Source organism: Sabethes cyaneus, chromosome 3 (assembly GCF_943734655.1).
Source record: "Sabethes cyaneus chromosome 3, idSabCyanKW18_F2, whole genome shotgun sequence".
In the NCBI taxonomy this organism is placed as follows: Eukaryota; Metazoa; Arthropoda; class Insecta; order Diptera; family Culicidae; genus Sabethes; species Sabethes cyaneus.
The window spans coordinates 49837267-49981445 of NC_071355.1; the positions used below are offsets into that span (position 1 = coordinate 49837267).

General features: G+C 39.9%; 1 protein-coding gene across 2 annotated transcripts; it reads right to left on the reverse strand.

Annotated features, from left to right (window-relative positions):
* Window positions 1-632: 632 nt before the first annotated feature.
* LOC128742471 (uncharacterized) lies at window positions 633-74658 on the reverse strand. 2 transcript variants are annotated; one of them, XM_053838841.1, is made up of 3 exons: window positions 74452-74658; window positions 43264-43776; window positions 633-2869 (listed from the first exon to the last, which is right to left on the reverse strand). In XM_053838841.1, the coding sequence occupies exons 2-3, from the start codon at window positions 43529-43531 to the stop codon at window positions 1428-1430; spliced, it is 1710 nt and encodes a 569-aa protein (XP_053694816.1). In that variant the 5' UTR covers window positions 43532-43776; window positions 74452-74658; the 3' UTR covers window positions 633-1427. The 2 variants fall into 2 exon arrangements, with proteins under 2 accessions (XP_053694816.1, XP_053694817.1); XM_053838842.1 differs by lacking the exon at window positions 74452-74658 and adding an exon at window positions 44418-44479.
* Window positions 74659-144179: the final 69521 nt, after the last annotated feature.

Consider the following 144179-nt stretch of genomic DNA (forward strand, 5'->3'; position numbering starts at 1 on the left):
TTGGAACTCTTTTATTGCAAGTTTGGAAAAATGTACGCCAAAGACGTGATTACAGGTTTGCTGCTCGTCCAGAAGACGCCGAAGGGGATTACCAAGGTGGTAAGACTACAGTTTATCGCATAAAAAGTCTCTACAGGATGATTCTAAGTAGCGGAAGCCGGAAACGTACGCCAAACGTGATCAAATTGGTACATTCCATTAGAAAACGTGTCAAGGAAGCTAACATTTCTGAAAAACCCCTGCGAAGAGTCACCAAAGAAGGCTTGCCCGTATCTTTCAAAGCAAGAGTGAAACACCACTTGATTACGGGGCGGCTAAAGGAACTACGAGTGACTCGTTCGATCAGATTGCTTTCCTTGTTGTGGAAGGAAAAAATGATAATCTCATTGCCCGCCGAAAATCATTTCAGCAACGATGCTGTGTCCAACAGTTGGTTTGAAAATAGCGCCTGTTTGTATTAATGCAAGTGTTAAAATCAATAACGAAGTGCACATCGGTATTTTGAAGGACCAAGGTGCTTCCCTGGCTAAAGACCAACTTCTCTGAGGAGCAATACGTTGTTCTCAACAGGAACGGGCACGTCAAAACAAACCCACCGATGGCTTGGTTCATGACGTTTTGAAAGGGTCACAATCGACCATCGCCTACTGCTGGAGCCATCTATTGATAAACAGTGGGAACTTAGTGGTACACCTAATAATCTTAAAACCGATGTAGGAGTTACTGATAGTGGAGCCTGACAGTCGGCACTTGTATAACCACCTTTTCAAACGTTAACAGAATCCTTAGGAGGACTTTTCTAGCAGTAATAGCAGTGAATACAACGAAAGGCACGCCGGCTAATCATAGTAATTAAACGTTTCTCTCTCTATAAAAACAAAACGTTTCCGCTGTTTTTTATCCTATTAGTAGCAGTAATGTAGTGATGAACCATAGTTATTAGGAAATTCGTATTCAGTAATAGTTTTATAGTAATAGTTTAGAAATCACACAGCTTCCTGTTTCTATTCCTCTTGCGACAAGACAAAAAACATTGATTTTCAATCGATTCCTGCTAAACCTCTATTAAATTACTTTGACTTTCTAAGTAGTAATTTGATTGCAGTAATTAGTAAAAATAATCATGATCATGATCAGTGGAAACAGTTTCTCTAACACGTCGCGTTTCACTTTTCACATTTTTCGGATCGATCGTTCATTTATTCGGATTAAGCCGATATTTGGACAGCCGATGGTCACTTTCATCGACGCAGATCACAGCACTGTCGCTCCTGAACGACGCCCGAGCCCGAGGAAGCAGCAGCGGCAGCAGAAGAGCGACCGGGAGCGGACCTACCGCCGTCGGAGGAACCCTGTCGCTGCTGGTCAACCGAATAAATGAACAAACGTAACTAGAGATTAAACATATGCCGAAGCTTCTGCAACAATCACCGCTTGTAGAGGGAATCTTTCCCACGGCCCAGACCACCGGAGGCTGCCGACGGTCGGAAGAAACCCAGCAGATCCAGCGTGCGACGGGTGCGCTGTATCAGTTCGTCCTTGTATTTCCATATCGTGGTGTCGCGCACTTGGTTCTCCTTGAACTCTTCGCAGCTCTTTTTCAGCGTTCGAACACAGTCGGCCCGGTAGTGCTGCAGTTGTGCATCGTCCGTGCTGACCGGATAGGAATGGCAGGCACCACCCAGACAGGCAATCGGAAAATGATTGTGCAGTGTTAGGACCCGTTCCGGGTTGTGGAAACATTTCACGTACTGGTTGGGTTTCGTGTAGTTCTTGGCACGTTGGACGTGCTGCAGCATGTGCATGTAACGGGGCGTATCCTTGATCCAATCGTGATCGTGCTGATCCTGATCGAAAAAGTACACATTCCTCACGTTGTAGCTCGGATAGGTGTCATTTTTCAGTTTCATACCCTTCTCAACGACCCGTTCCATCAGATCGTGCCACGTTCTGTCTTCCGGCAGCTTCGGCATTATAACCTCGTCAATATCCAGCAGAGCAATGAACTCGTACTTATACATATTCTTGTACAAACAATCATTGTACGGAATCAACTCATTCTGTCGCTTGTGGGTCGTTTTCTTCGATAAAAATAGATGCTGGAAGCCCGGAACATTCGGTTGCCCTCCGGGCAACGTCAGCGGAGTCACATGGACCCGATCCTGCTCCTCATAGTATCGCAGCACCTTCGAGATGTTAGGATGCACCTGCAGTTCGTAGAAGAATATTTTATCCGCTCCCAGAATGCCCAGCAGCTCAATCCACTCAACCAACCGGACGGACAAATCATCATACAGAAAATCCAATCCTTTAACGCAAACGGCAAACCCTTTCTTCTTATCGTCCAGCGGCCGATTGTACAAAACCCGCAGGTTGTTCGTTGCCGTATCGCACTGCTTTTCGACGAGTGAAACCGATGCCGGCACCAACCCCCGGAAGGGTTTCGGAATCTGACACGCAATCAGGTATGGCTGGTAGATTCCCTGCTTGTAGTTGCCCCACTTGTTGAACCAGATGTACTTGTATTCGAAGGTTTTCACGATGAACGGTTCCTTCTGGCCGTCGAACCACAGCTGACAGAACGTCTTCACCTTCGGCTCGATCCGATCGATCATGCCGAGGATCCGCACGGCCGGACCGATGCGGGACCGCTTTCGGATGTCGTAGTACGCACCGAACAGCTGAAAGGTACCGTTCGAGCTGCGCAACGTTTGCCAGTAGATGTTGTTGAACTCCAGCTCGAAGATCGACGGATACTTGGCACAGGTTGCCTTCTTCTGGACGGCATTTTTGTGTTTGCTCCAGTAGGCGATCGGTAGCGATGGGATGCGGGACTCCACGTCTCGGACCAGCTGTTCGTCGTCGATGACTGTGTGTGAGAGAGAGAAAAGCAGAAAAAAGTGACAGTTAGTAAAATCACCGGTAGTCGAGTTGTGTTTTGAAGTGGCTTTCGCTCTTCAAGAGGTTTTCAAGTGGTGAAGTGGTTTCCGTTGTTGGCATAATTGAGTTTGTATAATTAAATCGCTGCACTAATTGCTATGCCAATATTGTGCTATTAGTTGCGTGTTTAATAAGCGAATCAACCTCTGAAAAGTGAAGACAGGATAATAAATCAAATCTCTTTATAAATTGTGCATCATAGAAATCGCCAGTCTTCACTTTAATTAGCAAAGATCAAACCTTAACCGACAATGAATCATGATGCTTTCGATTTCTACGAAGAACTGCCCGGAAGATGTTTGTTATCTCGAACGCTCTTGTTTGCTTGGACAGAAGCGAACACAAATCGGGTAAACTTACTCCCACCTTCCAAGGCCTTCCACAGTCTTCCTACGAGCACTCCCCTTAGGACATGCACGTAGGTTCACAATAAGGGCGGTTCGCATGTAAATTCATCGACTTTCGTTCGGGCAAGGTTGAAGCTAAACATTCACGAAGAAGGTAGCTGGTTTGCAGATCAAAGAGCATCCTTTGTCGGCAGGGAGTTATTCGATGATGGAGGTAAGTGCATCTTCTATGCTCTCATACTGAATTGAATTTGAATAAATGAGCAATAACCTACTGGCTAGAAAGGTAGGACTATTCACACTACTGACTGCTGGAGCACTACTGACTGGAGTGGCTCTGCTCATTCGTTCATTGCCTCAATCTTAATGGATTGGAAAATTAAGCAAATGGTAGGTCAGTGCCGATTTCCTGTTTGAACATGGTAAACCATTGATTATGATGCTATGAACTGGTGCTGGTGGGTGAGTTGGACTAAGTTTTGCATGAATCCTACATTTCGCCAGCGGGCAACAAAGTGAAGAGATACGGAAAACGCGATAAACGATAATCAAGAGTGTGGTTTCTTTTCTTTGGGTTTCTTTTTTCCCATCAATAGAAGTATGTGTTGCAGATATCCCGTCCCGACCCGACCGACTGCTTGCTTGGTGTGCTTGGTGTGTTGGAGTAATTCGGCGAATCAACTCTAACGAGATGAATGACCACATTACCGGTTGCGTTGTTGTGGCGATCGAAGTCTTCCTGCCGGGCGAGGTTCAGTTCAGAGTGATAGATATCCGTGTGGTGATTGATTTGGGCAATATAAACATCTCCGGTAAATGATAGCGGATATCGTGATAAATAAATTATTGATTGTACTGACCATTTATTTCAATTGTGTAATTTTACTCGACTGAAATTTATTTAATGCAACTTAATTTGTGTTTTTGGAGGGGGCTACAACTGGTGAGCTTAACAATATATCACAAAGTTGTCCTATTTAATGTTAATTGTTCATAGTAGTGTACCCTTTTGAATATTTTATATAGACAGAACTAGTTTCAACAAATGAAATATAATTTACATACAACAGTACAAACAGAAATGTATTATCTTCAAGAGAATTTAAAAATTGTTTACCGTTAAGTTAGGTCATCGAACCATTTGTAGTATACACTCATGTACTTTTTTTACACGGTTTGTTTCTTCGATTAGTAAGAACAGGGAAACTTAGAGACCATTCATTTATTTCTCAATACATTTGGGAAAGGCCCGACATTCGTCACGTAGTTTGTAAATGGACCCTCAGTTGTACTGTTCTTGAGTAATCGAAAAAAACAAACCGTATAAAAAAGACTTGAGTGTAGTCCATAGTTTTCAGTATAGTATAGTATATATAGGGCAGTCAATAGGCCTCACCGTGAGATGAAACCCAAATCTAGGTGAACAAAAATCATTACGCTAAAACCGTTAGTCCTAGTATCATAATATCTTCGGAGAAAATTTGTTAGTTCAACTTTCGCATTTTTTGATGTATAAGGTATTAGGGTGGACATAATAATAAGCGAGTGCAAAACATAAACTTTTTTATGGCTTAAGCTAGCTGAATAAAATGTTCAGTAAAGTTAAAGAATATTAAATTTTGAATTACTTTGCTAAATAAATGAAAGTCCTATCTCTTACGGTTGATAGGATGGAGTAATTCAAATTTTTTTGGACAGGGTGGACCTAAACAATCCGTTTTTTCTTAATATCTCCTTTCGTGTTTATTTCTCATAAATTTTGCCTTCTAAGCACTTTCACATCCAATCAAAACGCACATTTTGTTTAAAGGAATCAATTCGCTATCTCCTTCGGTTCTGGTGCTATAGGCCTTTTTTTATGTTACTTGATGAACACCTTCTTTTTATTATTTATATTTTTATTATTTTTATTAATAGGAAAAGGAAAACCCCTGGGAATGAAGCAATAGCCTCTTTTCCCACAGGCACAAAACCTTTCCATCATTTCAACACAATTACAATAAAGTGCCCTTCCAGTGAGCTTAATGCTCTTTTAAGGAAGGGCAAGAGCTATTACAATATATTATTTCAAATAATGATTGATCAAATTACGTATCACAGACGGAGACCGACATCCCAGGGTCGGATGGCTTTTTGACGAAGGAGAATCACCGGTGATACGAATGTAGGTTGATGAGCTCGACGTAGTACTGGAAGATGAAAAATTTCAAGGAGGGAAAGATCTTGAAATCACGTATACTTGCCTAAAAATGTAGGCTGAGGGACCCCTGTTTCAACCCCGACCTCAGCAGGCTTGTTATTTCCTCACTCATTGTGCAAAAAGTGCAACTTTTTTTGTTCAACACTATGAGCGGAACTGCTTTGAGAAATGAGAAATAAATCCATGAGAAACAGACTAAACATAATGAGAAAAAATCAGAGAGGTTGTGTACAAGACACGACCGCATATATAGGTGACGCAGGACTACGTAAGTGTCTTTGTAGTGATAGTAGCATGTATTCATGCCTGTAATCATTCGATTCTTCAAGTATACATGCTATATGCAACATATATACATGCTACATGCGTTGTATGTAACGTTTATCAAAGTGGTAACATTGCATACCTTCAATTCTCAAAAGATTGTGAATTTGAAAACAATTTAACAAAATCAAGAACACAAACTATTACTTTCCTGCTACCTTACTGAAATTAAAGATTGTTTTTATTATCCATGGTTTCCCACGTTGAAAGGATTTTACCAATTCAATCCTATTTTATCAACAGCACATCTTTTCACTACACTTCTAATGAAACGGCAAGCATGCGTATTCATACAGAGTCATATTATAACCGAACACTACAGCTGTAGCACATTTTTCCAACACAGATATCAAATTCGCCGAGGTTTAATCGTCTCACAGTAAAGAATTTGCGATCTGTTAGGACAACGAACTTGTTTCATTTTTTCTGGCACACTTCCCTAACATAGACATCAAATTGGACTAGGTTTTATCGCGTTCGTAAGAAATCTGTTGGCTCGAGGGGGCTTTGTCACTCTCTCTGGCGTACTTCCCAAGCAAGGACATCAAAATGGTCTAGGTCCAGAAAAACGTCTTAATGCGCTCTTTAAATGAGCAACTTTCGGTTTTGCTCTCGGTCCTCTCGGTAGCTACAGCAGTAAACGTGAAAACAAAACAACCGGTGCGCGTACAGCAACTATAGACTCAGAGGCGTCAAGACAATCAAAAGTCGTTAAATTTTGAATCTTAGTAGAGAATTACCTTTGTTTATAATGGGACTTTCCTGTTGGTGCGCGTCAAGAAGCAAATGCGTGGGAATTCCAATGTTGTCATATGTAATAACATTTTTCGCACTGTTGTCGTTGTGACATGCCTAACCATATGATGCAGTTGCGTTCACGGGCAGCCAAAATATACTAAATGTAAGAATCATGATGCAACTGCATTAATGGATTAATATTTTTCTGATGGCAATGACCGCTACTGACAATCGTCGTTTTTTCTCAACGCACTACCCATGTTAAAACTACCCGTAGTTGTCATACGTCAGCGCATCGCATCAACGTATTCAAAGTGTATTAACATTCTCCTCAATGAGTAGCACAGTGTGCGGTTGCTCATACAACTGCGTTCAGCAAGAAAGAGAAAAGTTAAAATGAAACGGAGCAGAATAAATCGTGTTGAAGACTGAGCACAGTTTGAATTTTTCTCTTCTCTTTTTTTCTTCTGAGGAGGAACCGTCCCTGACGGTCAGAGTGAACAGGGGCTCTCATAGTGCCTCGTTGCGTGCGTCCCGGTCGAACTCCCACAGCAATCCGTTGGAACTGGGTTGGTAGATTCAGAGCCATTCTCCAGAGATTCATCGCTGTTTTGATCGCTATTTATAGTATGTAGCAACGTAAATTTTTCCGCAAGTGAGCTTTAACATCTCTTTTGAATTTCCATTGAATTCGTTCATTTTTTATTGAGACAGGCAACGTATTGTATCGCGAAATTGCGAAGTAAGAAAAGGGCTTTTTCATCAGCTCCGTGTTTGGCCTTCTGAGGATTAGATTAGCTCGACCTCTTGTACCGTAACTGTGACTTGAGATATCGATCCGCATGTTGTGGTACGTATTTGTATTGTACAACATACTATGTATTTGTACTACGCATTGTAACTCCCGTAACGCTGATACCGGCAGTACAGATTCTTCAGATTCGCTTTATAAGTGGCTTGTCGGCTATAAACGAGTTTTTTGGTATATAGCTTTTAAACAACGGTTTTGTAGACGTTGAAGCGACATCATCTGTGATTTGCTTGCAGCTCCCCATATTGAAATAAGGTACTGCAGCTCGGACTAAACGAATGCATGGTACAGTGTTAGTAACTGTCCACGTGGACGGAATTTGGATGTTTTCCACAAAAAAACACATACTGAACTTAGACTAGACGACACTGCTTCAATGTGATGCTTCCATTTCAACGAAGAGTCAAATATAAGCTCAATGTACTTAAATTTTTTTTACTGGAGAACTTCGGTACTGTTTACCATTAGATTGAGGCTAGCACCAGACGTAGATCGCGATGATCGGAACATCATAAGTCTTTTTTGTGAAGGTTGAGAGAGAGAGAGGAGGTTTTCAGTGAAGTATTGTTGTAGCCATGTCTTCCAATATGTCATATCTCATATCTTCCAACATTTGACCTTTTATTTCCTGAGCGTTAGAACCAGGATACGAAACAGAAGTATCGTCAGCTAACAAGGGTGGTTTCCCGTGTAGATTGAGGTTTGCAATATCGTTTATGTAGACTAGGAATAACAGTGGGCCTAGATTGCTTCCTTGCGGTACACCGACTGCCAAATTGCAGAGACTACTTTTTATTCCGTTGTTCTCGACATATTGAGTTCGGCCACGGAGGTAACTTTCTAAAAGCTGATTGGCGACACCTCGGATTCCACAACAGTCGAGCTTACGAAGCAGAATTTGCTTCCCAACATCAACAGCTTTGGTGATGTCGTCAACAAGCTCACAGGCAGCAGCTAACGTACTCGAGCCAGTGCGAAAGCCATACTGGTAGTTGTATAGTATGCTGTTTTGTTGTAGAAAATCCACAATCATTTTTGCCAACAGTGGTTCCAAGATCTTGTTTATGGCAGATAAGACAGATATTGGCCGGTAGTTGCTTACATCAGTTGAACACGTCCTTCAATAAAAGTGAGAAAAAAACGTGATGTGCTTTAAGGAAGGAGGCTGGTATGCCATCCGGTCCACAGCTTGTTGATCCATCGAGGCTGTTAATCCTAACGATGAGTTCTTGCTCTGTAGCTGGAGTCAGGAATATCGAGTTGTTTTGGCGGCTCAGGGTGCGGAAACGGTTGACATCACGATTGCTTTGTAATAATGATGCAAGCTGTGGTCCTATGGTGCCAAAGACGTTGTTGAACGTATTAGCTATCTCAGGTCTATCGGATGTAATTTGACCATTTACTTCTAGCTTGATGGGCTTAGCAGCCGTATTTTTTCGACCCTTCAGCTCATTTAAATTCTTCCACATATTCTTTTGATCTTCTGCTCGAAAAAGCCTACTGTAATAATCCTTTTTTGAACGATTCTTTTCCACTTGAACTTTTTTAGATATAAGATCGAGTAGGTCCTTCAGGTGAATATCTGCAGGTCGTCTCTTATGCCGTGCAAATACGTTCTCTTTGATATGCTTGAGCTTCCAAAACTTATTCCTAACAAAATATGCATTTTTCAAATGCCAATAACGTAAACACTGCTCAAAAGCAGCAAATCAAATTTTGTATAGATATTTAGTAATATATTGGCAACCGAAATTGATTGAGATCGCATCGGTCCAGGTCGGCCCTTTTTTGCTTTTATTCAGCTAACTTAAGCCATAAAAAAGTTTATGTTTTGAACTCGCTTGCTATGATGGCCACCCTAATGTCATATACATAAAAAAATGCGGCAGTTGAAATAACAAATTTTCTCCGAAGATACTATATACCTAAGACCAATGTTTTTAGCGTAATGTCGTTTGTTCACCTACACTCAAAATATTCTGCACATAACTAATGGTAAATTTCCATATGAAATTCTAGATGATTATCATGTGCCGCATATAAACACAATCCGCCTAGAAATACACATAGAAATTATACGGATATGAATAGCATGTGCAATTATACACATAAAAAATATGCGCATATGAATAGTATGTGCAAAAGTTTCGCGTACCCATAAATTATAACTGTGCGGCATATAAAGTTCATTGACTTGGCACATTGCAAAAATCTATGTGTGGGACACATAGAAACTATACGAAAAGTTTTCTCAGTGTAGATTTGGGTTTCATCGCACGGTGGGCCGTATGAATAAAAGAATTAGAGCAAACTCGCCCGTAAGATTTACACAGGAAAAGCAAAGCAAACTGTTTTATTCATACGGCCTAATGTCTCCTAAAATCTTGCTAGCCAGCAACATCGTTCGAGATTTGCACGTCACCTCTCAAGAGTATCCAAATTAAGCAAGCGATTAAGTGATTTAGTCGACGGGTAGGTTTTTGGGATCATGCTCTGGAAGACCGCGCAAAGATTTTATATCGATTTATTATCGTAAGATTTTATTCTATACTGCTTCGATTCTTGCGATCCAAAGATGTCCCGCTATATTGTAGCTAAAAGTGATGATATATTTTTACGAGGGAAAGAGAGAGTGGATCACTTCGAAATACTGACGGTAAGCATGTTATTCGAACACCAATCTTCAAATTTGTCTGCTTGGTGGTCGGTGTCCGTTCTAATTACCTTTAGTAATTGACAAACATACGATACGAACATACAAATTCGTATAGCTGCATGCAGCTGGTCGCACTTAATCGGATTTTATCGTATTGAAATACCTCTATAAGTGTATTGCTCAAAATTATTCCTCAGTGCGTATATCGCCTCTAAAATGGTACGGATAAGCAGCTTTTGCGCGTCGAATACGATTTTGTTGAATACATATCAGTGCGTAACTCTTATTTGCAATCTAATTTTATACATATGAAAATGCTGACTGAGGTACTTTATCCAGCTTTAGAGTTTGGGCATTCTGTACGAGATTGCAGACCACTTTTAATCCATATGTTAACACGCTTCGTCAGGGACGTGCAACAGTGCGTATCGAAGGGGCCATTGCTGATGTAGAGCATAGTGCCGAGGAAGAACCAATGAGCTCACATTCAGCATTCGGTCAGATCGTAACAGTTAACAGGGTCACCATCGTTTTCGTACCACAATTGAACGTCCTTAATGTGGAGGAACTGTTGTTTCAACAAGACGGCGCAACATGCCATGCCGCGCAATCCCCAATAGATATATTGAAAGAAATAGCGGGATCGGGGAACGAAAAATTTTGCTTAATAGATTCGTAAATTAGCTTCCAAGTTCAAGCTGCATAACGTGAATGAATATTAGATTTCCCGGTTGGGCTTACTCCTTCTTCCAGCTATGTCCTGCACCACTATCTTGTTAGAAAATAAAACTCTTCAGGAACTAAATCATCTACCTTTGGAAACAAATCAACATAGATTATTGCACGGAAATCCAACCTACAGACTGTGTTTTGGCTTCTTAAGTATTTTACAAATAAAGTGTTGTTCGATGATTTTTAATAAATCTTAATCGCAAACAAACAAAAGTTATGTAATTTGAAAATTTTAAAATCCTGCAAGCTCAAAGAAAGTTTTGTAGCCAACCACAAGAGACAACATTCCGATTTGCATTTAAAATTTAATAAACATTTTTAAACCTTTTCATAGAATATTCCTTAACAGATAAATATGACTCAACTTCATTTGTCAGTATGTAAATATTTTCCGCTTTTTGTCGGAAAAACCCAGCTGCTATTGGCAGTCACGAAAGATCCCTCGATAGAATCGTTAACAATTTCATTCTTCCGTTCCAAACTGAATGGTGATGTTGTTTTGCAAACCAAAACCGATAATAAGACACCCAATCTGTTGCCCAGTGCGGCGGCGAACTTCCTCGAACCAATTCGACCGAAACTGTTTCACCTTCCATATCTAACGGGTCCCATTCTGTCTCCGTCTCCCTTTTTCGGCTCACCCATGGGATCTCGTACGAAACCGGACAGCAGATGACGACTGTACTGTTTACTATGCAAACAGGCGTCACACCAAGATATCACAAACAACCAACAACCAACGACGATTGCTGGTCAATATTGAATCTTCAGCCCTACTTCACGCATTAGTGGAGTCGTCGAGGAGAATTTTGATGCAAATTGACACAATTTGGAGCACCGAATTAAATTAAATAGTCAATTTACACGTTTCTTGCTTTTGAAAAAAAAAACAAGTTGGCTTAAGGTCTTTATTTGTATTCCGAAGCAAACACTAATCGAACAAAAAGTTTCTGGCAATTTACGTGGCCTTTCCTATACGATCCCAGTATGACTTCTTCCAGAGGAAAAAACCCCGACAGAATGACAATTTTGCGCAAGTAACCTAATGGCAACGTCCATGATCTCATGGGCAGACGTCGTCGACGGTTAGTTTAATTGAATGACCATTGATGTGACGGAAGTGTTCAATCTTTCCATCAAATTTCGGCCATGCGTGCATGACTTTCGCAACTCACGGAGAACTAGGGTGATAATCTAGGCCACGGTTGAATCAGTGTGTACACACAGCTGCCTTGGTTCCCAGTTGGATTGGCGTGCCTTCGGATAAAAGATGATAATGAACAAAACGGTTGATTGGAAATTTCACGCACAACAAAGGTCGATTAAAGAAAATGCTATTATAGTAGGTATGTAGAAACAATCGTGGGAAGACACGAAGAGCTATTTTTTAGTTAGAAATTTAGCACATACGTGATGTATTTAACATCCGACGAAAAAACAACAGCGAACTCGTAAATTTGGAAAAAAAGAGTAAATGTGTCACGATGATGGTGATGAATTCATTAATAGGTAAGGTGTGTTCTATTCACTGCAAAAAAGAGCTGAATATTTAACATGTCCATAAGAGAATTTCTGCCAGAGTGCTCTGTCAAGCAAGGTTCGGGAAAAAGAAATTAAAATACATAAAATGTAAAAAAAATAAAAGTAAGAAAGTCTATATATTACTTTAGAAATAAATTTTCGAATTACATTGATTGTATGTAATATATAAAATTACATCTTTATCACTATAATGGACTGAACTATAAGATGGATAAAGTGATGCTTCTTTGTGATCTCGATCTGGTCACACCAGCAGAGAAGCTTGCATGAAATCCATCACATCACATTCTTCATTGACAATCTGATAAGGCAACACTGAAAGGCACCTTTCTACTCGGCTTGATTCGATTACTGGAAAGCCATTCTGCAAGGAAACAATACAGGCTAACCCCATTGCAAACCCCATCATCTCGGCCCCGGTTGTTGTAGGTACCTACCTCAAACGAACTTTGCTCAAACAAAACGAACGGAGAACAACATAAAAAACACAATCCATCCGCCCATCCAAAGGTTATTTACTTTTGCCTTCTGCCAGTTCTTTCGTCCTTCCAAGTAGGCAATCTATTTTATTTTGCAGCCAACCAGCGCAGCAGACAGCAGTACGAGTTCACCGATCCGGACACAACAGGCGAACAACATGGCAGTGAAGTGAATGAAGCCGTTTGCAGACCGGACCACGGACCTCGGATCCGTTGTCTTTTCGGGATGGACTTTTAGTGGCCATTTCCAGTCAAGAACCGAACACTTCTGACACGACCTCAAGTTGATTCCGCGCATCCATCGTTGAGTGCCATTATCTTTCCTTGAGGTTTTATACATTTTTTTTGCTCTGCTAGGTACACTGGGGAGGGCGGATCATCATGAGGGGAATGGGGAAAAGTTTTATCATTACCATCGAATGAAGGCCGTCATTATGTTTCGGTTTTTTTCTGTAAGATCACCATAAACTGAGCCATTGTACACTATGCTACTGCCACTTAGTTGATTGTTTGTTTGATTTAACAATCGTGTTTTTGTAATAATAAAAAATCTCTCACAATGACAAAGGAAACTACAGCAATTTTATTTTTGTAAGTACTATATCAATGCTGGGCGTACAGCCAATTATTGTTTAATGCGAGTAGTGAAATGTTAAAAAAACAGTTTAAAGTTCAGGAGCAAGGCTTATGTTAACAGACTACAGTTGCATACCCGACACTTCAAAATGTTCCAGTAAAGCATGCTGGTTTCAAAAAAAGATTTAGTAAATTTCTGTATTATTTTCCCTTTTATGTGTCTAAAGTCGTGTATCTTTTTCAGACACTGATATCCCTATGTTACTGCACAGGGTTTGTTTGTATCATAAATTTTAAGTTTGTTCTCGTTTCGAGCCAACACCACGGAAGAAACGTTCTCATTGCACCACGGAAGAAACGTTGTAGAAAATTACCCATTGGGTATTTTCTTTTGTAGTTTTGGGTAAAAGTAGTTTAGAGTGTATTATTTAAACTGTATTTTTATCACTGCCTGTTTTTCGAAAATTGGAAACAAATGGCGTCACCTCAAAAGGAACGTCGCGAATTGATTTTGCGCAAGCACCTGGAAAATCCACTACTATCTTATCGGAACATCGGAAAACAACTTGGAATCGTGCACTCAAATGTGGGTCGTGTGGTTAAACGTTACTACGAAACTCTGAGCATCGAACGGAAGGAGAAATGCGGTCAGAATTGCTGTTCTATTAGTGATCAGGATCAAAAGCGCGTCGTGAAAGCGTTTAAGCGGAATCCCAATGCTTCGGTCTGGGATGTGGCCAAAAAGTTGAATCTGTCCAATTCTTTCGTTCAGAGAGCCTTGAGGAACGGGAGGGACTGCATAGGTATAAAATGCAGAAGGCTCCAAATGACGAACGTTATGAACGGCAAAATACGGTGGGAAAGTCACGGGCCCGGAAGCTCTACACCCAGATGCTGACGAAGCTTCATTGTCTCAGCATGGATGATGAGACTTACGTTAAGGCGAACTTCCAGCAGGGCTACTGTTCTACACCGTCCAGCACAAGTTTGATGTTCCGGAGGAAATAAGGAAGCAGAAACTTTCAAAGTTTGCCAAGAAATACATGATTTGGCAAGCGATTTGCTCATGTGCCCAACGGAATGCGCCGTTCGTGATTACCGGGACAGTAAACGGGCAGATCTACCTCAAGGAGTGTCTACAGAAGCGTCTACTTCCTCTGTTGAAGCAACACGATGGCCAAGCATTTGGAAGGAAGAGAAAGTACGCTCGCAAAAGCTCTACACTGGGTTATTTCGAGGATTTGGGAGGAGGAAAAGCTACCGGTCCCATCTACAAAAAGGGTGATCGACTAGACTGCTGTAACTATCGCGGTATTACGCTGGTAAACGCCGCATACAAGGTACTCTCCCAGATCCTGTTACGCCGGTTGTCACCGATAGCACAAGGTTTCGTAGGGAATTATCAGGCGGGTTTCATGGGGGCTCGCGCAACTACGGACCAAATTTTTACTATCTGACAGATCTTGCAGAAATGCCAGGAGTACAACGTGCCCACGCATCACATATTTATTGATTTCAAAGCAGCATACGATACAGTCGATCGAGACAAGCTATGGCAGATAATGCACGAACACGGTTTTCCGGACAAACTGACGCGACTAATCAAAGCTACATTGGATCGAGTGATGTGTTTTGTACGCATCTCTGGGACACTCTCGAGTCCCTTCGAGACGTGGCGAGGATTGAGACAAGGTGACGGTTTATCCCGCATGCTGGTCAACATCGCTCTTGAGGGGTTGATCCGACAAGCTGGCATCGAAACGAGAGGCACGATTTTTACTAAGGGTAGCCAACTTCTAGGCTTTGCAGATGACTTCGATATCATAGTCAGGAACTTTGCGCCGGCGGAGGCAATCTACACCAGAATGAAAGCAAAGTCTAGGAATTGGGCTAAAAATAAATGCGTCGAAGACCAAATACATGAAAGGAAGACGCTCAAAGGAAACAAACGCGCGTCTCCCACGGGCAGTAACCGTTGACGGCGACGAACTAGTGGTAGCGGTAGAGGAATTCGTGTATTTGGGAGCGCTGGTGACCGCGGACAACAACACTAGTAAGGAGATCTAGCGGCGCATCCAAGCGGGTAATCGGGCCTACTTTGCCCTTCGTAAAACGCTACGATCAGGAAGCATACACCGCCGCACGAAGCTATCAATGTATAAAACCCTTATTAGACCGGTAGTTCTTTATGGATTTGAAACCGTGACGCTGCTCACGGAGGACATACGCGCCCTTGCCGTGTTCGAGCGGAAGGTGCTGCGAACGATATTTGGAGGAGTACAAATTGAAAGCGGAGAGTGGCGGAGGCGTATGAATTACGAGCTACAGGCACTGCTTGGGGAGATTCCCATCGTACATCTAGCGAAAGTTAGCAGGCTACGGTGGGCCGGACACGACGTAAGAATACCGGACGACAGTGCGACGAAAATAGTCCTCTTCAACAACCCCGCCGGCACCAGGAACAGGGGGGCCCAACGTGCACGATGACTCGACCAGGTCGAAAGCGATTTGCGACTTCTGAGACGACAAGGAAATTGGCGACGAGTGGCCCAAGACCGAGTTGAATGGAGACGAGTGTTTGAAACAGCACGAGCCGCCCCGGCTCCATGCCGAAGAAGAAGAGGAAGAAGAAGAAGAAGAAGAAGAATGTACAGGAGGAGTGGATGGAAGATGTGGTTTGTCCCATCTACAAAAAATGCGAATGGCTAGATTGCTGTAATTACCATGGCATTATACTGGTCCATGTCGTCTACACTACAAGGTGCTTTCCCAGATTCTGTTACGTCGTCTATCCCCAATAGCAAGAGAATTCGTAGGGCAGCATCCGGCAGACTTTATGGCGACCCGTGCTACTACGGATCAAATTTTTACTCTCCAACAAATCCTTCAGAAATGTCGCCCTGCTAGTGCAGTTGTTGTAAAGCAGTTGTGGCAACTGATTCAGAACCAATTTCAGTCGTAAATAAGTTTTTTCAACTAAAAGTGCCAAAAGTTTGCTGCTTGGGCGAGACTACAACGTGCCCACGCACAATATTTTCGTGAATTTCGTGAAGTTGAACGCGAACAGCTATGGCAGATAATGCACGAGTACGGGTTTCCGGACAAACTGACGCGGCTGATCTAAGCTACTCTCGAGTGAGTGATGTGTTACTTGCGCGTCTCAGGGACACTCTGAAGTTGCATAGAGGGTTGCGGCAAGGGGATGGACTGTCCAGTATGTTATTCACTATCACTATTGAAGATCCGGAGAGCGGCCATCGAATCTAGAGGAACGATCTTCAGCAAGAGTAGCCAACTCCTAGCCTTCGCAGACTACTTCGACATCATTACTGGAAACCTTGGGATGGCGGAGGCAATCTACGTCAGACTAAAACCGGAGGCTAGGAGGATAGGGCTACAAATCTTTGCGTCTAAAACCAAATTTATGGTAGGAAGAGGCTCCAGAGAAAGCAACGTTTGCCTCCCATGAACAGTGACTATTGACGGCGATGAACTGGAAGTTGATGAATTTGTATATTTAGGATCTCTGGTCACCGCCGAGAATAATACGAGTAAAGAGATTCAAGCAAGATGCTTCGATCTAGGAGCATACGCCGCCGCACAAAGCTGACCCTAAGCAGACCGGTAGTCCTCTACGGATTTGAGACAGTAGTTTTGCTTACGGAAGACAGACATGCACTTGTCGTATTTGAACGAAAGGTGTTGCGGACTATTGTTGGCGGAGTACAAACGGAAAGCGGAGAGTGGTGGAGGCGTTTGAATCACGAACTACAGGAACTGCTTGGAGAGATTCCCATCGTACACCTGGCGAAAGTTGGGAGACTACGGTGGGCCGGCCATGTCGCAAGGATGCCGGACAACTGTGCAGTGAAATCTGTTTTCTTCAACAACCCCTTCGGCACCAGGAATAGAGGGGCCCAGCGTGCTAGATGGCTCTGAATAGTTACTTCCAGACCGGAGTGCTGGTCTACGAGACGGCCAGAGATTGGTGGAAATTATGGCAGGCGTTTCTTTAGACCAATGAAGTTTAAAGAGAAGAAGACATTTGATGGTATTAGTAGCGAAAATTCAGTTCTGGACATCAAACTACGACCCACACCATGATGAAATTTCTTCATTGCACTAACACCATTTTATTAACATCGCCACACCTGTATATAGCACATTCCCAGCTAGCACTAAATCGTACATCAATAACCGAAAATTATCGTAAATAACTCTTAACAGATTCGGAATCGTAACTAAAGCTCAATAAAATTCGCTCAAGTTGATTTTCAGTCGTATATAATGATAATAGCTGATATACATACGATATTCAGCACAGAAGCGTATAGCAGTACGGAGCGAGTCGGACTTAATCGGATATTGTCGTATATAATTACTTATATCGATGAAATGCGTATGTTTATTCCTCATCACGTATATCGCCTCCAAAATACCACGGATATGCCAATTTTGTGCATCAAATACGATTTATTAGCATGTATATATGTACGTAATGCTGATTTTTAACTTTTATATACATATAAAAATGCTAGCTGGGTTGCCCCAAGCCTCCAGCCTTGGTCCAACGCTCTGATGATGGGGCTATGACGCATTGAACATATGGTTCATACGGAACTTTCTTGAAAACGCCACTGAAACTGTCCGTAACTTTTCGCGAAACTATTATGTTATTCGAATGTATTATAAGTCTTTAATACGTAATATTTCACTAGGGCGGTTCAATTATTTTGCACTAAGGTGGTGCAAATAACAATGAAAAGTCATAGCATATAGAGGTGTGCGCCGGTCAGATTATCGGCGGCGGCGGCGCAGGAATCATTTTTATTCGGCGGCGGCGGCGTCGCCGGCGTGACGCCGTTCGCTACTATCGGCGGCAGCGGCGGCGGCGTGCGAGTATTTTACACCGTTAAATTACCGCATTTCGTATAAGTTTAAGCAAAATCTTTTTAAAATCGAATTAAAGTTGACAAGTAAAACAAATCTTAATAATGCTTATTTTGTGAACGACCCTTAAATCTTTAAATAATTTGTTATTTGTGTGTTTGCGAATACGCGATATGGTAGACACTAGTATGTAAAAGTACAGAACAGAAGTGGAAATCCGAACGATTCGGCGATCAAAACTGGTAACAGTTTTTTTTTGTTGTTATTTTTCTTTGGGAAGGTTTTGTCATAGAAGCGAATAACAGCAATATAAGCAGAACGCTCGCTGCCAATCGCATAGCAGCTTTCACATGCATTCGTATGCGTTCGTGTGTTTTCGTGGAAAAAAAACTGACTCGCTACCCCAGGTTCGCTAGTATCTGTAGAAAGTAGCATGTACGTGTTTGGATTTCTACTTCCACTTCTGTTCTGTGGTAAAAGGCAGGGAAGATTGGGATACGCACCCCATCTTTCGATTTTATGCCGTACATATGAGCTTCCGACTGCTACAGATCGAATTTAAATTTCAGTTTTCTGCCAATGTGTTTTTTAAATTAAGGGATATTACATGCATTGCGTATAATAGACGGCGCCTAAAACTAGGCGGGTGAAATCGGCAATGTTGCAAATCGAGCAAGAAGTAAAGTAAGCCCATGCGAGTGAGTATAAGCAGCATCCAGCGCTTACGCAACTGACGCAAGCGTACGATAAGCAACCACCGATGCTGTGTGCATACTTCCTGCTACCTACTTACTAGCGAGCGCACAGCCTCGAAATGTCTTTTCTGCATAGCCCGCTCACAAACCCAACAACTTGTGAGAAGCCAACAGCCCGTGTGGGCTAGCGGCATACTAGGATATATGGATACTTATTTTCAGTGTTGGGCACCGCTAATTCGCTAACCGACCAATCGAGAAACGCTAGTTATACTTTATAATTTATACTCAGACTAGCCAAATTGTTGCTGGTCCATAATACCAAATGAAGTGCTGCTGTTTATTTTAAAATTAATAAACTGTAAAGCATTTTATTTATTATATCCCGTATTTTGCACCTTACTGGACACCGTAGTCTAAAAGTGCGACTGGCACAAAAAGTGCGACAATGCGAATGCTGTGAGTAAGAAAGAGAAAGACTGACAATTGCAATGTTGCTGTTTTGTTTTGTCATATACATTGGCATTGGAGAAAATAATCTGGATTAATCCATTGATTAATGACTGTTAGTTTGCAGTTTGCGATTAGTGATTAGCGAAATTTCCACAATTATCGAGCAAATTGTATCGGTTAGAGAATTAGCGAATTAGCGGTGCCCAACACTGATTATTTTGCATTTTTTTCTTTTTTGTTCACCTTACGTCCTCACTTACACACGCGGATAAGACTGCGAGTCCTCAGCTGCTTGGATTGCAATGACGAGCGAGAAAAATACACACTCGCAAAAACTTGTCGCAGTGCCTGAAAAAATAAGAGCGAGAGTCCGTAGGAGATACTCATGCCGGCGTGTTCGTTAGAACTAAAACGCGCTTGTGAGAAAATTAGACCACACGAGTGCGGTCTTGCAACACTGGAAATCAGTATGGGGGTAAGACCGGCACCTAATTTTGGTACCAGTCAGTTTACAACCGCGAAATGAAAAGCAATACCAGCTCTCACCATTCCGCTCTTTCTCCTCACTCTAAAAATTTCATTACTTTCTTCTTCCGTCCCTTCGTCAATTGTAAAAGAATTACAGTTTCAAAAAATATTCTTTTTCCTTTTTCTCAAGCTGTGATTAGTTTACAAAGCTCAAAAGTTATAAAAGTCTTTGCCAAGCTTCTACTAATAAAACCAAAAAAAAAAAAAATTTTTCAATACGGTGTGTAGTTTCTGAGAGAAAGGTACATAAAGCTTGAAAATCGTGTTTTTATAGGAGCGGCGTTTTATTCCAGCGAGGTTGTTCCACGCCGCAGTGGAATGCTTATGTGTTCGATCGTTTTTCAGTCACTTCCCGTGGTCGGATCATTACAAAATTAGTATCAAAATAAACAAAAAAGACTGCAGAATTAAAATCTGAAAAAAAAATTTGACTTTTTCAAAAATTTTGGTCGCTTATATCTTCTTAAAAATAAATGAGCACCGGGAAGCAAGACAGAAGTTTGACAGAAAACGCCATGCTAAAGTTCGTTTACGTTAGGTTTTTCGATTCGCACTCAGTTGGACGCATGGTAGCAGTTTAATTGAATCTAAATTAAAGGTACATTATAAGAATGAATTCACAAAACGGGTTCACTATGTGCTGTCAACATGTTGACCCGCATTTTTGTCAATGTTGGACTATATCGTCGGCGTGGGTAAATGGCTTCGGCGGCGTGGGAAAAAGGACCTAGGCCGGTTCTAAATCATCGGCGGCGGCGGCGCGGCGCGGCGGCGCACACCTCTAATAGCATACTGCTTATAAAGTGTGTCCCATATCAAATTGCACCTCGGAAGAAACGCTGTAGAAAACTACCCATTGGGTATTTTCTCTTGAAAATTTGAGTAGAAGTAGTTTAGAGTGTATTGTTTACACTGTATTTTTGTCGCGGTCAGTTTTTCGAAAATTGGAATTTTCCAATTTATTTTGCGCAAACGCCTGGGGACTCTTTCATCATGGATGATGAGACTTACGTCAAGGCGGACTGGCGGCAGCTTCCGGAGTTATTGTACTTCACCGCCTAGCACAAGTTTGATATTCCGGAGAATGAAGAATGCAGAAAGTTTCAAAATTTTCCAAGAAATACATGATTTGGCAAGCGATTTGCTCATGTGGCAAACGGAGTGCTCCGTTCGTGACTACCGGGACTGCAAACGGACAGATCTACCTCAAGGAGTGTCTACCTACAGAAGCGTCTGCTTCCTCTGTCGAAGCAACACGAGGGCCCTACGATCGAATGGCCGGATCACGCTTCGTACCACTATTCAAAGGATGTACTGGAGTGGTACGAAGCCAACGGGGTTACTTTCGTACCCAAGGACATGAACCCCCCCACCCAATGCACCGGAACTAAGGCCCATCGAAAAATCTGGGCTATTATGAAGCAGGCACTACGAAAGCATCCTAAGGATGTCAAATCTGCGAAAGACATGAAGAAAAAGTGGGTTTCCGTACAGACAGCAGTGTACAGCTGCAGTCAGATGTTGTACAAAACATTTTGAATGGAGTTAACCCTCTAACGGATAAGACCGTCTGTAGACGGCCTTCGCTTTTGGAGCTACCGAACCACGTACGAAATGTGTCTTGAATTGACAATATGAAAAATATGTTCGGCACAGATTTCCTGCCATTCTTATATTAATTCACAACATTCTGATTCAAAAGTTCAAAAGTTATCATCTTTCAAAAACAAGAATTCCGAAAAAAAATTGTGGTGCGAATATTCCCTTTATTACTTTTGAAGAAAAAGGACATTTAGAACAAAATGTTCGACCTCAGATTTTTTCTATGAGTAATTTATATGCTTTTTTGCAATTTTGTGATATATTTGAGCTGAAAAAATATTTGGGTAGAGCGTTGGGTATGAAAAACAAAAAAGGGAAATTGGACTATTTCATACCTGGCGGTCGTCCAGATAAATATTTTTCCATGAAAATCAACACTTCTTTACACAGCTTCTTTTGAGTGTACTTTCATGATAAAGTAGTCATTTACTTGATCGCATCGTTTTTACGATGTTACGATGGCTAAGCGGAAGGTGCGAATATACGGTTATGGTATTGAAGTTGAATGAAATAAATAAACCAAAAGCTTACTAATGGTTTATATTTTATTGTCTGAAAGTTTGAAAAGGATCAGTCAATTAGGTAATTTTCAACAGCGTTTCATCGCTGGTGCAATTTGATGTGGGACACCCTTTATTTTATTTCAAGCTGACTGTGTCACGTCAGGTATTGCGGTTGGTTGAATATTTAACATGAATATAGGAATTACAGTTTTCGTTGTTACAGCAATCGTAGCGCATATAATTCTTATATTATACAGAAACAAAATTTAGGTTGTTGTTTCATCTTTTTTTTTCTAATCAAGTAAAACATTTGGCACGTCACGTGACTAGAGTTGTTCATGCGAAAACTACAATCAACTTTATCCCCGTTCGTTCTAATCGGTTACCCATTTATCGCTACTTCAGCATGTTTATAGCACTCATTCTCGCAAATTGTGCTCTGCTCCTTGCAGGAGCGGTTTTATTATTTTCAATTTACTGTTGCACTTCCCGCAATCGTTGGTTGACCATTTTTACGAGTCGCCTATCCACACCGTCTTCTCTGGAAGCTGGAAGCTGCACAATGATTTTTATGCCGAGAGGAGTTGATTGTGGACAGCCGGGCGGGAAAACCCGACCCGGTCGACCGCGATGAAGCAGGATCCAAAAAAAAACAAAAAAAAACTTTTCAACGTTGATCCTTTTTCTTCGTTCGCTCTTCATCTTCCGGACGCCCGAGATAACAACAGAAACATTTTCCCAACTTGCACTCTTGACAGCTTGGCACCAGCATCAGCTAAGCCGGTTTTAGCCCAGGCCACGGCTGGCTGACAGAATCGAATGCAGCAGCATAATAAAAAATGGGAATGAAATAAAATTGAATCACAAACAACAACTGAACGCGGCTTTTCGAAATTGAATCCCATTGTGTGCACCGTGAGCCACACCGACCAGGGTGACCAGGGAGGTGGCAGTGGTGATGGTACCAGCAATCGGAACAGAAGGACTTTGCTCACAGGAGACCGATTGTTTATGAGCGTGATCTTCTCGGAATTATTAGATTTAGCTCTGCGGCTGACGATGCAGTGGCAGCAGCAGCAACAACAGCTTGTTTCACGACGATGACACCGCAGTGGCAAGGAAAGCTCATGCTTGGCTTAAGCGCTGTTGATACAAACTCGTTGTATCGCTCTCCGTTGTGTCTGACGAAGTCGATTTTCTGTTCAATTTGCGTTGGAAGTATTTTTATTTGTTCATGGATTGCGGTACTTTTCGCGTGCAAATCACCCCGTAGTTGTCGCAATAACCAGGATGATTTACGTGCGCCCTGGCTTCTGGTTTTGAACTGTTGCTAGGTGTGAACACCCAAATGTGACTGCATAAGTAATCCATCAAACTAAAATTTCACAAAATGAATGACATTAGCATAAACAATTGTCAATGCGAAAGGTCAGTTGGTCATCGCGCTGACCATTCGTCACTTTACGGCACAGTTTTCGGTAAGATTTTTCCGCCAATCACCGATAAATGTCAACCAACGTTTATTATATCGTATCAGATAGGTACTTCCTTCGGAGGACAAATGCCTACAGCGGAATGCAAATTTACCGGCATTACGCTACCCTATCGTTTGCTACCAAGGTAGGAACGATTTGCAGATCACGCGGATGCCCCCGCCTCGCTCGGTTGAATATTTCGCATTCTCAGCCGCGGTCGGGTGTGTAATAAAAAGCAAAACTTACAAATCCATTAAAACTGTGCACCATCTGCATGACAATGACGAGGAGTACGCGAGGGCCGAGGGCTTCGCAGCCGGTTGCACCCAGCAATGATTTGATTGTTGCCGTCGTCCCCGTCAGGGTTGCCACGCAGACGGAATATTCAAACCCCGAAAAATTTGGAAAAATTTGAAGTGTCACTTGAAAATTTTAGGCGTCTTTTTGACACTTGAGTTTTTGACGACTTCAACCCTGAATTGGTGTTATCTTTTGTCGCCTTCAACTGTCTGTCGTTCTCATCATGATATCGTAGCAGCCGTCGTTGTCATCGATGCCCCGGACAGTGTGGCTGGAAAAGGGACGACACCGGATGCAACTGAAATGGAAACATTCCGATCGGCTGGCGTATATTTTCAATAGTTTTGTTTTACATTGCGCCCCGTTGCTGCTGTAGGATGGTGTTTTGTGTTTGTGAAAGGAAATAAAAATGGAAATTGCTGTGCTCGAGGAATATTATCATGAACATCCTCAAACGCTAACTCATGAATCATATCATCGTAGGGAATTACTCCTTTCGTTGCCAATACCGGATTTTCGTCCATATTTTTTCATCAATCCTCTAAATAAACCGTTATTGAACCACCGGCTAGTCAGTGATTGAGCTGTCGCAGAGGTTTTCGTATCACAGTTTTCAATTAAAAAATTTAATGAACTCTCGGGCCCTAAATGGGGATATTCAACTGATTCGTATAATAGGAATTCTTTCGAATTTACATGAAAAAGATTCACTAATTGTTGGTATGTAACTCTTTTCATGTTGCAGACCCTACTTTGCTGGGAAAATTGCAAACCCTTTACCGATAATGCACCCATAAGTTTTAGCTTTCAATGTGAGTGAAACTAGCGGTGATGAACAAGTCGTTTAAATGAAGGTGCATAGCGTCTGAAGAATAAAAAGGTTTTCTTTCAGTCGTTTGCGATGTAAAACATATTCAGCGATTATTTGAATTGCCACGGTACACACTTCATTCGTGAAACAGAATTGAATCCTTCGTTCGCTACATCGTTCCTGAATGCATAATGTGATGAGTGAATACGATCAATTGAAATACTTAAATAAAAAAGTTTTAACTACTTTTTACCCTTTGTTCATCATGGTAGAAATGGTGAAATCTATTATGTATTTTCAACCGACCATTATGAGCATTACCTTCGTTGCAACACTCAGAAAGTGTCTCACTCCGCGTGCTTCCTAACTATGTACGTACTTGTGTTGGTTTGACATTCGACGGGCAATTTATGGCTTTATCCTTATTTGTATATTTATTTGTACATCAACAGGCCTTGTGGCCCAAATGATAATTTAACCTAAAAACTACGCGCTATTGATTAAAAACCATTTTTAGCACGTTACGGCTGACGTCAAATTCGAAGCTGGAGTAAAAACGGTTAAAGTGGCGTAGGAGACCGGTAATCGTGCTGAAGCTGCTGTAGTTAGTCCGTCGATTCGGCACGTGCAGAAAGTGGCTATTGCGCAACGTACGACTCCGGACGTGAATATCAAGGTGTTCCAATATATACGGGCAATCCACTCGTGAGGTCAATAAATCGGAGACAATTGTTGCTCTATTTACATCGCGACGAACATGAAGGGGGTCTAGGTCGATGAGCCTACAGCGTTGTTCGTAGCTTGGCAGCTGGAAAGGGTTATTCCACGGAAGTCTCCGAAGAGCAAAACGAATAAATCTTCGCTGCACTGACTCGATTCGGCTCCATTTTGATAGTATGGACTCCAAACTGGAGCACAGTATTCAAGTTTGGATCGGACTAATGCACAATAAAGAGCTTTCAAGCAGTAATATCGTTGAAGTTCTTGCCGATGTGCATAATGAAGCCAAGGTTCCTGCAGGCTTTGTCCACGATGAACGCGATGTGCTGTTTGAATGTAAGTTTAGAGTCGAGCAGTATCTCCAGATCCTTGACGCAGTTTTCGCGACTTAATGGCGTATTTGACAGCTTGTAGTCAAAAGCGAACGGGCTCCGCTTTCTGGAAAATGTGATGACTTCACACTTATTGGGGTTAAGCAGCATGCGGTTGTCCACATACCATTTGGCAAAGGTCGATAGTTCCTCCTGAAGGACAGCGGCGTTGGATAAATTTTCGACTTTTGAGTATAACTTGAGGTCATCAGTCAAACAAGAGCCGCGGACCTTTAAGCAGGTAGTTGACGTCATTGAAGTAGATAAGGAATATCAAAGGACCAAGGTGGCTGCCTTGTGGTATTCCAGAATGAGCAGTGAACGATCCAGAGAGGTTTCAAAAGGTCGCATAATCAACCCTAAAGCCCGATTTGTTCCACAATTTTAATTGTTGCTCTCCCTATTTCACCCCATCACTTCTCTAGTGGGGTCCTGCAACTACTAGTTACCTAGTCTGCCTTGAGAAACGACTGGTCGTGGGTTCGATCAATGACTTTAGCATGTTTTTTTTCAGGCCTCTCAACATCATTCCGTCCCACTGAATTCTGCATTTACCAACAATTTCTTCACCCCTTGCCAGGGCACTTGCGGTCCAATAGCGGTACTGGTTCGAGGTGCAAATGAAACCACTTGTTAAAGTCTATTTTGATTAAAGCACTTGTTAAAGGGCAAATTATAACCTGAGAGAGAGAGAGAGAAGCCAGCTCAGTGAGATTGATTACTTTAATTTTCTTCTTCTTCTTCTTATTTTTGATGCAGAAAATTCAAATAGTACCATTTAAATCAAGTCAGCATGCTCGGGTTTGTGAGGGGTTTGAAATTTCATCGCAAATCAAGCTAGCCCACTCCGCAGTGACAGTTCTTATCTGGTGCTCGCCTGACAGTTCGGTGCACAAAAGCAATCCTAGCTGGCTCCTCTATCTCAGATTATAACTAGTCTCCGCCCACGTAGTAATTCTAGCCGCTTGGTTTTATTTAAATTTTATAATGGTGTTATTGTGGTATTACCTTTATAAAGTTCAAATAATTGTGGTACTTGGCTCTGGTGTTATTATGGTATTATCACAGACAAACAGACATAACACTCGTTTTCCATTCTACGTACCTATTAAATCGTCATTTCAAATTTGGGCTTAGTTGGGAATGTCTCCGTTTTGGTCAAAGTGGCGCTTTTTGACGAAAGAAAGGGAATTCCCCATAAAAATACTTGCTACTTCGAGGGATACTCCTGTTGTTATTTGATATTTGGGAATTTCGATCATAGATGGTGCTAGTGTTCAGGCTAAACGTGAGGTACGATAATTTTTGTAGATTTTTCATCTAAGAGTTATGTCTGTTTGTCTGTGGTATTATGCAATACCAAGATCCAAGATGATATGAGTCAAAAAATACTTGTAGCTAGCTATAAAACCACAATAAAACAGCAAATGAAGCAACTTTATTGTGGTTGCTTATATGGAAAATTTCGAGAAAAACTAACTCGAGATAAATTTTTTTCTAAATTGCTGAAAAATTGGCTTACAGTTTTATAAAACAAGTTTTGTTCTACTACGCTTGGTTCAAGATTTAAATCTTAAGGGGGTGGGTGCAAAATAAATGACATTTTTTAGCAAGCAAAATATAATTAAACATTTTAAGCATCTTTGCTCAAAGCTTAATCATGAAAACCAAATTTATTCTTGCTTTTCCTATACACGTTACTATTTTTTATGCAAAAAACCTACCAAAAAAGAGACACAATCGAAAGAAATTATTGTTTGCCGGTTGTCGGAAATTACATTGCTTGAACTTCTCTTTCGTGCTAGAAGCGTTTTACGAGTTCTATTTTTACTCAAATCCAACAAATTTTTTTTAGAATTTAGAATTTCGTTTAGAATTTTTCCGGAAAATAGAAGGTATCGAATTTTTCAAATAGTGATTTTTGTTCCTAACATTAACATAAAAATAACACAAAAATGACACCGTAATATGCCACAAAAATGACAGGAATTTCATACAAAGAAGATGTAAAGATGTGAAAAATAGTAAACCAAAATGGTGGACAAAATAGCACAAAACGATACAAAAACATATTGCTAGAATGGGCCAAAAATAATTATACAAGTGATTCGACAAAAAATAGAATTAGACTAATCTCATGTTTTTAGTCTTGACCTTGGAATGCGGTCATACATATATATTAATATTTGTTGAAACGGTGGTTCTGCAATTCATGAACCACCGTTTAAAAAATGTTAAAAAATAGAAATAAAATGAAGATGGTATGCAGTGATACAAAAATAGATATTAAAATGCTACATAGTAAAGCAAGAACAGGCTTCATTTTGCTCATCTTTAGCATACAGAGACAGAGCAATCTGCTTTTCACAATGACCAGGAGCGTTCGTTCTGTCTCCACTTATAACCACTCATCTTGCGCGTAGGGAGCACATCTATCAAGCAGAGCTAATCTTTTTTTCGCACACTGGAAACAAAATATTATTTGCTTCATATCCCCAAGAGAATATGGGACAGGCAATTATATGGACTGAAACGATTTGTTCCATGACCTTGAGAGCAACAGACATTCGGTAGTGCTCCGGAAGAAAAAGAAATTGACGTTCACTCGGGAGTAGAGCAAGGCAGCAAGTAGAGCAGTAAACACCGAGAATTGAGAAAATGTTCAAAGCACGACAAAAGCCTGAGCAAGAATGGCATTCAAATGGTAAAAATATACAAACAAAAATTATACAAAAATGAATCATGAACTACACAAAAATATTATAAACACAAACAAATATTAAATACACGAAAATGATACAAAAACATACAAAAATGACGCTAAAAGATATTTGGAAAACGACACGAAGTATAATACAAAATTAAATAAACAAAAAAGATATAAAAATAACAAAACAATTGTACAAAATGAAGCAAATCTATCTACAAAAACACGAGTTTGGTCTACAAAAACTATACCTAAAAAAATGAATTTCTGTCTGTCTCTCTGTATGTACCTTATAGACTCGGAAACTACTGAACCGATTGGCGTGAAAATGTGTATGTTGGGGTTTTTCGGGCCGAGAAAGGTTCTTATGATGGTTAGAGACCCTTCCCCCTTCGAAGAGGGGGGGCTCCTTAAACACAAATTTCCTCATAATTCGAACACTAAACAAGCAAATGGAACCATATTTGGTATGTCGAAATTTTGCAAGGCAGATATTTTTCTCTATGGTGGTTTGAGAACCCTCCCTCCTCTAAAACAGCTAAACAAATTTCCTCATAACTCGAGAATTAATCAAGCAAATGGAACGAAATTTGGTTTGTGAGAGATTTTGGAGAAAGAAATTTTTTCTATAGTGAATTGAGATGATACAATGATATTATAAAAACTGCACGAAAAAATTACACAAATCATAGAAATAATATGAAATAAGGCCACTGCAAATCAATTTCAAAATTTTTGTCACCCCCCGCTTGGAAATTGGATTGAAAAATCAGGGGGCAAAAAAATAATTTGTAAGATATGGGTTAAATTTTTTTTATAAAATCAATTGTCTGTGGGCTCTACAGCTTGAAAAACTTGAAAAATGAGTGTACGAGTTGAGTTAACGCTTCTGTCACGAAATAGAAATGGAAGTTCAGACAGTGGAATTTTCGAAACTCGGCCAAAAAAAATTTCTTTCGTTTTTGTCTTTTTGTTCGTAGATTTTTGCATGAAAAATAACAATGTATTTATTAAAAGCAAGAATAGATTTGGTTTTCACGTTTAAACTTTAAATATAAATACCTAAAATCCATATTTTTTTGGCTTGATTAAAAAATGCAAATATTGATCTTCTAAAAGATTGACGGCGAAGTTCCATTAATGTTAAAATATTCAACCAACTCCATGAGCTGACGTGACACCAGAAGCAGTCAGTTTTAACAGTTCGTTTTTTATGTTCATTTATGACGCTACCCATGGGAAACCTCCCAGCACAGCACCTACCTACTGTTGTAGGCATAGAGCATCGACCGGAAAGAACTAATGAGTGAGACGAACGATGTTTTTAATATTTTTCCACCGCACCATGACAACTGGAATGGTTGGTTGGGAAATTTGTTCTTAGGTAGGAGCGGAACAGACTTAAGAGCAATGCACCACTAGAGCACTAGAACTGCGGACGGAACTAAGCGAGTTCAAGCCAAAAGTTTGAAGTTGAAGATCAGTTTGAAAAATTAAATTGCAACGCGTATAAATGGGAAAATGAATATAACAACCCGAGTCATGGTTGCCGCTGAGATTAAGCTTTTGTTACTAATCTGTTTTTGCTGTTAGTTCCTGTTTCTATGGCAGCATTCCCGGCCACTGAGGTTCAGTTGGGATGGTAGGGAATGATGCAGCAAAAAATGAACGTGAAACTGTGCTTTAGAAAATTAGGTTATTTGGCTGTACGACAAGTTTATAGAGCAGAAAGAAATTTTTATTTGACGTTCAAATCTGCGATAATTTAAATTTATGTATTTAACTGTTTTAATAAGAAATTATTTGAGAAATTTCTGCCGGTAGCAGAAAATGACCTGGCTTTCGCCAGGTGCAGAGAAATTACAGGCAGTAGGTCAATAATTGGCTGCAATTACACTGACTGCAATATTGTGCCTCCCACGTCTCTTCAAATAAGTTTCGATTTCACCTATAAATGACAGCAAATCACCGCACTTTCCACACACTCAGCTAGTTAAGTGCTGCAAATTACTTCGACACTTTCTGCAATCGCCATTCAAAGCCAAAAATTACAGCTTCCATCCTATATCCGCGGCTAATCTCGTCTCGGTTGTGGATGGAGTGTGCCGCTGCTGCTACTGGCCACTGCCTAGGTCACCGCGAATCAAACCGCACTTCGCAGGACGGACAAACCGGTGCAATGATGATTGCCTGGCCGCCGCCGAGGGGTGCCACTCTCGGCCGGAATGCAGTATCGGTTTACAGTTATCTGGTCCATATATCTAGTGCTGCGTGAAAATGTTTTCTTACTATTGACTTTCCACCCGTCCGTCCGACCTGCTTGTCTCCCCTGCCCGTACGTCTGGCCATGGTCTGTTAGGCGTGCGATAGCACACACATAGGCACACGATTATTTTTTGATGAGATCTGGACAGGCCATAAACCGCCGAAAGAGAGCCTACGGGTTGTAGGTATCGGTCGTCGGTGCGGTGCGATGGTGTCGAGACGGCGACGCAACGGTGGTAATGGCGACGGCCGCCGGACCAAACAAATAAATCATTTATAGACAGACTGAGCTTGAGAGTGCAGGCAGTGGTGCGAGGTGCCAATGGCGTTTGCTGCCAGTCTGCCTGCATGGCAGAGTGGGGAAGAAAGACGAAAGTATAGTAATTATAAAAGCTTTCGGTCGAAGAAAGGTGAACCGATCGAGACCGTAGAAAGGTTCAGAAAATAATGCCTGTTCGGTTATGGATGTTATCTAAGGAAAAAGAGTATTTATTATTGTTGGTGCTCAATTTTTTACATCTTAGCACATTGTGAACCAGGTGAATTATGTTGCCGAGGAATTCGCAATTTTCGTACCATTAAAATTTCGTTTTGTTGGTAAAACGAAAAAAGAACTGTAAGGCTATTATGATCAAAATGCATGACAGAAGTGTCTTCTTTCTATATTTTATAGTTTGTTGAATGCAAATGTGAACTAGCTGAAAGGTTTAATAATCTAAGTGACAATACTGTATATGTAATGAACCATCAAGACATTCTGATGCGCCCTTATCAACGGCCAAGCTAGACAGGGTAGAGTGAAATGGAATCAGTTTTGTTTCCGGTGAAAGGAGATTATAAAACACTTCTGGATATGGATACTGAAGTTCAAAAAGATGTTGAAGAAATAGTCGTGAAAGTCAGTTACCGGCAGTTTCACTTCAAAATGGTTTGGTAATAAGCCGTATGGTAAATTTTGGAAAAAAAAATTAATAAAGAAACCATAGGTAAACATAAAACATTTGGAAAACAATAGCGCAACTTGGCAAAAATGTTGCGTTTCTTAAATCAGTGTTCTTTCCAAGTTTGTTATTTTTTAAAGTTATACAATCATACACGATTCGTGCAGCCCCCTGTATCCAGTACTTCACTACACTTATGGATAGGTTCAGGTGGCCTAGGCGGGGGCCAGATTGGCCAACCGCACGCGCGCTACGGCACTGTTAAATTGTTATATATAATAAAATATATTGTAATTGTAACATATAATAAAAATATCGTTAATAAATAGTGCAAACAAAAATGGTCGAGGGTCACTTCCCTGAGGAACGTCGGAAACATTCGTAAACACTTCACAACCAGAAACTCCAATCTTAGCTCAAAATGACCGGTTGCGGGAATGCCAACAACCAATGGAAAGAAGAAAAGGTTTAGGGAAACAACTGCCGCTAGGGAGAACTTGGCTAGGGAGAATCTCGACGAGCAATGAACCAACTGAGGAGTAAAAAGCGCCAGAAAGAGGACAGAGATATTGAAGAATTAGAACAACATTTTCGAGCTATTAACACGCGCAGGTCTTACGAGAAGGTGAACCAATCAGGTAATGACTACACACCGAAATCTGACAAGTACAGGGATGAAGCAAGGAAGCACCTGATTTCCAAGAACTCAAACGACAGATTGGGTTGCAGAAGTCCAACAATGCTGCCGGTAAGACTGCCTACCAGCTTATAAACTTGACCGAGAAAGGTTGGCATCTGCTCTACAGTAGGTTATTTAGATGAGGAGAAACTACTAGAGGAATGGATGCACGGAGTTGTTTGTCCCATCTACAAAAAGGGTGACCGGCACGACTGCTGCAACTATCGCAGCAAAAAGCTCGTAAACGCCGCCTATAATGTACTCTTCCAGATTCTCTTACATCGGTTATCACCGATAGCACAAGGTTTCGTAGAAAATTATCAGGCGGCTTCATGGGAGCACGCGCCTCTATGGACCAAATTTTCACCATCCGACAGATTTTACAGAAATGGTGGAAGTACAATGTACCCACGCATCACACCTTTATTGATTTCAAAGCAGCATATGAAACAGTCAATTGAGATCAGCTATGGCAAATAATGCACGAACACGGTTGACCGGAAAAACTGACGCGATTGTTCAGATCTACATTGGACCGAGTGATGTGTTTCGTACGCATCTTGGGACACTCTCGAGTTCCTTCGATACGTGACGAGGATTGAGACAAGGTGGTCGTTTATCCTGCATGCTACTTAGCATCTCTCTTGAGGGGGTTAAGTTTCGCAGATGACTTTGATATCATGGCATGGAACTTTGCGACGACGGAGGCAAACTACGCCAAACTGAAAACGTAGTCTAGATGGATTGGGCTCATAATGAAGACATGAGAGGTAGAGGCTCAAAGGATCTCCTAGATCCTAGTTTCGTGTTTCGGCCGAATATGGATTCGGCATTTCATGATACGCCCAATTGCATTTGGTCGGTCTTCTGTGTTATTTGACCATTCGGTAGCAACTCGGAAAGTCTAAGGACTACGGATGTGATTTTTTTGATGGTGAGGGGTTGCCTCCGCAGAGGAAAGTATCTTCGACAACAACCCTCGGGACCTGCACGCGTCTATCCTGAATGGTCTATGAAAAGTCATAAAACGTTTTTCACGGAGTTACACAAACGATCTATGCCAAATATTTTTCTGCCAAATTGTCCCTTATGTTTATGCCGATATTTTTTTATGGCAAACCTCAGTAAGGCTCTCTCGAGGGTAGCGAAGTACTGGATGCAGCAAATTGTATCAATCATGGATGACAGTCCTAAAATATATTAAACTCGAAGGAACACTGATTTAAGCAACGAGGGGGCGCGAAACCACAGTTTTTACCAGGTTTTGGATCCGATTCTATACCCGGTTCCAGAGCGTCGTAGCGAGACATTGTGGCGGCCTAAGGGAAGATCTAGTCAAAATCTGTTCCAAAATCTAAAACAAAATTCGATCAAAAATGTGACCCAAGTAACAATTTCAATTTTAAGGTGCACTTGAAGAGGTTTCCAGCATTTGCTACTTAAAACCGATCTCAAAACTTATAATTCTACAAAACTGCGATAAAACATCCATAAAACCCTTATAAGGCGAGGGAGGCCCACACTAAAGAAGGTTCTCAAGAAAATTTCCAAAGATCCTTTTAAAACTTGTAATTCTTATCGATATCTATTTATAATGACTTCCAAGAGTCGCTTGAAACAAAAAGAAAACCGCCTCAAGTGTTGATGATTTTATGGTTGCCCCTTCAAAGAACACTTGCAAGACATCATACACTTTTCACAGCCTTAAATGTTTTAAATTGACCAAGAGCTATAACAGTCCCATGGCGAAAAACAGCAAGCGCAGAAAATGGCGATTGAAGTTTTTCGTCAGTTTTACTTAATTTCGCTCCCGCAGGTTATTTGCAAGCGAACCTTTACTATAAATTTGTTAAAATGAACAGGTCCAAATGTTTTAAACAAAAATTAGTTACAGATTATCAATTATCATCAGTTTATCTCAACAAAATAGCAGTGGGACTGACATGCGAATAATTTTCGATTGAATCAGGAAAATCTTCGCATAACCCTCACACTGTCGATAATGTATGGTATGATTTTCGAGATTTAATTGCTACTTTTAAAGATTATTAATTAATTAAGATTAAAAGATAGTTACGTCCAACTCAACTCCCCTCTACCCCCACCCCCTCAGTTCACATGATACCATATTCCAAGTAATCGGGGTGATAAGGGCAATGTTGGCCGCCTAAGCAAAACGCGTTACCAAATTATAATAACCGCCATAAACTTACGATTTGATATGCCTTCAATGAATTAACAATGCATAGAATATTGATTGACTATGAATAGCTATCATTTAAATGTTTAAAAAATGATTCTTTTGGCTATGATCAATATGCTCGATTAATCAAAATTGAGTCAAAGAGATCGGACCATCCCTGTGTATGTTCATATGGTTCATATGTCAATATTTGGGTTGACCTGTAGTAATTAGTTCCAAATATTAAGAAACTGGTGATAATTTTCACTAAAAATGTAGTAAAATAACTGAAACGAATTAAATATGAAATGCGAAAAGTAAGGGTTGTAAAAACTGTTGTCTCTCTTAAAAATTACTTTTTTAGCAAATGACAATAGTATATCTAGAAACAATAAGGTCAGATGATAGAATATAATGCATTTACGAGCAATTATTTCAATTTAATAAGGGGCAGAAATGGATGTGACTGCTATGCGAATATTTTTGAAATGGGACAACACAAGTGGGTTTTGTTTTTCTATTCTTCGCGAACAAAGCCAACTATTTTATAGGGGTATTAGGGGCATAATGAGCATCCTAACTTGTTGGCTGATTTAAGCACCCAAAATAACTGAATTTTTAAAGTGTCGCCATTGCAAAACATACATTCACTATCGATAATCAAAGGCATACTGTTAACAAATTGAAAAATGATTGACATGATGACGAAAATTGTAATTTAAATTCATGCTTCAAAAACTAAAAATCGGTCAGTGTGTGGGGCATAATGAGCACCCTTATAAACACATGCTTGAAGGGTGTATATAAGTACAACAACCACACACACATACACACACACACTCACCACCATGAATATATACATACATACACACATACATACACATATACACATACACATACACATACACACCCATACATACACAAATATAAAACGTGTAAAAACATCGAAAAAACTATTGACCGCAAGCCGCTTAAAGCCAATTGTGCCGCGGAGGTTGCCTCTGGAGCACACAAGGAATGTTTCGGATGACGCTTAAGCTAGCTGTGTTTTAGTGTTGAAGACATATGCTTTTCCGTTTCCCTCTACCAGGTAGTATACGAGGGTTCTGATTTCATGGGTAGTAATACCGTAGCATCGAAATATACAAAATATGGACCACCAGCTCTTGTTCTGCAGCGGGAACGAAAACAGTTTTGGGAATCAATTTGGGCAAAAACCACCTCATGCCCAGAAATTGCCCTTTCGTATGGCCCCACAAACCGAGCTAACGTCTGTCGCAGAATGCCGTGTTACTGGGCGACGGGTTTTGTGGATATTCCGTCTCGCCTTATTGTGGTCAATGCCGCTTGCAAGGCCTTTTTTGACCAATTATGTCTTCCAAATTCCCTTGGCATATTCATACCGTCACTGTAAACAAGCATTGATGCGATAAACAAAGAAACTGACACGTTAGTTAATGCGACGTAGTGCTCGTTTCACCCCAGCTAAGGGTGCCCATTTCGCCCCAAGTCAAGTAGTTAAAGTAAAAATGGGTTTTTACACTAATTATAGTATAAAATCAAAACTTCAATGAAGGTGAAATTTGAGATACAATGTATACATCATGTTGCAGTGTGCACTTGATAGATTAAAATATTTAAATGATCGTAAAAGCTTATTTGGTAATGCACCAAAATTATAATTTTTCCAGCGTCTGAGAACCTAGTTAAGTTTTTTAATATAACTCCGTGTTTTAAAAGTATAGATCACTCATTTTTTGATAAATTGATACTGTAGTACCTACAGCAGTGTTTCGCATGCCACATGATGTTACAAAATGCGTACTTTCGTAGAAAAGAGGGGTGCCCATTTCGCCCCGTGTGCTCATTATGCCCCTAATCCCCCTAAGTTTTTCTTAAACTACAGACAAAATAAAACTAATATTCGTAATAAACTCAAAATCACCAAAAATCGCCATGGGACTGTTATGCGAAGAGGGGCAGTATAAGCATTCACAGATATTGCTATTTCGAAATGGGTATAAATGAAAATTGAAAATAAAAATGGTGATAAAAGCAGCTGCTTTGTTGCTCATAAATGAGAAATTTTTCATGCCACGCTCGGTTTGTCGATGTTTTGTGACATGAAAGTTAGAAAATTTTAACGCGCCAGTTATTTTTGCTAGATTATTGAAAAATTAAATTAATAAAAAAAATTAATGATTTCATGAAAAAGTTGATAGCTACCAAATTTTTAACTAATTGTGGCAAAAAGGCTTTTATATGTCTAAACATTTATTTAAAAAGATAAGATCACCAATGGTATTGCATAATACAATATTTATAAGCGCCCATATGCAATTGCCTACAATTTCAAAAGTAATCAAAATAGCTCTGTTCGCCATTTTTTTCAAAGGTTTTATCCAAATCAACCCGAAAGCGCTCATTAGACTAACATTTCTTGCACAAGACAAAGAAAATTTTTCCAAGAGCGCGATAAGTTCATCAATACTTATTGTATTCTTGAAGAAGACACGTTGCGCTTGAATAAGAATTGTTTGAATTTCTTGAGGGCACCAAGTTTTTGCAAGATAACCATTCTAGTATAAACAAAAAAAAACATCAACGAAGTATCGACGTAACGTGTTATTTGTGCTGTTTGGACTGCACGTCAGTTCCAAGCGTTTAATTTACAATCGGTACAACTGTTTTTAAAAATTATGCTTCAACTTCTTCAGTGCCTTCAAACATTTTCCATACAAAGACATCTGACTTATGAACTCTATATTTAGTTTAAAAAATACGAAAAGCTCTAGAGGAAACCCGCGCCGCCTCTGGCAAATGCATCATTACCTGCACTGTCCTTCCCCAGTTCAGTTAGTCCCGAAATCTTTATTGTTTTGTGACTTCGCTATTTGTTCATATGAAAGAGTTTTCAAAATATTACACAGATTTTCGCTGAATTTTCGTTTAAAAGATCTGTATTTTTCAATTTTCTCCGGTTCAGACGACCATTTTGACAGATTAGTTGTGTACGTTAGAATGTTCTTATTCAAGCGTATCCAGCTTTTTACGAGCCATAATGGCGGACGTGTTCGTAATATTTGAACAGCATTTTTGACATTTCCCCAATACATCGCACGTTTTCTTTCCGTACATTCCTTTAGTTTTACGGTGAACGCGCGGAAAGAAAACGTGCGATGTATTAGGAAAATGTCAAAAATGCTATTAAAATATTACGAACACGTCCGCCATTATGGCTCGTAAAAAGCTGGATAATTTCTCTTTCAAGAATATACGATTTTAAGAGAGTTTTATGGCAGTATTGTTAAGATAAACGAATCTTGCAGAACAATGTCATAAGTTTTTGTCAAAACTATTGTTAAGTTTGTAACAAGTATGCAGATTGAGCTTAGATAAATAATAAATAATTCGAAACGAGGATCGGTTCATTAATGAAACCGAATGAACCTCCCTAATGTTAGTGGAAGCAGATTTAAGTATGATGGTTTGAGTCTTGGCTATCGTTAAAATTGAGCACGCAAGTTTGCCAGCGATATTTAAATAATAAACAAAATTTAGAGTATTTATTTTTTAAACCTTATAGTAACTTAATTCTATAATTTTTATCCTATCCAGTAGTTAAATTTTGAATAGGCTAGGTTACGTAATAAGGTAAATTTAATTGAAAATACTGACATTCAACCTTCGTCAAATTTAAAGGGGAAACAGTTGCATCGGGGAAGCCGAATTACTATTTACCATATATATAATTACATCCGTACTCTCACAAGAGTTCGAGATCGATCAGAGTTTCACTTTCGTTTGCGGAACGGTCGGGGATAGAACGCGTGTCTTCGAATAGAATAGAACGCGTGTCTTCGAAAAAGAAGTAGTGTCTTCGAATAACCTCTTTTTGGTAGGAAACGTGGTGTTAGAAATGATTAAGAGTGCTAATAGTATATTTTCTCATTTTTAGCCTTAGCTAATAGTTAATTGCTTCGATAGCATAGTGATACAAAGTTCTATCGAGTGATACTCAAATAAAATTGAAGGTAGGAATTAGCCATTATTCTTTCGGATAAATTAATTAAGAAATTCCGTTGAACGCAGACGCCTGTTCAACAGGCGGTAGGTTCCGGACTGTAGTCCCTTCGTTGTTGAGCTACTATGGAACCAAGGAATTCGACCGTGAACAAAACGGACGGGAGTTAAACCGAACGTCCGACCGGCATTCGGCGCAGCCGCAGTGCCACGTAGCGTCCGTCAACACACGCTACGCTTCCAGAGAATCGACCGACCTTCGGATTCGACTGCATTGGGTATTTCGCATCGATCTACCCCTGGGCGGCCCAAACCGCTAGTGATTCGCTAAACGCAGGCACTAACATCGCATGATCGCACCCAGCTAGTTCATCGGAACCGCTCCCAGCATAAACTGCCAGCCTCCGGGTAAACCCTGCGCGCAGGTATGTGTGATTTGTGATATGGCCATACACAATTAGATATAAGAATAAACCAAATGAACCACGAATGAGTAAAACGAAATTGCCACCCCATGCTAGGTGAGCAGCATAAAGAACCGTTAGAGTAACGAGTGAATAGGAGAGTTTAGGGTCCCACCAACCATGTAAATTGTGGCTGAATATAAATGATTTCCCTGAATTAGTGCTTTTATATTTTCTAACACCGTAGCCTCTGTTCGCGACTCGTGGTAGCTTTTCCTTTCGGTCCACCTAATGTTCCAGTACGGAAGGAGAAACTCTGGTTTAGTTTTCATTATGCGGGCGAGTTTGTGATGATCTATTGCAACTATTTTGCTAAAGTAATTTGGAGACGATTGAAGTGTTGGTTTTAGATGTGTCGCGGTGTTATCTTCGCCTAGCCTGCTCAATGTTTACCTGACTGTCGGAATAAAAATCATAGCTGGGCAACTCGACATGACCGGTGGTCTCTTCCTTTCAGGAGAGTGGCGCATAAGCCACCGAGTTAACAAAACCCGATTGGTCAGGCAAACTAGCGGCTACAAGTTTTAACGAGCGTCGTTTTTAAGCAAAAATGAAGTATCCTTTAGAACCCCTTATAATGTGAATTACACTTATTGATAATTTAGTTTTATGGGTGATTCTTCAAGTCTCCTTCAGTCATACTTCAGAAATGTTAATCCAATAAGATAAAATTCACTTGAGGAAAAACATTATAAAACCTAACAGACTTTGAAATGCTCTGATAAAACTACTATAAGAAATGAATAAGACCAATTTGCTATTAGATTGTTACTTGGGGATGCACGTTATAGTCCAGGTTCAGATTCTGATTCTAAATCTGATCCAAAATCCGGTTACTGGTTTAAAAGCTAATCAAAAATGTGGTTTGTAGCCTGGTCCAAAATTTGAAGCAAAATCTGGCCTAAAATCTAATTAAAAATATACTCCAGAATCTGGTCCTGGCCAAAACTCTAGTCTCGGTCCAGTTTGTGGTTCAACATCTGGTTCCACATCTGATCCAAAATCTAATAAAAAATGTGTGGTTCAAAATATTACCCTAAACCTGGTAAAAATTTGAAAAAAATGTGGTCTAAAATCTGACCCAGAGTCTGATGGAGGTTCAACATCTGGTCCAGGTCCAGAATCTAGTCTTGAAATTGGCCAAAATCGAATTTAAAATGTAGTTTTACGTGGTCCAGAATCTAGTTACAAAATCTCTTCCAGAATTTGTTACACAATCTGGAATAAAATGTGTGGTTTATATTCCGATCCAGCTCCAGAATCTGGACCCAAATTTGATGCAAATTCTGATCCAAGATCTAATAAAAATGTGGTTCAGAATCGGGGCAAGATCCGCTATCTGGTCTAGGTCTAGAAACTGGTCTAAAATTTGATCCTAAATGAGGTCCAAAATGTAACCAAAAATGTTTGTCCAAATCTGACAAAAATATGGTCCAAATCTGATCTAGAATCTGATACAGCTCTAAGATCTTGTTCAGGTCCAGAATTTGATCCAAAATGTGACCAAAAATGTGGTCAAAATCTGATCCAAATTTGATGAAAATGTGGTTCAAAATTTAGTCCACAGTCTGATGCAGGTCCAAAATGTAGTCCAGACCAGATCTATAATCTGAGACTAAATTCTAATCCAAAGTCTGATTCAAAACATAGTCGACAAATTGATCAAAAATGTGGTTCAAAATTCGGTCTAGAAGCTAATCCAAATCTATTCTAAAATCTCAAACAAAGGTTGATAAAAAATGCATTTCGCAATCTATTCCAGGTCCGGAATTTGGTTCAAAATCTAATCCAAAATTTGGTTGGTGATTTAAAAACTGGTTTAAAATCTGTGACCCGACATCTTCTTCAGCTTCAAAATCTGGCCCAAAATCTGATCAAAAATGTGGTCCAAAATCTGGTCCGGAAACTAGTTAAAATCTGTTCCATTATTTGGAACAAAATCTGATAAAAATGTGGTCTCGAATTTAGTGCAGGATCAGTCTGGTTGGTGGTTTAAAATCTTATCGAAAGGAACAGGGATTTAACACACGTGGAAATGCTAAATCGGGTCTTCGCCAAGGGTGTCACAATGTCACGTTACGGCTCTGTTCGTGAATCAGTTGACTTTCGAGAGGAGCTGTGCATTAGTTACTCCAGGCGCGGTATCGGTATCGTACAAAAAGGTTGCCATGCGAATTTTTGACATTATTAAGTGCGAAAGAGTCAGGCCGAGTTCGTTAGGTTTAGTTAGGTTTAGCGTTACACATGAACTGTATAGATCCGTTGAGCACTCCATACGACTCTTCTAAGGAACATTCAGTGATTGTAGTTGGTTGATTCCACCATGTATCTTACTCTCATGATAGCCTAAATTCCTCCAACATTTTCGCATTCATGACAACTGAGCCGGATGCCGACCCGGCCAGAAGTAGGACGGGCGGGGCTAGAGATCCGATGCCTCGCAGTACTCGCATAGCTGCTTGACGGCTGTACCAAAGGGAATGAATGCTGTCAGCTTTCCGGACTCTTCGAAAACTCCAACTTGTGTACTTTCTTCAGAGGACTCTGCAGAAGTTTTTCCGGACAATTGGCAGAAGTACGAACAATTGGCGAAGCTTCTTCATAACTTTTTGAACGGATGTCGCTCGAAGCAGTTGTCCTTTTAGGAATTGTAGTAGTCGTACAAGGTTTTCGATATCTGAATACAGTTGGATTTCGAATTTGGCAACAAATGCGTGTCGCCTATGTTGCCAAAATCGAAACCGTGCCAAAATCGAGACCCTTTTTTGACATGAAAAAATTGAACGTAAATGCGTCAAAAATTGAGTAAATATTGTTAATCAACGATTGCAATAATTTTATGCTTGAAAAGTCCGCCAAGAGCTATCCGTCAGGTGCAAGTAAGTTTTTGGCGACTTGCGGTAAGCCGTAGTCCTACGGCAATAATAATATTACTGTTCGAAACCGCAAATTTTTTTTTCATGAACACACTGAGGGCATCATTTTTGCGTCATATAAAGTATGTATGCGGAAACTGACTGGTATTTAAGCATATTTTTGTAAGGGAAATATTATGTGTTGCCAAAAACGGATACTTTTGTTGCCAAAATCGAACCATGCCAAAATCGAACCATGCCAAAATCGAACCATGCCAAATTCGAAATCCTACTGTACCAACAACCAGAACTGTGTCGTACATCGAAGAAGAACTGGCATACAGGTCTGCCACTAACATTGGAATCGTTAAGTTGTGAGATAATGTAATAATTATCCTATCACAGACTAACACATATACATATTGCTGCAGCTTCGTTCCATCATCAACAGAAACGATCATTTCAAATTTCCGCTGCAGCCGAGACCACAGAACAAAAGTGAATGTTCGAACAACGTGACGATCAAAATTGGTAATCTGTTGCAGTTTTGTCTTTCTTATGAAAGGATTTTCCATAGAAAGGAGTAACAACAACATGGATAGATCGCTCACTCCCTTTCGGTTTATAAATTCTAGCGCAAATTGAAATTACAATTCTGAAATACAACTCTGGCTTTTGAACATAGATTATATCTTACAATTAACAAATGGATTGCAATTGATTCAACCTAGTTATCATGCCTTTATGACTCATACACTAAGATGAAACGAAACCATTCTAACGCACAGCTTCCCTACCGATACGGTTGGCTGTACCGCTTTCGAGCATGGGTAAAAGCACACGCAAATAAAGGGGACCCAAACCGAGGGACTGAAAAGTTTGAAAATTGCCACTCCTTTTGACATTGAAGTACGCAACAGCAGCAGCAGCAAGGGAAAGTGGATCAAACCACAAAAGGTCTTCTTCGTCTGTCTCGGACGAACGGTCGAACGGTCAAGGGGATGATGGTGACCGGGTCGAGTGCTGGCGGTCACACACAGACAGGCTCGAGTGAAATGCTTTCGAAAAGGCGATGAGGGACACTAGAGAGACAGATACATACTCGATAGAGAGCCCGCCGTCAGTGTTCAATAAATCGTTTCACCAATTGGATTCCCATCAGTGTCAGGTTGCTTCCCATCGGTATTCGGTTGAATTGTTTTATTCGTTGACCCAATTTTCGGGTGGAATTTATTTCATCACTGTGCACTGATAAAAGGAATGTGTGGCATGATACTACATTTTACAGTGGTGAGAAAGTGTTCCGGAACGTAGCTATTGGGAAACGGGAATAATGGGTTTGAAGAACCAGCGAGGCGAAACCTATTATCTGTCATGACGTATGTTTTTCATCTTTGGCACCACTTCAACACCCGTAGAGGAAATTTTATCTTTTGCTACAATCGGAAACTTACCAGCTCGATTGTCCACCAGAACTTCATCCACCCCAGCACCGACCGGGGACGCGTACCGGTCGGTGGTCGTGGAGGTCGCCTCATTCCCGGTCCAGCGGTTGTCCTTGTTGAGCAGCAATCGCCCATTGATCGGTGTCTGCTGGAACTGATGCTGCGTCACCGGATCACCGTTCAGTTTGAAAAATCCCAGCACCAGGAAGGACCAGATGCCGAGACCGAAGATGAATTTGAACACAATGCGCGTTTTCGGGGACATCCTGTGGGTCATTTCGTCGTCTGTGAGTAGGGGGAGGCTGAGCTTGATGCTTCGGGAATCTTCGCTGATGATAATAATCTATACTATTTTGGCATAAATGTGTGACTTAGTGTGGTGGACCAGCTGGTATTTACACACTAGCGAGGAGCACTTTATTTCTACTTTACTACTTTACGATCATATTTCGTTTCGTTTGCTGTGTTGCAGTCGAAGAGGTTTCATATGGTGAAAATGCACACCGACATTGGGACTGAAATCTGGAAGCAGAGAGAAGAGGAGAAGAAATTGTTAGTTTTTTGACAATATTTTTTTAACGAATCAGTTACTATGAATGAGTAATTTCCTGCAGAGTTGGAAATAAAACATGGTAGGAAGACATGTTGGCTGTCATCCAAAGCTGAGTTTTATAGTTTAGTATGGCAGTTTTTTGAGACTGATTTTTATGCGTATATCTGAGTCACTAAAATCGTCTTTAGAAAAATAATGATACCTCATAAGGCCATAATTTATGTACATTTTTTATGACTGAAAATGTAAGGATTATACTAAAATGCATAAATTAGTTTTATGACCAACGTTCAGTCAACTGTTTATTTTACGAGAACAAGAAATGATTGTCCTTCATGACGATAGTTTTTACAAGAGACGAAGCAAATGGTAAAGAAATTACAACAGAATAATATTATTTTGCTCGAATTTATGCCGACTTTCCTTAGCCGTTCAAATTTTGTCCCGATTTGCACAGTAGTATATTTCCAGGTTATAAATGATTTGACGTTAATCACATTTAACAAAAGTTTATGGTATATCTGGAACCATTTCCCGTCGCTAGCCTCATTAAACACATGTTGTCCCAGTTGGTTTGTGTTTTGCTATTGAAAGGTTTTACAAAACTCACACTGTTCAATTTTACACTTTAAGAAAATTGTAGAAAACAAGAAAGGTATCAGTACCCTTAACTTTTTCGCGTCCAGTCTCGCTCGCAGTTCGTAGCCGATTATAAAAGAAAATGGTAAAAGTATGCATAAAAATATACCCTGTTTTGTATGGATCGACTAACTGACCGGGTGAATCACTTCTGCATAAATATTCAATACTTAGTTTAATACATACTATTATATTCACTATTTTAATTTGCCTTCACCTTTGTATGGATGGTTCTTGAACACTCATCCTATGGAAAAGGTAGTCTAGCAGCCATGAGTCATCAGCCATGTTTATAATCATCATGAAAAAGTGTGTAGTAACTGAATAGCAAATTATTGAAAAGTTTCACTAGATGTATGTGAACATTGTAAAAAGGCAGGTGTAACTATACTTCTAAGTCAATTATGGAATTTTGGTCAAAATAGTGCCTGCTGTGGTTCAATGGATATTTTACGAAACTGTCGAACAGGTTTTGGGTCGAAGCTTCCCAGAATGCCATGAAATTTTGTACACGGAGATGGTTCAATACACGACTTAAATATATTTAAATATAATTAAGTCGTGATTTAAACAGACATATGAATGAAAAGAATATTTAAAAAGTTGGATGTGTCATCCAAAGCATTTGCAGAACATCAGAACCTTATGTGCCACATGCCTGTCAAAAATAAAGTTGCCCATTCGAAGCCCGTACTGGTTGGAAATCGTTATTTCCAAAACATTACGTGATTGTCAATATGTAGCAATCAAAAGATTTAGAAGTTTTCATTCCTCCTAAGCAATGGCTGATAAGTTGGGTGGCACCATTACCAAGAGCACGGCTGGCCTCACTTCGGGTTGGTGTCAATCAAGGAGAGAGGAAGCTAAGTCGGTCGACGGCTTATCTGCTTGACAACTACAGCTTGGGACTAACAAATCATTACAGCAAATATTACAGTGAAGGCATATATTTTAATAGAAAGATAATGATCTGGATCTACTGAGATAGATCACTGGTTATGTGCCTGTCATAGAATAATCAATAGAAAACCGAAGTATCACCAATGTATTGTTATAAGCTACTCGACCAGGAATATAACGTAATAGCAATCTACTCAAATTAATTCAAAACCATTCACAAGAAGTCGTTTGATACCGAAAGTAATTTATTGCTCGGTTTCCGACCATCGTGAGACGAACATGTGAGATAAATATTTGGTCATTTTCATGAGAAGCATTACTGATTGACACACTCGATCTGTTTTAATCCTGCAAAACAACGTGCGTGTATAAGGAGATGGACAAAAAATTAATGAAAACTGTGCAATGGGATTTACTAATGCACGCACAAATTGGATAATCAAGTCACTCGCAACCCCACGTATGGGCGGGCTGTGGGAGACGATGTTGCGTTCCGTAGAAACCGCCCTGTCTGTTACCGAGAACGGACTGTGAAATCCGAACGAAGAGACTTTTGAAACCATTTTTCTACTAAGAGTAGTTACAACCAGTAAACCAGTATATTGCGTTGAGGTTAGCTTGGAGTGGAAAGTATGGGTGACTATGGACGCATATATTGGAGATGTACAAGATGTATAGTTGTCGTAGGAAACATTGGTCTCGGTGGCAAAATTATAATAGCAGAATCAAACGATTGACAAACCTACGTACTTTTAACTCTTTAATGAAACTATGTTGACTAACCAATGCCAAATATATACCTGTAGAGTCTAGAAAATAAATAAAAAACTACAGGTATACAGCCCTAAGGGTTGTACGAAAGGGTGACGTAGGCCTATGTTAACATTATATTGTAATATTTTGATAACATGTTTTACTCGATGAAGTATTCCTTTCTGTCAGATCATTAGAGCAAGGACTAATGCAGACTGCATTTCTGGCATGTGTATGCTCATAAGTATCTATAGCCTCCAACTTGGCTCATTAAAACATTTAGGAACCACTCGTGAGGTTCAGATCTTGGTTCGTTTCTTGTTTCTTGACATATTAACAGTTATGTTTCGTTCAGTAGTATAGAAGTTATAAACATTTGAAATCTGTTATTCAAACGTTACACTTCTATTTTCATTTTCACAAAGTGCTACCCAGTCCCAGTATAGTAAACAAAGACGTAGTCCTACGTCAAAACTATTTTGCTGTTACTTAAAAGCTTGCCGGACCGGTGGAAATGGACCCAAAGTTAGTAAGAAATTTGATTGATGGAAATATTTCCAATTCCTATTCCAATCAACTGAAGCAAAAATCTTCAAAACAAATTGGGAAATGAAATGACCAAATCAGACACGTGAAAAACGAGTTTCTTCATTTATCGAATGAACTTTCGTATCTAAAGGGTGTCTTATTTGCTTTTTCGATTCGAAAACGTCGATTTAACTCTTCAATTACTAATTATAACAGTCCTGAAAGGACTGTTTGACCTTGAAATACTTAATGAAGGCGGTGCAGTATTCATGAACTTAATTTCTGACGATCAGGCAACAAATAAACAGCCTAATGTGCACTTTCTGATTCAAAATTTCATCAGCAATAGCAAAATGTCTGTCGGTCTATTTAAATGTCTAATACTTCTCGTTATATACCAGAGCAACAATCGATGAAAAGATTAGCCTACGTAATAATTGAAATGGTAAAACATGAAAAATGGGATGGACTAAAATTGTACCTGTAATATGCTGGAATAAAACAAGGGTTACTTCTGCACACTGCTATCAGGTGCTGCGGAGCAAGTCAACGCAAACCATCTCAATGACACCGAAAACCCGTGGACAGCAACCAAAGGACAAAGAAGACGAGCAAAGGACCGGAACGACTCGGTTGACTAATTACAACAAATTACAAATCGTGATCCTCCCAAATTTTCGGTAGATCGCTGCGAAAAAGAAATGTGTGAAAAAGCACTTGAACTAGCAGGTTTTTGCCGCTCGTGACAATAAGAAAACTAGTGTCATTTGTAGCTAGCCATCCGTAACGACCAACACTTGAACGAGCTACCGCATGGATTTGCCATTATCGCAGAATCTAGCCGTTTTGGTGATTCAAGTCGTTTTGGTGATGAAGAAAATCTTCCGCTTGAAAACTGCAAAGGAGCGTATGTTCTCCGTGCGCAGCATCACAACTTCAAGTCCATAAAGAAGTACCGGTTTAATAAGGGTTTTGTACAATGCCAGCTTTGTACGGTGCACTGTGGTCCAAAAGGGCGAAAAGCGGAACTTTTTTCCTAGTTTCTTTTGCTTTCATTTTATCATTTATGGTTTTCAGCACTTTTATTCGTATACATATCCCCCTTAATCTAAAACTGTCAAAAATTCGTTATTGCTTACTGTAATGAAAATAAAAAAATAACTTTTTTGTCTTAGGAAATATAGACACAGTTTCTTCGGTAATGTTGTAAATAATGTAAAAACAAGCAACTTTGCTGAAGAAATAAAATTTCTATCTTTATCGAGTGTTAAACTATAGGGCATATTCTTTAAATTTCTTTAAAACTTGGTTTTTCATACTTTACTTAGCTTTTATTAGTTGCATTTTACAAGAATACAATGTTCTAGGCAATTATCGAAGCACTCAGAATACACGTTTTTGCGGAAGATCGTGAATCTCTTGGACCTTTACTTGCTAAGTTATCGCATATTCAAGCTATAAATTTCCATAGCTTCACGAGCCCATGGGGTAAAATGGGGCAAGCGGATTTATGAAATCAGCGTTTCATCTTAAAACTCAAGTCGAGTACTATAAACTTGTATGGGTTCCGCTTGTCCCCAACCACCCAAATGGGAGTACGGCAAGCATATGTTTTATGTGTTTCGCGTTCGCTATATGCTCGATACACGTCCATTCTTTTGTGTTAGTAGATAGACACATGGTTTCTTCAGCAAGGTTATAGAAAATATAAAGGCAAAAAATTTTGCTAAAGAAATGTCATTTCTATCTCTATCGAGTACAGAGCTATAGAGCATTTTCTTTAGAAATTCTTTAAAATTAGTTTTTCATACTTAGCTTATGTTAGTTGAATTTTACAAGAGTATATGGTTCTAGGTGATTATTGAAGGACTCAATACACATGTTTTTGCGGAAGGTTGCGAATCTCTAGGACCTTTCCTTATAAAGTTATCGCTTTTGGCTCGTGAAGTTAAGGAAAAATAGAGCTTAAATAAACGATAACTTTGTAAGGAAAGGTCATAGAGATTTGTAACCTTCTGCAAAAACACTTCGTATTTGTAAAATCGAAAACCTAATTAATAAGTAGACCAACCTCGTGTTTTTAGTCTTGACCTTGAAATGCGGTCAGGCATATAAATTAATATTTTTTGAGACGATAGTTTTTTACAATTGATGTCCTAACGTCCCTTTTAGGCGAAAGTAAGTTTTTAGAGTGGTGGGGAAGGGGGCGGAAAGGTGCGAGGGGGCAGGGGGATAATTAGTAGCGACGCTTAACAAGTAGTCGTTGTGACTCCTACCTTTTGTCCAATGCTGGAAGGTGCATGGGTCGAATCTCAGATTATAGCTTGGTTCATTACTTCCCCCATTTTCATTACTTTCCCCTGCCGTCACTTCATCAATATTGTAAAAGAACTACCGTTTTAAAAAATATTAATTAATAAGTGTTATTAATAAAGCTTCCCCAAGTTTTGACTTTTACGATGCACAGTGGGGCAGATTGACCCGGCGCTCGGACAAAACCTCATAACTTCTTTGATATGCTTTGTAGAGTTTTGTTGTCTTCAACAATATTGTGTGTTATAAAATTTCACATTTTTTTTGTAAGTTTTAAGTAGTTGTATTTTTATACCTATATATGGAGTTGAAGTTTAACTTTTTAAATAATGACTTTAGAAACTTTCTGTCTTCAGAAAAGTTGTTCATCATGTAAAGTTACATAAAGTTGCCGAAGACACCAAAATTGTAGGACTTACGGGAATTGATTTATGACTATTTTAAATACTCAATTACATTTTTTTCATATGTGCAGTCGAAATCGGCAGTCGGACGACCGCCTACACAAATTATCACAATCTGTATCCAAAGGGTAACTTTGTATTATTATTCTTCTATAGGGTAATTTAACCATTAATGGACTCTTTTGGAATTCTAGGGCATTTTACATAGAGAGGGTGCGGTAATGGCGACATTCCTTGCATTGTTAACCGTATAATGGACCCTCACTTGCTGAAAATGTTAATTTTAACGCATTAATAATGAAATACTCTGTTCTGTTTCATTTCATATATATGAAGTACAAGTTAATAAATGCCGAAATTGTACACGAGGTCCATTATAGGTAAAGGGTCCACTATTGGTCAACTATCCCTACTATCTGCTTTAGTGCATTTATCTGTTTTTGCTGAATTAGCAAATTTAACCGATTTCAGAAGTCATTTCTCACTGCAAAGATGGAAGTATTTCATGTTTTGTTTACTCTGATGCCATTTGCTTTAAATTTTATAGGATAAATTACGGATAGGCCGGAAAACATGCTTTCAGAAAGCTTGAATACCTCCGCACATCGGAACTAGTAGCAACTAATTTTTTGCTTATTACTAGTTAACACCTCGAATGTTGATTTTATGGTAGTGTCAGAACGGAAATGTGTGGAAATCTTTTCCTACACACTATTAAAAATTGACAAAAAATAACATATTTTTGGTTCTAAAACACTTCGTCAGAACAAAGCCTACTAGTAAAAAAACTATCCTAATATCACCTAAACTATTACTTCATAATCGCTTCAATGAGAATTGCCTTTTCTAAGTATAAAATTTTAAACAACATGTTAGCACAGACAAACAGACATAACTCTTGGAAGAACAATTAACAAAAATTATCGTACCTCACATTTAGATTGAACACTAGCACCATCTATGATCGACATTCCCAAATATCAAATAGCAACATGAATATCCCTCGAAGTAGCAAGTATTTTTTATGGGGAATTCCCCTTCTTTCGTCAAAAAGCGCCACTTTGACCAAAACGAAGACATTCCCAACTAAGCCCAAATTTGAAATGGCGGTTTAATCGGTACGAAGAATGGAAAACGAGTGTTATGTCTGTTTGTCTGTGATGTTAGTTAGATACTAAAAGATTGAATGATATTTATTTTTTCATTTTCCAAATTTTTTTTTACACTGTGTTCCACCTTCTTTAACGCTTATTAAACCAATTTATGCATATTTATTGTAGATGACATGTTTACTATACGTAGAATATTTAGTTTGGCATAATATCTCAAACAAAAATTTTGAGGTTTTGTCGAGCTTTTACGGGTTCTGCCCCATAGTGCGATGTAACTATATTTGACATTGAAAATAAATATTGTTTTCAAGCACTAATCTAAATTCTGTAACAAAGGTCATGATGATTGCTTCTTTATCTTGCACTTAAATCCTGTTATTCCATGCATGCATACTCGTGAAATTAAAAAGGTAAGCATAAAAACATGTTTACTATGCAGTAAGTATTTCCTGTTTATGCATCCAAACATTAGGTATAATCTAGAGCAAGTTTTTTTTTATTATCTGTCAGCTGTCGAACGATAAAATCTCTTCCGCATGAACATGCTTTACCCCGACCAATGAGGGAGAATAAAATGGGTATAGAAAACTTGTTAGTTGAGCGGTTTTTTTTCGATTACTCAAAAACTGTACATATTTTCGACTTAATTCCAATTACATTTTTCCTTTTAGACCAAAAGTAGTTCATTTTTGTCAACTCTTGGTGTTAGATACAGATAACTTTAAAAACTGCTTTTTGGCCGTTAGATATCACAACCTACATAAATGAAATTTTTGATAAAATATTTTCAAATCGTCGAGTCGATTTTTACGTGGTTTTATTGAAAATTTGAAACGAATTTCGTGATGGAAGAATCATAACTATCTGTCACTTGTGTCAGCACATCAGAACAGACGGACATTTACTGCCGTTGTTGTAGTCTATTCCTAAACAATCACATAATCAGAATTTTAAAGTTTCTGTGTGGAACATTTCTTCGCCGCTAATTTAAAACACACGCAGCAAAACCTAGCTTATTTTGTTTGATTTCCTATTGCGGTCGGGTTGTATGCCCCGGGCTACGACGCCCGATGATCGGTCATCATTAATCATACCCGAAAAAACCGCCGACTAACTGGACCGGGCCTGCTGCCCTTTGGTTGCTATTGCTATACGGTGCGGTGCGTCAAACCTGTTTCACGGTCGACCCAAATCGGTGGGGTTTCTTGCGATGGAGAAAAAAAAGTCAAGAAACTTCCAACTGTAGTACGGTCGAGCAATCGCGGTCCATTCGCTTTCGCTTCCTGCATCCCCCGGAGCAGACGGGTGTCAGCTGGTTGGTGTCGAATTCTACGAAATAGCGGAACATTGAACTGCCGACGATTGGCCTTCGTTTGCTGTCATTTGTGAAAGTTTAATTCAATTTTTCGTGGCCGTCTAACGCCAACGCGCCCGTCGCCGTGCCGTGCCGGAGCTCAGACTGGACGAGCAGGTGATTAAGGATGTTTTTCGCCTTTGGAACTTCTGTATCTGAGGTTAATTGTACCTACTGGCTGGGTAGTTTTTGCACACTCCAACGCAGGTACACTACCAAGCTTACGTTGTTGCCGCCAGCGTGCGGCGCTTGTGCCGACCGGTTGCAAGTGAGTCTGATTCATCCGTCTGACCAGTGATCGTCTGAGAGGTGAATAATAGATTCCAGATTACTCATGCTTGTCAGATTATTATTGTTTATTTTAATGCTTACTGGTTCGGTAGGAAACTCCGTTTCGTCATAAAAAGTCGTTAATCTTTGGGTGAGGTAAGCAAGAATTGACAGTAAAAAGCAATGAACTTTTTAGTAATAGTAATAGTAATAATCTCCTCAAGAAAGACAAAAAATTAATTCTTCCTTTGAAAGGCCAAAGTTTAAAATCTAGAGACTTGCTTTTTGTGTCGGCGTATTGCAAAAGAAAAGTCTTAGCCTTGTTTGACACCCTAATATAGTGTAATAACACTTTGTGGGTCACTAAAAAGTACTTAAATTAGACGAGCATTTCAGTTTAAATGCGCCCGTTTATTCCACAACAGGCTAATAGTTTTATGGCTCAGATATCAAGATAGGCAGACAGTTTCCACGTGCGAGACTACCATTAGACTCTCCGGTAATTGTTTTGTCGTTATATCACTGGCTCAACAAAGAAATGACGGAGCCGTTTGATGAACCCGGACGTGTATAATGTCTTTTGAAATTGTATATGAACTGTTGTTACACGTGCCGTGGAGATGATATTATCTATTACGACTTAAATAAGCGCGTGTCAATTTTTTACCAGCCAAAAATGTTTGAGGTTATATTATAAAATCAATAAGTCTGAAGTAGCTTTTGCACTATTAGATTTCATCTTCAAAAGTAAACACACATATTGCATGCAAATGTGGTATTACTATTGGCGATCATCGGAATGTAATTAATTAATTTCAATGAGATCCGTAAAAATCTGAAACGGGCATCTTTCAGCGCTTAGTATTCAAGTCAAAGAAACAACAATTGCATGCCATAAATTCCCCCAAAAACATTCCACCTGTTGTTCCATCTAAGCTGCCGGTCAAGTACAATGACACTTACAATGTCGGAACCGGCGTAGCGTGGTGCGATCGAGCGACGATGATGGTGGCGGTCGCCGGTTCCTAATCTTCAGTTTAGCGATGCATCAGTGGTGGCATTTCCTGACAGTGCCAGTGTCGCGTTATGCCGTGAATTTTCAACTAATTGTGCGAACGCACGTACATTTCCAAATCGCCGAGAAAATCTCTACCCAGCCAACCAGCGAGCGGCCGCTTTTGCATGCCTCGAGTTTCAGAAACACGTACCAACCGGCAGCGTTCCCGATCGTTTGACATTGACACATTGATGTATTGATTTTGCGTCGCCGACCCTGGTCAAGATTGTTGGTTGGAATTGTCACGTTTTTCGATACTCGAACGATGAACGATGGCGTCTTGCTTATAATTGGCCTCATCGGCAACAATTAGCCGGCAATGCAGTTATAATTCCCTACAGTTAATAGAACCTCAATAAACCACTATTTGCACTGGCAAAGATGGAATCTCAAACAAAAGATTACATCACCACACGGTGTAGATTCGTCGGAGCTAGATTCGCGAATAGCCTCTAGGTTATCTTCGCTGAATGCACGGCCGGTTGTTGTAAGACAATTACGCGCCGCTCGGCTGTTCCGCTTCCCGCCCCGGGGGCTTCCGTCGGATGGATGCGGGCGGAAATCATTGTGAGCTTGAGCTGCAACCTCGTGAGCTGTTATCTATCAACGGCGCGGAGCGAAAACAAATTACATTATTTGCATGCCGCCGCCGGCAGCGGCCGCGGCAACGGAACGTGTGGTGCGGAATTTTGTACAAATTTCAGCTGACCGGAAGAGCCGGAAGCGGTTGAATGGTACCTACGCGTTAGGCGGTAGGTGTAGATTTATCTGTTTGCAGCGTATTTTCTTGATAATGGCCGTGATGATAAAATTGTCTCGGGTTGTATTGGCTTCATTGCTCTTCCTGTCTATTCTGTTTGTAAGTGATTTAATTTATTGCTGCTAAGTTACATGTTGGTAAGCTTTGAGCTTATTTCCGCCTACAATCACTACACTTCCATGTACCTATATAAGAAGTTTTTCAAAATTTGTCGATAAACTCGATGTCGAGCCCACTAATCGCTGATTTATTTAACCTTACTCTGCTATATTAAACGCTATTGCAAAGTATATTACACAAAACGTGCATGTTTCGGACCCACTCTCGAGTGCCTTCGAATCGCGCAGAAGGTTACGGTAAGGGGATAGACTGTGTTATTCAATATTGTCATTGAAGGTGTCACCCGTCGAGCTGCAATCGAAACAAGAGGAACGATCTTTAGCAAAAGTCAATAATTCCTAGCCTTCCTAGACGACATCGACGTCATTCCTAGAAACCTTGAGACGGCGGAGGCAATCTACGCCAGACCAAAACCGAAGACCAGGAGCAATGGGTTACAAATCAATGCGATGAAAATCAAATATATGGTAGGAAGTGGCTCCAGAGAAAACAACGTTCGTCTCCCACGGACAGTGACTGTTGACAGCGATGAATTGGAGACACCACTGACAATAATATGAGTAAGCTTCAACGACGCATTCAAACTGGAAGTCGGGTCTACGGTAGACCGTCTACCTTTTTCTCCGCAAGACGTAACGCAAGTAGCATACGCCGCCGCACAAAGCTGACGATGTACAAAACGCTATTAGATCGGTAGTTCTCTACGGATTTGAGACTCTAACTTTGCTTTTGGAAGATATACATGATCTTGCCGTATTTGAATAAAAGATGTTGGGGACTATTTTTGGTGGAGTACAAACTGAAAGCGAAGAGTGGCGTATGAACCACGAGCTGCAGACACTATTTGGAGAGATTCCCATCCTAAATCTGGCAAGAGTTGGAAGCTGGCAAGTTGCAAGGATACCGGATAGGGTTGCCAAGTGGCCGGTTTTTGGCCGGCCCGACCGGTTTTTCACCTGCAAAGCCGGTGACCGGTCAATCCTGCAAAAAGGCCGGTTTTCCGACATAGGAAGCTGGATTGGTACTTTTTTTCCTGCACACTTAGTTTTTATTCATATCTTCGGTAATTTATTTTGCGGATTTGATCAGCATATTTGGAAAAATGGCGAGGAATTCGAACAATTCAAGGAATGCTGAGTATCGTCACTACTTGACATTTCTTAATACAGATCTTCATCAACCGGTGGCGAGTTCGTTAATATTTTTTGCTGTATTTTTTCGCAAAGCGATTACATTTTGCAACCCTCAATAATTCAGCAATTGTTTAACGAACTATCAGTATTTATTACGGGATAGCCCGCAAAAGCTATGCTGAGATCAGAAAATTTTGCGGAAGTTGACATCAAGCATTTGTTAGCTGTCAAAATGAAGCGCAATCAAAAAAGCAAAGTCGTGGACTTAAACCGTCATTAGACATTACCCTTCTTAATCGACAGACTTCGCAGCCGGCTGTTTAGAGTACAGGAAAATTACGGGGCCAGTGTAACGATCTTACTGACTCTATCAAGCAAGCACCGCCTAGCCGAGATTCGAACGTGCGACGACTGGTTTGTTAGACCAGCATCGTACCTCGAACTTAAGTGGGCGGTTAATCAAGAAAATACTTTATTGCGTGTTTAAAGTGTGTGGAAATTGTTCAAAATATGAACAATTATAGTTCTTCTTAAGAGTTAATTGGCGCATAGCAGAGCTTCGCTACGTTATTTAACCTTCTTTATATAAGGTATGCCAATTTATTATGTAATTTGTGTTTTAAATATATATCCCTCCATATCTCTCATTCAGTTAATATTGATTTAAATTGTAAATCTTCATTTCTCTTCTCATTCAAAATTTTGTCATCATAAAACAAAGCAGCAAATGCTACTAGTGCTTCGGTGCAGACTTCGCAGGCAGCTGCAGAACTACAGGACGATTGCGGGGCTGGTGCTACAGCTAGGTTGACTCGGAACAACCTCTTTTAGTCCAGATTCGAACATGCGGCGGCTGGCAGAGCCATACCTCGAGGCCAAGTTAGAACCATATCTGTGCATCATAGATTCTATATAATTAATTGTATTTATTTTTAAGACATGATTTCAATAAAAATATTTTTTTAATTTATGACTACAATTCAGTACACATTACCGAAGTATCAGCACTATAATTACGGCTTTCAGTAATAATTTTTGCTGAGAGATTTGTTAATTTATACTGAATAGTCCGCATTTTTTGACATTTCCTAAAAATATTTTCATTGCCGAGTGTTCGTCAAGCAAATTAATTACCGAACTGACCACCGAACGGTCAGCAGTTCTAATTTCGTCAAAAATTAACGGTGTTCGGTAAAAAAAAATTATGTGTGTGATTTGGTAAATTTTCTGATAAATTTATTAGCAATCCTGAGCAATGGATCATTGAAGATAGCCAGTTTTGCAGTGACAATACTTTGCTTCATTTTAAATATTAAATTGTCCACCAGCACCAGAAGCATTAACGCACATTACACATTCCAGACAAATCCTCTAGTTACATGCTGCCATTACATGTGTCAAAACACACTTATCAGCTAGCTATAAAACCATAATAAAACTGTTAATAAAGCAAACTTATTGTGGTTGTTTACATAACCACGATAAAACTAGTTGGCTGCATCACATCTCTTATAAACTTATCATACATGTGGTGTAGAGACACAATATGAAGCACCAATCGAAATTGATCTTTTTATGGTTGCTTGTCAAGCTGTAATAAATCTGTTAGTTTTATAGAGTTATTAAAATGGTAACACCCTGACGAATTAGATTTATTGCTGCTATTATGAAGAATACTAGAGTTCAACATCATAACTTTTTTTATGAGAGCCCATATTGCCATGTTCCAATGGTTTGTTTTAGCTCTCAAACAAAAACTCATCAAAGCAAAGTGTTTTGCAGAAAGAACGTTATTATCATTCGGTTTTCCTGTTACAGGAAGTAACTAAAATTATTTTGCCAGAAATTGAGATTAACTAAATAAAATTTTGTTAAAACAACCAGTTTTCGAAAATTGCAAAATTTCGAAGGCGCGTTGATTTTATCCACCTATCATATCAATATGCACGATAAAATTTAATGCGCACGTGCTACAAATCAACGAAATTGCTCAAAATTTATTAAATATTTTATGGGATATTTTATTATGGTCGCTATTAATCAAATCGATCAGATGATTTGACAGAAAAACTTCAACTTTCCTGTTTCTTCTGTTTCAAGTTGACAAAGCTGGTGGACTGATTAAACTTTTTACCAGAGTGAGAAGTGAAAAGCGAAAAGCTTTATTAGATCATAGCGGTGGCTGTCAAGCAGCGAAATTTTAACGGCTACTTGAGCTTATAATCTGATTCTTACACAGGTTATAAAAACCTCCTGAAGAGTGGCCCACTCGATCGGAAGGCAGTTTTATAGCGGTCGTCAGGAAGTTCTGGTGGAGCTCATAGTTTTATTAGCGGTTTTATAAAATTGGTCATGAAAACCACTATAAGAACGTAATAAAAGTTAAAATTGTTACTTGGGTAAAGATAAAAGACGAAGAACTTTCACGGTTGTGAAAAGAAAATTATAATATAACTAACACGACAATTTTGTAGCTATCCTTGAAAAAGAAATAAACGGTCGAAATGAATAAGAGAATTGGAATATTGGTTACAATTTCCACCAAATCCGGAAAAAAGGAAAAGAAAAATTCCAAAATAGCAGTTATAACTAAGATAAAAATTTATGCTTCAGCACTGGGGGGTTGATAAGATGGGGGTCGTAGCATGGGGGAGGCCACAACTCCGAAATTCCTGGACGGTTCTTCGCCTAACTTGTCATACCTGTTCCTTGATACAAGGGAATCAGCACTGAAGGGTTAACAAGAAAAGGGGAGGTTTGGGGGGTGGGGGTTCATAACAGAGGGGAGGCCATAACTCCGAAACACCTGGACAATTCTTCATCAAACTTGGCACACATGTTCCTTGACATTAAGGAATCAGCATTGGGAAGTTGACAAAAGGGGTAATCCCTAACAAGGGGAGGAGAAATCTAAATAAGTAAAAGCGTTTCTATTGCATTTAAACCGATTGCAGTAGTGCAACTGACTTTGAGAAAAGAGGGAGGTTCCACCGAGGAGGAATATATGGTAATTAAACCTTTGTTTCGTTTCCATTATTTTCATTGAGCAAACCGATGCATCATTAGCTACGCGACAAAAGGGGGAGCTGACTAGGTAGGAATCGACATGTAGGGAGACGAGGAATATGACTATGAATGTATGTTCCGCCATAGCTCCAGAACTTTTGTTCGCCATCAAACGTCGTTTGTCCAATACATGTTTTTTTTTGGCATAAAAGAATCAGACTAATCTCAAGTTTTTAGTCTTGACCTTGAAATGAGGTCATACATATATTAATATATTTTTTTTTTTTGAAACGATGGTTATACAATTGATGAAGGGACGGCAGGGGAAAGAAATGAAAATTTTTTGGTGAAGGAGGGGAAGAGCGGAAAGGAAGGGGGGGGGGGTATTGGTAGCTATGCTTGACAAGTAGTCATTTTGACTCCTACCTTTTGTCCAATGCTGGAAGGTGCATGAGTCGAACCAAGCTAATAAAAGAATCAGACCGGGGGGTTGATAAAAGAGGGAGACGGTCTCTTACAAGGGGAGAGAAAGGTTCAAATGGGTAAAGGGGTGTGTTTCTCTTGCGTTTGGAACGATAGCAGTTGTACAAGTGACTGGATTTCTGAAAGGAGGACAAGGGTGGCCATTAAAAAGGAGGAGGTTCAAAAACGTAAAAAAGGCTTTGTGTCGATTCATTGGGACTACCAAGATGAAGACAGATTTACAAGAGGTTGAGGGCAACGTGAGAGGATTTGACAAAGGGAGTAGATATATTCAAATGAAAAAAGGGTTTTGTTTCTTGCATTATGACTTTAGGCGCTTTCGTTACAAATACAGATGTACAAGTGACTGAGTGACAAAGGGGTCAATCAGCTACTATTATATAAATATGACGATGCAAAAGTAAATGAGCCTAAAATTAAATAAAAAGAAGAAAACTTATCCAATTTAATTCTACTATGTAGAGTAGGGCGGGGCATAAGTGTAATGTTTGAAGTTGTCATCAATTTTCGTGAGATATAAAGAGGGACAACTACATAATATATTTTATAGTGATGCAGTAACTCAATGTCTTCACATTCAACTATAAATCATCTGTGGTAATAGTGTTTCGCAAAACAAAATTTTTCTTCCTTCTGATCAAGTGCAGATTCGCACATTTACCCCACTAGCGGGGCAAAAGTGCGAATACCGTGGGACAAAAGTTCGAAGCTAGAACCACTGAAATTAGCCCAGCAGTAGCTAACAAAACCATATTATCTTCGATCTGCATTATGTTTCGGTAAGGAATATTCTCAATTCGCACCTTTTCTATTTTGCGCTGGTGTAATGCAGCCTCCGTTAGATTGAAACATTTCCAAACGTTTGTTTTTTGTTTCATCAGCGGAAACACATTGTTTTTCTTCGGCCAACATCTGTAGAGCAAACAGTTTTCTGCAGATCTTTCATTTCTAGTATCTGTAATATAGTGCCTAAAGCTGTATACAATTAGTTATACATTTTTGCCTCGTCCATGAATCGCACTTTTGCCCCGTCCGTGAATCGAACTTTTTCCCCGCTAGGCGCTACACGGGGTTAGATCAAATTGCGGAAAAGCGAAATATATTTTGTAAATTATTTTCGCCGTATTTTCAAAACAGATATGTGAGTGATGTAAAACGCTGCTACAAATTTTCAACGAGTAATATCCTCCTGTTGATATCGTATTTGCCGTATAACGAAAAATTACATCAAAACCGCCCTAAAATAACATTTGCGCGTAACTCAGCAACTATGCTTCGTAAGCAACCAAGGTTTACGTTAGATTCAAGCTGTCAAAGTTGTCACCCATCCATGCCAATGTAGCAAATTTACTCGGAATCTGCACCGATAAATCATTGAATCGCACTTTTACCCCTCCTTACTCTATATTTTATTCACGACAGATACGTATTTCGCCTACGACTTGGAGGCGAAATGAGCCTGGTACGAGTTTGGGAATACCAATAATCTACAAAAAATGACCGGCTCGACTGAAACTATCCCGGTATTACGTTGGTAAACGCTCCTAGATTCTATTACGTCGGTTGTCACTGAAGGTTTCGTAGATAGTTATCAGGCAGGCTTTATAGCAGTTCGCGCCACTATAGACCGAAATTTTACCATCCGACAGATCTAGCAGAATTGTTGGCAGTATAACGTATCACAGCTTTATTGACTTCAAAGCAGCATACGCTACAGTCTATCAAGACCAGCTATGGTAGATAATGCACAAGTTGTCCAGACAAACTGACGTGACCTATCAAAGCTACATTGAGTCGAGGGATGTGTTTCGTGTGCATCTGCCTTCGAAACAAGGCGAGGGTTGAGATAAGGTGACGGTTTAATATGTATGTTATTCAATATCGCTCTTGAGGGCGCGATCCGACGAGCGGGCATCGAAACGAAAGGTCCAATTTCAACCGAAATAGGCGCTCTTAGGCTTCGCAGATGACTTTGATTTCATAGCTAAGAATTTTGTGACAGCGAAGGCAATCTACGCCAGACTAAAAGCGGAGTCTAGAAAGATTAGGGTAATAATAAATGCGTGGAAAAAGAGACTGGAAGGAGGCAAACATGCATCTCTCACGGACGGTAACCGCTGACCCGGCCAACACGAACTCATCTACCACTTCTTGTTCGGTGTTGAACAAGAAGTGGTAGATGAGTTCGTGTTGACCGGCTGTCTGCATCAACTGATTGTCAAGATTTGGGATACGGAACGACTACCGGAGGAGTGGAAAGACGGGGTTATCTGCCCTATCTACAAGAAAGGCGATAAGCTGGATTGTGAGAACTACCGACCGATCACTATCCTAATTGCCGCCAACAAAGTGCTGTCCCAAGTCATCTTCCATCGACTATCGCCAACAGCCAATAGATTTGTGGGAAGTTACCAGGGAAGTTTCATGGAGGGTCGCTCTACAACGGACTAATTCTTCACCCTGCGGTAGATCCTCCAGAAGTGCCGTGAATTCCTAGTCCCCACGCATCCCCATCGATTTCAAAGCCGCATATGATAGTGTAAACCGGCAAGAGCTAAGGAAAATTTTGGACGAAAACGGCTTTCAGGGTAAGCTTACTAGACTGATCATGGCTACGATGGATGGAATCCAGTGCTGTGTGAGAATCTCGGCTGGATTGTCGGACCCATAGCGCTTAAAGGTGTTATAATACGAGCGCCGATCGAAATGCGAGTCAATATTTTCAATAAATCCAGTCAATTTATCTGCTTTGCCGACGACATGGATGCTGCCGGCAGAACATTTGAGGCGATGGAAGATCAGTACACCAGACTAAAACGCGAAGCAGGTAAGATTGGGTTGAAGATAAATAGGGTAACCAACCTATTTTGGACCCCTTCAGCAGCTGTACATAATTTGGACAGTTACAGCAAAATCAAATGGAAGTGTCCAAATTATGTACAGCTGTTGACGGGGTCCAAAATACGTTGGTTACCCTACGTCAGGGCCCGATAATGGACAACACACCTTTTTAGACCAGTTGTTCTTTGTGGAATTGAAGCTGTGCCGCATTGTTTAGGCGGAATGCCTGAGGAGAGTGCGACTAAAACGGTTCTCTTCAACAACCCCATCGGCACCAGACCCAGAGGGGCCCAAATGTGTAGGATGGTTCAACCAGATAGGAAGCGATTGGCGACTTCTGAAACGCCTGAAAAATGGGTGTGGCACATGAGTCGGATTGAAAGGAGACGACTGCTCCTACAGCACCAGCCTGGTCATATGTCATATGCATAGCAGTCAAAAAATCTTCAATTGAGTAATTAATATGGATCCCAAATGACGCAATCTGTTTGAAAAGCTTGCGATCGTACTTCAAACTCTTTTTTCATGTTCTGTATTTTGCTGCCTGTCATCAATATGACTCTACTGCGTCATCTGGAGTCATTCAGTGATGTGTATCTCTAGGTAAAATAACGAAGGTCTTAAGATGAACATCTCAAATTACCTAGGGTCAGGTTGCACCAATCTGTGAGACTTTTTAAGTTCACTATTCTCAAAGTCTTTATACAGGGGGAATTTTTCCAGGGCTTCAGTCTATATTGTTACAGAAAATAGTCTGGTTCAACAGACTGCAGGGAAAATGGGTGTAATTTTAAAACGTAAAATTTTTAATTTATAAGACGATTTCCAGGAATTATATCAGATTAAAATCAGAAGACACGTGTCCCAATTCCGTCAATCCATGATTATTGACGCGTAATAATGACCGAATGATATATTGCATTCTTTATTTGCGATTTAACTGTGAAGGGCTAGGGTGAATGCCACTGGGTCCACTTCCGACTAACAGTTGTTTGGATTTTGTTTTATTAACTAGACAAAAACCCCTGGTGAAAATGGCTAGATCTAATTGCCGCTTATACATAGTCAGATTAAGCTTGTTTCCCTGTCTATAAATTGAAATTGCGTTGTAGTCCAAATGATCTATATTGTTCTATTCTTCAGGTCAAGCGCCTTTGCTTGCACCTCGTCGTAGAGGTCGATGCTAGCTAGTAGGTAGGTACAGGAAACGCTGCATTCGTGGATTTTAATTAAGAAGCCATTCATGATGGGTGTACCTCCCATTGTTTCAGATTCCTCTTCACAATCAACAGCAGCAACAGCAATATATGCTGGTTTCCCACCACCAACGGGATTGAAAATGATATTAATCATCGCCGGAATGAGGCAGACAGTGCAAATGAGAACAATTTTTCTTGTATGCCATCAGTTCTCCGCGCACTAATGAGAGGGTTCGTCGCCAGCGGCCGTAAATTTACAACAGGTAAAAGGCCGTACCTGGAACGTAGATGAAGGAATTTTCCATCAAATGAATGTTTCATAATTTTAACAATGTTTTTAACAGTTATAATTTTGCGATGTATATAATCCCATTCAAGAAATTGCGCTCTTGAGTCAGTCACTAAACTGTGATAGTTATTAATAATAGAGTTTTCCACGGCTAAAAATAAGATTGAGACTTTTAGCATCTTTTTTGGTAGAATACAGAGCACCCCGGTAGAAAACTGTATTAATCTGCTGTCCGATCTGGTGATCGTCAAAAAGTTAACGCTAAACAGACATATCTCAACCGGAATCTTTTAGAAACCACGCAACCTTCTGCATTTCTCGGCTTGTCGTCGTTTTTCCACATCAACAACAGAGAATCACCCGCCAAAAAACACAAACACTGTGAATTTCGTACATCTGTCAACTTGTTGCGTTTTTTGGTGTTCGTCTCCAAATAAACACACGCACAGGCACAGCCAGCACACATACACACTGGACACATTTTTTGTTTGTTTGTTTGTTTCTCGGAGTTTTGTTTCTCAACCTTGTTCAGCCTGTCATCTGACTTATTTATCACCCCTCCGATCGGACCTACATATACAGTAGGATTGGACCGTTCGGCATATCACATGGTTGGTGTGTTATGCATCTGCTCGAATTCCACCATCATCATCGACGATTTAAACCGGTCCGAATGGTCGGCCGCCCTCGCGTTCGCCCCGTAACCGGATAGTTTGTCGCCTCTGCTGCTGTGCTGTGGCAGACTGTGTCGCCGCCGGGCCGGTATCGCCGGATAGTGACGGCAATGAATGATGCTAATGATCGCGACGGACGGCGCGGCGTTGATGATGAAGATGACGCTGGCTGGTGGATGCTGTTTGGGCTGGTCGAAAATCCGCTTTTTATGTAATACACGGATCGTACGAAGCAATCGCATCATCCTGACGTACGCTCATTTACCGAACAGTGCGACAAATTACGAAATTTTTTTCGTTGACTCAACGCCAAAGTGAGGCTGATTGCTGCTACTGTTTTGCACGGATGCTAAACCTTTGCCGCTGATAAGGTGGGTTGTGAAGCTTTCGATCCAGCGGACCTAATAAAAAATTCCTTCTAAAGGAACCAGATTGTTCGAGTCAACGAAACCGAAATTTGAATTACTAATGAGGTGGACACCCGGTTATGGCAACACATGTTACGGAAGATATACGGAAGGAGGCTGATAGATGGAAGCAGACGGAGAGAGTAGCAGAGAAGAGATTGAGGAGGAATTTGATTACCCCCATTTTGCTGTCACTCGAACGCTGCACCCGCCTTGTGTTGTGATAGTAGCCTGCGTACAGAAACGGAATTCCACTTTCGGACCTGTAAAATTGAACATTTGATAACGTCTGATTATCCGATTCGATTGCTTCGGTATGCTCAGTCGTTAACCTGATTTTGATTATGACACGGCGGAGTGGTTGCGCGGAATCCACGGCGATCCCCACCACCGACCGGCCAAGGGCTTCTGTATGCCAAATTGATAGCAATGTTGCGTAATAACTAAATGATACACCGTGAAACGGGTTTTTGATGCGTAAATGCTCGTTGTAAAGGCTTTTGTGAACAATAACCTTACGTAGTGAAGTTTCTCAGTATCGATCCTGACTGACTGATGAAATGCATGTCAGTCTTTATAAATTTTTGAGTGGATTATAATTGCTTTCCTCGATAGTATATTAGGTAGTTACGCAGCAAAAAAAATGGAACAAAGTTGCATTTTTCTTCTAATATGAATACAGTAGAGGACTACCGGTGTCGGTGGGTAAGTCTAAGTACCGTAGGGCAAATATGAGCCCAACTGTTTTCGATTTGATAGTTGCAAGAAACAAACCGGGGTACGATGCTGGCCTAACAAGCCATTCATCGTATGTCCGAATCTCGACTGGGCGACTGCCACTACAGAGTTAATGGGATCTTTGCACTATCCCCGTAATTTTCCAATACTCTAATAACCGGATGCGAAGTCTGTCGATAAAGAAGGGTCAGGTTTTGAAGGACGTTTATAACCATTTGCTTTAAGAAACAAACCTGCACTTTATAAATACATTACAATACAATACAATGTGCAAATCACGTTATTTTAAATGTGCCTCAACAGATTCAGAATACAGGGTAACTTCGATATAACGTACATTTCATTTTCAAGTTGTACGTTATATCGAAGCACACTAAAAGAACTCAAAAATATAGCTCATATTACTTTATTTCATTATTGCTTGACTACGTCTAATAAATAATGATGATATAATCCAACTAGAGGGGAACAGCAACCTTTTTCGTGTTTTTTCCTGTATACAGTCCTGTATATTTACTCTTTTTAAAGATATCAGATAATTCTCGCTGAAACGTGGCCACTACTGACACGAGGTCTTCAAATATTGGAACTTTGGCGCTTAATTGATTGATAATGGTTAAAAAATTGTAATTGTTATTTTTTAACCATTATCAATTTTAATACTTCGAAATAGTGAACCCCTTGTTCGTCAAGGGGTTTAATAGTTTCAAAAAAAGTTGAATTTCGAGCAAACCTTGAGATCTATATCATGTGATATTTCATAAATTTGCCATGAAACAACTAACAAATGGCCCAGTTCTGTAAACAAGGAGAACAGGGCTTTCAAATGGAGTAAAAATTTTTTGGCGGCCATCTTGGATTTAGTCGCCATATTGGATTTTATCCAATAATTGCCATTTTCACCATGAGTTCCCCAACCGATTTTCATTTTAAGACCACCATTAGAAAGCTGAGAAAAAATGCTACAAGAAACATTCATAAAATTTGGTGTGTAATGACATTATCTGAATAAAATTACCAGTTATGTGTAGCTAGGTTCACAATTTTCATATAATTATTGTGATGTTTCCAAAATTTGCTAAGAAACAAACTACAAACGATACGGTTTTGTAAAGAGGAGAGATAGGGCTTATGAACGAAGTGAAAACAATTGGCAGCCATCTTGGATTTGGTCGCCACGTTGGATTTTATAAAAAAATACGCAGTCTTACGTCAAGAATTCGCTTTTACAATTTATATTCTATATTTGCCAAAATGATGCAATATGAGTACACTGGAAAGAGGCAACCGAGCGAACGATAATTTCTCATAAATGCTGTTGAGGTTTGACTTAATACTGTTACTGACAGCGTGCTTTTCGTGTCCGTCACACCATCCCCCTTCGGGAGAATGATGTAATGAAATGAAATTAGTCTAAAGTTTTGACGTACTCAGATAGTCTTTTCTTTTGAGCTTTCACTTTTTTCTCAGTTGTGTATTTTTTGTCGTAGAACTACGCGTTATCGCATGGTACTATTTCAAGATTTAGATTCAGGCCAGCGCACAGTGGTCTAATCAGCGTGATCGTTTGATGTAGCGCCGAAACGTGAAGTTTTTCGCATATAGTGTCTTTAGAAACATTTCTTGGTATAACAAGACCCTTCTTGTGAGAGAAATCTTTGGGTGATTAATTCTGTTAAAAGTGAGATACGAAATTTATTTTCTCGTACATTCGAGATACAGGTTTGGTACTTTCGGCAAAGTTGTAGTAAATATTAATGCAAACCACTTTGTTAAAGACTCCATACTTGTATCCCTTCACGGAAATTATTAATGAAGCTTTATTCGTGGACAAACCCTTCAAAACAGTTTTTAAACCCTGAGTTATTCTGGTCAACTTTTACGTGTTCATAGTGTTCTAGAAAGTGGTTTATCTTGCTAAAATAAACGTTTTTGTGGAACATTATTATACGTGATTTTCTGAAGTTTCGGAGATATTCAGCTTTTTTTGATGAAAAATAATACTTCTTTGGGTTTAAATATTTCCCAAGGTGGCAAATGGTGGTAGATCAAACAACTCGTACTTAAAAGTACAATAAAAAGATGTGTTGCTTATTTTATTTTTTGTTTGAGTAAGGTTAATTGTTAACTGGTTGTCAATTCGTGTTTTCTAATTAAATAGTTATTTAGGCATTCTGAGAAACTTCGGTCTTCTGTGACTGTTGTTGAAATTCGGTAATTTGCATTTCGGCCATTCGTGATTCGACGGTTTATGATTCGGCCATTTGGTACCAGCCCGTTATGGGTGCGATCTTTTGAAAATACATCAATCGAAGGTATTGAACAAAATAGACTTAAGTTGGTTATTTGGAAGCTTTTCTCTTATTAATTACGTCAAATAATTTTAAGTCTACATTCATTTTCGACTCGAAAATAGGCGAAAAAATGGTTGGTTACGCGACTTGTTAGAAAGAGATTGTCAACATTAACAAAATGGCGTTTCATGCATCCGAAGTACATTTTAATTGTTCTATAAACATGACTGTGATGGATTTTTAAAACAACTACAACTTTTGAGGATACAAACAGATACAGTCAATTGACACTTGCTTTTAAAGGTTTTTTGTTGTACTTTTAAGTAGGCGTTGTTTGATCTGTCACCATTTGCTACCTTGGTAAATATTTAAGCTCAAAGTAGTACTATTTTTCATCATAAATGCGCAAAATCTCCGAAACTGCAGAAAATCACTTATAATAATGTTCTACAAAAACGTTGATTTTAGCAGGATAAACAACTTTCTGGAACACTATAAACACGTAAATGTTAACCAGAATAATTCAGGGTTTAAAAACTGTTTTGAAGGGTTTGTCCACGAATAAAGCTTCATAGATAAATTTCCATGAAGAGATACAAGTATGGTGTCTTTGACAAAGTAGTTTGCATTAATATTTACTACAACTTTGCCGAAAGTACCAAAACCGGTATCTCGAATGTACGAGAAAATACATTTTTTTTCTCACTTTTAAGGGAATTAATCACCCAAAGATTTCTCTCACAAGAAGGGGCTTATTATACCAAGAAATGTTCCTAAAGATACTGTTTGCGAACAACTTCACATTTTGGCGCAATATCACACGATCACGTATTTCGCTGATTGGACCACTGTGCAGCGTAAGGCTTATACAAATTTGAAAAAAAGTTTATGTCACCCCCCCCTTCAAAAATTTTCGAAATTTGAAGGGGCGAAAAAAATAAAGTGCAATAATGTTGCATTCTTTAATGGTGAGCAGATTTTTACAATTCAACAAGTTAACATCTCTAAATTACCCAATTCATGCAAAGTTGAAGTAATTATCCCGTTAGACTCGATCAACTATCCTACACCATCTATGCTTTCTGATTCTTGCTACAAGTCACAGGCGATTATTGTGCTTGACTTTTGGCTCCATTTATTTTAAATTTTGTTCCATTTTAATTGCTATCCTTGCTTCAAAAGAACCGAATTAGATTGAGGCATCAATCAACTAAACAATGTATTAGTGAAATTTGCTACCACTTTTAACGGAGATATTCCGAATGGCTGTGGGATTATATTTAGCTGTCATAGGTAGTAGCTAAGATTAAAATAGAAATACAACAAATTACACATTTCGGAACATCAGCTTTCGGTGCTTTCGGGGCTCCAAGTTGATCGTTTTATTCCGTAGTGTCCTTGTACCTACCCTAATTTTGGATATAAGGGACGAAAAACTTAAAGATACAATTTTTTACCATGCATTGGACGCATGCAGAAAGGATGTCACTGAACTGTTCGAAACTTTTCTGACTATTGTCATGTTGTGATTATCATTGGGATCGACGGTGGCCCCGACCATTACATCAAATCAAGTCATGTTAAGTTATATTGCTTTTTTACTGAGCTTTATTATGGAAATGTACGAAAGTGGAATTAAATTGGAATAACACTTTCATTGCTAGACAGTCGAAACAGTTTATCTCGCCAAACATTTCAATAGTTCGCAAAATCCTAGAGCTTTCGAAGAAAGATTACTTTTATACTGATCTTATAACAGAACTTTGTCCAAACCGCTATCATCATCATATTATGGGAAAACTGCAAGGTGATATATGTCGATTCTGTGGCACAAAAAAAAAGACTCGGAACACCTGTTTTGCCGATGTCCGGCATTTTTCAATTAAAGATCAAGGTTCTTCGAAAGAGGGCTGTTAGAAGCCCTGTATTTGGAAAACAACTCTAAGCACAGTACTGGACTTCATCCGAAGTGCAGCACCGGACTGAACAAATGCTATTAGTCAAACAATGACAATCGCTTCTGATAGTGAAGCGTTTGCATCCTTAATATATCAAAGATAAACACGTTATTTTTGAGAACCAGCATCAGCTGAGGAATAGGCTGATATTCATATGACTAAAAGGTCGACCAAGAAACAAGCGGTTGCAAACGTGAATGGTGTCAGAGATTTTTTTTCTTAAAAAATGTCAGTAGCATAGCACATGCGTTCCAAGTAAAAAAGTTTTAGGAATTCAAATTGCCATTTTTACGAGAAGATTAGATTCCGATACTATTTCGTGGTTACCGAGTTCTGAACTAGTAAGTGACACAGATTTGGATTATTCTAAAATACAAGGTAACTAACCGAGTGACACGCAAGTAAAAAACAAAATTCAAATGCAGGTCAAGTTACACGCTTATGGCTCTCTAAGGTGATCCTGTAGTACTCCACTATTTTCAGGTTGTTTCATCTCTTCCAGAATACTTACTTTATTTGATGGGAAATTTTTTTTTGAAAGTTGTTTTGGTTTGAACTAAAGTTTAAGTACTGTACGACTTTTTTGTATTGAGCTTTTATTAATCTGGAAAAATATACACTGGTTTCTTCTCCTTTGTTTAGGTATTGAAGGTTCGATTTTATTATTTTTTTCTTGCCCCCCCCTTGAACAATATTTCGAGACCAGGACATAAAATTTTTTCCAAATTTGTATAAGCCTAATGAAAGAAAAATTATTCTGAAAGCTAATAGCTTTCCCAATTCAGAACAAATTTCTTAAAAAATGTAGCAATTTTTCCGTTTTTACTAAACAACTGTTGTTTAATGTTGCAATTTACTGATAGGTATGGGATGAAATTTTCTCCTCCATTTTCAGTACGATCACTTTGCTCCACAGGCCCAAACGACCATCAAATGCACAATACAATACGCCATAGGCAAACTGCGAAAATGTTTAGGAGTAGGAATAAGAAGAACAATAATAATCACAAATCTTGTTTATTCTTGCCCGTTTCACAATAAAAACTTTTCTTTTTAAATTTCTTAAATTGGTCGGACATTGGTGTTGAGACAGACCGGACCATCTCGCAAAATTTAAAAAAATGAGTTACTGACAGCAATCGATCAAGGATTTCCTAAGCTATATTTTACTTTAATCAGATTATATAAATGTTGCAAACAACCAGAGATATGCGATGATTTCGAACGATTGGTAGCTTCAAACAACACAGAGTAGCAAACTTTGACTTCGTTTTATCGAAATCAGAACTTTGTCACTTAGTTCGGTCTGACTTCACACTGACCAATTAATGAAGGTATACCTGTTTTTTCATCATACTTATATAAAAGTGGAACATTAATCAACCATACCCCCATGAAATTTCAAATACAAAAAGTATGCTAACTAGATCAATTTTGTTGCTTTTATTAGAAAATTGAGAAAATTTCACATTGAAAGTTGCCCTCAAACCTACTTCACAAAATTTAGTAACTTTCCAGAAACAAAAAGCTTTAAAATAAGTATATCTTAAGGCGTTTTATCAAATTTCTCCCGAACAGGTGAGATAAAGTTGATTGATTTTATCTGCCAATTTTGCCAATTTAAAGCTCTGGTACCGTTGTACAATTCGTTCTTTGGCGTGAAACGCCTCTCTTTTAATGTCGTTGTAATCTAATTTTTAACGCAAATCAGTATCTGTAAACTGCACGAATTCTTACATCACGCATAGCAGACGGTCTGATGCGTATAGAAAACAACAACGAAACAGACTTTTCGGGTCTCTTTAGGATGTTTCAGGAATCGTTTGCAGCATCAAAATGCGTTTTCCGGAAAAACTTGTGGACAGTCACTGCTCGGCTGGCTGCTTAATGCAAGTAAGTAAACACAGCTCCAGAAGTCTTCATGGACATTTACAGCAACACACTGCCGCTTCCGAGAAGAAGTGTTGTTTTCAATGAGGCTTCGAGGAGAGCAGCATCTGCAAGTGGCGTCGCCGATTGATTAAGTTTTGCGGATTGTGGGAAATGATCCCAAGACATGCGCAGGACGCAGACATACGGTACAGCCTCGTGTCACACTAAACGATGTGGAGCGTGCTGTACCAGGTAAAAATGCATCCTTTCTAAACTACAGCGTTGCTGCCGGCGGATAAACCTAAGCGGCTTGAGTTTTGTAAGATAATGCTAGTAAAAGTATAGGCAGCCCTCAATTTATAGAAAACATAGTAGGGCCATTACAAATATTTCATAAAGTTTTTTCCCTCCGGGTAATGGGTAACTGAAAGGGGGGCCAAAAAACAAAGAGATTTTTTTTTATTCCACCAAAAAAAATATACATAAGCATTTTTACTTAAAGTTTAAATGTGAAAACCAAATCTATTCCTGCTTTTCATATAGACATTATTATTTTCCTCGCAAAAACCTACGAAAAGAAAGACAAAAATGGAACAAATTTTTTTGCCGATTTTCAGAAATTCCGTTGTTTGAGTTTCCATTTCTGTTTCGTGCTAGAAGCGTTAACTCCACTCGTACACAAATTTTTCGAGTATTTTAGGCTGTAGAGACCACAGGCAATTGATTTTATAGAAAAAAAATTAACATATATCCTACAAATTATTTTTTGCTCCCCGTTTTTTCAAGCAAATTTCCAAGGGGAGGAGGGTTGCAAAAACTTTAAAAATAATTTGCAATGGCCTTACTGCTGTTGTTGTTTTTCATACGTATCAGACCGCGTCCGTCGCACGCGGTGTTCTACTGTGCTATGCGTAATGTATGAATTCAGACACCAATTCAATACTCAACACGTTACGTTTAAAATCAAATTGAAATGAAACTAAAAGAGTTAAGAGATTTAACCCTATGCGAAAAAGGATTTTTTTCGTCAAATGTGGTTTTCTGTCATCCCCTGAGATATTTGCACTAAGCTACCTTACACCCTGTATAGTGTTTGTATTTTAAAACGCTTATCGGCTAGCTAATACCACCTAGTGCGCAGCGACTGGTGCATTCACGATATTTTATAAAACATTTAAAGCATTTGTTTACTATCATTAAATTTTGACTGCATACGAGTGATGATGCAATAATTAAACATCAGTTTGCAGGCAATGGACTTCAGAGGCTATGGATTTTTAAATCTTAGCTGACGCTTACAGCATATATAGCGTGACATTATTCGATAACTTTCCTATCACAAAGTTCGATTTTGTGAACCAAAGTATGTCCATCTACAAAAATCATGCAACTACCAGACCAATGTAATCCTACGTCAACTTTGCGGTCGTGTCTTGTACATAACTCCTCTGAATTTTCAAGATGTATTAAGCTTGTTTTTTACACATTCAACTATACTACCTGGGGTAGCAGGAAAAATTACATTCAAAGGTTTAAAAGGTTTACCTTTGAAAACCAAATTAAATTGGTCAAACAGGAATTGAGTTAATGTTTTTCCTTGTTTCTGGCCATCAGACTAGGGAACGGTAATTGGTATTAATATTGTTAACTAATTGGACTTATGGCTCCAACCATTTCGTGTTTTTCTACTAACCACACATAAAATATTGGTAATTCATATTAGTCTACATTTATCGATGTCAAGCTACGTATGCCTAATGAGAGACAAGACCGAATGCTCCTAACCGTTATATATGAGAAATTGCTGTTAGTAAAATTTTTACTGTGCCAATAGGGTTGCCGGGTTTGACAGCCTTTTATCCACTCTTAGAAATCTTATCAAGTAGAAAGATTTGATTACAGGCCTGACTCTCGATTAACATATTGGGCTGCTTTCGGAATCTTCTAATATTATAAGCGTCTTATTTTGTCTGTAACCAAAACCAGATCCCTGACAAAACGCCGTGCTTTCGTTTGCAAGAATCGTAGCTCGTTCACTAAATGTTTTACATGACTCACGAGAGCACCTCTCTTATCCGGAGGAGGATTTGTTGAGGGCCCGAAAAAGAATGACTAAAACAATTTTCGGGATAAAACGATGCATAGATGTTAGTACCCTGGTTATCACCCGGGAGTATCTGAGTACCAGGACTTGTCGCTCGAGTAGCACGTTCTTCATAATCGTGTGGAAGATTTATAGCTTGTTTCAGCACAGAATAAGCGAAGACTTAAACTAATTATGTCAGTTTACAGTCATGACAAGCTCAGTTAAGGCACAGAACAGAAGTGGAAGTAGAAATCCAAACAGGTACATGCTACTTTCTACAGATACTAGCGAACCTGGCGGTAGCGAGTCACTTTTTTCCACGAAAACACACGAACGCATACGAATGCACACGAAAGCATGCGAAAGCTGCTTTGCGATTGGCAGCGAGCGTTCTGCCTATATTGCTGTTATTCGCTTCAATGTGAAAACCTTCCCAAAGAAAAATGAAAACAAAAAAGACTGTTACCAGTTTTGATCGCCGAATCGTTCGGACTTCCACTTCTGTTCTGTGGTTAAGGCTTACGCAAAATTGGTACTGTGCGGTAGCGTTTGTGTAAATCTGACAGTTCTCCTATACAATTTGACAGATTATCTGTCAGATATATGCAACCGCAACCATAAAGTATCAATTCTGCGCGAGCCTTAATGTAGTTGCATGTAGTGGTTGGCGTTTGCACGTTTAGGCGTTTTGGTCATACTGGCAGGTTATCTCCGTTGTAGTGAATCTAGATTATAACAGCAAAAAAGTGATTTTCGTCGAAGTTGTAGAAAATTTGGTTGAGTACCACCGATTCGTTTTCAATTAGACGTGAGGCAACGCTCGCGGGCTGCTGCTAGTTTAAATATATGTGATCAATATTAGTAATTTTATAAATTTTCGTTCGAAAACTGTCGATTACATTTTTCATATATTTTCGATATTCTTGAGAGTTTTCATAGTAAAAAAACAATATGGAAAATATGCCCAATAATAAAAAATAACAATAAAATGCCCAACAACGAAAAATGACAATTAAAATGTTTGCCAAAATTATCGGATTCATAATTGGATGTCTAAAAAATACGGGTTCAAGAACTTTATATTACAAAATGTGTGTTTGTCTCATTTTTTCCATAAAATTAAAAATTCCAATCCAAATAAACACTCAAATGTTTGATATTATCGTACACACACTAAAATCATATCGATAATAGCAAACGCAAACCGTAATTAACGTTTAAATATGTTTGTCAGCCATCAAAAAACCATCAATTTAAGTGCTTGTCAATTTGCGCATAAGAAAAAACACCTTGAGTGTACCACACAGTAAACGAATTCCGGGCCCACGTCAGGTATCATCTTCAGCAAATTTAGTTCTCCCTCATGAATAATTCGTTAATGTTAATTTGCGCCAATTCTCACGATCAAGGATTTATTTCCGTTTATGAAAATCTCGCACGTATTCTCGTCATACCTGCTGTTGTATCATGCATATATTATGCGAACCAAGCGCGCCCGATGCCTCGATTCAATATCGGTGTCTTTCTGTTTTTCACCGTCGTCTCTCCACTGCCACTCAATAGGTGTCAAGTCGATTCCTTTCAAGTCCTTCAGCGGCAGCGCTAGACCGGTTGCCGGTTCCAACAAGGACTTGAAAATTCGCAATCCACACGCTGTTGGGCAGAGCGCCAAACTCGGTGGCACACACTGGCTGGCGCACGGTGCACCAGAACGGTATGACGTAGCTTTCAAGGGGCTTCTGATTGCTGCAACATCCTCCTGCCAGTTCTTTTTTTTGTGCTTGTGCTCACGGACGATGACGGAATGACGAAACTTTTACTCCTATTTTCGCTGTGGGCTGCTGGCTATGATCACTCTTCTTTTATTTTTTTTGCTACTTACATACGAGTTTCACTTGAAATCTATGTCAAGATATAGCTTTTGATTTTCCACTATCGCCCTCTGCTAGGCTACACACACCATCACTCTCGATATATGCTTCTTTTTTTCATTTATTCGCCAAAACACTCGTTTCACTCACCATTTGAGCGCTTCACTATTCCTATTGGCAGCATCCTAAAAATCGCTCCACTTGGCTAGGCCGGGTTAGGCTAGAGCTATGGCACTTCTTCGGAACCAGTGAAAAGCAAAAACAAAAATAAAAATACATATCACAAACACCGAGCGAAAGGAGTGCTCTATGCGGAACGGCGGGGCAATCGTGATCAACACCGCATGCAATTTTATTATTATTCCACCCCTTTCCTTTCCGGGCTTATGCTACTGCTAGGCTGTATGTACATATACCGGATTCGATGCAGCAGCGTACAATTTTCACGCTTTCTTCGCACTTTTCCTGCGATATGCAATTAGGAGAAAATGAAACACATTTCTCATTCACACACTTCACTGATTGCGCCGATGATCGTGGTTCAGTTCGCGGAGCAAAGTGCGAAACTTTACTCCTGCCTTGAACTTGAAGTGCCGGATAAAGCCTTGTAGTTGCTGTCACTTAGTCCGGGTTAGTTGAAATCACTTTAATTTGTTTTGAAAAAGGAACTACTACTGCGGAATTGTAGAATATCAACGAGGGGCGTTTACTGTAATCCGTGATAACGAGTGAATTTACATTTATACGAAAATAAAAAATAAACGAAACACACACACGAAATCACCAAATCTAATCTATCGTCGAGAGTTCGATCCAACAGCGGCGGCGTAAGATTTAAGTCGCGCGCGCATCATAGCTAAGCCCGATACTGACTGACTGACTGGTTTGTACCATCGACAACGACAACAACGACGCCTAGCATATGGGTGAGGCGGTTGGCGAGAATGAGAGAAGGGTATGCGTTTCAACAACATCGTATGCTCGAATGTGAGATAGTGGATTGTGCGGTGCGGTGTGGTGCGAGCGAACAAATGAGGAACGAACGAGCGAGCCGTCGAACAACAGTGCAAAGCGATTCGGATTGGTTGGACCGGACCTGCTCTGCTCGATGACGATGACGATGACGGGTCCAATGACGATCGGATCGGATCCGATCCGAGATCGGGATGGACGTTCGTTCGGTTGTTGGTGTTTCCGTTTTGTGCTGCTATTTCTTCGGGCTTTAGGGGTCGCTGCGCGAGGTCGACCGGGAGCTGATAATGCGGGAGGTGCCGAGCACGGTGTTTCGAAGAGTGAGTTTTTTGTGAGAAACGAATAAGGTAAGCGAGAGTGGGTTACTTGATTCTTAAATGATGAAACTTGATTATCAGCATGATTTGCTCAATTTATAAGAGCTAAATCTGCAGTTGGGATGATAGTTTTTTCCGTTTAAATCAAAACATTTACATATGGTTGGCTTTTGTTTAGAAAAAGGCACAAAATGTTTGTAGTTTTTCAGAATTTACTAAATTCTTTCAAGTCAGTAAATTATATTGTCTTTAACACTAGATATACCAGCATTTTAAATATACATATTTGAACCAAAACCAGTCAAAATTACTGGTGGATAAGAAACGGTTGGTGAACGACTGAATAATGTGCAACACAGACCCCATAGTGGTCCTTAGCCTCTTATCCAGCAACTTCTATCCCGACCATCTCGTGGTAGGCCCTGTTTTGGACCTCATCCTCATCCTCATCAACCTGTTTTGGACCTCATCTGCAGCTGTACCTAATTTGGACACTTCCATCTGATTTCGCTGTAAGTGTCCAAATTATGTGCAGCTACAGTTGGGGTCCAAAATAGGTTGATAACCCTACCAGCCGGAATACGAGAAATCTTAGCGGAGATGTGATGACCAACCCTGGTGGAAACTAAGGTCATATACTGACAGGGAAGGAGGCACTGTCTTGTCTCGGCAATATACGATGGCAACCCAATCATGAGATTCGGCAGCATAGCCCTAGTAAGGCAAACTTTTTATATCTAAAATATTACGAAAAATCAAGAAAATTCAACTCGAAACATTTAGCATGGACAAAGGCGATGAAACAAGGATTTGGAATCGATGCTTCCTACCTGGAACTGTAAATCACTAAATTTCGTGGATGGCAACAGGATGTTGCTCGTTCAGTTAGAACCGCAAAAGTTCGACATTGTGGTACTACTGTCGCAAAGGCGGTTGGCCTGTGGGGGATCCGTGGCGGCAAGGTCCAATTTCGCCAGAACGGTGGAGCAACCAACGAGCTGGGAACGGGCTTCGTAGTGATGGGCAGAATGCAGGATCGCGAGAGGATATCTGTGTTGGGGGTAACAAGCCGCTTCTTCAACTACACCATCATAAATGTGCACTGGCCACACGAAGGTAGACCCGACGACGAGAAAAAAGCGTTCTATGTCCAGCTGGAGGCAACATACGATAGCTGCTCGCCATGGGATGCCATCGTCAGTAGGGACATGAACGCTCAGATCGACAGGGAAGCATTGTATAGTGATAACGGCCAGCGATGCATCAACTTTGCAGCTTCCCGAGGCCTGGGGATCACAAATACATTCTTTCCCCGCATAGAACCACCAGGAGATCACCTGACCAACTGACATTGAACCTTAGCGACCATATTCTCATCGAAGGCCGGATTTTCTCGAACATCACCTACTCCCTACGGGGTACGGATATCGACTCAGATCATTACCTAGTAGCAGTACACGTGCGCTCAAAATTATCGACGGTATATTCCTCACGACAAAGCCACCCTCCACGGTTAAACATTCGGTAATTAGACAACCCGCAAGGTGCTGAGAACTACGCGCGTACTATGCGCCTTCCTCTGTGGCCAGGTGCTTCGACTCTCGAAAATAAATGGAGCAGGATACGTTCACCCATCAGTGAGGCCGCCAAACGCCAGAAGGAGAGCTAGAACCACTATTTCAGGCTAGTAACATGCAAAAGTTCTATGAGAAGATCAACCGATCTCATAAAGGATACACACCACGACCTGACATGTGTAGGAACGAGCATGGAAACCTGGCCACAAACGAGCGCGAGGTGGTTGGTGAGTGGAAGTAGTTCTTTGATAGGAATCTCATTTGCTGATATAGCAAAAGGAAATGGAGCAAACGTCAACGTATGAGAACCCATGGGCGTTTCGACTTCCAATCTCAAAGAGATCCGGCGAGAAATCGGTCAGTTGAAGAATAGAACCGCCGAAAAGGACCGACTCTCGACAAAACTCTACAAAAATGACCAAGAACCATTAGGAACGGCACTTCATTGAATAATTTCATGCTTCGGACTCACCGTTCTCCCGAAATGCTACATTTCTTCATAGAATCTCGCACCAGTCATTTTGACTGGTGCTTATATAACTGGCAAAAACAAAAATTATATTTGTTACTACTATATATAAAGTAACATTAAGTTCATAAAATGTATTCTCTGCTTATAGCTACAAAGTCATAACATCGTTTCTAAAAGCAAATGTTATATGTTGTAGAAATTTCAAATTGAAATTGCATGACCAGTCAAAATGACTGGTCTAGTATATCTAGTGTTAAAGACTAATCTATTTTCAGTAGCAAGGAGGAATTATGCTTTTCTACTTTATTTAATTTACCTTAAAGTGTGCGGCCGTTTACCCACGTCGAGATTGATTACTTTGGTACATGTGTTTAAAATAGACCGTAAGCAGATTAAAAGTAGGCTGTAAGTTCTATGACAACGGAATCATGGAAACTGGCCATTACAAGATTTGTAGCAAGACGTGGAGCACCTCTACAGATCTTCACGGTTAACGGTTAAGAATTTTGTAGGTACTAGTCGGGTGCTTGCAGATCAGATTAAGGCGATTAATAATGGGCTCGTGATAACTTACACAAATGCCAATACGCAGTGTAAATTCAATACACCAGCTTCTACGCACTCTTTTTTGTATGCCAGAAGGGCATTGGGATTAAAAGGCCACTGCGATAGTCTTATTGATCGTCTTTTGTGGCACGTTGAAGCTCTTACGCCTAATCATTTTATTCTGCTCAGTTTATGCGGAGTGAAACAACATAAACCAACACCAATGGTAATACTATACAATCTACAAAATGAATGGAAGCAGTGCCAATATATGTTAGACCGGCTTTAGGTAAGGCGGGTGCGAGTAAATTTGCCAATAATACCATGAAAAACGAAATGGTTCGCTGAAGTGCGATCGGTGCAAGATGGCGAATCAGGAGTAGCTTCACGGGCCCGGCAATGTTACGGCATGCGTTACTGTAGATGGAAAAACCAATCTTCACTGCTTGGTGGTCCCAATCGGAATGGAATTTTATTTATAATCAGTATTAGTTACAGGGAGTCAAGGATACCAATTGCTATACAGTTTACTACGATCCTACAATCTCTCCCTCTTTTCATAAATCTTATAATTAATTATAACATTGTATAACTTATAATCATTAAGGAAGTTCGATCTACGTTTAGTTCTATAAGTTGTTTCGCTTACTGAGATGGTATTGGAAGGCCACTAGATCGTTTACGATTTTCCCTGAACTTTGTTTGACGAATATGTTGAATCCTTCGAGTCCGATTAAAGCACTTACCGAGTTATCAAATTTGGATCAAATAGAGGACTTCGACTAATAATTTTCGTTGCATGATTTACGTCTCTATCACATATAATATTAGATTTTATATTTCGCCAATGTAATCTAGTTCTTTCTCTCCTATTAACCATATACACTTGCGGATTGAAAGTAGGTGTAAATTTAATTTTTTTTACTATAGTCGGAGATACATTAGAAATTTTCGTCCGACGTTTTCTAATCGTATAGTTCTAGATGTGTAATGTCAAAATAATCTGGAATTTTTTTCCGGACTTATAAGTTATCCTGGTATAACGGAATCTTTTGCAGAGGTTACTTTTTTTTCTTTTCTGCTCAACTTCAGTATGAAAACCAATCCATACCTCTTGGTATCTTGCTTAAAAATACTCAACCTCATTATGAAAACCAATCCATAAATCTTGGTATCTTGCAAATCATACTTCCATCAGTCGAGGAAGGGCTTACCGAAGCAAGAGTATCAACTGAAGCTGACCTCTTCAACTTCAGTAATCGCAACCGCTCTCCTTTGACCATGGTTCATGAGATTTCTTGCAAAATCTCTTATTTTCTTTGTCATTCCATGACGTAGGCCTGCTACCTGTATTCCATGTCCTGGTAATTCAAATCAAATTATCACACTGGCCTAGAGCAGTAATGATATTTGTGACCAGAAACCAGTCCTAGGAATACCAGGTATCCAATGGGAATAACCTTGCGTTCCATTATACCAATTATGTTAAACTAACATTGTACTCACCATTTGCCTAGCCAACGTATTTTACCTACTTCTTCAAATTTTTCCTTCGTCGCCATAATGTAGATGGAAAAACCAATCTTCACTGCTTGGTGGTCCCAATCGGAATGGAATTTTATTTATAACTAGCTGACCCGACAAACTTCGTATTGCCACAAATTAACCTGTATTGTACATAAATCATGAATCTCGGATGATCTTTGTCACAATCTCGAGTTTTGCAAGCCCCCCAGTGGGCGGTGCTTCCGACGGCGGGTCACCGGCAACACTCGCGACCGTCTCGTCCTGAATGATCTAGTGTTACTATAGATAGTTTTTGTGGTCTTGTTATTGACTAATGTTTTATGGAAGGGTCTCGAATTTCTCGAGTTCGATTAGTTTTTGAGTTTCGCAAAAATTTCTGTTTTATTTGTATGAGAGTCCATGTCCATGAGAGGTCTCTAACTATCGTAAAATAAATTCAAGACTCCAAAATCTCCCACATGCCAAATTTGGTTCCATTTGCTTGATGAGTTCTCGAGATAAGAGGAAATTTGCATTTCATTTGTATGGAAGCCCACCCTCTTAAAGGGGAGATGGGCCATAACTCGCTTTCTAAAGAAGAGAGGGGTCTCAATTCACCATAGAAAAAAATCTTGCGTCCAAAACCACTTACATGTCAAATTTGGTTCCATTTGCTTGATTAGTTCTCGAATTATGAGGAAATTTGTATTTCATTTGTGTAGAAGCACCCCCTCTTAAGGTTGGGATGGAACCATAGAAAATATTTTTGCCTCCAGAAACCTCCACATGCCAAATTTGGTTCTATTTGCTTGATTAGTTCTCGAGTTATGAGGAAATTTGAATTTCATTTGTATAGGAGCCCCCCCTTCTAAAGTGGGTAGGGGTCCCAATTCATCATAGAAAAAATTTTTGTCTCCAAAAACACCCACGTGCCAAATTTGGTTCCATTTGCTTGATTAGTTCTCGAGTTATGAGGAAATTTTTTATTTCGTTTGTATAGGAGCCCCCCTTTTAAAGTTAGGAGGGGTCCTAATTCATTATAGAAAATATTCTTGCCCTCGAAAACTTTCACATGCCAAATTTGGTTTCATTTGCTTGATTAGCTCTCGAGTTATGAGGAAATTTGTATTTCATTTGTATAGTAGCCCCCCCCCCTCCTAAAGTGAGGAGGGGTCCCAGTTCATCATAGAAAAAATTTTTGTCTCTAAAAACACCCACGTGTCAAATTTGGTTCCATTTGCTTGATTAGTTCTCGAGTTATGAGGAAATTTGTATTTCGTTTGTATAGGAGCCCCCCCTCTTAAAGTGGGGAGGGGTTCTAATTCACCATAGAAAATATTCATGCCCTAGAAAGCTTTCACATGCCAAATTTGGTTCTATTTGCTTGATTAATTCTCGAGTTATGAGGAAATTTGCATTTCATTTGCATAGGAGCCCCCCTTCCTAAAACGGGGAGGGGTCCCAATTCATCATAGAAAAAATTTTTGTCTCCAAAAACACCCACATGCCAAATTTGGTTCCATTTGCTTAATTACTGCTCGAGTTATGAGGAAAATTGTGTTTCTTTGGTACAGGAGCCCCCCCTCTTAAATTGGGGAGGGGTCCTAATTTACTATAGAAAATATTCTTGCCCTCGAAAACCTTCACATGCCAAATTTGGTTCCATTTGCTTGATTAGTTCTCGAGTCATGAGGAAATTTGTATGGAAGCCCCCCCTTTTAAAGAGGAGAGGAGTTATAAAAAGGGGAGGGGTCTCAATTTACCATAGAATAAATTCTTGTCACCGAAAACACTCACATGCCAAATTTGGTTCTATTTGCTTGATTAGTTGTCGAGTTATGCAGAAATTTGTGTTTCATTTGTATGGGAGCCCCCCCTCTTAGTGGGGGGAGGGGTTTCTAACCATCACTAAAACCTTTCCTAGCCCCAAAAAACCTCTACATGCATATTTTCATGCCGATTGGTTCAGTAGTTTTCGATTCTATAAGGAACATACGGACAGACAGACAGACAGACAGACAGACAGACAGACAGACAGACAGACAGACAGAAATCCTTCTTTATAGGTATAGATCAGTATTAGTTACAGGGAGTCAAGGATACCAATTGCTATACAGTTTACTACGATCCTACAGTTACGACCAATTCGTCGTATGTTACCGCAGGGTGCGATGGTCAAGAGATAACTGGGACTGGGATCAGAACACTGTCGTAATGACACGATCATTTGCATTCAGTGCGTTAACAGATTGTCATCGAAGGATAAGTGCTAATAAATTTGGCTAATAATTTAATTTAATAATTGCAACGCTGGTGTAACAGTAGCTTAAGATATTTTTGTATCTCCTATTATTATGAAATTCGTTCTTCACACCTGGTTCCAATAATAAGTACGTGGTTATAAGGTGTGGGTAGACCCAGCAACGGAGGTTAGGAGCAGAGCCGTAGCGTGACATTGTGGTGCCCTTGGCGAAAGCTCAATTTGACACCCCCTCGTTTCCTAAATCAGTGTTCACTCCAGGTTTTTCATTTCTTCGTATTCGCCCCACATCCAATACTTCGCTGCTCATAACTTATAAATTGAAAAAAAAGAACTAATTTAGGATGGCGATGAAAAAAAACAAAAGCTAATTCAATGAGACAATTTTTCCTGAAATCTTATGTTTATTAAACCTTCTATAACTATATTTCGACGCCCTACCAGATGGTTTTGGAATGGTTCACCGGAACCTTCGCTAAAGTCGTTTAAAAGTAAGACGGCAAAGGCATATTATTTACATCGTTCGTGGCCTTGACGATCAGCTGCTTCTCTATTTTGGCAATAAAATTATTGAAGTAAATGCTCCGTTTGAGATTCGCCCAAAAATTTCCTATTGGTTACAGTTGGGGGACATTGGGAGATTGCTGTATCGTCTGTACCACGCTTATCTTCAGCCGGTTCATCTCCTCCGGTAATCTCTTAGGATAATGGACCGAGGTCAGCTCCGCCCAAAAGACCACATCTTTCATGCGATACTTGTTGATGAATGCGGCAGCTTCCGGTAGGTTCTTCGTACTATATGTTTGTATCTTCGCATTCACTGAAACGCCGAACGAAAGAACAGTGGCTTGAACATTCTCTTCTCGCTGGTCACCAGCCACAGAAGGATCTTCTTCGGGAACTTTGGGTCGAAGATACTTGACGTCATCACTGGCCTTCTTGGTGTTCAACAGTTTTCGTCGCCCACTATGACTACGACATCGTGCTTCGCCGAAAAGATTTTTTCACCAGCACCTTCTGCCATTCTCTGGGTGATTGCCTGCTACTCAGACACAGTCAGCCTCGACTGGCGCTTCCACATAAAAATGTCAATTCTGGCCAAGTACTCCTTCGCCGTTCAGCCGGTTGCTCCAATCGCCCGGCCCAAAGTGCGGAACGATGAGACCACCTTGCTCTTAGTTTTCCATTTTAGCTTCTTCTGCGCGTTTCGGTCGCGCAGTACCATTGGGCGTCTGGAACCAGGCTTCCGTACAACGCTTTCTGCTTTCTCGCGGTAGATGATTGGCTCTATTCAGCTGATACGAAGTGCTTTGCCTTGCCCCCTTCCGAAATATTTTGGCTTAAATTTTTAAAAATATTTTCAAAGCAGAATAACAATAGACCAAGCTAAAACTGTAGCACAAATATATTTTTAATGAGTGCGCCTTTGAATAACAATATAACCATCGTTTTGTATCTCTCATAGTCTCTGAAAATTCTCAACTATGTAGCTCTCCGTTACTCGGAACATTCGGCATGACCAAAGGCGACGAAATAAGGACATGGAATGGAGACTTGGTACCTGGAATTGCAGATCACTAAATTTCGTTGGTGGCGACAGGGTGCTGCTCGATCAGTTAGAACCTCAAAGTTTGGCATCGCGGCACTGCAAGAGATCTGTCGCAAAGGCGAGAAGGTGTGGAGGATCCGTGGCGGTAAAGCCAATTTTTTCCTGAGCGGTGGAGCGACCAACGAGCTGGGAACGGGCTTCGTAGTGTTGGGAAAAATTCAGGATCACGTAATGGACTGGAAAGCGATCAACGAGAGGATGTGTGTGTTGAAGATAAAAGATCGTTTCTTCAACTACACCATCATAAATGTGCGTCATTCACACGAAGGTAGACCCGACGACGAGAAGAAAACGTTCTATGCGCAGCTGGAGGCAACGTACGACGGTTACTCACGAAAGGACATCAAGATCGTCATCGGGGATATGAACGCCCAGGTCGGCAGGGAAACAATGTATAGATCGGGTCCCATAGCCTGCACACCGACAAGAATGATAACGGCCAGCGATGCATCAACTTTGCGGCTTCCCGAGACTTGGTGATCAGAAGCTTCAGACTTTCTTTTCCCACAAAGATATCCACAAAGCCACCTGGAGATCACCTGACCAACGAACTTTGAACCAAATCGACCATGTACACATCGAGGGCCAGTTTTTCTCGAACATCGCCAACGTACGCTCCCTACGGGATACGGATATCGACTCGGACAATTACCTAATAGCAGTACACGCGCGCTCAAAGCTAGATGCTTCGACCCTCGAAAACGGGTGGAGTATGATACGCTTGGCCGTCAACGAGGCCTCAACCTCGGCGCTAGGAGTGGAAACCTCGAGTGCACGAAATGATTGGTTTGACGGGAATGCCAACAAGCGATAGAGAGGAAAAAAGAGCTTGAAAAAACTATCTAAGCATATCCACGAGATAGAATTTGACCAAGTATCGATGAGCGCGGAATGAGTTGATCCGGAGTTGATGATCCTGAGGAGGAAAAAGCGCCTGAAAAAGGACAGAGATCGTGAGGAGCAGGAACGGAAGGTGAATGGAGAAGGTGAACCAAACTGGTAAGGGCTCACACCTAAACCTGACATGCGTAGGGACGAGGGAGGGGATTTAATCACAAACAAGCGCACGCTGGTCGACAGGTGGATGCAGTATTTCGATGAGCACCTCAACGGTGATATAGCAATAGGAGACGCAACGGAAATTAACCTCGAAGTACCTGCAAACGACAACAACGTGCCGGCTCCCGATCTCGAAGAGATCCGGCGAGAAATTCGTCAGCTGAAGAATAGGACTGATTGGCACTTTGTACATTGTCAGCTTTGTGCGGCGTATGCTCCTTGATCGAAGCGTCTTGCAGAGGGAAAAGTATAAACTCGATGCGAGAGTGCCAGAAGCTATGTAGTCTTAAAAAATCTTGTGAAATATTCTATTCAACAGCAAACTAATTACAGCAGTCCCTCGAATAACGCGGTGGATGGTAGTGTATGCCCATGGCGATTTCTCAGTTGTCCGTTAATCAATAAAGTTGATTTTTGGTACATTGTTAGTATGTAGTATAACCTAGACAATCACCAAAAATTAACTTTATTGATTAATGGACAATTAAGATATCGTGATGGGCGTGCAGTACCAGCCATCGCCTTATTCGGGAGATTCCTGTACCGGAAATCATATTGTACGCATACTTTTGAAAACCATTAGAAAGCTATTTGTGTTATATGTATACTTAGTTTAATTAATTAATTAATTAATTCGAAAGTAAATTCTGTCACATAAGCATTAAATATGTTTCTTAAACAAATGGTTTTCTGCATAATAACTTGGCGCTCTCCAGAGGCGAGTGAAGTGAACGTATTTCGCATTTTTCGCAGTTTTTGTTCTTCCGGTGTTGGGCCACTGAAGGAGGGGGGGCGAAAAAAAACAGATTTTTTTTAATCGAGCAAAAAAAAAATGGGTTTCAAGCATTTTTACTTAAAGTTTAAACGTGAAAACCAAATCTATTCTTACTTTTAATATATATGTTATTATTTTCCATGCAAAAATCGACAAAAAAAAGGCAAAATCGAAAGAAATTTTTTTCGGAAATTCGTGCTAGAAGCGTTAACTCAACTCGTCCACTCATTTTTCGAGTTTTTCATTATTTTTTTGCTCCCCGATTTTTCAGCCAATTTCCAAGGCGGGGGGGGGGGGGGGGGGTGACAAAAACTTTAAAAATAATTTGCAATAGCCTTATCTAATCTAATCTAATCTCACACTAACGCAGCCAATTCTGGAAGGCATCCTGGAAAATGACGATTACTTGAATCAATCATTTTTCTTGTCAACGGCCAGGCCAACTGCGCAGCATGTACCGCAGAGAGAATTCCAAGGAATCAAGTGGAACTAGAAAAAATACCTAATTCCATCAAACTCCTTGAAATCAAGGGAAGGAAGAAAGCGTGGACCTCCCGTACCAAACGCTTCCCATATACATAGATAATGATTTATTTACAGTCGTTGGGAGTATCTTGGCTAATAAGGGTTAAGTGATACTCCGGACCCTCAGGGATGAACTAATGGCATTTAGACCAGAAGCCAGGCTGCAATTGGCCAAGGATATAGCGCCTTATTTCGCTCTCTGAAAATAGATTAGTTTACCAAAAATTAGTATAAATCATATAATACTTGAAATTAAAGTCGTGTGGTTTAATGGTTGCCTAAAACTACATTTGTAAGGTTAGGAACTGAAAACCGCACGACCCCGCACCTCCTAGCTTGGCTACTCAATTATACAAATTGAAGTATTTCCAGGTATGGCCACGTGGAGGCGCTAGGTAGGGGCTTGGGATGGCTAGAGCTATGTTGGGCGCTTCTTCCTAGTTGCCTTCCCCATTTCATACCCTTAAAAATAATTTGCAATAGCCTTAATACCAATACATAGTTATAAATTTACAGCACTAAGGCTCGTTCTTAAAAAAACAATTAGCTGTCAGAACAAACTGGTTCGTAGAATGCCTAGATTCTGCGCAGCAATCATTAAATCCAAAGGTTTTTAATTCAATGAAAAAAAAAACTAAATTAAGTTTTATCTTAATTAAGTCGTGTTGCATAAGAAGTAAGTTCTCGATAATTTTTAAATGACAGACACAGAAATACACATCCACAGGTCGGACACGCTAGCTCTGTCTGAGGAAAATAAGCTAGTGAAACCTGCTGTCTTTAACTCTAGACCTAAAATAAAATTAATAAAAATCCTACGATTGTCTCGCCGTCAGTGTTGGTTATGTTTCTTCCATTGCGAACCGGGCGAAGCAATTGCAGACAGAAGCCAATGAAAAAGAAGAAGCAGGTAGCTTCGATGACGTCTCACCTTATGCTGTACGGTGGTATGGTATGTATGTATGCTTTCTATGTTTTCCATGCTTGCTTGTTTCGTCTCTCCGTCATCCGTTGGGCTTTCACGCTGGTGAAGCGATGCGCGTCGTCGTTGTCGTCGTCGTCCGTCTGCCTGCGGGCGGACATGACGACGGGCTCAGGCTAACACAAGCAAAAGTCTTCGATTTCCATGAAATCATGAAATAGCAAGCAAATCTAAGCGAGCGAAGCCATCAGCATCGGTACGGTCGGTACAAAGAAGGAATTTATGTGGCTTGCCTCGGACTGGGGATGCTGTTGCTGCTATGTGCGAACCTCTTTCTTTCTCTCTCGCTGTGCTGTGATGTGGGATTCACGATGATGCTGACTGTCGGTCGTAAACATGGAATTGTATCTTGTTCTTCGCTAATGATGTCAATGATGGTGGATCTTCTTCCTGACGTGGTACTTCTGGGGTCGGGATCGGTCGGTGGTTGTGGAACCTCAGCACTGATCGGATGCTTATGGGAGATGCTACTTAGTTACTACTGCACTGTAAATTGCAGTGAGTCACTTGCTTATGAGCCGATAATCACTCATATTAACGTGCCACATGAGAAATTTTTTCGTTTTTACGTTCCGACATGATCGATTTAGTTCCAAAGACATATGGTACTCCGTATGTTGATAGTCTGGGTTTGGGTTTTGTTACGATGTTATGAGTAATGCTATTCATCCGCCGGCTGTTTGTTTGCTTGCAGAAGCATGCAGCACACAGGATGAGACAAAGCACAAAGGAGAGACCCGAAAGCAGGCAGTAACAAAAACAACGATTTCTCGTTCACCACGAAAGCGTAGCCGATCCTCGTAGTCGATCGAAAAAAAAACCGATTCTTGGGATCTATTTCAACTGCCCATACATATATGTATGCATGAATTTTGTAGTGTGGTTCATTAGAACAGTCGATGTTTACGACACCTTTACCGTTTTAAATTCTATCATTGGGTCTCAAAGAGCTGTTTTAATGCTGACTAACGGTTTTATCGTTAAAATTGTTAATATTTGTAAGGATCATTCGAATGTGAACCCTTCTACCGACTATCGTACTTGACCACAAAGCTTCCTTGTTGCAGCTTGTTTTTTTTTGGGTTCTACCCGTTGCCCTTCGACAACTTCACTGTTGTATAGGCTTGTTGCTTCGTTGTTGTATGTTTTCGAGCGAGCTGCCTTCGGGAACCCTCGCCCTACTGCTATTGTTGACCGTGTTGAGAAAATCCAATTATTTTCTGCTTTTAATTTTCAGCCAATTTAGACGATTTCGCAACATTTTTGGGCAACGAACGAATGATTTGGTGTTTCGAACGCTCTTTGTTCTTGTATACATACAGACAGGCAGGGTTTCGGCAATTTGTCTTGTATGGTATTCGCAATTTCGAGCCTATCCTGTTCTGGAAACTGCGTTCGCATCGCCATGAGGTGATGTTTTGATCTGTGGGAGAGGAGGTGAGGAAAACATGCTTCCTTCTATGTTAACTAAGAGATGAAAGATGAGTTTGCAACAGACTGTACATCAACAAAAAAAAAACGAATTAATTAGGTTGGTTAACTGATGCTTTGTTTAGCGCTTGTTGTTAAGTTAATTGCGTTATTCGAAACATGGTTACGATAGCGGTACAAGCGAAAGCTTAAAAGCTAAGACGTTAATGAAGTTTATAATCAAACATCAAACAATCAGTGTAACCGACCCGAAAAAAAAATCTAAAAAAAAAGCTGTCAATCGTCCAACGGAAGCAACCGATTCAATTTGATTTCCATCAAATGGAATCGTTTAATAGGCCAGCATCTCAATCGACTGGCTTATGAGGTCACAACAATAACGAACGAACTGACACAGACGAATCGTGTTTTTTTCAATCTGCGTGATTTATCTTGCGCACAATCAGCGTTTCGGATTGTGTATATTTCTTTGCGGAAGCGAAGCGAAAAAAAACTTTAATTAAAAAACCTAATTCTAGGGTTTAAATCAACAAATTATTTGCCCTCACGAGAAGGGCTTTGTTCGACCGGCGAAAATTGAAATCGAAAAACGAACGATCCATCAATCATGGTACAGCTCAGCACTCCGACTGCATGCTGGGCAGGAGGGGGGCGATCCTTGAAACGTAACAATACACAACAACCCGGGGTGGGTAAACTGGTGGCTCTCATCAAGTGGCAACAAAACGGATTATCGCCACTTGAAATTGCCCATATTCAAGCCCATATTGTGACCGTGTGTGTGTGTGTGGAAAGGGGAAGCACCCTCCACCGCATGATGATGATAATGTGCGCGCTCTCGTTCATAGTCGTAAACAGTGATGAGTGATCTAGTGTTAGAGAGGGCTCTCATAGTTATTATTTTTTTTGTTAACCATCCTAAAACGTACAAAAAATGGCAACAGCCATGGTGGATAATTGTGCAGTTGTTATTTTTCTACGGTGGGTATATGTTTTGAACCAGCAAAGGCTTTGTTTGAAAGTACAATAACAGGCCGTTTGCATATGGAAAGTGTTGGTAGCTGATTGCGGAAGCGGTTTTTGGTTGATTTGTTTGCTGCGGAAAACTGCATACAACGGGATAATTGCCAGGAAGTTGCAGTTGTGACGGCGGCCTTTTAACTAAAATTGAAGAGTTCTTTTTCGTGAATTAATACGGGCGAAGTTTGGCAACAAAGCTGTGAAACAAGTTATGAGAAATTTGAATCAATCTAAAGTAATGGTGGTATTTATCTGAATCGAAGTCAGAAGAAGAATAAAAAGATTTGAAGAAAGAACAAGATGTAATTGATCCGACATTTCTATAACAAAAAAGTATACTTAGGGAAAGAATTGATACAAAGCTAAGCTCATTAATGAATGAGTTGAGTTTCAAATTTTGGTCCGAAAATCTGCCGATTCTCGCATATCAGTCTTATTTTCTATAGAGTTTCCTATATAAATGGGACTGTTATGCGAGTAACGTCAGAAATGTTCCTTACATAATCAGAGAAATCCAGGCAAGCAGCCCAATGCGAATACTGATAAGTACATAATTTGTAATATTTCTTTGATTAAAAATTATCGAATGGTGGAATTAATAAGATTAAGGAGTAGAAGTCCCCGATATTGCAAGGTCTTAAGTCTTGAATTTTGAAAAAATGTTCGAAAAAAAATTCCCGATTTTTTCAGTTCACCTATTTTGTCAGCCCGAAATTCAACATGGGGCTGACAAAATCTGAACATTACTGTATATTAAAATACTAAAAATTGTAACAAAATCCACGCTAGGCATATCACAATTATATCAAATTATGATGTAATTTGATGAAGTTTATTTCAGAATGAGTTACAAAAACTAGCATTCTGCCCAGCTTTATAACCAAAATGTAACAAATTGTGTTATAAGTATCAGAACGAAATAGATTCTTTGTAAAACGTTTCTGTGTCGCAAGTTTTGCTATCACATTTATAACACACTTTGATAGAAACATACAGCTGGAGCTACAATCCTGTAATATTTTTGTTAGAATCATCTGATCGGGTTACGTCAAAGTGGACTTCTGGTAGCTTCCGGAGCTAATGTTCTTCACCGCCTAGCACAAGTTGGAGGTTCCAGAGGAAGTAAGGAAGCAGAAACTTTCAAAGTTTGCCCAGAAATACATAATTTGGCAAGCGATCAGCTCATGTGGCAGTGTGGAATTCGTCTTTCCTGACTTGTGAGACTGTAAACGGGCAGATCTACCTTAAGGAGTATTTACAGAAGCGTCTGCTTTCTCTGTTGAAGCAACACGAGGGCCCTACCATCTTTTGGCCGGATCTAGCTTCGTGCCACTATTCAAAACATGTCCTGGAGTGGTACGAAGCCAACGGGGTCACTATCGTACCCAAGGAGATGAAACCCCCCAACGCACCTGTTCCCCAACTAAGGCCCATCGAAAAACACTGGACTATTATGAAGCAGGTACTACGGAAGTATTCCAACGAGGTCAAATCTGAAGAAGGCATGAAGAAAAAAATGAGTTTCCGTACAAAAGAAGCTAGATGTTGTACACAACCTTATGAGTGGAGTTAAGCGTAAGATGCGAGCATAAAGTTATAGTATTGAAGTTGAATGAAATAAATATTTTAATTTTAATTTTATTTCCTGGTCTTCGATTATATCGTACAGATAGTTCTTAATGTAAACTTAATCTATTTTTAAAAGTTCTTCTAGATACATTATACTCATAACAGTCAGACACAATATTAAATGCGCGAGAACACACATCATTCGGGTTATTTTGGACGAAAAGAGTACGCTGTAAAGGAAGCCGGAAGAAATCCGCTCGCCGGGTAAGCCTAGGAGGCACGTCGCACCGAATTTGACCTAGTAGCTCCTGGCTACCCACGTTATTTTCCAGAATATCGTAGATAAATAATCCTTGCAACATACTTCTCCTATTTGTCAGAGTGAGTAGACGTATAAGCACGCATCTATTTTCGTACGGAGGTAGACGAACAGGATCATTTCAGGGTAACCTGCGCAGAGCGTACCGAACGAATTGACGCTGGATTCGTTCTATCCGCTTGATTTAAACAGCATAGTAAGGTGCACACACAAGCACGATGTATTCAAGAATACTGCGCACGATTGAACAGTAAAGCGATTTCAGACAGAAGCTGTCATTGAACTGCTGCGTATTCCTTTTGATAAAGCCTAGCATAGCGTAAGCCTTAGCAGTAGTAACGGCAATGTGTTGAGCAAAACATAATTTACTGTCCAACAGAATGCTCAAGTCCTTTACAGCTTCGACACGGTTGATTCTGTCCATTTCCATCGTGTCAATTATATAACATTCCTACACCTACAGAAGGAAATAATATTGCATTTCTGCATGTTCCCGTGCATTCCATTCAACACACACCAATTTAGCAGGGAATCGATGACGGATTGTAAGGCACAGCAGTCAACTCTTGATGCTACTACCCGAAAGAACTTTAGGTCATCTGCGAACATATACTTGGCAGATTTTATGCTGCTACACAAATCATTTATCAAAAGGATAAACAGCAATGGGCCAAGGTGACTTCCTTGGGGCAGACCGGATTGAATCTCAAATGACTGCGAACTAGTTCCATCTATACGTACAAACGCACTGCGATCGGTAGAAATATGTCAAAAGCTTACGGCTCATTACGGCAATGTTTCCACAAAACGAAATACGAATAGGAATAGGAATAGGAATAGTAATAGGAATAGGAATAGGAATAGGAATAGGAATAGGAATAGGAATAGGAATAGGAATAGGAATAGGAATAGGAATAGGAATAGGAATAGGAATAGGAATAGGAATAGGAATAGGAATAGGAATAGGAATAGGAATAGGAATAGGAATAGGAATAGGAATAGGAATAGGAATAGGAATAGGAATAGGAATAGGAATAGGAATAGGAATAGGAATAGGAATAGGAATAGGAATAGGAATAGGAATAGGAATAGGAATAGGAATAGGAATAGGAATAGGAATAGGAATAGGAATAGGAATAGGAATAGGAATAGGAATAAGAATAAAAATAAGAATAAGGATGGATTTATTTTGCTCGGCATATTATTCGAAATTTCGAGTAGTATTGGTTGAGGAAATAAGCTGAGAGCCACCACATAATTCGAAAAGTTGCATTAATTCGTTCTTCAACACACAATACAACCCAAGTAACAATTTATTATTATTATTATTATTATTATTATTATTATTATTATAGAGTTTTGGCACTTCTCAGCAAAAATGCTGGAAACTTTCACCTACCCTCGGGCTTCTTTATGCCAAGAGGGGTTAGGCTCTGTGGTTCTCATTCATATTTTTTTTTGTTGTTACGTCTGCTCCAGCTGTGTTTAATTGTGGTGATTCAGGAACCTCCTCGTAATATTACAGGTTTCAAGAACCACCGCTTTTTGGATATTGTCCAAATTTTTTTGGAGCTCTAGCTCTTCCAGGGAACGTTGTAGGCTACAGGGCACTACTCCGGTGGCTGAGATGACCACCGGAACTATACGTACGCCCTCAAGGTGCCACATCTGCTTTAACTCCTCGGCCAAGTCGTGGTATTTCGTTATTTTGGCCGAGAATGTTGACTGGACATTGCGATCCAGCGGTACAGCGATGTCTATGAGGGTAACGTACTTCCTCCTTTTGTCGTAGATCACAACGTCAGGACGATTGGCACGTATAAGGACGTCCGTAATAATCTCACGATCCCAGTACAACTTTATGCAGCTATTTTCCAGAACCGGGCTAGGCAGGTACTTATAGTAGGGTACGTAACAGTTTACCAAGTTGTGCTTCAAGGCGAGTTGCTGGTGCACAATCTTGGCAACTGCATTGTGGCGTCCTAGGTAAGCCGTTTCGGCTAAGGCTGGACAGCCTGCAATCACATGCTCGATCGTTTCCCCTACTGAATTGCACTTTCGACAACGGTCTTCTATATCTTCGTGCAATATGTACCTGCGGTAGTTCTTCGTCGTAATAACCCGATCCTGAATGGCTACCATGAAGCCTTCTGTCTCCGAAAAGAGATCACCTCGCACCAACCACGCATTCGATGCCACTTTGTCTATATGCGCTTGCTCTAATTGATGGGGGTGCGTCCCATGTAGTTCCTTTGCTTTCCACGTTTCGACCTTTTCTGGTACGGTTTTTAGGTCGCAGTTCAGCTGGTAATGCTCCTGCGCCAGATGCAGGGCGCTGAACCCGTGGTCTGCTTCACAGACAGTGCGGTAGACAACATGACGAGTCTGACTATCTATGAAATATCTCCGCAACTGCTCGATCTGGGATACGCATAGCGCTTGGATGTCAGTGACACCTCTTCCTCCTTCCATGCGTGGTAAGGTGATTCTTTCGACTGCCGATCTTGGGTGGTGCGAACGGTGCTTGGTTAGCGATACTCGCAAGGTACGTTCAATCGCTTCCAAATCCGTTTTGGTCCATTTAACCACCCCGAAGCTGTATGTCAACAAAGGCACGGCAAACGTGTTTATCGCCTTTACTTTGTTGCCGGCAGAGAGGAGTGATTTCAAAATACGGTTGACACGATACAGGAACCGTTCCTGCAGTTCTTTCCTGATAGTCGTGTGGTGAATACCTTTCAGTTGCAGGAATCCCAGGTATTTGTACGACTCACCTTCAATCATACTTCGAATTTCCTCCCTTTCGTTGATGCGGAAACTTTCAGCGTCCATTACTTTACCCCGATGGATATTTACGAGACGACATTTGTCGACGCCAAGCTCCATCCGAATATCGTTGCTGAACGTTGTCACCAGCTGCAACAGATGACGCAGCTTCTCCATAGTTTCCGCAAACAGCTTCAGATCGTCCATATAGAAGGTGTGGGTAATTATTGTACTCGTTGTCCCACTTTTCAATTGGTAGCCATAGCTGCTTCGGTTAAGTGCTTTGCTGAGGGGGTTCATCGCAAGGCAAAACCATAGCGGACTGAATGTATCGCCTTGGAAAATCCCCCTTTTTATGCTGAGAGTTCTGGATCGTAACACCTCTATCCCGTCGGTAGTGTGGAGTGAAGTGTTCCACATTCCCATTGCGTGCTTCATTAACCTGATGATGCCACCGTCTATTTTATACAATTCTAGTACCTTAATTAGGTACGAGTGGGGTACTGAATCGTATGCCTTCTTGTAGTCGGTGTACGCCATACTGAGGTTTCGCCTATTTCGGCTTGCCTGTCCCACAATGACTGCATCGATGATGACTTGGTCTTTACAGCCTTGTGTGTTTTTACGGCATCCTTTTTGTTCTTCAGTCATCACTCCATTTGCATCGCAATGGTACTGCACCTTTTGGGTGATTACCGACGAGAGCACCTTGTACAGGCTTGAAAGACATGTTATTGGCCTGTACTTGGCGGGATTAGTTGTGTTCCGATCTTTGGGTAGAAGATAGGTTACCCCTTTAGTGATGAATTCTGGCAGCTCCTGGGGGTTTCTTAGTACCGTGTTGAAGCATTCCGCCATCCGCCCATGGATTGCAGAGAACTTTTTATACCAAAAATTGTGCACAAAATCTGGTCCTGGTGCGGCCCAATTCCTGGTATACCGTGTAGCCTCGTGGATATCCTCGGCGGTCACTGCTACGGGGGCCATGCGTTCAATTTCACCACTGCCTTCTTCCTCTTCTACCAACCACATCGCATTATTGTTGTGTTGAGCGGGGTTCTCCCATATATTGGCCCAAAACTGTGTAATTTCGCCAAGTTCTGGGAGTCCCTCGCTGTAATCGGTTTTGTTATTGCTGATGTGGTTATAGAACTCCTTTTCGTTAGTGTTGAACATCCGGTTTTGTTGTTTCCGCTTTGAACATTCAACATAACGTCGCATCCGTTTAGCAAGAGCACTTAACCTTTGTACATGGGTGTCGAGGATCTCAGTGATGTTGAGTTCACTGAGATTTAGGAGCTCTGCGGGCTTTACGATTTCTTTCACCTGACGAACCAGCCTTCTTGATCGGTTTCCCCTCTTGTATTGTGTTAACCGACCTATCTTCACCCTCAACGATGCTATCCTAGATTCTAGTCGTAGCATCCATGCGGGTTTTCGTGTTTGGGGGCGTACATGGGCCTCACCATTACCTGGGGGGAAGGTCTGTACTCCCATAGTTCTCACAACGGCTACAGCTGCGGAATACACTATACATTGCAGTTCCTCAAGGTTCTCAGCGGTTTCAGTATACAGTGGCAAAACATCCTCGTTAAGGATTCTTACTGCATTCGTTAGCCGGAAGGAATATTGCAGCTTTGGTATCCGGTGTCGGGATAAGGGGTCTGTTCCCCGAAATTGTGTAACCGCTGCGTTCATTTCGAAAGCTAGTTCGTCAAGTAATTGTTGTCGTTGTTGGTCCATTGTTAGTTCTGGAGCATGCAATGATGGTTCCTCCACTGACATGTTTATGGATGCAGTCGATTCCCGCCGTGCTGCATCGTGCCCAACAGAACTCCTACTCGACACATCGCTCGATCTGTTCCCTGTACTCCCTAGTTCCCTTTGCACTTCCAGCTTGATGCTGTCTAACTCGGCGGTAGTGAGCATGTTGTTTGTCAATATTGCTCGTCGTCGGGTGTACAGCTTATTCCGGTCAAGCTGGTTGGCAAATCGAGGGAACCGCTCATTGAACATGTCCAGCATTCTAGGCCTGCCGGACATATCCGTCTCCAACCTCGTGCAAACGTAGTAGCAGCGGATCACATACATGTTCATCTCCCTCGTCCACATGATCCGCTGCCGTTGGCGGCCTGCCAAGGTGAGCGACTGACGTCGGTCAGCCGTAGCAACATTAGCAGGTGCAGCATTGCCTTGGTGGTGTCTGTTGCTGCTTCTTCGGTTTCGCGTTCGGTGTACGGGCTGAGCCCGTTGACTGGAAGGTCGCTCTTGCACCACGTCTTCCTCCAGCCGCTGGCCGCTCGCTCTGTCCCCCGTTCCAGGACCAGCTCCAGTAGGGGCTCCCTCCTCGGGCGATCGCATTATTATTCTATTCCGTAAATTGTACTCCATATTGGGTTGACTTTTCTTTCCGGAAGTCTAACCGGCTAGTGAGGTCATGGGCTAAGGCACTTATAGCGGTACCTACTCGCTTTGTCAGGACTGGCGTTCAGGTATTGTGGTTTTTCATGGAAACTAAACAGAGCCCACTGTTGAGCCCCACCACACCCATAGACCATCCCCGCTGCTTGTCCGGGATTGCTTATTTAATTCGCAACTAACCATTATATCTAATGGCCGTTAGTTATCCGCAACCTACAACCCGCTCGGCCGCTTGCAGCTAAGCGCCGTTGAGTCCTCACCTCCTCGAACGGTACCGAGTTATTATTATTATTATTATTATTATTATTATTATTATTATTATTATTATTATTATTATTATTATTATTATTGTTTATTGATTCATCGGACAAGTTTCGTCTACAAGAATAAAAATTAAAACTAGAACTACCTACTACTATTTACATCACATAGACAAGTTAATATTCTTCAAGGATTTTTTTTAAAACTTAACGCACATTGAGAAAAATCAAACAAGTGGTACACATTATTAAATTCACAAAAAATAGCATAAACAGGATCATTTCTACCGTAGTCCGTCCGTCTGAAATTCAGTCTCAAGAACTCTCTGGATCTTAGGAATACAACTGGCACGTTCAGATTGATCTGCTCTAGAAGTGGCGGTGAATCAATGTTTCCGAGCAATAGTTTGGCCGCAAATAAAGCTCTGGCTGAGTTGCGACGACGCTGTAAGGTCTCCATTCCGAATAAACGACAGCGATTCTCATACGGTGGCAGGCGTCATTCCACGGAAGCAATCTTAAACCAAATCTTACGAACCGAGATTGGATAGCCCCAATTCTATTTATCCAGCAGCTTGCATAAGGGCTCCATACTACTGATGCTGTTTCCAAAATTGAACGAACGAGTGCGTAATATAGCGATCGCAGACAGTAGGGGTCTCGGAAATCACTGGCGGCTCTTTTAATGAAACCTAAGTTCCTGTTAGCTTTGGCAATGATGCTCGTGTAATGACCTCTGAATGAAAACTGCGAATCTAGCAAGACTCCAAGATCTTTAACCACTTTTACGCTTTCAAGAGAGCAGCCGCCGATTTTGTAATCTCATCCAATAACCGTTTTCTTGCGTGTGAAGGAAATAACACAACATTTCTGTACACTAATTACTAGTTGATTCCAACAACACCAGCCCTCGAACAGCTTCACTAACCGCTGCAACTCCTGACAGTCTTCTGTTGATTTAACTCTGATAAACATCTTCAGATCATCAGCATACAAAAGTTTGCAGGCATGAGGTATAAGCAGGCAAACGTCATTAAAAAATATTGAAAACAGTAGTGGTCCCAGGTTGCTCCCCTGAGGTACTCCGGAATTGTTACAAAAACTGTAGGAGCGAAACGAACCCAGCTTAATATTTAGTTTGCGATTCACCAGATTTCAGCCAACAAACGAAATGTGAACAAGCACCCAAGCGATTGATTTTAGCCAATAGTAGTCGGTGATCAACGCGATCGAAGGCTGCTTTAAGATCAGTGTATATTGTATCCATTTGGTATCCGTCCGCAATAGCCTTGATACATAGCGATGAGAATTTGACAAGATTTGTATTAATTGACCTGCCTTTGAAGAAACCATATTGAGCAGGCGAGATGTATGATTTGACTGCAACGAAAAGTACGACTCCTTTGGGTTTATTACACTCTTATGATGGCATTTAAGGCCAAAATTTGTCATAAAAACCACCATAGTTAACCAAGCAAAGCCTAGGTGCTACATTCCGTTATCGGAACTTGACCTTCTGTTTTTTATACGACAGACTTCGCAGCCAGTTAGCGTGCAGGACAATTGCAGGGCCAGTTGCTACGATCCTATTGACTTTAACAGCCTCTCCCAGTCAAGATTCGAACATATGACGACTGGTTTATTAGGCCAGCGTCATACCTCGTAACCAACTGGGAGGAAAACTACCATAAGAGTACAATAAAACTCACATTGTTGCTTGGGAACCACGATAGCTTCATATATAGTTATCGACCACCTCGCTTATACGAGAAAAAAAAACTATTTCGCTGAAGCCCTCGTTGGGAGGTGCATTGTCCATCCGTCTTTTCTGAATGAAACCATATTGAAAGTCAGAACCAAAACAAGTTGATCAGTAGATTCGCACTCCTAGTATCACAAAGTACAGGGTAATGGTAACTTAAATTAAATTACTAAAGAAATCTTTGCTTACAATCAAAGTTCCCAGCAAACCACAAATAGTATAATAATGTGTGAAGATCATCTTAAATATCGCTAAATAAACTCAAAATCGTACATAAAGTTTAATAAAGCGCACCCTAGTTTACATTTATTCGTACAAAATGATAGTAACTGATTCACATACGATTTTCGTCACAGAATTGTATAGCATTATGGAACTAATCATGTTGAGTCGGATTTCATCGTATACAAATACTTAAGAATGTGAATTGTTTTCATGTAATTTGCAGTACAGTGGTTTACCGATTTTATCTACCCATCCGAAAATTTTTGGTAGATATATTTGGAAAGTAGACAAATTTGGGGAAAAATAAATTGCTCTAAAATAATTTAAATTAACAAAAAATATTGTTATTATTAATCATTTTTTACAATTATGTATTATTTCAGCGTAATTTTACGCATAGGGCTCATTTTATTCATATCAACCATTGGCATTAGCATGTCAACTCAGCAATATTATGAAAAAAGACATATGTATCGAAATTCAAAATTGCTCCGATTTCATTCAAATTTTGTGTACTTATTCCTTTACAGTAAATCTTAGATCGGTATTTTCATTTGGTACTTAGGGTTCTCTTTTCTGAGTCAGTGTGGTCCCAAAAGTTGCCATTTTTTCACTTTTCTTTCTTTAAAAATTCATAACTTTTGGTCCATTGAACCGATTTAAACGATGTTAGTACCAAATGGAAAGTATTTTAACGAGCTTTTCAGAAAAAATATTGGACTGAAGCCCAAACTTTTTTTTATTATCGCAAAAACAGTGAAAAGATTCACTTTTTATGTTTCCATGGTGTGTAGATCAAAGAAACTCTTTTCATAAAGTGTCGAGAATACAACAGAGACGCATGGTTTTGGTTTTTACTTGTAATAAAAGGGGTTTTTGACAAAGAAATGTGTGTCTCAAATAAAACGCCATGCGAGTCCATTACATTTTCGCATCTTTATTTCTTAAAAAAAGAGTATCTCAAAAACTGAAAATGTTACAGGTCTGTTTTTTGATCGTATGTAAACAACTAGCTTGCCATTACAAGTATATATAATGAAAAAATAAAAAACTAATATATTAAATGTTTTAAGTGGTTTTAAGAGGCTTCAGCATTGTTATACCCATTCTATGTATACACTGAAGTCGCTTTTTAAGCGGTTTGTTTTTTACGCGACTATTTTTACGCGAATTTCGGAATTTACGCGAATTTCGGAATTTACGCGAATTTCGGAATTTTCGTGGTTTTTTTACGCGAATTTCGGAATTTACGCGGTTTTTTACGCGAATTTCGGAATTGGTGCGGTTTTTTACGCGATTTTCGGAATTTACACGGCTTTTTCGGCGATTTTCGGAATTTACGCGAATTTCGGAATTTACGCGGTTTTTCAACGTGATTTTCGGAATTTACGCGGATGTGCTCAAAACGTCTATTTTTTCGCGTACTGTTGAATACCACAAAGGTTTATTTTACGCGAAATTTTAGTTTTTTTACGCGAATTTTGGAATTTACGCGGTTTTTTACTCGAATTTCGGAATTTACGCGGGTTTTTTACGCGAATTTCGGAATTAACGTGGTTGTTTTTACCCGATTTTCGGAATTTACGCGGTTTTGATTTACGCGGGACGTATCCTTCGCGTAAGAAGCGACATGAGTGTAATTACATACCACAAATGCCCATGCCATATAGTAAACTATAAAATACAAAGAAATATTCTCTGTTATGCATAAATTCATGAAATCTTCCAAATTTTTATGCCTCATGGTTGAAATGACAATTAAAAAAAAGGTAGATAAAACCGGGTCTAAATGGTAGACAAAATCGGGGGTACCTAAAATCGGGTGTAGATTAAACCAGGTGTAGATATAATCGGAATACCACTGTATGTATATCGCCTCCAAAACAGTACGCATATGCACCGAATGCGATTTTTCTAGATATAAATCGGTACATATATCATATTTGTTACTTTGATATACGTACGAAAATGTTTGCTGGGCTACTCTTTTACCAAAGGAGGTTCAAGTATTGAAGTTTTTGGAGCGTCTTAGTAGAATACGAAACCTGGAAATTAAATAAAAATTGGATAAGTTTTCTTTTTATTTAATTTCCGGGTTTTAAGTAGTTTTTATAGTAATTTAAATACTTAGGCCATTGCAAATCATATTTAAAGTTTTTGTCAACCCCCCCCCCCCTTGGAAATTGGCTTGAAAAATCGGAGGGCAAAAAAATAATTTGTAGGATATGAGTCAAATTTCTTTTTATAAAATCAATTGTCTGTGGGCTCTAAGTCTGAAAAACTCGAAAAGTGAGTCTCCGAGTTGAATTAACGCTTCTAGCACGAAACAGAAATGGAAATTCGAACAATGGAATTTCCGAAAATCGTCCAAAAAAAATTCCTTCGTTTTTGTCTTTTTTCGTATATTTTTGCATAGAAAACAATAACGTATATATTATAAGCAAGAATAGATTCGGTTTTCACGTTAAAACCTTAAACAAAAATTCTTAAAATCGATGTTTTTTTTTGCTCGATTAAAAAATTCACTTTGTTTTTTTCGCCCCCCCCCCCCTTCAGTAGCCGAATACCGGAAGGACAAAAACTTTATAAAATATTTGTAATGGCCTTATTGGCCTGCATTTGAATCGTATCGGTGATGCTTATTGGTTACCTGTGTATTATCTATTTATTATCCGCCTTCTTTTTCTAGCAGCACAGATCTGGGGTGCCTGTTTCTGTATCAAGAATTCATAGGGCATAGGGCATAGGGCATTCAAGCATAGGGAAAGAAACCCTCACTCAGTTGGTTTACATTTTTTAGATTGGCCTTTTTGAAAAGTTGGTCCCGAATTGTTCTCACACAAGCCTGTGTAGCTTTCGCTCAGTGAAACGGTACAGAATCTTATGAGAAATAGTATGTTGCATTCCTTTAGTGATTTTTTAACGATGCGAAGCAAATGGTTCTTTAAAACATTATCGATGTAATATTTAGTGTTGATTTGAACATCAGCTTTAATGAACAACAAAGGAACCAGGGTTGATTTGCTCTTTTTATTTCTTTTTTTACTCTTTTGACTATAGCTTCCCAGTTAAACAAAATTCGAAACAGTGATGCATAGGCCAATTGTAGAGTTGAATATTATCTACAATATTGTTGAAGAAAGTATAGTTTTATCTTTTATATTTACGGCGCTATGGGACTGATACCCCGACCTGATACGGAACATTCAAGTTTTTGGAGAAACATCCCCATATTTCGACTCTTGTAACCTTTTGTTTTACAGTCAAATCATGCACCTGTTGTTTTTTTGTATGGAATCAATCGAAGATTATCTTTCAAACCATTCTTTATGATTGACTGAGAAATTCCTAGTTTCTTGGCCAACTAACGTCTAAACCAGGGCCTGACAACGTCACCTTGGATTGCATAGCTTCACTCAACAATGAAGCAGTGAAGCTTCGGTTTCAACAGAAGCAGCACCGCTTCAGTTACAAACTGGCTTCAGCCAGCGTCAGCGAAACGGGTTTCACTTCATCATGACTATCGGTTTCAACTTTTCATTTATACTTTTCTATCAAATATTCAGAAGAAGGCCAGCAAATTTGAATGCAAATAAATTGAATTTGAGTAACATTTCCTACAATGCAACGCATATTGAAGTTACCCTAGTCCAGTGGTGCCCAGGCATAGGCATGATGCAGGCCAAATCAGATCACCCATGAATGCCGCGGACCGCAATAATCTCTGGCCATTCCTGTGCATAACAAAATGTAAAATAGGCGACAGCGAAAACCATTTTCTAGGAATCACCATAAGATTTAAACCGGAAAGCATTCATATTCACAACATGCACGAAGCATAACGATTAAACTGAGGGACTCCTATGTGATCAAAAAATTTTCTCCTAAGTCCACCATCCTTCAAATCAGTCCGCGGGCCGCATGAATCACCTGAAAGGGCCACAGTTTGGTCATCACTGCCCTAGTCAATGTCGACAAATCGTGCCTGACTTTCGTCAGCCAATTGCCATCGTCAATTTAAACAGCCACCAATTTCAACTGAAGCTCGCTTGAAACGTTCTGTTCAACAAATGAAGTAAGTCACTTCATGTATGAAGCGAAGGTAAGAGAAAGTCAGTTTCATTTATTTGTTTCAACGATGCCGGGCCCTGGTCTAGACTGATCTGGTTTCCACCGAATTCGCTCTCTTACTTATTTGATGGCTTCCGGTGACCTACGAGTGCATTAACGGCCAGGTTTGGGGAGTACTTTTTAAGAATCGGTTTCCTTGTATCGCTTTATGGTACGAAAGATGAATTTTACGTTTATTCCGAGTGGCTTCAGCTTTTTTAAAATTTTACCCGGTCAAATTTTTTTCAAAAACAGACAAGTTCTCTTTTTGCGTCCATGATTACCATGGCTCTTGGTGGAATAAAAATTCAACAAGCATTGGTACACGGATTGGGAGGGTGTTAAGTTGCCGCTAGGTTACTGAGTCTTTTTTGGCAAGTTAATGGTCCTGGGCAAGGCTTTTGCCGATACCTTTTTTTTCTACAGCAGTAAGTCCCACCTTTTTGTCAATTTCAAAACGTCTGTTTTGTACTGGAGTTCCAACGCTATGCCACAGTTCATTCAGTCATACCTCTAATTGTACAGCAGAACGAATGCGTTCTGATCTTTTTTATATTTTCGTTTCAATCACGTTTCTTTTACCGTTTGGAGTAGCGAATGACTGCAAAACAGTCACTTTACTGGCAGTCTCCACACTATTGGGAGCTTTGCCCACACTGCGCTAGAAATGTTGCCAGAATATTGTAAACGAATATGTTGTTCACCTAACTGGGTCGCCAAGAGTAACTAAAACTTTATGATTTCTGTTTAATTGCTTTCAATAATATCAAAATCGACCCGACAACTATGAAAGAGCATTTCATTTTTGAGTTGCGCGGTAGATAACTTTTAATGAAACTCACAATAACGAAAACCAACCGCGCTATCGTACGATTCAATACTACAAAAAGAAAACAACCACTACATGTGCATGAAAAAGGTAACCCGGGTGACAAACTTTTACTGTCGGTAGCCGATTTGGAGACAACAAGAGACACGAAAAAATACGTCACCTTATGCCCCCAGTCAGTTTGCAGTTTACATTCTTCAATATGAACGCAAAGCGGTAGAACGACTGTTGGATTCTCTTGAGAGGCCACACATGTAGGTTGCAGTCTCGCAAGCGGCAGATTGACTGCATTAAAAAAAAGTCAGTCAAATAATCGTTTTAGAAGCGTAAGTTGAATGCAGAAAGCGTACGCACTCGCGCAGTCACATTCAACTTGTTATCTCTTTTCAAACCCTGGTCGTGGGGGCGAATCTTAGTAGGATGCAAGGGTTTATTCTCAGACTCCTCATTATCAATCCTTCATGCTGGCTTCTATATTACCCCGATGAAGTTTTTTCGACAGCGTACAAGTTACTCTTGTAGTTAGTGTACTGGTCGTAACAAGGACGGCTATAAAAGAACGGTTATTGCACTGGCAGATAAGGAATAAGGTGGGTACAGTAGAGCAAGCTTAGAAAAAGGGTCAAACACAATTTAATGATAAGCATTGACGATTATAGCAAAAAGACATGCAGTGCAGGATACAGCAAATACCTAGGTAATATCACAATAGATCAACTATAGTAGTCGCAGTGGTAAGTCCAGACATATAAAAATTCACGGATATCATGGATAGCTCTTTTACATTGGAATCGGAAAATGAAATAATTGTAACGCACGAAATGCGTTTGAGAGACTCTGACTATTCATTAATGAAAGGAGAATCTCACAAGACCGACACATAATAAAAAATAGGAAAACACAATCTATCAAACAGGTAACTTTTATTTAGCATATTTTATAATCAACAATGCTCAGTATGAAATATTTTAGTGGATATATTCCGCTTCCTCTGATTCCGTACCGTAATAAATGGGTAGCTAAATTAAACTTCATTTCAAATAAACCAGTGAAAGTCTCTCAAACCAAGCTTCAGAAACGTATTTCTGGCAATAAAATGATACTTAAATTATCGCGACACGCTCCGAACCGACCGGTCTGGAAACAGGTAGCAAAATAGCAAGACAAAAAGGCGACTATTTGCTTTCTAAAGGATTGCATCATAAATGAACAGTTCTATTGTATAATAGCCGGTTTAGCTAACATTTGGCGACATTCAGATTCCTGCGGCAAAACTACGACGTTAGTTCCTACGACATTTTATTCCTTTTTCCACATCAATACATCAGTTGTGTTGACTTTTGTTGATACAAATAATTATCTAAAAGAATCAAAAATTCAAATAATAAACATTTTTGGCCAAAGAAACAGTTTAATTAAAGAGAATATCTAGACATTTTATTATAGTATACCATCAGTATTCATAGACCACGGCCATCAAGAGAATCGTACAAATTAAATCGATGTCACTCGGCACTAGACCATCGCCAAACCAACCACCAACACCAAAAGCCCACCACACCGCGTCTTGTACGTTCCACCAACGTACCTCTCCCGTTTCGATCACTTCCCACCGATCACATATTTTTCAGCCGATCCAAATGTTCCAATTTGTAAACACCCAAAATCAACTCTCTAGCGGCTGCTTTTTTCCGCTGGTGTTGAGAATAGAACAAAATAAGATGAAAAGAAAAAAAGCAAATTTTCCCACATCATTTCCACACATGTGTGCAGGCATTTATCAAAAACACATAAAACGAAACGGTCTGGCGTCCCAAGCAGGGCGCGAGCAAAAGGGAAATTTTTCCCCGTCACGACGCGACGACGATGTAAAATTACACGCACCATCCCGAGGAGGCTTACTAAATCTTCCTCGCCTGTTGGCTGTCGCTTGTCCGCACGGAAGGCAGTTAGTCACCTTCTTCATCCGCCTTACGTCGCGACGCTAGCGGCGCGGCGGCTTCGGCTGTGCACATCAATTTCCCATCTGAATTGTTGAGCACATTTCACGCCACGCACGCCAAGCCATGCCACCCACTCTCACAGGTTGACGAAAACCTGTTTAAAACATCGTTTCACTCCACCCACCCGCCGAATCCGAATGTGTTTCATCCGCCGCCGCCGCCGTCGTCTCGGAAGGTGCGTTTTTTCGGTGAAACAGTCTTCACTTTCGGTATGGTTGCTGACAAATTATGTAGGATCGTTTATCTTCCAGCCTAAACTGGAGTAAATTATTGGAAATTAAGCCGCCTGGCAGGCTGGTATTTAGTCCGGGAAGTTGTTTTTGAATAGCGTTTTTCCGGTGCGAGGATAAAAGAGTGCTTCACCGACCACGAAAACAAATGGGCCACGTATGGAGCCGTATTTCATCTCGCTTTGAAACAGTTTTTCCAAACCTTTGAGCAAGCCATCAGCTAAAAAGCGGCTGGAAAAATTGCTCTCTTATGCCGCATTGCAGCCGCAAAAAGGCTCTCGATTTATTCGCGGTTGGAAACAAGGCAAGAAAATAACTTTATTACCGTTTTATTCGTACTAAATTGTCCCCGTCACTAAATGTGGCGGGGAAAGAGTTTTATTTTTTTTTCAAGATTTACTCGAATTGCGCGTCCTTTCTCCGACTCTATTGCGATAGTGTGGCATTCGGAAACCGGGGCGTGTTCATACTTCTCGTCCCGTCGATTTTGTTTGGGGACCAACTCAGGGTCGCCGGCCTTGAGCTGAATTATTTTAACAATGAAGGAATATTTCTAAATTGCCATCAAATGACGGTTTTGACTCGTATTAAAAATCTGATACCTGAATTTAATATATTTTAAATTGAACAAAACCTGCCGACCCTGTTTTTCAATTTCAGCGCGGATGAGCTTTCAGATGAAAAAGGAAACGCAAACGCTCTCCACTATAGTGCTGACCCCAACTGAAAGTGGATTCACGCCTCTCGGGTTCGGCTCGCCTGGAGTTTTCCATTGCCAATAAAGCGTACTGTATAGTGAATTCTGTCCCCTTTACGACAAAGCATTCAGTTTGATTCCATCAGATGCTGAGCATAGTTTCCGTTGCGGAATGCTTGAATCTGAGTGGATGCTGTTTTATACGCAGAGTCACTCGGATGATGAAAAGTTTGCAGTACTTCCTGACGCAGAGGCTATTCATTCTATTGTTGTTATTTTGTCCTTCAAAAACTTTAGCCTTGCCAGTTGTGTGATTCGGTCAAGGTTCACACTACCCCTAAAGTAATAATCTAAATATAAACATCGCCGTGCCGCTTCGAATGAAATCTCAAACGTGAAATCACACAAACAACATACCAATTTGGGCCGACCATAAATTTGATAGTACGCGCTTTAATGAGCTAAATGGAGATAAGATTTAATTTTTCCATCTAAATATGTACCTCCTGCAGATGTTCTACGCAGCACATGGACGAAGAAAAATCGACGAAGAAAAGTTGCAAGTGGAAATTTCGTATCCCATCCTCGTGCAGAAAGCATCACACCACAAGGCACTCGAAAGATTACCGCATCAATCAATTCCGAAGCACCACACTGCTGCGCTGATGAGCACTCGCCGTCATCGTCATCCGACAAACTTCTAACCATATCTCTGAGTCAACCATCGAACGTGACCCGAACCGAGTACCCCCCACCCCCTGTCTCATCGAATCGAAGCTCGAAAAGAAGATTCTCATCTTGAAATTAACTCCTTAGAACAAAGCATGGATGGAAAAAATGCTTTACCAGATGATGTCAGATAGATAAAATTAATTTACTCAGATCAGCATCATCATCTTAGTCGCAGTTCTTGACGTTTTCTTCCTCTTCAAGTCCGAGTCAAGCACAAGGTCCTGGATAGAGTTGCAGCTCTACCCCGCTGCTGGCACTTCACCATGCACCATGTCAGAGATCCTATCAGATAGCCTGTCGGAGTACGGTGTCCAGGCAAATGGGACTATTTATAGTAGGATCAGCACTTTGGAAGCCACTCTGGAGTACACGACTGCTGTCAAGAGCAGATTCCCGCTGTTCGGGACGTTTGCAGTAGTGCAGGGACTATTTATAGAGGGGTCATCGCTGGCTGGCTGCTTTTACCGGCCAAACCGACAAACACGTTTAGCGTAATGACGGTAACTATTAATTGCGCGGTGCGCAGAACAGGCACCGGCATCGGCATCGATTCGAGATCGGAGATAAGGTTCCTGAGCTGCATATGCATGGGGCCGGCCGTGTCCGAACGCGGGCTATAAATATTTCGGATAATCGGGCTGGTATCAATATTTTGCTGTTGCCTGGGTCATTATTTATTCTTTTGACATCAATTCATTTTTCACTATTTAAACGGGCACGTTACATCGGTTATTGAATCCTGTTTAGGGGTTCCCTTTGTACCTGCTGGACTGGGCAACACCTGCAGCACCACATGAGGAGTGTTGCCCAGGAGAGTTGAACATATATAGAGCAGCACAGAAAGTAATGAAGCATAAATTAAAAATATTCAACCATGTTTTGCACCGAGTTGAAACTGATCTAACAAACCGTGAAGAGATGCAATTATAATTTATATGGATGCTTTCATTGACTGATAACTGAGCCGAGCTAGCGTTAATGCCGTTTGGATTATTATTTTTTATTGCTTGCTTGCTCGGACAGTAATAAGTACGAGTTTCACAAAATAAAAACATGTCACTTATCATTTTACTGGTGGAAGCATTCACGGTTATTAAGTACCGTATGCAGCTAGCTGAGAAAGAGAGAGTCAGAATTAAGGGATTCAGTTTTGTGGTTTTGTTTTTGTAGCTCATCCTAATTGCACATTACCTGTGGGCGAAGAAAGTCATAAATTGTTCGCACATGTAATCAATCTAGTTTCAATTATTTCAACAGGAAATATAGCCTGCATTCGCTAATTGATTCCAAGTAGCGCAGTTTCGCCCGCAAATAGATATTCGAAACTGAATGTGATGGAAAAGTGTCATACGTGTTGGTACACGACAAAGACAAATTTCTTTTTGCGGCTTGTAGAACTACGTTTGCCTACGTCTGCCATATGAGGCCATCATTTCTTAGCCAGTTCGAAAGATACTTAATGATGCCGTATAGTAGGAAGCGGGTTCCTTTAAATAAACATAAATAGCGGTAGGGCGAATGCGGGTGAAACCGGCACTCCTGGAGTTTTACTAAAACATTCATTAATTTTTTATCACTGTACATGTTACCAGTCAATTTGCAGCAGCCATAGCAAAAACTGTCAAGCAACTACGGTCGACGCTCGGTTCGTAATGCCAGCTCCACTCTGGAGTGAAAAAGCTGGTTTTCCTGAGACACTTTGTGTCTGCCCATCTGCCATTTAGAACATTCTCTCTCTTCTGGAGAAAGTCGAGAATGTCGAACGGAAGCCTGGCTCTGACTGCCCGACAGCACTGCACTGGCGTAAAGCGCAGCAGAAGCTGAAGAGAGTGAGTAAAGCGCTTAAAGTGGTGTTGCATGGAACGACATATGGTGTAGCATATCAACGGCAGTTATTGCTCTGATCACATCGCGTCGAGTGTTCAAGGATTTAAGATCGATGAGTCTGCAGCATTGTACAGAGCAAGGCAGCTAGAAGGGGTTGTTCCAGGCCGGTGAAGGTCCTAACCCAGCGAGAATATGGTGCCGATCAAAGTCGCATTCGACTTCGTACGACCCTATATTCGCGACTACGAAGCTACGCGATCTCTTTTACCCTCATGAAAGTGCTCATATGCGAGTGTGCGTGAATTCTTGAACAAATTTCTATCCTTGCTTCACGTACCTTACCTTCGTAGTTGTGAATAGCCATTAAGATGGGAGCGGGAATTCTTATCCCAACCTCCACGCGGTGTCGGCTGGGACGCAACTGGGCCTAGGGTCGACCAAATAACAGTCTTTGGTTGCACCCTCAGTGTGTGCTAACAACGAGAGGGGGCACGTTGTGCTTGCGGGTGGCGTGGTGCAGTGGTGTAAAGAGGCGAGCGCAGCTCAATTCCTATAAGCCAGCTGCAGACGTCGTAGTGTCCTGTTAGAGCTCAGGACTTTAAAGAAAAATGCAGAGTAAGGAGTGCCGTGGGTATATTTGGATCGGTTCCAGGAAGATCCTAATTATGGTGGTGACGGGCGGGAAAAAACGTTTGGATTTGACGCTATAGGACTGACGGCTGTGCTATTCTACTACCTTAGGTAAGGAACCCGATCACGAGGACCTAACAAAATCATAACACATCTTGATATATTGTTATCAAAGATTCTAACAACAGTTGTTATTAATTAGTATTTTTATAATACTAGCTGACCCGACAAACTTCGTATTGCCACAAATTAAACTGTGTTGTACATAAATCGTGAATCTCGGATGACCTTTGTCACAATCTCGAGTTCTGCAAGTTTCTGGGGAGTTCATGGGTGTTTTAACATACAAATTTTCCTCACAGTAATGTAGAAAACAACTACCCCCATTGCTTAGCCTGATAAAATAAAGCGGATAGTATTTAAATATTCGCCATCATTACAAACCATTTCGCCGAATACCATTTTGCGGAACACCAATTCTCGGTTGACCATAACGCGGAATATAGAGTTTCGCAGAACAGCATTTCGCGAAAAACCTTACGCGGGATGTACCATTTCACGGAAAATCTTTTCGTAGAAAGTACCATTTCGCAGGGATGACCCAACTGAAGGAAAGTAATAGAGGTCAGTAGATCTAGGAAAATAAATAAACCTAGATAGAGGTGATCTCTACGGGGGGCTGCCCCCCGCTGTGGCCGGCGTTTCCGACGGCAGGTCGCCGGCAACACTCGCGGCCTGTGGCCGTCTCGCAGCGAATTATCTAATGTTACTATTGATAGTTTTTGGTGGTCTTGTTATTGACTAATGTTTTATGAAAGAGTCTAAAATTCGATTAGTTTTTGAGTTACGCAAAAAAATCTGTTTTATTTGTATGAGAGTCCTTGTCCCCCTACCACAGGGGTGAGGGGTTTCGAACCATCATTAAAAAAATTCCTGCCTGCAATGGGGGGCTTGCCAAATTTGGTTCCATTTGCTTGCTTAGTTCTCAAGTTATGAGGAAGTTTGTATTTCATTTGTATGGAAGCCCCCCTCTTAAAACGGAGAGGGGTCATTTTTCTCCTCCTAAAGAGGGGAGGGGTCTTAATTCACCATAGAAAAAAATTGCCTACAAAACCACCCACATGCTAAATTTGGTTCCATTTGCTTGATTAGTTCAGGTGATATGAGGAAATTTGTATTTCATTTGTATGGGAGCCCCCCTCCTAAAGTGGGAAGGGGTCTCAATTCACCATAGAAAAAATTCTTGTCTCCAAAAACACCCACATGTAAAATTTGGTTCCATTTGCTTGATTAGTTCTCGAGTTATGCAGAAATTTGTGTTTCATTTGTATGGGAGCCCCCCCTCATAGTGGAGGGAGGAGTTTCTTACCATCATAAGAACCTTCCCTGACCCCAAAAACCCCTATATGCAATTTTTCACGCCGATCGGTTCAGTAGTTTTCGATTCTATAAGGAACTTAGGGACAGACAGACAGGCAGAAATCCATTTTTTTTCAAAAAAAATTGCATTAGCGATCGCCAATTTTGCTCTGTGTTGAGAATTACGCTTGTTGCACTATTTATTATTGTTTGAACTATTAGTTTTTTACAATTTTTAGGATTATTTTGAAATAATGAACATCTTCGTGGCGCCGATTTTGGAATGGAAAATTAGCTTTGGTATCGTTACCAGCTATGTCAAAGGAATTTGTTCGATATAAGACAAAAATTGTCTTATATCGAGGTTGTTTTATAACGAGGCTGTCTTTTATCGAGGTATCCCTGTATAGATATTATAACAACCGTTGTTATAGATTAGCCTCCGTGAGTGGTTAAAATATCAAAACTTATGTCTAAACTGCCCCCAATTAATACCTGATTCGTAACAAACCCGGTAATGATTTTATCTTAACTGAAACACATTGTGTTAAAGGTTAATTGTCAACATTTCAAGATATTCCAAAAATAAGACAGCAAATAAAGATATATTGGCAAGTATTAGTAACTGTGAAGAGACATATTTAATATACTTTTGAAATGATGATGGTATTAATATAATTTTTGCAAGTAACATATTTTGTTATAAAAGTAATTTGCAAGTAACATAATTTGTTATTAAAGCGAAATGTGTCATTCTTAGTGGTTGAATCTGAATAGGGTGCTACCTTTCCGAAACGGCGAGTAGGCTAATAGCACAGCTGCCTTCCGTCCCATTAAAACCGTGGCGAGTCTCTAGGTACCCCATGAAGGGTAGGGGGGAGTGATCCTAGCCATGGCCTCCCTGATTGCATAGATCAACATGGGATCGTTAAGGCGACTGCACAATACGAGCGGAGATAGTGGCTTAGAGTTGGGACCCTAATGCATGGACAAATTTTTGAAATTGACCAAGAACAGCAAATTGGCGCACTCGCCGCCAAGACAGGTAGCTCCCCGTTACAGGGGCCACAGCGCAAGAAGGGAAGCCCGCCGAAATCGGTGGCACAGCCCAAACAGGGAAGCCCCCCAAAAACGGGGGCGATACCGAAGAAAAAGTTGACTCCACCAAAGTCTAAAACCCCAGTTAGAACGCCGGTGGCTACCGCTGCTAGCTCGGCCAAGAAGGTGGGCGACAGCGGTACGAAAAAGTCAACTGAGGCGGAAGTTGGGCACCCTCTGGAGGCGGAAGTTGGGCTTCCCCTAGCCAGTAGCAAGCTGGAGGAAGCCAAAAGGTTGGTGGTCGAGTTGTACACGTTCATCAACTCACGGTCTAATGTTCATCTCGACATTAAAAAACTGGCGAGGAGTTTCCGCTCTACCGTCATAGCTGCCGATGTGGAGAGGCATGAGGTTCTGCAGCGATGCGATATCGCCAAAGCTTAGGCCATAGCCACTAACGCTCTGGCCATGCCTAGTTATGCACGTACGCCGCTTGCCAAGCGCAAAGCGGCTACGCCTGGTCATGGACCAAAGCTTGAGGCCAAGAGGCAGCGGACTTCGGACCGCACGTCTATCAGCGAACACGCCGAGGCGGTTCCGGATGGTGCTAGTGGGACCGGGACGACTGGCGAGTGGTTAGGCGTAAACCGCCTAAACTGCCTAAGCCGAAACCGAGCGAGGCTGCGGCAGTAATGCCAAAGCTAAGGCGAGTCCATAAGGGCAATGCCTTAATAGTGAAGCTGACAGGTAAACTGTCGTACGCTCACCTACTTCGCAAGGTTAGGCCGGCCCCAAGCTTGGGGCCAACATGGTGAAGACCCGCCGAACCCAGACCGGCGATATGCTCTTCGAGCTCAAAAAGGACCCAACGGTCCAGAGCTTGAACTACAGGGAACTGGTTGAGCAGTCCCTGGACGAAGCGAGCCAGGTCAAGGCGCTGTCGCAGCGTGTTCTTGTCGAGTGTAAAAACCTCGACGAGATTACGACGGCAGTTGACCTGAAGAATGCCCTGGGTATTATGGCTGACAACAGGCTGAACTTCACCAGCCATGTGGATTATGCTTACGGTAAAGCGTCAACAGCGCTGCGCTATCCAAGATAATGCCGAACGGCTATGGACCTAGCAGCAGTAAGAGACGCCTGATGGCCAGCGTTGCCACGTCGTTGCTACGGTATGGTGCATCGGCATGGGCCCCGGCTTTGGATAGTAAGCGCAATCTGGCATGTCTGAACAAGGTGTTCAGGCTGTTTGCATTGAGCGTTGCGTGCGGCTACCGTACCATATCGTTGGATGCGATCGGGGATATTGCAGCCATGATTCCCATATGCGTATTTCTAGGTGAGGACATCGAGTGCCATAGGCAGAGGAATAGAGTTAGGCTGGAGTATATTAGGCGTTGGCAGGCGGAATGGGATCACGCTGATCACGGTAGGTGGACCCATAGGCTGATCCAGAGCATCTCGTCATGGATCGGTAGAAGATATGGTGAGGTAAATTTTTTCCTTACACAGTTTCTGTCGGGACTTGGATGTTTTAAGAAGTATCTACATACGCGTATGCAGGTAGGCTCACCCTTTTGCCCCGTTTGCACGGTAGCCGAGGAAACGGCAGAGCATGTGATGTTTCAATGCCCGCGTTTCGTGGCCACTCGGCGGGTGATGCTTGCGGTCGTTGGAGAAGACACCAACGCCGACAACATCGTACAGATAATGTGACACAAAAACAACCGACGTTCAAAATATTGTTGCCAAAACGGCGTGATCTTGCATTCTTCCCAAGACTACAAAGCCCGTTTCCAGTTCGTTGGTAGTGCTACCGCTCTGGTTAAACTGGGTCATTCCGCCGCGTATCTTCCAACTTTTCTTTCTTTTGTGAGAGATTTCCTGTAGAATCTACGATGCCGAGATAGCGCTGTTCAACCGAGTTTCCATTCGTCATCCTTATTTGGTTACCTAGTGTAAACGACGTCCGTTTTCAAATTCCGGCCAATTTGCACTCTTGGCCCTCAACTTCCCGGACTCACTTCCCGGTTTTCGGATAGCCGCGAAGAAAATATGATACATGATCGCTTGTTCGTTTACGACTGACTTCACTAGATTTGCATATAGTTTTGATAAAAGAAAAATTGATAGTGGCATATATCGGTATAGGTGATAGGTGATACCCGACTTCAATTTCGCCCGATAGCTTCAACATTTTTTTATTTACACTAGATTGATGCTGAATATTTCTATCCATATTTTCTTGAATTTCAGCGTTAGTACACCACTGAGCCTTGTAATGGGGTTGCCATCTTAGCATTAGTACCGACTACCAAGACACCACGTTTCTTAATTCAGCCGTCCGCTTCGGGTCAAACGCTATCGTGAGCTGCCCCTAACCTAAAGAACAACCGCTCACTTAGTTGAGCAATTGTCAAGCCATCAAGAGTTGCCCCTGTCATGGGACCAGACACTCAAGGTTGACAGGGCTATTTCTCGTTGTTACCCTCAGCGTTTGCATGAGTACCTGGTTGCTCGTTTTAGAAGCGACTAAAATGTTAGACAAGAATTTCAGTGAACAGTAGAGTGTCAAGACGAGAGGCTTGTGGAACTTTGGAGTTGTATTGAGTAGGATTTTATATTCATTTAACTGTTGGTTAACCACAGGAGGTGGGATATGATTTAATTTAATCGTGAAGGGTTTTGATACATACTTATTCTGCGCAACTTAAATAAGAAATATGAGATTTGATGAAGTCTGTATACGTGGTTAGACATAGTTTCCATTCTGCATTGCATTTAAAAAGACTTAGAAATTTTAAAAATAAAAATGCTTGAAAGATTTATAGTCACGATCTTCTTCAGAATGCGACTTATTAAGCAATGTGTAAATAAAATACGCTAATAATTTTTCTGGTGACATTTGAACTGCAGCTTTAATGACAAAAATATAATTTCCGGGGTAATCAAGACAAAATGTCCATCAGACAAAATGCCATGCCCAACTGGTTAGTTTACTTTGAATACCATCAACAATGTGACAAGTTATGTTTAAAAAATATTCAATCTACCCTTTTACAGTTAATGTACATTTTTACCGAGCTTCCACCTCGAATGAAAAAGCTAATAATCCCAAGCTAATATTGAATCGTGAATCAACTGCAAATGCCGTGAAATCTTCCGAGAATTTATTTACTCGTTAAACTTTAAAAGACGAACAGTAAACAGGATCCCATCCATCCATTTGCCATTTTGCTTGCCGCTGGCTCCATTAAGCGAAACCGAAAGGCCAAACTCACCGAAGTGTGCGGAATTAATATGCACGGTTCATCCGAAGCCCCGGCGCTGCTGCTGTTGAAGCAGCGTTCGTTACTCAAAACGGACGGGGCCAAATCCCGTGAAAAATGCAACCCACAATTACGGTGCGGCTAATCCGGAGGTATCATTTGTCTCGCAAAAGTAATGAAGCGAAGTGCCGGCCGGTTGGTTGGCTGGTTGGCTGGCTGACTGGCTGGCCGGAATCACGGTCACCTACTGGCTTGCTGGTGGCTGTACCGACCTCAGGATGCTTCAATCGAAAAGAGTACTCATTTTGAAGAAAGTTGAAAAAAAAACGGAATTCAGGCTCAATGAAAAATGAAGGTGCACCGTGGAGGCTCACTGGCCAGAAATATTTAATTATGTTAATCTAATTTCGCTACATATTGGTCGGATGGGGCGAGCGAAAGTTTTTCACTCTTTTACGTTACCTGCTTTTGGCACGGCGGCGCGCGGTGCCGTGCTGGGAAAACGAAAACTTTCCGGAACCCAGAGTGCGTCTGGAACCTGTGCCAGTGCAAGCGGGGTAAAGGAACATATTTTTTTTTCTTTGGCTTAACAATAGCCGAGCCCAACACCGGCAGGTGGCAGGTAGTAGCGGTAGGGTGGCAATGTGCAGCAGGAGAAAACTTTAAAATAGCATCAGTTTCTTGGTTGGTTTGCCTGGTCTGGTTGGGAAGCAACCCCGAACTCGGATGAGAATAACATCTTGCGGAAAGCGGCGAGATGGCGAGAAAATTTATTGAACAATTATTAAGATGCTTTCCCGTGTTCTCGGGGCTACCTCGCTCGATGGCAGCACGTGCGGAAATAATGGATGCTGAATGAGAGTTTTTGTGTGACTGTGGCCTGGCGAGAGTTTATGCAGTTGTTATTCTGCACAATTCTCGTACTCTACGAGAAAGTTTTTCCCGTTTGATGTTGTTGACAGAATAGAATTAATGTTAATAGTTAGTTTGCTTTGCTACTCACACCGCACCGCACTCGTGAGAGGCATAATCGGCTGAAAGGTGTGCTCTTTTCGAGCATACTATCAAACGCATGCCGAAAGTTAGTAATTGCGTTAAATGAAAACTTTTCGAATAAAATTTGTCGCTTATCAAAAGCACACAAGCGGAGGAAAACTCAAAATGGCCCGCACAGTATGTCGAGAAAATGTTTTAAATAAAACATGGTAAATAAGATAGGAATGAGAATTTATGCGGTCCGGGGTTGAATCAGTAGAAAAGTGTCTTATATTAATATTATAGAAAGCCGAAAAATGCTCCGAAACCCGTAACTCATCACAAGATGCACTTTTTACACGGTTGCAACCAGCCGAATTATATACCGTAGAACGTAATTAAATGCTGTGCTGCGTGATCTGTGTCGGTCCCTTGTCGGTCTTCAGTCTCGTCGTCGAAGGATTTCACCCGAAAGATAATTTAATTAATTTGTGAGCGCTGTACAAACCCTTGGCTGGTTGAATTTATCCTGTTCGAACCCGTGCGATTTGATCGAGCGAACGGGGTCAATCGTTCGGCTAAAGTTTCTCAATTAATTCGCTGCCTTGCCTTGTGAAGGGATTTTCAGTCACGAAAGCAAAAGGAGATTACCAGCAGCGATTGGGTTTGCCCTGTGCAGTATTTAACAAGAAAAAAGAAGGATAAAGTGGTGACCTGTTGCTATACCCAGCATCAGAAGAGAAGGACGCAAGGCTTGTCATGGGAAACGGAAGCATATTAAGGAGGGGTTGAATATTTTACTTCTTACCGGGTGCCTAAAAGCATTAACAAGACGTGGAAGAACATTTTTGATGTCTCTTATTTCAACGGTCGAGTGAGTTAAATCAAGCTTAAACTCTCTAAAACTGGTTTATAATCCTTCATACAACTCAAAGTGCACCTTGCCGTGTCGTTGTCGAGAGTGATTACACGGTAAATTAATTATCTTTTGCAAAGAAGCCGACCGCTCATCAAACATAGACACGAACATCGCACACTCGTTTTATGGCAGCTGTAATATTTTAGTTAGAGGCACTTGACAAGCCACTCAGTTACCTTAACTTTTTGGTTCCGAGTGGTGTACCTTAACCCTTGTTTAGAGCCGGTTGCAAATTTGATTATGAATTTTAATGCCAAGTCGGTAGGCTTGGCGAAGCAAAGTTTGATGGTTACCTTCGACCCCTCGGTAAAATCACAACCATGTTCATAAACATAAAAGTTTAGAATGGTTCTTGTACAGCCACCTTCGAACTCTAACACAGCTAAGAAAATCGATAATGTACTGGATTATGCAACTACATTAATTCTCGGCTTTAGGTCCCCCGGAGCACCGATGCGCAGTAATTTGAAAATTCTTATGACTCCATCATCGCCATTGAACTCTGTCAGCAAACACAATCCGGCTCAACTAAATTTTTTTATCTCCCCATCATGGCTTATACATTGTTGGTATTACTTTGCGAATTCCGGATGAATGTGATCATCGTAGGTGCTCATCGTCCGATACATTCTTGTGCAAGGTACAGCCGCAGGATTAGACTAAACCCCCTTTCCAGCTTTTGCTTTCTGTGTCTCACCCGCACAGCCTAACTCCGGCACACTCGGTCAGTCAGTATGACTTTTTACAACCTTCCACTGGGCACTCGGCAGAACAACGGGGCTGTTTCTTGAAGCAAAAAAGAAGCGTTTTTGTGCTCCACCAGGAGTAGGTGCTTGAATTGATGAGGGTCATTCAAGTCGGAGGAGTTTTATGGGAAATGCCACAACCGTAACCTGTTGAATGTCTGCACGACGCCAGCGATGATCTCGCATAAAACTTCTGTAATACAGCCAGTCGACAGATGTGCTCAGGAAAAAGTTTTTCTACATTGCCAATTTGCTGTGGAAAACTCATCGTATTACTGCAGCTTTGCAATTCCAAACGAAGACGATTTCGTATCGTTAGCTCATATACTAACTACAAATATTCATTGAAAACCACAAAAACATCTGCACAAAAAAGCGCGAATAAAATGAGATAGGATGGATTCGAAAAATTAGCCAGAAAGTGATATGCTTCATCAATCAAAATGAAATCGTATTGCTCGTAATTTGCGGGAGCTGTTAATTTTCTTCCATCATTCGATAGAATGCGAAAGAGTGAAAGGTGAAACTTTTTTCCTGGCATGTTTTGCTTTCATTTTAGCTATATACCTAGTATCTTCATAGCTTCCCCATGTAATAATCCCAAAACTGCTCGGTTTTATTTGCATTTTAAACAGATTTTATTGTGGCATGAATCACCATGATAAAATCACGGTGTTTCGAAACATAAAGATGATACAAGTCTAAAACTACTTATAGCTACCTAAAAAACCGTAATAAAACTGTTAATAAAGCAAATTTATTGTGTTTGCTTATATTCCCACGATAAAAGAGGTTGATTCTCTCACATCACATCTCTACCATAAGTGAAGCGTAGCAATACAATATGGCGCATCAATCATGAGCTGAACTGGAATTGATCTAATTGCGGTTGCTTGTCAAACCGCAATAAAAATTTTAGTTTTATGGTTATGGACCGAACAGATTTATTGTTGCTATTATGAAGAATATTAGAGTTCAACACCGAAACCATTTTTTTATGCGAGGTCACATTGCCGTTTTCTATCATTTTTTGATCGTCAAACAACAATTCATGAATGCAAATTGTGAGTTGCAAAAGCGAAGTTATTATTAATCGGTATTCATGTCAGAATGCAACTAGAATGATATTGCTAGAAGCTAAGATTGCCTAATCGAATATCTTTATTTTGTTTAAACAACTGGTTTTCAAAAATTGCCAAATTTCAATGGCGGGTTATTTTTAGCCACTTATCATTTCAATATGCATGTAAAAATTTTTATTCTTTTCGGATTTAAATTGATTTTTCTCGGTGAAACCATTAAATTTATCGTTAACGTTTCACCTTACTATATTCAGCCGTCCTTAGAAAAACAAGTTATAAACATTCAAATTAAAACTCAAGCCATTTGTTACCGATGCCGGTTCACTGTTTCAGCGTCTAAGTGATACCGGCAACGGTAACAAATGGTTTGAGTTTGAATTCGAATGTTTATGATTTGTTTTTCTGAGGATGGCTGAATAGAGTAAGCTGAAACGTTAACGATAAGTTATAATTTAATGGTTTCACCGAGAAAAATCAATTTAAATCCGAAAAAAATAACGTACGGTGATTAAAGAAGACCACGTAAAGAAATTTAATGCGCATATGCTGCACAACTACGGAAACTGCTGATTGTTTTATATATCCTTCCGGATATTTTATTATGGTGGCTGGAAATCAAATCGACCAGGATAATCTGACAGTAAAACTTCACCTTTTCTTGTCACGGCTATATATTTTCAAGCTGTTTGGGTGATTTAGGTTTTTACGCGGCAAGCTTTATGCTTTATAGTTAATTCGAAAACAGTGACAAGCTTCATTAGATTATGGCGGTTGCCATCACACAGCGAAAGGCATAATCGGTTTTATTGCTGCTTTAAGTAGAGCGTAATAGATCTACTGGAGCCTGACTCTTCAAGAGGTCATAAAAACCTTATGAGTGGCTCCTTAATCGGAAAGAAGTTTTAGAGCGGTCATAAGAAGCGTCTAGCAGGGTGTTCAAAAGACCGTTATTAAAAAATAAAATAGGCCATTAAAACGGAAAATGCCAGTTGGTTTGTATTGCCATCCTACACCTCTGAGCCATTTTAAAAAAATCGTAAGACGAATTTTTGAGCTACACGCTTTTGAAGTTTTAAAGCGCAGATTGCTCATATAAAGCAAATAAAAATCTTCAATGAAACTGCCACAATGAACGTAAATCACAGCTGGTATTGATTTTTTATGAAACATATGCCCATTAGCGACCGTTTTAGGAGTTTTTCGCTGTATTGAGAGTTTGGTACTAACCCAGAGTAGGTAATGTTCGGAATTAAGTTACTTGGGAAAATGACCAGTATCGAACATGAACAAAAATTTATCATGCAACACCACAAATAATACGCTGGAATTTAAAAACTGGATCAATGGACGTCTGATCAACTACCTAGCACCAGTTTCGTTTATAAAAAAAAACATCCTAAATCACACTAGAATTTAAAAGCTAGATCAATGGAAGTCAAATCTGCTGTCTAGGATCACGTTAGACATATCTGAGCATATTTGAGGAATACCGGGAACCCCAATTCTCTCTTTTCTGTTTCGTTTTTCTCTTTTCCAGTTCCGTTTTTATATGTTTTGTTCTGTTTTTTCTCCTTCTCTGTATCGTTTTTCTTTGGTTTTGCTCTTACTTTTCCTCCTTTTTCTTTCGTTTTTCCTCTTTTACTTCCTGTATTTCCTGTTTCATTATTTCGTTTTCCTCCTTTTAAGTGCCATTTTTTCTCATTTTTAATTCTGTTTTTGTTCTTGGTTTTCATTCGTTTTTTTGTTAATTTCTCTTCCATTTTCCGTCCTTTCGCTTCCTTTTTTCGTTTGCTCGTTTTTATATCTTTTTCTGGCTCAAATTTTCTAACCCTTTTACTAATCCTTTCTTTCTCGTTTTCCGACTTCGCTTGTTTCGTTTTTCCTTTTTTGGATGTCCCGTTTTTCGTTCTTTTGTGACACGTTAATTCTGTTTTTTGCTCCCTTTTTCCCTTTGCTATCCGATTTTGCATTTTTTCTCCTGTTTTTCTTCTTTTTTCTCTGCTGTTTTACCTTCTTCTTTGATTTCATTTTCTAAAAATGTAAAATCTTTTACATCGTTCTCCTTTCATATAGCTTTTATCAGCTTTTTCCTGTTTTTCTGCTAAAGTTGTTTTTTTGTTTCGTTTTTCTGTTTTTCCTTTCCAATTCTTCCACATTTTCTGTCACGTTTCTTTCGTATCTCATACCTTTTGCTCTTCATTTATTTGTCTTTTATCTTTTTTCTGAACGCTGTTTTCTCTTTCCCTCCTGCTTTTTTTCTATTCCGATTTTCCCCTCGTTTTTCCTCTTCTTTTTCGTTTTTTGTCTTTTTTGCCTTTTTAACTCCTCTTCTACTTTTTTCTTTGCCGCCTGTTCCGTTCTTCATCTTATTATATCCTCTTGTTCTGTCAAATTTTCTTTTCCGTTCGCTTGTGTCTTCCGTTTTCATTTTTTGCTCAATTTTCTTCTGTTCGTTTTTCTGTTTTTTTTCTTTTCTGTTTATTTCTCTTCCCTTTTTTCGGTTCTGTTTCTCATATTTTGCCTCGTTTTTCTTCTTTTTTCTGCACTAATTTTTTCCACTTTTTTGTCTTTTTTTTTGTCCCGTTGTTCCTCCCACGGTTACGGTTTTTCGTTTCACTTTTTTTCTGTTCTCGTTTTGTCTTTTTCTCACGTCTTCCCCCGTACTCTTTTTCGTTCCTGGATAAACGGGATAGAAAAAGAGGAGAAACGTGAGAGAGCGAAAAAGAAGAAGCGAAAGCGAAGAAGAAGGAAAGGTATATAAGGAGAAGAAAAGTGGAGAAAATTGAATGGGAGAAATAAGAGAGGAAAAGATGCAAAAAAAGATCATACTGGACTGAAAGAAAACGAAAGAAAAAAAAGACAAATGAGTGAAATTAAGAAAAAATTATAAAAAAATACAAGGAAAAGGAGAAAGAAAAGAAGGACAAACTGGACTGAAAAGGAGAAAAAACGGTAAACACAGGATAGAGAAGTAGGAAAAGATAAAGAGTAAATATTGAAGGAAGAAGATCAAGAACCTATTTTTCTGTAGAAAAAAGTGAAACCTGAAGAACACAATAAGAGAAAGAATGGAGCAGACGAAAATAAAGTAATAGAAAAGGAGTTGAGATCAGGATAGAAAGGAAGGAAATAGAGGGCACAAAAAGAAAAAAATGAGAGAGAAAAGGAAGAAAAACGAGTCAAATAGAGGGAAGATTAGGTCAAAAAGAAAAAAAATCTGATGGAAAGGTGAGAAAACGGAAAAGAAAAACAAGGAAAACTACACACAAAAAAATTGAATAGAATACTAGAGAAACCCAAAAAAAGCAGCGAGAGAGATAAAACAAAACCGATAGAAAAAAGGGAATCGGGAAAAAGAGGCCATCAAAGTCCTGTCGGAAAAAGATAGGACAAATTGGGATGGAAAGCTGGGACAGAAAGAGATGAAAAGAAAAACAGGAAAATTGATCAAACCGGAGAGCAAAACGAAAAATAGAACCAAAAACAGAAAAAAAAACGTGACAGAAAAGAAGAAAAAACGGAACAGACCAAGTCGAATAACAGAAGAGCGTTGAAAAAGGCGAAAACTGTAAAAGGAAAAAGACAGAAAACGGAAGGGAAAATCATAAAAAATTAGTGAAAAACATGAGGAGAAATAGTACTGAAAATAAGAAAAACGAAACAGGAAACGAAGAAAAACGGAGAAATAAAACATAAAGCACTGAACGGAAAATAAGCAAAACTCCAGAAAAACGAGCGTAAAAAAGATAAAACGTATGTAATAAGTAAAAAAAGTGAGAGCACCAGGAAAACGATACAGAAAAGAAGAAAAATGTGGGAGAAGAAGTATTCCACATTAAAGTACTCGGCGACGAAAAAACAGTCAACCTACAGCGTGAGTGCGGCAACTTTAACACAGCATATGACGGTCTAATACCAAAACTACGAAAAATTCAAACTAAGCACAATACTACTGACGGGGATTGTTTTTGTAAGTGTAAATCATGACTGTTGTAATTAAAATTGGTGTAATGTTTTTCATGTAGACTACTGTTAAATCACAAAATATTTTGCTCGTAGTGCCAATTATTAGAAAATTTGTAATTCTACTTCCGACAGGCGTTCGAAGATGGCTGAAATATACATAGCAGGCTGAAGCGCGTAACGCAAAAAGCATAAACGAGTTATTTATTCACCGAAAAATGTCAAGAAAACCCTCAATTATAATCGCACGGTGATTCAAACAACGGGAATAAAATACATAGTGTTCCGATTTTGTCAGCTCCCGATTTTGTCTATCCCCGATTTGGTCTATCCCCGATTTTATCAGCTTTTTAGCCCGATTTTGTCAGCCTATAAATTTTGTTTAGCTTTTGAGCTTTTAAACATGATTTATAGAACTTGTCAGTCTGCATGAAACTATTATGATTCCCTGGGGAGAGTTTTTGAATGAAATGATGCTTTTTGCGCGTAATTCGGGGTCAAAATTAGGGTATTTTTATATTAAAAGTTCTACAATTCCTAAACAAGCAAAGATCGAGGTATACGTTATTCAGCAATGTTGTGTATTTTCACTATTTGTACAACTTTGTGAAACATAAAAAAGTCATACAACAACTACAAAAACAGCTAAAGTCGAAAAATAGATTTTAACGATTTTTCATATTTAAAAAATAGGATTTTTCTATCTTTACTGAAGAGATAGAAGGTTACTGTCTTCAGCAAAATTTCTTGTAATAATATGCTCTAAAACTTTGCAGAACACATCAAAGTGCTATATTAAAAGAGAAGAAAAATAAATTTTTTATTGCACTATTAGGGAGATTAATGAAAATTTGAATTCCACTAGACGATAGAACTTATAAGTTTAAGAAACTCTTTCAGAGGTTCCATAAACCTAAAACCAAGTTTTCCCGCTCAAAACTTTAATGCTCACCAAAAAGACCTGGACTTGTATGCTGTGCCTAGTTGATTAGATTGCATTGAGCTTTCGGTTGATCAATTGAGGGTTAAAATTCAATTTTTAGTACAAGTCTTCGATATTGCAAGGTCATAAGTCTTGAATTTTGAAACAATTTCGAAAAAAAAAATTCCCGATTTTGTCAGTTTCCCCATTTTATCAGCCCAAAATTCAACGTGGGGTTGACAAAATCGGAACATTACTGTATGTCAATCCTAAATTTTTATACCGGTATTTTTTTACATTTAACATAGGAGACGGTTGAAGAAAGTAATGAAACAAGGAAAGTGTTTCATTTTAGGCACAAGCCCCCGAACGTTTTGGTAATATACTCGGTGACTGCCAGTAAGGTTTCGTTCGTTTGTCTCTAATGAAGAAAAAGCACCGTGTGGTCGGATTAGAACTGGTAGAATTGTATTTGACGGGCATTCTAGAAGCACCGTTTCTACAGGTACGCGCTAAACTGGGACGACATCAAAAAAATTTATTGCCATTAGGTATTTGCAACTTAGACCTATAACTTTTGAATGCAACGACTAACCAAAAACAATCAAGTGATGAAGTTTATTATAACATCAAGGCCACTTGCATGCAAATCGGCTCAGATATCCCCAAGCAAAATGCAATAAACTTCAACTTGACTCACATGCACCCAAACACAAATCGCATCGTTCAGTTCGACGAGCCAAGTGTCTGCATTTTTCGTTTATAACAAAAGCGAAAATAACCTGTATAATATTTTTCCGTTTCGGACTAATTGGAATGACAAAATCATCGACTTCAGGATGACGTCAATCCATATACACACACCTGCCCCAATTCGCGCAATCGTAAGTAATCGGAAAAGAGAAGATGCCATCACGAGGAAAGAAGAGCCTTTAGCTGTGCCATGGCAATGTGGTGTGTTGAATAATTCAGTAAATTAATCATTTGAAAATTTTTATGCGAATTCCTTTCCGGTGCCGGTGCTGTAGGTACTTTACTGCGCGGCAAATATTAAATAGTACGCGGAATACCTGCTTATATTTTGCCTATAATATATTTATTTTTTTCATGACGATACCTATCAAATAACTCTGAGAGTGCGAAAATTAACCTCGGTTCTAACGATTTCTTCAACTGCAATAGACAACGAACGGACACGGCGCAGCACCGATGAGGATCGGAATTATTATTATTCAAGCTGTCACCTTTATTGACTATAAAAAATTGCGAAAGGAAAGGAATGGTACGCTCGTCTCGAATGATCTCTGATGGGCTACGGTGCCGAATTAATTCACGCGCGGGGGCGACTCTCTAGATGTGGTAGCACTACGGTAGGGTGGACCGAATTTTATCTCGGATTCGTAGCGTTCCTTGGACGGGAACGAGGATGAGTTTGAACCGTTCTTTTCGGCCGGTCTCCACTACGCTTCGGCATTCGGCTCGGGCACAGGCGATTGTTTCCGTTCTGGTAAGACGCGTGATTCTTCGTTTGAGTAGAAGGTTTTATGGGTTTATGGTGCCGCGGGGACTGATTCATCAGTCCGGGCCGGATCATTAGCATTTGTGGTGATAATTTAATTTTGAATGACGATATTTTCCGCTCTGGCTTTCGGCTACTGGTTGCTAATTGAGATTTGCGGCTGTTGGGTTGCATGCCAAGTGGTTTCGATGAATTTGTCAACTCCGCGATAGGCAGGATTTGTACTTCCCTCATAATGATGAGTTGTGGCTACTGTTTGATATCGTTTGCTGTGATTATGTTTTATGGCACCATGAAAGTAAGTACTGAGCTGAAAATAACAGGGGGAATTTTTTATATGATTTGTGTTCAGGGTTGAGTAAAAATGACCAGAAGGTAAAAAAAGTTGAAACAAAAAATTACCGTGGGACCATAGAGGGTTAAAGTTATCGAATCAATGTTAGTTAATAATTTTATATGTCGCTAGTGCACGAGTTAGAGCTGATTTCAACTGGAGGAGAACGGTAAACTTCCGTACAGATTACATGACCACGTTTTGCGATAACAGTCTCAGACCTAAGCTACTGGCTTGTAGTAAACAATAAGCGTTGCATCAACTCACCATCGCTGGTTTCCGCTGCATGCAGACAGTCAAATCCGATACATTTTAATTAACGATAGTGAACCGGTCGAACCTGAAACGATGAACGAGAGAAAAGCCAAAAATTACTGGTTAGCGGTGCTTTCGTTTCTCGAGCTATCGAAAATTGGACTGTTGTTGTATAGGAAAGCATGAACTGATGATGTAAGCTGATGATGGTTGGTAACCAAAGAATCGACATTGCTTTGTTTTTAAGGAACATCATCTTGATTATTCACAGTAGCAATTATTCTAAATGGATTTCCCAGATCGTTGACATTTGGTTAATTACTTTGAATGACATCATTGAAAACCAGTCTACAGATGCCCTTGCTCTAAATTTCGATTATATATCATTCGTTAGAATTTAGAATTCAAATGAGTGTGGATGCAAGCATTGTTTTTCGCAAATGAAAGAAAAAAGTCGATTTAACATTTTAATCGACTTATTTCGCTGACGAAAAAGGAGCCTAAAAGGAGTGACTGAATAAATGATACATTTACATCTTCGATTGCAGCTGTGAACCGCGCTGTTCTGTTTTGGGGACATCAAACGAGGACGGTGCGCCCCCACACGTAAGTTGTCATACCGGAAAACATTGAAACGAAGAAAAAACATCCTTTTGCAAGAGCTCTGCTTGCGATATGAGAGCTTTATTTGCATATTCATTGAAAGTGAATTTGCACAAACATTTGGATAGAAAAAATTTAACCACGTGATGGGCGACCCATTTCTACTTTAAGAAGCAGACCGCGAAATGTGTAAACGACTCGATTACGAGGCGTGGTTCGATTCCGTTTCGGCATCATCAGCGTATCAATTTGCATTGATTTCGAAGAGCTCGGACATTGGAAGCTTATAGATTACTCACCGTCAGAATTCAGTCGGTGGAGAACCCAACAGCACTACTGCACAGTGGTCCAAACAGCGAAATACGTGATCGTTTGATATAGCGCCGAAACGTGAAGTTTTTCGCATATAGTGTCTTTAGGAACATTTCTTGGTATAATAAGCCCCTTCTTGTGAGAGAAGTCTTTGGGTGATTCCCTTAAAAGTGAGATACGAAATTTATTTTCTCGTACATTCGAGATACAGGTTTGGTACTTTCAGCAAAGCTGTAGTAAATATCAATATAAACAACTTTGTCAAAGACACCATACTTGTATCTTTTCATGGAAATTGTCTATGAAGCGTTATTCGTGGACAAACCCTTTAAAAGAGTTTTTAAACCCTGGCTTATACTGGTCAACTTTTATGTGTTCATAGTGTTCTAGAAAGTTGTTTATCTTGTTAAAATCAACGTTTTTGTAGAACATTATTATACGCGATTTTCTGCAGTTTCGGAGATTTTGAGCATTTTTGATGAAAAATAGTACTAATTTGAGCCTCAATATTTCCCAAGGTGGCAGATCAAACAACTTTGGCGTCTTTGGCAAAGTTGTTTGTATTGATATTTACTACAACTTTGCTGAAAGTACCAAACCTGTATCTCGAATGTACGAGAAAATAAATTTCGTATCTCACTTTTAAGGGAATTAATCACCCAAACATTTCTCTCACAAGAAGGGGCTTATTATACCAAGAAATGTTCCTAAAGACACTATATGCAAAAAACTTCACGTTTCGGCGCTATATCAAAGAATCACGTATTTCGCTGTTTGGACCACTGTGTACTGGTATGATCAAGGAATCGCAAACAAAAGTGGAGCCCGATCTTTAACAAAACGGTTCAAGATTAAATTATTAAGAGTAATTTTCTTGTAGAACAGCGATAAAGTTCTTCATCGTAATAGCTCAGAAGGTCGAAAGTTCAAGAGGTAGGAAAATGGAAAAAGCTTAGCCATTGGTAGGGGAATTGTGTATAATGTGCCCCCCCTAAGAATAAATGGATATATCTCTGTTATGCTTCCTCAAATTGACGTGACAACCACGAGTATATGTTGGTATTTAAGCTAGCTACCAATTGCACTTGTTTATTTCATTTAGTATTGTGGAATAAATATGCTAGGAATTATTTAATAAAAGCACCTAAATGTTGTGTTTCTCGTCTGCGCGGGGTAAAATGCCCCACCTGCGGTATAATATGTCCAATGCGGTAATTTGAGTATTTCTACCAGTGACAGACCAACTCTATTTTGTAGAAAGTAAAACTATGCCCTTTGTTTTCAAAATATCGTATTTTTATATAAAATAAACCTAGTTTCGGCATTCTGGCGCACTTTTTCTTTTCTGCATGGGGCACATTATACTGCAGCTGTGGCATTTTGCACCGCGTAGTTGAATTACCTGGAATTTGGACGTTGGTAATAAATTATGCCCACCACGGTTACTCTACAATACTAATTGAATTAAATAATGACAATTGACTTCAACTTAGATCTGTTTACCTATGTTTATAGCCACATTTGCAAGGGGGGGCAAATTGCACCATCGCAAGTGGGGCATATTGGCATGCTTTTACTTATTTAAAAAATATTAAATGCTAAAGCAAATCAAGCGTTTCATACCGTCATTTTTGGCAGGGATGTCTTTTTGAAGTTCACTTTACGCAATCGAATCGCAACAACCGGTTATTTACAGATTTTGACAAGAAAATAGCTTATGGAAATGACGCCAAAAGTTACATCGGAAGCTGCTCAAAAACAAATTTTTTTTTGTTTTGTTTTTACAGCATGTGACAACTGTCATACTTGCATAGTAGGCTAGTTCCATCAAATACCATGATTTCTGGGTGGTTTTGCATTTTAATTTCGCTTGTTTAAGGAAAAACGAAGGGGGGCACATTGGCCAGGGGGGGGCACGTTATACACAATTCCCCTATAAACGTCCTTAACAACTTGACCCTTCTTTATCGACAGACTTCGCAGCCGGTTATTAGAGTACAGAACAATCATACTCGCATCATATCCCGAAGCTAACTGGGCGAGTAAGGTAAGAAGGTCTAAAGATCGAATGACCGCATGATCGAATAATCAAAAGGTCGACAGTTCGAAAAGTTGCAATGTTGAAAAGTCAAAAAGCTGGATGCTTGGATAGTTGAGACATTATAAGATCGGAGCTTCGAAAGGTTGAAAAGTCGAAAGGTCAAAAAGCTGAAAGTTCGACAATATAGAAAGGACGCTAAATCGGAAGATAGAATGGCCGAAAGGTCGACAGACCGAAATATTGGAAGGTTGAAAGGTCGAAAAGACGAAAGGTTGAAAGAAGTTCCAGAACTACGAAGATCGAATGGTTAGAAGGTCGGAAGATCAAAAGATCCAGAGACCTAAAAATTAAAAAGCTAAAGATCAACATGTCGAAAGTTTGAGCAGACGAAAAGTCGGAAGGTCAAATGGGTCAATGGGTCGAAGGGTCGCTAGGCCAAAAGTTCGAGAGGTTGAGGCCCAAAGGTCAAGAGGGTGGAAGTTCGAAAATTTGAAAAGTCGAAAGATCGAAAAGTCGGAAGGTCAACAGATCGGAGAGCATAATTTTGAAAGGTTGAAACGTTGGTGGGTACTGAAAGGTCGAAAAGACGACAAATTTGAACAACCACCCAAGAAACCATAAGCATTAATCTAAAACCGTATATTGAAAATAATTCCGCATCCCTAGTGCCAAACTTTTGTATATTAGCAATCTTAATGCTTATAAAACCTATAATAACATTGTTGATGCATAGAAGCATTAACGTAAATCAGCATTAAAGAAAGCAATATATGCGCATATAACGTAACAATATAATGCATTTAGTCAATTGCATTAAAATGAGCCGTAAGTGTTGATAAACGGCTTGTACTTGACTTCTTATTTTGCTATTCTACGGCCACTATTCGTGTCCTCTTCCACCCAACGAAAGCCGTCTTTTTCTACCCTATTGGTAATGCAGGACAAGTAACTATGATATGATGATGACCAAGCTATGATGACCAAGATTTAAATACGACTAATTTCAATTCACTCAATCACATCCGCTATGGTTCAGATAGCAAAGATGCAAGGAAACGAATGAGATTGCATGACTAACTCCCGGTTCGAGCCCTGTCTAGGTGGTAACATTATCCAGCATTTCAAAAAATGGTTCTGTTTATCCTGCTCCTCTTGAGATGCAGCAAAAAAATGGCTTGCTTTTTTAGTTTTTTAAATCCCGACCGAATCTATTTTTATTTTCCATATCAAGCAAACGATATGTCGTCGATACTTTTTCGATACGTCGATAATGTAGACAAAATGACATTTCGATTAAGCCTTAAACAAACACTGATAATGTTTATTTGATGCTTGTGGCGTAGCATTTTAATAACCCCCTATTTCGCCTTTTTAGCATTATGTGAGTTCTACAGAAGTATATAAAGAAAAATATGCTTTTAATCATAGTTCTGTATGCTTATATAATGTTGTCCAAGGACTAGTGTTAAGTGCTTACTGGTTACTTGGGCAAAGGTCGAAAGGTCGAAAAGTCGAAAGATCGCAAAGTCGAAAGGTCGAAAAGTCGAAAGGTCGAATGATCTAGAGTACGAACGATCAAGAGTTCGAAAGGCGGAGAGTTCAAAAGGTCGAAAAGTCAAGAGGTAGGAAGGTCTAAAGATCGAAGGGTCGCATGATCGAATGTTCAAAAGGTCGAGAGTTTGAATCGTCGCAATGTTGTAAAGTCGAAAAGCTGGAGGCTTTGATGCTTGAAATGTCAAAAGCTCGAAGTTGAGATATGTTGAACGGTCGAAAGGTTTGAATTTCGAAAAGTGGTATAGTCGAAAGATCAAAAGGTCGAAAGACCGGATGGTCGGAAGGTTCAAAGATCTGATGGTCGGAAGGTCTGGAAATTGAAAGGCCAAAGCACCAATAAACTAATAGATCAAAAGGCCGAATGATTCGCAAGACGATAAGGGAAAAAGTCGAAAGAACGAAACGAAAAGCCATAGGTCGAAAGGTCGAAGAATTGGAAAGTCAAAAAAATGAGAGGCCAAATTCCGGCCTGTCAGAAGGATGAAAATGTTAATGGTCCAAAGGTCAAAATTACGGAAAGTCAGAAGGTAGAAAGGCCGAACAGCTGAAAGGTCGAAAGATCGCAAGTTTATTATATCGTTTGTGTATTGATTCATCTGACATGTTTTGTCAACGTGAATAGAAATGGACATTAAACCTATTACTGTTTACATTACACGAAAAATTAAAATTATTCAGTTGTTTTGAAGCATTTAGCACATTATGATAAATCAAATAGGTAGTACACACTCTCAAATTCACAACAAATAGTGCGAACAGAATAGTTTCTACCATAGTCCGTCTACCTGAAATTAAATCTCAAGAACTCTCTGGAACTCACTAAGTCGACTAAGTCGACTTAAAAAAGAAAAAAAAAGTCGACAGCTTGGCAAGACGAAGACGAAAACACGAAAATTCAAAAGGTCAAAAAGCCGAAATGTCTAGTGGTTGAAAGATCCAATGATCGAAAGGTCGAAGAGACGAAAGGTTGAAGGGTCGAAATCGAAGATCAAAACGTCGAAAGGTAAGAATGTTTGAAGACCGCCTGGTCGAAAGCATGAAAGTCCGAAAAGTCGACAGGTCAGAATATTGGCAGGTCGATACTTTGAAAGATCGAATCTAAAGCTTAGTAGTACGACGGTTGAAAGGTTTAAAGGATCCGAAGGTTGGAATGTTGAAAGTTCGACAGGTTGAAAGGTTGAAATATCGTTCGAAATGTTGGCTAGTGAAAGGTCGAAAATACGAAAGGTTGAAGGGTCGAAAGTAGGAAGGTCGAAAGATCAGAAGGATAGTAAGTAAGAAGCAGTGCTCGAAACAGCCCTGAATGAAGACGAATACAAAACGCATTCAGCGTATACACCCAAGTAACCGCTAAGTACTAAACATTAATTCATTAACAACATTGTATTTAGATATAGAACTCTGATTAAAAGTTTATTTCGCTTTATACACCTCTTTAGAACTCATATAATGCTAAAAAGGCGAAATAGCGGGTTATTAAAATGCTATGCCACAAGCATTTCATAAACATTATGAGTGTTTATTTAAAGCTTCATCAAAACGTCATTTTGTCTACTTTATCGACGTATCGAAAAAATATCGACGGCATATCGTTCGCTTGTCAAACAAAACTAAAAATAGAACTAGGTCGGTGTCTTGAAGATGAAAAAATAGTTTTCTCGCATTTATTTTTAAAGTAGATGAATTACTTTTGCTGCTTCTCAAGGGGGAGAATTTATTTATTTGAAGGAAGACGTTTTTTTGAAATGCTTATTATAAATATTACCTCTCCTATTGGACTAGGCCTCGAACCTGGGTTAAGTGTCATGTAGCCTTATTCATTTTCCTTGCACATTTGCTACCTCAACTACAGCTGATATAAATGAGCAGGTTGAAATTAGTCGCATTTAAATCTTGATGGCATACGCTCCCATAACATAGCTACCTGCTCTGCAAAATCAGTATGGTAGAAAAAGACAGCACCTGTTAAATGGAAGAGGGCAGCAGTAGTAGTTGTAGAAAAGCCAAATATGGAGTCAAGTACCAGCTATTTATTAACACTTACGACTTGTTTTTATGCATTTGTATAAAAGCCTTACATTGAACGTTATATGCGTATACTGCTTTCTTTAATGTTATTTTTGTTAATGCTTGTATGCATTAACAATGTTAATATAAGTTTTATAAGCAATAAGCTTACTGATATACAGTAGTTTGGCACTAGGTATGCTGAATTATTCTCAATATACGGTTTTCGGTTAATGCTTATGGTTACTTGGGTAGTTTTACCTCTGGTAGAACCCTTCATCTGTCAGCCCAAGGACATGACTACTGAGTCGCTGACAGTGTATGTGTTTCTCAGTTTTCTACCCGTCAAAACAATTCATTCATGAATTGCAATGCAGAATGATTGCTCGACTAGTCTATCAGTCAATTTTCTTGCTCTTGACTGATATTTTAGATCTCGAAGTTTAGTTTTCTAAACTGCCTGCTTTTTAAAGTCAACCAAAACCTGGCTAAAGGACATAAATTTAACCTTCGAAGCAATGGTTTCGTTTATTGTAATTTCGTTTGCCGTTGTCGGCAGTTGAAAATGAATAAATGATCCAAATGTGATTTCATTCATTATTATCGAAGTTTGAAAGGTAAAAATGTCTGAAAGTCGCAAGGTCAAAAGTTTGAAATTTATTTGCTTATTTAGATCACCGTGACACTAATATTATTAGAACTTGTTGATTCTTTTCGGTGAAAATCAAAAACTATTGATTTGGTGTAACGTTTCTGCCTACAGTTTTTCTTCGGCCATCATCAGACGTCTATAAAACAATTATAAAATTTATTTACTACTACATTTTACATACAACATAAAATTTTTGCAGTCAATTTGTTAATTACAGTACATTTACTTGGTCTAATTTATCACTTACAATAACGCGTCAATTCTGCATCATCACTCACAACCAATTATGTAACCCCGTCGGTTCGTATTCGGGTTGAGCTCCTACGATTTGCTTCTCTTATTTGTATGTGGCGGAGTTTGAACACTAACCCATCGTATGCCGTATTGGATTTTCCACATTCTCGCTGAAGATTCACCGTTTTTTCCGCACCCAGTACAGTAGGCAGAAACGTCACATCAAATCAATAGTTTTTGATTTTCACCGAAAAGAATAAACAAGTTCTAATAACAAAAGCTTGAAAGTTCAAAAAGTCAGAAGGTCGACTTTCGATTGACAGGTCGAAATTTTGAAAGGTAAAATCTAAAGATTAGTAGGACGAAATGTTGAAAGGTCGCAAAGAGGGAAAGCCGAAAAGTTGAAAAGTCTAAAGATCTAGAAATCATAATGTCGAAACATCGGCAGATCGGAATGTCGAAAGTTCGACAGGTTGAAAGGTCGAAAGATCGGAAGATTAGAATGATTGCTCGAAAGCTTGAAATGTTGGCTGGTAAAAGGTTGAAAAGACGAAAGACCGAAAGATCGAATCGAAAGCTTAGAAGGATGAAAGATTGAAAAGTCAAAAGGTTAGAATATCGAAAGATTCTGAAGGCCGTAAGGTCGAAAAGTTGAAAGGTCGAAAGGACGGAGGGTCGGAAGGTCTGAAGGCCAGAAGATCGAAAAGCGAAAAGGTCAAGAAGTCGATAGGTCGGAAGGTTGGAGGTTCAGAAAGTAGGAAGTTCGAAATATCAGAAGGATAGTAAGTCAGATGGTTGTAAGATCGGAAATTCGAAAGTTCGGAAGGTCGAAAAGTCAGGAATCGGTAGTCGAGAATGTAAAGTAAGGAGTCATAAAATCGAAGAATTAACAGTCGCATGCCGAAAATTGTGAGTCGAAAGTCAAGAATTCGAGATCGACAGTCGTGAATCGAAATATGGAAACTGTTGTTTACAACTGTTATAGTTTTATTTATTTGATATTTTAGGGTAAGACGGGGTAAGACGGACCACATCGATTTCGAATAGAAATCCTTAAATTTTTTGCAATTACGCTACCGCACCTTCTTTGTTAACGTATTTGAATTCTTTCGAAACACGATGTGGTGATCGGCCACACGAAACGTCAGAATTAGAATCAAAACAAACTATTCGCTCGTTGTGATTTTGTGTTCTATGAACTCAGTATAATCAAAGAACTGGCATTTGAGTTGGCTGAGCGTTATTTACAAGCTATTTAATGAAAAATCTTTAAAAAATTGTTTCATTTGAGTAAATACTATTGAAGTTAGTTTTGCAACTCTCAAAACGCATAAAAACTGCCACGATAGTCTAACTCCGTCATGGTCCGTCTTATCCCTTTGATGGTTCTTCTTACCCCGCCTGAAAATTGACGCATGATTTTTAGACGGTTCAAATATTGACGAAAAAGCGTGGAAAAATACACAAAACAAATAATTGTATAAGTTTTAATGGTAGGTAAATAAATGCTTATTCATGTGTGATACAAGAAAAAGCAAACTTTCGAACGCATTTTATGGTAGCAATTTATTGCTTAGGGGAGCCGTCTTACCCCGTCTTCCCTATGTTGTTTGTAATATTTTTCTAGTTCTGGATGAACTTTTAATCCTTAATCTATATCGATCAGCAATAAAAACTTGAGATGTTAAAATGGTAACAATGGGTCATCGAACATTGAGGTAACAAACTTGGGCTAAAATTAAAAGTAGATTAAGACAAATTTATCATATTTATTATTTATGTTAAAATAATGTTGAATTAATACGTCAAAATTGACAAAAACGAAATGATTTTCAAATCGCATAACACACAGATTAATACAAGTCCAGTAGAAATAAATATGAATGTGATGGAACAATTTATGGAAAAACATCATATCAACATTATATGGAAAAACGAAAATTAAAAAAGTTACGTTCAATTGAACAGAAGAATAATTTGAAAAAAATGACACAATAATTAGGAAAACTTGAAACAAGATAATTAATGCCACAGTGATTTTGATGGTAAATTTAAATGGAAATTTTGTTTGGAGCTGTGACATGAGTCATGCTTGTGTTGGTTGAGAGAGAAAATTTGCAATATGAAAGACTATTATTCTTCAATTAAAATTTGAGGCAACTAACTTTTTAGTTCGAAAAACTGCAAATGCCTTTTTCTTGTAACATATTTTAAATCGGATTGGATTTTATTAGTTTTCCAACCAAAGTAATTGTCTACTTATGATTTAAAAAAGCTGAAGATAGAAAACAACGATCTTTAAAAGTGTAAGCAGCTTTTTAGGAAAAATATGGGTCATTCCACCTCAAGTGACCGAGAAAAAATACAAACTAATCAACCTTCTCCGATTTGTCGGATTGCTTGTTTCAGGTCGGCAAGAAAAAATCTTAAGTTTGGTGCCAATTGGACGTCCCCTTGATTAATGGGAGTACCTCCAATTTCAATGAAAAGACACGCTTTCGTCAAATCCTCTTATTTTCTTTTGCTTGTAACTCTGGAAACACTAGGTTTAGAAAGACAATTTTATCATATTTCCAAAGGAAATTGCCTAATGAATCCGAAAAAGATTAATTTTCAGGGGTTGTGCTAGCTCTAGGTTTTGAATGAAACCGCAGGATTTTTTTCTTGCCCCAATCTACATTTTTCTGGGTCGACTTTGCATCACCTGGTGGTAATGAAAAGATATTAGAATAAATCAAAATTTTATACCCTTTAAAACGTTACTACTTAAGCCACGAAGGTGACTAAATCGGTCATAAAATTACGATACTGGTACCGTTCAGAAGGATGCAATTGAAGGTCACAAATGGAATGACAGCCAACTTGTACAGATGAGTGTTGAAATTTGGGTTGAAATTTAGTGTTTAATAACATGTTTACGACTGTTTTAATAACAACGCGGTATTTTGATCATATTTCCGGAGATAAGATAATCAGAGTTACCTACATACTGAATTGCACCAGTTGATAGTTGATCACTTTATTATCACTGTATTTAATTTTAATGAGGAGTTAATTACCAACGCCCTCCCCGTATGATACGTTAACAATTTTAAGCATTTGAAAGAAGAATGCCAGGCATGGGGCACTGGGAATTTTTTAAGTTAATATAGGTTGCTAAAAGAATTGTTCATATAAAAGTACACCATATACCAGACTAGACCAGACCAAGTACTAGACTGCGATTTAATTCTATGAAGTTATTTTAAAACTTCGAACGTCTGCAATCTACAATTATTAAACTAAATTATTTAACTATCTCAGATCGAACTCAAGTTAACGATGTTTACGATCTGTAAATTGGGATTTTTTCTTCCCAACTTCGTCCAACCTATTAGCATTCCACAAAAACTAGCAACACATAACACACAAGTATAGAACCCTCTGTTTGCAGCACAATTTTCTCAATGAATCTAGTCTGATGCGATTCGGATATTCACATGACGGCGTCAGACTCATCTTGGATAATCATCCTATTAAAACGATGTGTTTATGTTGCCCCCTTCTCTACCGTCGTGTCGGTCGTCGCTTTAGGATAATTTCGGCTGGGATGGTATCGGTGGTCGGTGGTACGGGCTGCTATGCTCCGCTGCCACCGACCGACCATGCGTCCGTTCGCAATGAAAAGATGATGTAAACTCGCCTGGGTACGCTCAATAAAATTCCACCGCCCGCCACGATAAACAGTTGTTGTGAAGGATGATTTTAGATTGCGCACTTTGGTATAGGACGTAGCGAGAATTTGATTAGGTATGTGAATTACGGAAAATTTGGCACATTAGATACGGTTAGTTTAAAAACCGGTTGGTCGTCGATGATGGTGAGGAGGTCGAAAAGAAGAAAAAACCAAGCCAAGCCAGACCATCAGTTTGATCTTGAACCTGATGGCGATGAGCGTGCCGGGGTCAGCTGAGAGCAAACATGACCACGATGAACCATATGCTGCTGTCAGGACGTTCTGTCGGTTTATTGTACGCTAGCAGGCATAATCTATCTTGATCTATCAGACAGCCGTTGTGACTGCCTAAAGCAGTGAATTCCGAGTTGTACCCGGTTTGATCAACTTGGAAATGCCTTAAAGGAGGAATGGAATGCTGCTCGATTGTCTGATATCAATATAAGGGACGTCGTGAAAGTTATTTTTATAATTTTAGAGACTTACTCAATATTAGGGTACTATAAAAGATAATTACATTTGATTCTACTAAATTAATTCAATTTCTAATAAATTAAGATAGAGGACTTTTATCATATCCAAAATTTCGACTGGTATTTTATCCAAATATCTAGGTAATTACAAAATTGCTCTCATTTTACTTTTCACAATACAGGTCGGACTCGAATATGCGGCTGTTGTTTTGTATTTTTTTTCTATGGTAAATACGTTTTTAACGTAAACATGTTTCAAAAAACCCATTTCTTAAATTTTTCTTGCTAAAAAATTGTCTGTAAAAAAATTATATAGTGCAAATCGTACATTTCGTTGTGGCATATAAAACAAAATTTTATACCTAATTACATGATTATTTCGACAGATCGACGTATATTAATACTCAGATGTTAATCAGTTCTGTCGCAACGTGATAAGAGAAACAACCATCAGCCCTCGTTTACTGGCTTTACAATTACTTTACAATTTACTGGCTTTACAATTACTTTACAATTACAATTACAATTACAATTACAATTACAATTACGGCGTTTACAATTACTGAAGCCCTTGTTGGCTGGCGACGTTCAAACGGCGAGTTCCATCAGTGTAGTGTAAGATAATGTTTGCAATTCAGTTTTTGCGAATGTTTTACATGCAATTGACAAAAAAAAACAAACAAAAGCCGACAGCAAACAGTATGAATATATACCAGGGTGATAACAAATTTAGATGTGTAACACTGTCTTATCACAGAAACAAGCCTTTGCCAGGCCATTAAAATATTGCGTTAGTATAATATTCAAACACGTCGTAAAATGTCATTAAATATTAAATTTTATTCTAAGAGATACAATGTTATGGAAAATCTAGTAGTGACATTAGGTGATATGAAAATATAATAAAATAACCTACTAAATATGCATGGTTTCGAGATATTTTTAATTTTATGTATGGCTAGCTGACCCGACAAACTTCCTACTGCCACAAATTAACCTGTGTTGTATATAAATCATGATCACAGTCTCGAGTTTTGCAAGTTTCTGAGGAGTTCAACCTTAAATGATTCATTTTGGCAGTTACTATGAAAGCATCCCAGGTAACCGATAAGCATCACCAATGCTATTCAAATGTAGGCCAATAAGCATTTAAGTCGCCTTAATGCTACTTAAATGCTATTTTGGCAAAATATACAGCTGATAACCTTCTTATAGTGCTGACAATGCTAATTTACAGCTAAGTACCGACACAAAGAATTAGGATACAATTTTGGATGCCAATATACAACACCTAGGCAGTCAAAAAGCTAATATACAACAACGTGCAGTATAAAATGCCAGATACGCTGATTTGCTGCTTATGTTAATGCTTATTAGTTACCAGGAATGGGTAGTTTAATATACAAATTTGCAATTTTTCCTCACAGTAAAGTAAAAAACAACTCCCCAGTCCCCCAATGCATAGCCAGAAAGCGGATAGTAATATTCGCCATGATTGTACAACATTTCACCGTATATCATTTTGCGAAAAACCTTAAGCGGAATGTACCATTTCACGGAAAACTTTTTCGTGGAAAGTACCATTTCGCGGTCCTCTTCTTACTCGCTGTCGCTCGTTCCAGGAAACCCAGCTAGACCTAGCAAAACAAATAAACCTAGACAGTAGTGATTTCTGCGGGGAATTGCCTCCCCCCAGTGGGCGGCGCTTCCGACGGCGGGTCGCCGGCAACACTCGCGGCCGTCTCGTCCTGAATGATCTAGTGTTACTATAGATAGTTTTTGTGGTCTTGTTATTGACTAATGTTTTATGGAAGAGTCTCGAATTTCTCGAGTTCGATTAGTTTTTGAGTTTCGCAAAAAATTCTGTTTTATTTGTATGAGAGTCCATATCCCCCTACCACAGGGGTGAGAGGTCTCTAACTATCATAAAATAAATTCAATACTCCAAAAACACCCACATGCCAAGTTTGGTTCCATTTGCTTGATTAGTTCTCGAGTTATAAGGAAATTTGAATTTCATTTGTATGGAAGCCCCCCCCCCCCTCTTAAAAGGGGAAGGGGTCGTAATTCACCATAGAAAAAATGTCTGCTATCTAAAACTTCCACATGCCAAATTTGGTTCCATTTGCTTGATTAGATCTCGAGATAAGAGGAAATTTACATTTCATTTGTATGGAAGCCCTCCCTCTTAAAGGGGATATGGGTCATAACTCGCTTTCTAAAGAGGAGAGGGGTCTCAACTGACCAGAGAAAAAAATCTTGCCTCCAAAACCACTTCCAGGTCAAATTTGGTTCCATTTAATTGAATAATTCTCGAGTTATGAGGAAATTTGTATTTCATTTGTATAGGAGCCCCCCTCCTAAAGTGGGGAGGGGTTCCAAATTATAGAAAAAAATTTTGTCTCCAAAACCACCCACATGCCAAATTTGATTCCATTTGCTTGATTAGTTCTCGAGTTATAAGGAAATTTGTTTTTCATTTGTACAGGAGCCCCCCCTCTTAAAGTGAGGAGAGGTCCCAATTCACCATAGAAAATATTCTTGCCTTCGAAAACCTTCACATGCCAAATTTGGTTCCATTTGCTTGATTAGTTCTCGAGTTATGAGGAAATTCGTATTTCATTTGTAGGAAAGCCCTCCCTCTTAAAGAAGAGAGGAGTCATAATTCCCCTTCTAAAGAGGGGAGGGGTCTCAATTCACCATAGAAAAAAATCTTGTCTCAAAACACACCCACATGTCAAATTTTGTTCCATTTGCTTGATCAGTTCTCGAGTTATGCAGAAATTTGTGTTTCATTTGTATGGGAGCCCCCCGTCTTAGTGGGGGGAGGGGTCTCTAACCATCACCAAAACCTTTCCTGGCCCCAAAAACCTCTACATGCAAATTTTCTCGCCGATTGGTTCAGTAGTTCTTGATTCTATGAGGAACATCCCGACAGACAGACAGACAGAAATCTATTTTTATATACATACTAGCTGACCCGACAAACTTCGTATTGCCACAAATTAACCTGTGTTGTACATAAATCATGAATCTCGGATGATCTTTGTCACTATCTCGAGTTTTGCAAGCCCCCCAGTGGGCGGCGCTTCCGACGGCGGGTCACCGGCAACACTCGCGACCGGCTCGTCCTGAATGATCTAGTGTTACTATAGATAGTTTTTGTGGTCTTGTTATTGATTAATGTTTTATGGAAGAGTCTCGAATTTCTCGAGTTGGATTAGTTTTTGAGTTTCGCAAAAATTTCTGTTTTATTTGTATGAGAGTCCATATCCCCCTACCACAGGGGTGAGAGGTCTCTAACTATCATAAAATAAATTCAAGACTCAAAAATCTCCTACATGCTAAATTTGGTTCCATTTGCTTGATTAGTACTCAAATTATAAGGAAATTTGTATTTCATTTGTATGGGAGCCCACCCTCTTAAAAGGGAAAGGGGTCGTAATACACCACAGAAAAAAAATTCTGCCATCTAAAACTCTCACATGCCAAATTTGGTTCCATTTGCTTGATTAGTTCTAAAGTTATGAGCAAATTTGTATTTCGTTTGAATGGGAGCCCCCCCCTCCTAAAAAGGTAAGAAGTCCTAATTCATAATGGGAAAAATGGTTGCCTCCAAAAACACCCACATGCCAAATATGGTTCCATTTGCTTGATTAGTTCTCGAATTATGAGGAAATTTGTATTTCATTTGTGTAGAAGCCCCCCCTCTTGAAGTGTGGAAGGATCCTAATTCACCGTAGAAAATATTTTTGCCTCCAAAAACCTCCACATGCCGAATTTGGTTCTATTTGCTTGATTAGTTCTCGAGTTATGGGGAAATTTGTATTTCATTTGTATTGGAGCCCCCCCTCCTAATGTGGGAAGAGGTCCTAATTCATCACAGAAAAAATTCTTGCCTCCAAAAACACCTACACGCCAAATTTGGTTCCATTTGCTGGATTAGTTCTCGAGTTATGAGGAAATTTGTATTTCGTTTGTATAGGACCCCCCCTTCTAAAGTGGGGAGGGGTCCCAATTCATCATTGAAAAAAAAATTGTCTCCAAAAACACACATATACCAAATTTGGTTCAATTCGCTTGATTAGTTCTCGAGTTATGAGGAAATTTGTATTTCATTTGTACAGGAGCCCCTCCTCTTAAAGTGGGGAGGGGTCCTAATTCACCATAGAAAATTTTCTTGCTCACGAAAATCTTCACATGCCAAATTTGGTTGCATTTGCTTGATTAGTTCTCGAGTTATGAGGAAATTTGTATGGAAGCCCCCCCTCTTAAAGGGGAGAGGAGTTATAATTCCTCTTATAAAGAGGGGAGGGGTCTCAATTCACCATAGAATAAATTCTTGTCACCAAAAAAAAACACCCACATGCCAAATGTTGTTCTATTTGCTTGATTAGTTCTCGAGTTAAGAGGAAATTTTTTATTTCATTTGTACAGGAGCCCCCCCTCTTAGAGTGGGGAGGGGTCCTAATTCACCGTAGAAAAGTTTCCTGCCCTCGAAAACCTTCACATGCCAAATTTGGTTCCATTTGCTTGATTAGTTCTCGAGTTATGAGGAAATTTGTATGGAAGCCCCCCCTCTTAAAGGGGAGAGGAGTTACAATTCCCCTTATAAAGAGGGAGGGGTCTCAATTTACCATAGAATAAATTCTTGTCACCGAAAACACCCACATGCCAAATTTGGTTCTATTTTCTTGATTAGTTCTCGAGTTATGAGGAAATTTGTATTTCATTTGTATAGGAGCCCCCCTCCTAAAGTGGGGAGAGGTTCTTATTCATCATAGAAAAAATTCTTGCCTCCAAAAACACCTACATGCCAAATTTGGTTCTATTTGCTTGATTAGTTCTCGAGTTATGCAGAAATTTGTGTTTCATTTGTATGGGAGCCCCCCCTCTTAGTGGGGGGAGGGGTCTCTAACCATCACTAAAACCTTTCCTGGCCCCAAAAACCTCTACATGCAAATTTTCACGCCGATTGGTTCAGTAGTTTTTGATTCTATAAGGAACACAGGACAGACAGACAGACAGACAGACAGACAGACAGACAGACAGACAGACAGACAGACAGAAATCCTTCTTTATAGGTATAGACTAGCTGACCCGACAAACTTCGTATTGCCACAAATTAACCTGTGTTGTACATAAATCATGAATCTCGGATGATCTTTGTCACAATCTCGAGTTTTGCAAGCCCCCAGTGGGCGGCGCTTCCGACGGCGGGTCACCGGCAACACTCGCGACCGTCTCGTCCTGAATGATCTAGTGTTACTATAGATAGTTTTTGTGGTCTTGTATTGACTAATGTTTTATGGAAGAGTCTCGAATTTCTCGAGTTCGATTAGTTTTTGAGTTTCGCAAAAATTTCTGTTTTATTTGTATGAGAGTCCATATCCCCCTACCACAGGGGTGAGAGGTCTCTAACTATCGTAAAGTAAATTCAAGACTCCAAAATCTCCCACATGCCAAATTTGGTTCCATTTACTTGATTAGTTCTCAAGTTATAAGGAAATTTGAATTTCATTTGTATGGGAGCTCCCCTCCTAAAAGGGGAAGGGGTCGTAATTCACCATAGAAAAAATTTCTGCCATCTAAAACTCCCACATGCCAAATTTGGTTCCATTTGATTGATTAGTTCTCGAGGAAAGAGGTAATTTGCATTTCATTTGTATGGAAGCCCACCCTCTTAAAGGGGAGATGGGCCATAACTCGCTTTCTAAAGAAGAGAGGGGTCTCAATTCACCATAGAAAAAAATCTTGCGTCCAAAACCACTTACATGTCAAATTTGGTTCCATTTGCTTGATTAGTTCTAGAGTTATGAGGAAATTTGTATTTCGTTTGTATGAGAGCCCCCCCTCTTAAAAAGGTAAGGGGTCCTAATTCATCATAGAAAAAATGGTTGCCTCCAAA

What these genes read in the sequence shown, in the direction of transcription:
- LOC128742471 (XM_053838841.1), bottom strand. Translation starts at nt 43,531, where the DNA reads ATGACCCACAGGATGTCCCCGAAAACGCGCATTGTGTTCAAATTCATC. An exon ending in TCTGGTGGACAATCGAGCTG is followed by an intron (nt 2,870 to 43,263) that starts GTAAGTTTCCGA and finishes TCTCACACACAG; the next exon opens with TCATCGACGACGAACAGCTG.